Source organism: Tamandua tetradactyla, chromosome 24, assembly GCF_023851605.1.
Source record: "Tamandua tetradactyla isolate mTamTet1 chromosome 24, mTamTet1.pri, whole genome shotgun sequence".
Classification (NCBI taxonomy): Eukaryota; Metazoa; Chordata; class Mammalia; order Pilosa; family Myrmecophagidae; genus Tamandua; species Tamandua tetradactyla.
The window spans coordinates 39,713,064-39,857,242 of record NC_135350.1 but is presented as its reverse complement, the minus strand read 5'-3'; the positions used below and the strand labels follow the sequence as shown (position 1 = coordinate 39,857,242).

At 36.2% G+C, this 144,179-nt stretch overlaps 1 protein-coding gene, 1 long non-coding RNA gene, 1 other non-coding gene and 1 pseudogene across 9 annotated transcripts; 1 reads left to right on the top strand and 3 right to left on the bottom strand.

Moving 5' to 3' along the window:
- Nucleotides 1-26,310: 26,310 nt before the first annotated feature.
- Nucleotides 26,311-104,621, bottom strand: KLHL8 (kelch like family member 8). Of its 6 annotated transcripts, none has more exons than XM_077142902.1 (12): nucleotides 104,386-104,621; nucleotides 104,018-104,277; nucleotides 83,777-84,133; nucleotides 74,929-75,477; nucleotides 72,741-72,927; nucleotides 66,399-66,542; nucleotides 65,100-65,211; nucleotides 38,278-38,446; nucleotides 37,894-38,053; nucleotides 31,934-32,135; nucleotides 31,606-31,690; nucleotides 26,314-31,057 (listed from the first exon to the last, which is right to left on the bottom strand). In XM_077142902.1, the coding sequence occupies exons 3-12, from the start codon at nucleotides 83,987-83,989 to the stop codon at nucleotides 30,989-30,991; spliced, it is 1,890 nt and encodes a 629-aa protein (XP_076999017.1). In that variant the 5' UTR covers nucleotides 83,990-84,133; nucleotides 104,018-104,277; nucleotides 104,386-104,621; the 3' UTR covers nucleotides 26,314-30,988. The 6 variants fall into 6 exon arrangements, with proteins under 6 accessions (XP_076999022.1, XP_076999017.1, XP_076999018.1 ...); XM_077142903.1 differs by lacking the exon at nucleotides 104,018-104,277 and adding an exon at nucleotides 86,347-86,386; XM_077142901.1 differs by lacking the exon at nucleotides 104,018-104,277.
- LOC143668276 (uncharacterized) lies at nucleotides 103,553-110,567 on the top strand. Of its 2 annotated transcripts, none has more exons than XR_013168369.1 (3): nucleotides 103,553-104,527; nucleotides 108,591-108,718; nucleotides 109,672-110,567. It is a non-coding gene; the product is annotated as an uncharacterized LOC143668276 (long non-coding RNA). The 2 variants fall into 2 exon arrangements; XR_013168368.1 differs by having other exon boundaries at nucleotides 103,563-104,527; nucleotides 109,693-110,567.
- On the bottom strand, nucleotides 108,231-108,556 carry LOC143668275 (transcription initiation factor IIA subunit 2 pseudogene; annotated as a pseudogene).
- A 27,802-nt stretch (nucleotides 110,568-138,369) lies between the features above and the next one.
- LOC143668670 (U6 spliceosomal RNA) lies at nucleotides 138,370-138,476 on the bottom strand. The gene has a single exon (XR_013168532.1). It is a non-coding gene; the product is annotated as a U6 spliceosomal RNA (small nuclear RNA).
- Nucleotides 138,477-144,179: the final 5,703 nt, after the last annotated feature.

Below are 144,179 nucleotides of genomic sequence, written 5' to 3'. Positions count from 1 at the left end.
GAATCATTTTAGGAAAAATTTTTTTAATCTGTTTTCAAATTGATTTACAAATAGACTAGTAAAGAGAAAAAAGTCAAACCATACAATCATATATAGAGCAGAAGTACAAGGGCAAGTCTACTTCATCCCTTCCTCCCCCAGAGTTAATAGCCATTAAGTTAGGTATATCTCCTTCCAGAACTTTTACTGTACATATTGTTTTTAAACATAAATTTGAATAAACTTTGACATGTCAGTCACATTTTTGCTACAAAATATTGTGTAATAAGTATATGTAATCACTTATTTAAACATTCCCCCATTATGGTCATGACCTTTTCTCCCCCTTCCCTAATATTTTGTTACAAACAATGCTGTACTGAAATATTCTTGGTATACATATCTTTGTGCATTCTTGCAAGTTTTTCTATAGGACAAATTCCTGAACGGGGACTGTCTAGGTCAAAAGTCAGCCAAATTTCTAATTTTGATGTTTTCAAACCACCTCTCCAAAAAAGCTCTTGCACCAATTGTGGATGAGCTTACCCTTGCCAAGTGTGGATACAGTGTGGAAAACCATCTTACACTACTTCAATGTGTATTTCTCCAATGACAACTGAAATTGACCACTTTGTCACACATCTGTGTTTCTGATTCTGTGGAATGCCTGTTCCTAGATTTAGCTCATTTTCTATAAGGTTGTCTTTTTCTCACTAATTTGTAAATTAAGACAAATTGTTGAACTGAATTGTTGATTGCCCCTAAGTCTCCGCATGACTCCTGCATTTACTCTGCTCCTCAGCACAGACACCATCTGTGAGCTGCCTACAACAGTCCTCACCTACCCCTACCTCTACCCACCCCTACTGTGACCACCAAAATCCCACAGGAGGCCGTGCTCAACCTCTAAGTGAGCGCCTCCATGCATGTTACTGACTTAGTGGGTCTTCAGCATTTGAAGTTCCATTCACCTTTAAAACTAATTGTCCAAGTAAATGACATCCATCCAAGATAAAGTAGAAACTTTAAGGCGCCATAGTTGTGAAATCCATTGGCTATATAGGATGAAATTCACCATGGTTTATCTCTATGGCCCATACAGATCACATTTAAAATTTTGTCTAAAGTCAGTTCTGAGCCTCACTGGACTATAGTCCTATTTGCCTGATATTTACTTATTTTAAATGAAGGTAAAGAGCAAGAGAAGATTCTGTCTTCTCATCCCTGTGAGAATTACTCTCATCCAAATAGTTTGTGATTCCTGTATCAAGTGACATGCTTCAGAATGTATATAGGCCCAGAGCATAGGTCAGAGTGCCCAGCTTCTGGAGTGCATGTCTCTTTTTCATCGATGGTGACCTGCAACTTCAGATTCAAGTAACCATTTGTTCCTGCCTCCAGTGAGTCTCTCTAACATATTAAGATGTCACTATTGTAAACATAAAACCGTAAGGCTACACTGCCTTGGTCTGGGTTATCTCAAGAATGATGGCCCAGCTTATCTGTTAGCCAAATAACAGCACTCCCCTTCTGTGTTTTTTAACTGAATTCCTCACAAAACATAGCCACCCAGTATTTTTTCTTTTCATTTACTACATTCATGATGGAAGTAAGAAGGTGGAAAAGAAGAAAGCAACATGTGTTAAGCCACATGTGCTATGTACTTTCCATATTTTGTATCTTTAAAACATTTCACATTACTCATTATGTAGTGCTTTACAGATGACAAGATAGAGCTATACCAAAGAAGAAATTTGTCCAGGGTCAAGTAACTAGTAAGAGGTGGAGCTCAGATTATGATACAGATCTGTCTAACTTCAAGTTAGGATGGGGGTTTTGCTTGTGAGCATGAACTGAAGGAAATGTTATGGATTTTATAAGCTGTTTTAATGTCATCATCAGCCAGTATCTTAACGTTATTGACTTCTAACTGCTTCTGGATTATATTAGAGACAATAAAGCAGAGGTTAGTAATACTGGACGGTGAATAAAAATTAGAGAGGTTTTGTGAACTGGAGCTTGAGAAGTAAGTCCTGAGAATCTGCAGTCACTAGAAACTCTTTTAATGACTAGCAGGAGGGATTTTCTTTGTCTGTTACTTTACATTTTGCCCTGTAAATTTTCTCTATTTACCAACAAAGTCCCTCTATATGTTGCCACAATTAAGTTTGTTTTTTTTATGTGTAGTGTCTTTATGAGGACTGTATTATCTAATAAAGTTTAACAAAATACAAAAGGATAATTTAATGTGATAAACCTTTAAAGAAACCAACATAAAATACATTTTTGAAAATCATGAACAATATAAAAGAACAAGCTTTAAAGGTTTAAATCCTAGCAGATAGGAAATGGTAAATGAAACAGACAACAGCATAAATTCTCCTAGGGTCTTCCAAACTAAAGAATAAAATTATAGCTCAGAAGCTAACAGCTTTGAAAGCTGAATGATGGCCTTAGCTGAATACTTATTACCCTCACAGTGTCCAGGCAAAACATAAGGCAATAATAGTTATCCTCTACCTTGTGCATATTACATGACTATCTGGTACTTGATTTTCTCATCTGTAACAACAAAAAGAATGGAATTGAAAAAATAAGATGAGATGGTCTCTCCTTTCAGCAACCGATACCTGTCTCCTAAAATTTTATAGCTTTCAACAGGCATATTTACATTTCCTAAAGTCTATGAAATAAAACTATTAGTAATTTCTATGTTAACCATGATGTCTTAAATTAAAAACAGATCTATAGACTTAATAAAAAGACCACTCTCCTTCAAAACTGTCATCTTGGGGATTTTTACACATTTGCTACTATTGTTTAAAACACTGTCTTACCATTGTCTTATAGATAGGCAAACATACATATAATGTGCTTAATTTATAGATTCTTGAATTTAAACATGTTTAAAAATTAGTTATTTAATCCTAGAATATTTCGATTCTTCCTCCCTCACATCTAATCTTATTCTGAAGTTGAGCAAATATTCCCCTATTCTAATCCTATTCTCCACTCCCTGATTGATAAAATAAGTGGAATGAACCATACTTACTATGGAGTAGAATCACTGTGTACCAAAATGCCACACACATACGGTTTGGTCTGAAGCAGTAAATCAACCATGGGGAGGCCAATTCCTCAGACTCTACTGTTATGTATTCAGGCATTTGTGTGTGTACATGATCTTTCATAAACATATCAGGGCAGTAAAATGCATTTATTAGACGAGTCAGACATCTAAGGCACAAATGTCAGGGAAATTTCATGGATGTACAGTCTTTTCCCTACTAAACAAAGTACAACATAATCTATGTGATCTCCTGTTGAATTAAGGCAAAACTCCTAGGTTCTTACTTTAAATCACTATATGGTTCTACTATCCAAATTTCCTGAAGCCACATCTTTCTTTACTTACCAAACACACATTTCTCAGGTAAGTAAGTCTCTGGTCAGTTTCTTAGCTCAATGTCTTCACTGTTTCCAGGGTCCATATTGTTTTCTCCTTTCAGCAGCTGAGACCTGTCTCCTAAAATTTTACAGCTTTCAACAGGCATATTTACAAAGTGTTACCTGAAAATACCAGGGTACCACAACATTCCATTTGTATGCAATTTATGATGAAGAATTTACATTCATTCCATTAGTAAGCTAAACCTCTGGCATACATTAGGTTGAATAGAACAAATCCATCTCTGGCCCAACTTTTTCTCCCTTTCACAGGAATTAGCCAATCCATAGGTATAAAGCCTTATAGCAAAAGAAGTCAGTATGTAAAACAAAATCTGAAGCATAAAAGCTTAGCTTTGGGTACAAGGCACCTCCTGGAATCAAGTAAAAGCCACAACCAACCCAGCCTAGCTCCTGGGGGTTATTAATAATAGTAATGAGGAAAACATTTTGAGCCTGGGCTCAAATTGCATTTAGTACAATGCAGGCAGGGTGAGCCTTCTAACGTAAATTTTAACAAGCCACATTTGAGCTTAATGCACTTTTTCCAAGTGTAATGTGTAGATTGTACCACTAGAGAGCAACCATTTCCTTCAGAAAAAAACTTCATTGAGGTCCCACCATGAGGTACTTCCAATAGAATGACTATAATTAAGGAAAAATACCAAGTGTTGGAGAGGATGTAAGGTAACTGGAACCTTCATATTTTGCTTGTGGGAATGTAGTATTGTGCAGCCACTTTAGGTAATATTTCTTAGGTTGCCAAAAAAGTTAAAAAGCAAGTTACCATACAACCCCACAATTCCACTTGTATCAACAAACCCAAGATAAATGAAAACATATGTTCATATAAAGACATGTTCATGAGCATTTATGATAGCATTATGCATAATAGCCCAAAAGTGGAAATAAGCCAAATGTCCATGGTAAATAGACAAAGTGATATCCATATAATAGAATCCCATTCAGCAATAAAAATACTACAATATGGGTGAGGTGAACCTCAAAAACATGCTAAAGAAAAGAAACCAGATGCAAAAGGCTATATGTAATGTGACTTTATTTATATGAAAGAAATATTCAGAAAGGCAAATTTATAGAGACAGCAGATCCAGTGTTTGCCTAGGGTTGGGGAGTGGGCACTTACTGCCAAAGGACAGGTGGAGAGTGATGGGAATGTTCTAAATCTGGGTTATGATGATGGTGGCACAAGTCTATACATTTACTAAATCACTGAATTGTACATTTAGAGTGGTTGAATTTCAAAGTATGTAAATTATACCTCAATAAAAGCTGACCCCAAAACACCACCACCACCTCCCCCCAAAAAGTACATTGATTCTATACTGCATTAACCTACAGGACTAAGTATTGGGAAATGAAACAAGTATAAGAAAGTAAATTAAAGAGCACTATGTGTTAGAATGTAACAAATAACTACACTGTGTTACTCAGTCTTGATTGTTTTTCCTGTTTGGAAACCAGTGCTCATTGTTTGCAAACAGATGGGGAAAATCAGGGAATTTACAGTCAGGTAAGAATTTTATTACATTGGCCAATCGCCATTATAAGAGAAACTTTTTTAAAGAAAGGCTGTAAAGTTTCAGACAGAATGTAATTATTTTCTATATTTACACCTGGACTGTATTATAGAGTCAGATTTATGAAAGGATTTATATACATCAAAGTGCTAAGGGATGGGTTTAAATACTAACTTCAGACATTCAGGGCAAAGAGAGAGAGACTTGAAGTGATAGGCATGTCTCTGCTAAATAATACATATTTTCTGAATTATCCTTTTAAAACTTCTAGTTTAAATTTATTCAAGAAACTGCCAGGTCTGATTCTAAATATATATATGACCAAAAGCTCATTCTATTAAGGTCTTCTGACTTGGGTATTCAACAGATAAATTTTAAAGAGGGGTTAATGGTACATAAGAGAATAATAAATGCATATCAGTGTAGACAAAACTACCCAGCTTTCTTTGGGCCCAGAGTAGTACTGTCAATGTTCTGCTTCCAGGGATTATGAAAGACTAGATACTTTGAAAAGTTCTTCTATACTATTGCTTCCTGGGTGAATTATAAACAAAATACTTGTAAATTCATTACTGGGCTTGCAGGAAAGAAGGGAAACCTCCATGGGTCACTATATAAGCTGGAACTTGAACAGGAGTGGTGAACAAACTGGAAAGCTAAGGTAGCCCTGAGGACAAATACCGTTATCAACTCTAGGGTTGGGAGACTTGGCCTAGGACTCACAGCAAAGGGAAAGAACTAAACCCAAGAGCTCCATTTTAGCACAGTACCTAAAAAGAGGACTAATGTGTCAGATAAGTTTTGTTTCCTGGCCTGGAGAAGTAAATACAAATGCTCTCTGAAGAGCATTCCAAATTTAGAACCTCTGGATTCCCATAGGTTCAACTAATTACGAGTTTACAAAATAAAATCACTAGATATTCAAGAAAACATGGCACCAAGTTCTCCTGAAGTTCAGTAGAAACAGTAAACAAATTTAGACCCCCAAGAACTTCAGATCCTGGAATTTCCAAATATAGGATATAAAGTTATATATAAAATGTTCAAAGAAATAAGAGAAATGATAGAAAAAGAATTAAGCAGTAAGAGTCGATCAAAAATGGCCAAGGGCATTTAAAAGAGAATAAAATAGGATTTGTAGAAATGAAAGATGTAGAAACTGAAATAATTCAATGAATAAGTTTGATTAGCAGATTACACAGAGGTGGAGTGAGAATTAGTAAACAGGAAGCTAATACAAGAGTCCCAGAAAGAAGACACCATTCAAAGATCCCATGGCTGAAATTTTCAGAAAAAGATACATTCATAAATTTAAGAAACACAATGTATACTAGGCAGGGGGAGGAAAAAAGGAAGCTGTATCTCAACACATTGTAGTGAAACTACAAATGAGAATAGATGAAAATAATTTTTTAAACAGAAGTAGAAAGGAAAAACGGATCCCATAAAAAAAAAGCCTATAAGACAGCAGCTGACTTAAAAATAAGAATAAAACTAGATGACAGTGGAATAATAACCTCAAAATATTGAGTGAAGACTGTTAACTAGAATTATGACCAGTAAAACTGTCAAGAATGACAATAAAATAAAGACATTTAAAGATGAACAAAAAACAGATCACCTTGAACTTTCCTAAAAGTAATTTCTTCCAGAAATATATCCTTGAGAGAAAAAATGCCCACAGAAGGAATGATGGACATTCACGAAAGAAAAGTGATCATAGAAAACACCTAGGTAAACCCAAGCAAACGTATGTAAGGTAAAAATAATAACGTTTAAATGTGGGTTGGAAAACACTGGCCAACAATGGTTGTGAAAAAGGTGATTAAAGGTAGTGTTCTAAAGACCCTTTAGTGTTTCAGGAAGGCATTTAGCATACTAATCAACTTTAGATTGTGAAGTTAAATAAATATGCATTCAAATTTTCCAAGTTAGCCACTAAAAAAATAGAAAGGGTCATAGAGAAAACTCAAAAACCATTAAAAGACATGGGTTTTGGGAAGAAGTGGTGCTGGTAAAATTTCTGAATCACCATAGATCACCCCAAAAGCCAGCCAGTACAAGTAAAATAAAACAAAAAACCTGATGCACAATATCTGTTTTAAACACTTATCTCCACTGCAAGCAACTACCATGCAAAGGGATGGCTTAAACAATGGGAATTTAATGGATCACAATTTTGAGGGTAAAAGAAAGTCCAACTCAAGGTGTCATCAAGATGATGCTTTCTTTCCGAAGACTGGCATTCTGGGGCTGGCTGGCAGCAACCCTTGGTCCTTGGCTCCTCTGTCACATGGCATTGCACATGGCAGCTTCTCCTTGCCTCTCCAGTCTCTTCTAGGTTCCACTGAATATCAGTTTCTCAGTGGCTTTCTCTGTGTCCGAATTTCATTCGGCTTATAAAGGACTCCAGTAATAGGTTTTAGACCCATCCTGATTGAGGTGGGCCACATCTTAACTGAAGTCACCTCATCAAAGGATTCTACTTACAATGGGTTCACAACAACAAGAATAGATTACATTTTGGGGATATATCACAATATCCTGAACAAAGTAGGTGTTAATGGTAATATCCCAGGAACCCCCAAAATTTGAGCATGAGGCAATAAACCACTGATGCATCAGCAAATGAACAGGAGAAAAGCAGCTGGGTATGTGAACGCCAAAAGAGTCAAAGGCACCCACTGGAAAGTTAGGAAGACTGGAGGGGGTTTTGTCTTCTCCAACAGGAAGTGAGAGCAAGGGGTCTGAGACAAGGTCTACAAAGGCAGAAGCATTTTGGTTCCTATGAACTCTCAAGACTAACCAAAGCTCCCTTCCAAGTTAAAGTCCCTGGGAATAGAAGCGCACATACACGCGCGTGCGCACACACCCACCCACATCTCTTTACAACATGCTACTTTAAAATGCTCAACTCTTAAATTAGCATACAACTTACTATAAAAACCTCAACACACACAGACAGAAACACACCATAAAACTAATCATAATACGGAATTTCAACACACATACATCCCCACTGATAAGCCAAAGAGTCAAAAGAAAAAATAATGGCTAACTATAGAAGACCTGAACATGATTTTGCTAGTTTGATAGAATGTACACATACAAAAATTGTGCTAAAGCATTAAAGTAAGACTTTTAAAGAACACATAAAATAATTACACAATTTAACTATTTAGGCTATAAAACAAGCCCAATGCATTTCCAAAAAGTGGAATCATATAGATCATGATCTCTGATCAATGATATTAAGAATAAAAATACATTTGGTAATTAAAAAATATACTTCAAAACTCATAGGTCAAAGAATAGCCAATAGTGAACATGTAAAAATATTTAGAAATGAACATTAATGAAAATACTACACACAAAACTTATGTGATCCAATTAAAACAAAACAAAACAAAAACTTGTGGGATCCAGCAAATGATTGTATTTCAAGAGAAAACAAAAAAAGATTGACCATGAAGAAAAAGACACAAATAATATTAAGAATGGAAAAGAGGACATGACCACAGATTCAGCAGAAAGTAAAAGATAATTGAATAGTCAGCAACTTTACACCAAAAATTTTAAACAATGACCAAGTGGATTAATTCCTTTAAAAAATAAAACTTGCCAAAATAGACTCAAAAGGAAACAGAAATCCTAACTGATTCTATAACAAAAAAGAACTTGAATTGGTAGTTAGAAGATTTTTCACAAAATAAAACTGTAAGTTCAGAAGGTTTTCCAAGTGATTTCTATCACATATTCCAGAAATAGATTGTTTCAGTGTTAAATACATCAGAATAGGAGAGAATACTATGTAACTCATTCTTTATGCCTAGTAGAACTGAAAGCAAATACACTAGATCATTACAAACCAATCTCACTCATAAACACATGTAAAAAATCCTGAGCCAAACATCAGCAAAGTTCAGGAGCGTATCAAAAATTAAAAAAAAAAACAAAAAACTACTACTTAGTGATCAAGTTAAGTTAATCCCATAAATCTTTTAAATTCAAAAGTCTATAAATGCAATTAACCACATTACTGGACTCAATTAGAAAAACCATTAGGTTGAAATGGAAAAAAAGTATTTTGAAAAATTCAACACCCCATAAAAAGCTTAGCAAGATAGAAAAATAACAGAAGGAACTTCTTTACCCTGACAAAGAGTATCAAAACCTAGGAAGATTCAATATTGCAGAGCTGTCAACACTTCTTTAAATGATCTATAGATTAAGTGTGATTCTAATTTAAAAAGATCTCCTGCAGTTGTTGTTTGGACATACTGATACTCATGTTTTTTTTTTTTTATTAATTAAAAAAAATTAACAAAACATTTAGAAATCATTCCATTCTACATGTACAATCAGTAATTCTTGATATCATCACATAGTTGCATATTCATCATTTCTTAGTACATTTGCATCGATTTAGAAAAAGAAATAAAAAGACAACAGAATAAGAAAACGATAATAGAGAGAAAAAAAAAAAACTATACCTCACATGCAGCTTCATTCAATGTTTTAACATAATTGCATTACAATTAGGTAGTATTGTGCTGTCCATTTCTGAGTTTTTATATCCAGTCCTGTTGCACAGTCTGTATCCCTTCAGCTCCAATTACCCCTTCTCTTTTTTTTTTTTTTAATTAACGGAAAAAAAGAAATTAACCCAACATTTAGAAATCATACCATTCTACATATGCAATCAGTAATTCTTAACATCATCACATAGATGCATGATCATCGTTTCTTAGTACATTTGCATCGGTTTAGAAGAACTAGCAACACAACCGAAAAAGATATAGAATGTTAATATAGAGAAAAAAATAAAAGTAATAATAGTAAAAACAAAACAAAACAAAACAAAACAAAAACCTATAGCTCAGATGCAGCTTCATTCAGTGTTTTAACATGATTACTTTACAATCAGGTATTATTGTGCTGTCCATTTTTGAGTTTTTGTATCTAGTCCTGTTGCACAGTCTGTATCCCTTCAGCTCCAATTACCCATTATCTTACCCTGTTTCTACCTCCTGCTGGACTCTGTTACCAATGACATATTCCAAATTTATTCTCGAATGTCCGTTCACATCAGTGGGACCATACAGTATTTGTCCTTTAGTTTTTGGCTAGACTCACTCAGCATAATGTTCTCTAGGTCCATCCATGTTATTACATGCATGTTTTTTAATAAAACAGCAAAAGGTCAATATACTCCATAAGAAAAATTAAGTGAGGAGGCTTGCTCTACCAGGTATCAAGACTTATAATCAAGCTATAGTAATTAAAATAATGTGCCACTTGGCCCTTGGATAGACAAATTGACTAATGGAATAGAACAGAAAGTTCCAACATAGATATTCACTTACACAGAAATTTGCCATGTAACTGAAGTCTCTGAGGAAAGGATGAAATTAGTCAATAAATTGTGCAGAGAAAATCATTTATGTAGTAAAAACATGAATTTTTTTATTAATTAAAAAAATTAACAAATAAAACATTTAGAAATAATTTCAATCTACATATATAATCAGTAATTCTTAATATCATCACATAGTTGCATATTCATCATTTCTTAGTACATTTGCATCGATTTAGAAAAAGAAATAAAAAGACAACAGAAAGAAATAAAATGATAATAGAGAAAAAAAAAAAAACTATACGTACCATACCCCTTACCCCTCGTTTTCATTTACCACTATTTCAAACTGAATTTATTTTAACATTTGTTCCGCCTATTATTTATTTTTATTCCATATGTTCTCCTCTTCTGTTGATATAAAAACATGAATTCTTTTAATGTGAGAGAGAAAAAAAATCCCAGGTGGATTAAAGACTCATATGTGAGAGAACTTTTTTTTTTTTTTTTTTACTTTTAGATGAGAATATACAGAACTATGACCTTGGAATTGGAATAGACATATTTCTTGAGACCAAAGGAACTCACATTTGAATATATTAAAATTAAGAAGTTTATGGAAAAAGTAAGAAAGTGAAAAGACAAGTCACAACTGGGAGAAGATATGTGTAACATAACAAAAAGACTAGAATCTTGAATATATAAAGAACTCCTAAGTAAAAAAGAAAAAAAAAAAGAAAACTGAACAAAAGACATTGTGATATTTCTCAGAAGAAACAATAACCAGTAAACATGAAAAATGTTCAACTCAGTCAGAAAAATGAAAATTAAAGCTAGCATAAAAATACCATCTTATATTTATGAGATTGGAAAGAGTTAAGTCTCACAAAAAAATAGCAACTCAACAAAAAAACATATAAACTGGCACAACTGTTCTGGAAAATGACTTGGCATCATCTTATAAAACTGTTATGTCTATCAGGGACACTATGCAAATCACCAACTCTGCTTCTAGATAACAAAATCTAAGGAAACTTGCACATGTGCACCAAGAAATTATGTAAGAATGTTCACTTCAGCATTTTTGTAAAAACAAAAAAAAGTAAACATACCCAACAACATAAACTGTAAAAATAAACCTGTTCAATGAAAAGATCAAATTACATAATACTACATGCATTGTAGCCATGTTGTTTTTTAATAAAGCTCATAAACAAAAGCAAAACACTGTATGGTTTAGGGATTATGTGGTAAAAACAAAAGGAAAAAAGCAAGGGAATGACAGATTAAGGGCAGTAATTTTCTGTGGAGTGAAGACTAAGGCTGGGCATTGGAAATGAGAAAGAACACAAAGGTAGGGCTAATATTACCAGCAATGTTCAAGTTCTTAATTGTGGAGTGGGTACATAGGTGTTTGTTTTATTATTACGTTTCATAACTTCCATAGTTACATAGTTTTATATATGTATTAAATGTTGCATTCAGAAATATTTTTGTACTGCTCTAAAATCACTATAAAAATCATCTTTCTAAAATTTATGTATACTACACCTTGTAAAATCAGAAGTATGGCTGGTATTAGTGAAATGGTTGAGTTTTTCATTCACAGAGAATACTGGTTAACCCTGATTAAATGGAGATCTTAGAGAAGTTACTTAACTAGTGCCTTTGAACCAATTTTTTAAACTGTAAAATGTAGAATTATTGCAAAGATTAAAAATATTATAAAGTGATCAGTACAGAATAAACATTGCAAAAAATGAATAGCTATTAATACTAAAGAGGCTATATACTTATTTTGCTGTTACCTATTGCTTAGAGTAATTTTAGAAATCTAATTTGGAACTGGTTTTGTTTATTTTTAATTGTGAAATATAACATAAATACAAAAAAAAACCCCAATAAATTTCAAAGTACATTGTAACAAGCAGTTTTAGAGCTGACTTCAAAGTTTGGTATGGGTTACAGTTCAGCAATTTCACGTTTTTCCTTCTAGCTGCTCCAAGACACTGGAGACTAAAAAGAAGTGTCAATATAATGATTTAGTAGTCATACTCATTTGTTAAATGCTAACTTTTCTGTTATAACTCCTCCTTCTCTTTTGATCCTTCTCCCACTTTTTAGTGATATTTGGATTATGCCAATATAACATTTTTCATGTTGAAAAGGGGTGTCGACAGTGTTGGGAGTGGGGGATGGAACTGGTTGATGTTCTTGGAGATACTGGCACTTCTGAGCTTTAGGACTTATCTAGCCTACCAACAATCTGCAGGATTTAGGTTTCTGAAAAGTAAACTCAGTGCATTCAACTTTTGTAGGACCTCAGAGCCCTGGGTGTTCTTTAGGATTAACAGGAATGATGTTGGCTGCAGTTTAGTAAATTGTGGCAATCAGCAATATCTAGTTGAAACTCGCATAAGAGTAGTCTCCATAATAGCCTGTCAACTCAGTTTGAACTCTCTTAGCCACTGATGCCTTATTTTGTTATATTTCTTTTCCCCCTTTTGATCAGGAAGGCATTGTCGATCCCCTAGTGCCAGGGTCAGGCTCATCCCTGGGAGTCATATCCCACGTCGCCAGGGAAACTTACACCCCTGAATGTCATATCCCACATCAAGAGAAGAATAATGATTTTTCTTGCAGAATTCCTTGAAGAGTGTCCTGAGAGAAAAAGGCCACATCTGAGCAACAAAAGAGGTACTCTGGAAGTAGCTCTTAGGCACAACTATAAAGTAGGCTTACTTTCTCCACTACAAAAATAAATTTCACAAAAGCAAGCCTCAAAATCAGGGGCTTAGCCTATTAACTTGGGAGTCCCTAGTGTTCAAGAGGGTATCAGGGGTCTCCCAGGTGGGAAAGCTTAATAGTTGCATATTTTTTCTCCCATCCCTCAAGGGACTTTGCCTATACTTTTTAATTATCTGCCCAACATACTGTGGGATATATCTGGTTATTAAGCTATACAGAATTACAAGTCCTCATTCCCAATCTGAGCTTCATATGTTTGGATTGTTTAAATGAACTATCCAAACAGGTTGAGTCAGATTGTGTGGTACAGAAAATTTAGGTTTTGGACAAATTAAAGCTCTTCCTTTGGTCTCATAAAGTAGAAGTTCTAAAATACAGAGACTGTCATTCTTTACCCTGTATTCTGATTTACCATAGTCCCAACCAGATTAGCCTTTTTCTTATTTCTAATTGAAGACTGATCTCTTTTTAGGTTTCTTTAATAGTTATGGTTTGTAGCAATGCTGACTTTGAGAGCTGCAGAACTCCAAGTCTGAATCTTAGGTATCACACAGGTACCCAAAGTTCCAGGGAAATATCAAGTTATACACATGTATCACAGCATCTCAGAATCTAGAAATAACGCTTATAAGCTCAAGAATAAATGAGACTGCTATAAGAGCTTACTATGTAGGCCCCAATTTTCTTATAAGTATTTTCTAAAAGAGTGGAACTGTTCAGTTTTTTAAAAAAGTTTTACCAGTAGAGGAAAACCTTAATTCTTTGAGGGTATATTTCACCTGTCACAAACAACTAAAAAAAAAAAAAAGTTTGAATCAAGTCAGATGAATAAACTTCATAGGTTCAAAATCAAATTGAATGTACTCCCCCAGCCCCTCCCCAAATCAACAAATGATGCTGCAATAACAGGATAGTCACACGGAAAAAGAATGAAATATGACCCTTACCATACAGCATATAAAAAAATTAAACTGAGATTCAGGTCAAATGAAGGTATGGTTATCATGGCATTAATTATTTTGGGGGACTTACAAATGGACTTTTCAAACTATTTTCAAAGACAAGTTTCAGAAAAGTTTTTAGCAATGACAATTATTTTAGTTTCATAGCAGCTAAAACAAATAACCATGCAATGGTTTGGCTTAACACGAATTTATTGGCTCACACTTACAGAGGCTACAAGTTTGCTTCCTCCTGGAGTTGGTAATTTTTGGTGGCTGGCAATTTTTAGGGTTCTTTGGCTTTTCAGTAATATGGCAATGCACATGGTGATGTCTTATCTTTTCTCCTTTAACTTCTGTTGACTTGCAGCTTCTGGCTGCTCCACATGGCTTCTTCTGCATCTGACTTTCATTCTGTTTATAAAGGCCTCCAGTAATCCGGATTAAAGCCCAAACTGATTCAGATAGGCCACACCTCAACTGAAATAACATTTTAAAAGGATCTAATTACATGATTCAATCCCCAACAATCTGCCCTCTGGACCCCAAAAAGACATGCTTTTCTCACAGACAAAATGCATTCAACATTACAACATCCTAAAAGACTGAGGTCAATTCAGTAATAATCCTAAAAGACTGAGGTCAATTCAGTAATAATGGTAAGTACAACAGAGTGCAAAGCCCACCCCCTCAAAGCACACACATAACCTGCTCTTTTAGCTTGAGAGCTTTTTGGTCCAGACCTTTGCTTCCATGATTCTGCCCCTTAAAGTCATTCTTCTCTTAATTTGTCCCTCCTCTGTTCCTTTCAGTCCAAGATGGCAGTGGTTATATATATATACAAATTTTGAAAAAATCTTATGCAAGCAGGTCCAAACCATCAGACAATAGAACCTTCCACAGAACCTTCCTGGATAACTGCATTTCCAATCTTAACATCCGCTTATTCAGCCATACTCTCTTTAGCAAAAGGTTGTTCAGTTAAATGCTTGCATGGAGCTGTTTTCTGGGGACTCACTTCCTGAAAGCTCAAGTGATAGAGCTACTTCTGGCCCTAGTCTCAGAATATGTAACCTGGATAGACAGAATTTTTAAAATCATCAGTATCCAGTTCCACCGTACTTAAGGGCTTAATTCTTAGCTTATCCCATTCTTCTTACATTTTACTATAAACAGTAAAGAGAACCTTCACTTTCCACCCTTAGCATAGAAATCTCTTCAGTTAAATATCCAAGTTCACTGCATTCAAGTTCTGCCTTCCAGCCATTAAAACACAATTTCACCAAGTTCTCTGCCACTTCCTAACAAGGCTTGCCTTGTCTCCAGTTTCCAATGATACATTCATTATTTACTTCTAAGGTCTCATAGAAGTATTTTTAATGTCCATATTAAAGAAAAGATTAAATGTCCATATTAAAAAAAGATTAATGTCCATATTAAAAAAAGAGAGACTGTAGAATCTCTTTGGAGAAATCTAGGCCTTTTCTATCAAACACCTCAATTCTTCTAGCCTCTTCCACATTTTTAGCTATTTATCATAGCAGCAGCCCACTCTAGGTACCAAAATTTGTATTAGTCAGGGCTCTCCAAAGAAATAGAATTGACATCACATACACACACACATACACGTATGTAAATATAATGAAATTTATTATACGAATTGGCTCACATGACTGTGGAAGGGGCGGGCAAATTCAAATCCTATAAGGCAGGATGCACGTTGGGAACTCTGATAAAGGTTTTGATGAATTCCCCAGGAGAAGCTTGCTGGTTGAAGTAACAATAGAAATTCTTCTGACTGCTAAAATTATCAGTTCTCCCTTTAAGACCTTAAACTGATTGGATAAGACTTCTCTCATTACTGAAGGCAATCTCATTTGTTGATTGCAGACGTAATCAGCAACAGAGGCAATCAACTGACCAATTACTTAAATCCACGAAATATCCTCACAATAACAATCAGAAATAAAAATATAATTGCCTTATGCCTCCAACCTGTATGTACATAACAAAGTCAGAGTTAAATTAAAGAAAAAAAACATGTTAAATGATCTTAGGGAACAATAAGATTGGCTTGCTAGATCAAATAACTGGACAGTATAACCCAGCCAAAGTTGACACATGAACTCAACCATCACAGCAACATTGCTTAAAAAAAAATCAGTTTCACAAGATTACTACTTGGAAGAACAACATTCGTCTACTGCGTAAAGAACCTCATTTCTATAAGTATAAATGTGCAGTTACATAACACACAGTCATTAAGATTAGTGAAATTATATTACATGTATCTCTTGCCTTTAACATATTTTTTATAAAGGTAACAAAAAGTTTCTTTTTCAGCTAAAAATAAAGGTCCTTTATATGAGGAAAAAATTATTCATTAGGATTAGTGAAACCACTTCCATCTCTCGTTTTTGATTTATATATATATATATTTAATTTATTTATTAAATAAAAAAAAGAAACAAAATAAAACAACATACATAACCAGTAATTCACAATATCATCACCTACTTGCATATTCATCATTTCTTAGAACATTTGCATTAATTGAGAAAAAGAAACAAAAAGACAATAGAGAAGAAATAAAACGAACACAGGAAAGAAAAAAAAAGATTATACCTATCATACCCCTTACCCCTTGCCTTCATTGATCACTAGCATTTCAAACTAAATTTATTTTAACATTTATTCCCCCTATTATTTATTTTTATTCCACGTGTTCTACTCGTCTGTTGACAAGGTAGATAAAAGGAGCATCAGACACAAGGTTCTCACAATCAAACAGTCACATTGTTATAGCTGTATCATTATTCAATCATCCTCAAGAAACATGGCTACTGGAACACAGCTCTACATTTTCAGGCAGTTCCCTCCAGCCTCTCCATTACATCTTGAAGAACAAGATGATATCTACTTGATGCATAAGAATAACCTCCAGGATAACCTTTCAACTCTGTTTGGAATCTCTCAGCCATTGACACTTTGTCTCATTTCCCTCTTCCCCCTTTTGGTCGAGAAGGTTTTCTCAATCCCTTGATGCTAAGTCTCAGCTAATTCTAGGGTTTTTCTCAATCCTTTGATGCTGAGTCTCTGCTCATTCCAAGATCTCTGTCCCAGGTTGCCAGGAAGGTCCACACCCCTGGGAGTCATGTCCCACGTAGAGAGGGGTAGGGTGGTGAGACTGCTCGTTGTGTTGGCTGGAGAGAGGGGCCACATCTGAGCAACAAAAGAGCCTCTCTTGGGGGTGACTCTTAGGCCTAAATTTTAAGTAGACTTGACCTAGCCTTTGTGGGTTTAAGTTTCATGTGAACAAACCCCAAGACTGGGGGCTCTGCCTATAGCTTTGGTTGTCCACACTGTTTGTGAGAATATCAAGAATTCAACTTGGGGAAGTTGAATTTCTCCCCATTCTCACCACTCCCCGAGGGGGGCTTTGCACATACTTTTTCACTCACTGGGATTCATCGGGGCATCACTCTGGACAAACCAACAAAATCTCATGTCCTACCTGAGATTTCAAGTACTTATGGCGTTCAATCAAACTATCTACATAAGTTATATTAAGAAATGTACTAGTCGAAGTATAAATTTTGTAACAAATAAACATTTTTTGCTTTAGTCTCACACAGAAGGTGACATTTTAAAATATTAATTACCATCTATTTTCAGTACCCCGCAATAATGACATTCTTTGTTCTTCCTCATGCAAAAACATTTTTAAAATTGTACCTTGTACATTTCACTATTATTATACACTGTAGGCATTCCTAGATTATACCATCTCAATCTTTAACATCTATCTTTCTTTCTGATTTCAGTATGTCCCCAGCCCTCCTCCCTCTATCATTCTCACATGCAGCTTCATTCAGTCTTTTAACATAATTATATCACAGTTAGGTAGTATTGTGCTGTCCATTTCTGAGTTTTTGTATCCAGTCCTGTTGCACAGTCTGTATCCCTTCAGCTCCAATTACCCAATATCTTACCCTATTTCTATCTTCTGATGGTCTCTGTTACAAACAAAATATTCCAAGTTTATTCACTAATGTCAGTTCATATCAGAGAGAACATACAGTATTTGTCCTTTAGTTTTTGGCTAGTCTCACTCAGCATAATGTTCTCAAGGCCCATCCATGTTGTTACACACTTCATAAGTTTATTCTGTCTTAAAGCTGCATAATATTCCATCGTATGTATATACCACAGTTTGTTTAGCCACTCGTCTGTTGATGGACATTTTGGCTGTTTCCATCTCCTTGCAATTGTAAATAATGCTGCTATAAACATTGGTGTGCAAATGTCTGTTTGTGTCTTTACCCTTATGTCCTCTGAGTAGATACCTAGCAATGGTACTGCTGGGTCATACGGCAATTCTATATTCAGCTTTTTTGAGGAACCGCCAAACTGCCTTCCACAGTGGTTGCACCATTTGACATTCCCACCAACAGTGGATAGGTGTGCCTCTTTCTCCGCATCCTCTCCAGCACTTGTCATTTTCTGTTTTGTTGATAATGGCCACTCTGGTGGGTGTGAGATGATATCTCATTGTGGTTTTGATTTGCATTTCTCTAATGGCCAGGGACGTTGAGCATCTCTTCATGTGCCTTTTGGCCATTTGTATTTCCTCTTTTGAGAAGTGTCTGTTAAGTCTTTTTCCAATTTGTAATTGGGTTGGCTGTCTTTTTGTTGTTGAGTTGAACAATCTCTTTATAAATTCTGGATACTAGACCTTTATCTGATATGTCATTTCCAAATATTGTCTCCCATTCTGTAGGCTATCTTTTTACTTTCTTGATGAAGTCCTTTGATGCACAAAAGTGTTTAATTTTGAGGAGCTCCCATTTATTTCTCAGTGCTCTTGCTTTAGGTGTAAGGTCTATAAAACTGCCTCCAATTATAAGATTTATAAGATATTTCCCTACATTTTCCTCTAACTGTTTTGTGGCCTTAGACCTAATGTTTAGATCTTTGATCCATTCTGAGTTAACTTTTGTATAGGGTGTGAGATACGGGTCTTCTTTCATTCTTTTGCATATGGATATCCAGTTCTCTAGGCACCATTTATTGAAGAGACTGTTCTGTCCCAGGTGAGTTGGCTTGACTGCCTTATCAAAGATCAAATGTCCATAGATGAGAGGGTCTATAGCTGAACACTCTATTCGATTCCATTGGTCAATATATCTATCTTTATGCCAGTACCATGCTGTTTTGACCACTGTGGCTTCATAATATGCCTTAAAGTCAGGCAGCGTGAGACCTCCAGCTTCGTTTTTTTTTCCTCAAGATACTTTTAGCAATTGGGGCACCCTACCCTTCCAGTTAAATTTGCTTATTGGTTTTTCTATTCCTGAAAAATAAGTTGTTGGGATTTTGATTGGTATTGCATTGAATCTGTAAATCAATTTAGGTATAATTGCTATCTTAACTATATTTAGTCTTCCAATCCATGAACACGGTATGCCCTTCCATCTATTTAGGTCTTCTGTGATTTCTTTTAACAGTTTCTTGTAGTTTTCTTTATATAGGTTTTTTGTCTCTTTAGTTAAATTTATTCCTAAGCATTTTAATCTTTTAGGTGCAATTGCAAATGGAATTTGTTTCTTGATTTTCCCCTCAGATTGTTCATTATTAGTGTATAGAAACACTACTAATTTTTGAATGTTGATCTTGTAACCTGCTACTTTGCTGTACTCATTTATTAGCTCTAGTAGTTTTGCTGTGGATTTTTCAAGGTTTTCAATGTATAGTATCATATCATCTGCAAACAGTGATAGTTTTACTTCTACCTTTACAATTTTGATGGCTTGTATTTCTTTTTCTTGTCTAATTGCTCTGGCTAGAACTTCCAACACAAAGTTGAATAACAGTGGTGATAGTGGACATCCTTGTCTTGTGTCTGATCTTAGGGGGAAAGTTTTCAGTTTTTCCCCATTAAGGACACTATTAGCTGTGGGTTTTTCATGTATTCCCTTTATCATTTTAAGGATGTTTCCTTGTATTCCTATCCTTTGAAGTGTTTTCAACAGGAAAGGATGTTGAATCTTGTCAAATGCCTTCTCTGCATCAATTGAGATGATCATGTGATTTTTCTGCTTTGATTTGTTGATATGGTGTATTACATTAATTGATTTTCTTATGTTGAACCATCCTTGCATACCTGGGATGAATCCTACTTGGTCATGATGTATAATTCTTTTAATGTGTTGCTGGATTCGATTTGCTAGAATTTTGTTGAGGACTTTTGCATCTATATTCATTAGAGAGATTGGTCCGTAGTTTTCTTTTTTTTGTAATATCTTTGCCTGGTTTTGGTATGAGGGTGATGATGGCTTCATAGAATGAATTAGGTAGCTTTCCCTCCACTTCAAATTTTTTGAAGAGTTTGAGCACGCTTGGTACTAATTCTTTCAGGAATGTTTGGTAGAATTCACATGTGAAGCCGTCTGGTCCTGGACATTTCTTTTTGGGAAGCTTTTTAATGAGTGATTCAATTTCTTTACTTGTGATTGGTTTGTTGAGGTGAGGTCATCTATTTCTTCTTGAGTCAAAGTTGGTTGCTCACGCCTTTCTAGGAAGTTGTCCATTTCAACTACATTGTTGTATTTATTAGCATAAAGTTGTTCATAGTATCCTGTTATTACCTCCTTTATTTCTGTAGGGTCAGTGGTTATGTCTCCTCTTCCACTTCTGATCTTATTTGTATCTTCTCTCTTCTTCTTTTTGTCAATCTTGCTAAGGGCCCATCAATCTTATTGATTTTCTCATAGAACCAACTTCTGGTTTTATTGATTTCTTCAATTGTTTTCATGTTCTCAATTTCATTTATTTCTGCTCTAATCTTTGTTATTTCTTTCCTTTTTCTTGCTTTGGGGTTAGTTTGCTGTTCTTTCTCCAGTTCTTCTAAGTGGACAGTTAATTCCCGAATTTTTGCCCTTTTTCTTTTTTGATATAGGCATTTAAGGGCAATAAATTTCCCTTAGCACTGCTTTTGCTGCATCCTATAAGTTTTAATATGTTGTGTTTTCATTTTCATTTGCCTCGAGATATTTACTGATTTCTCTTGTAATTTCTTCCTTGACCCACTCGTTGTTTAAGAGTGTGTTTTTGAGCCTCCACATATTTGTGAATTTTCTGGCACTTTGCCTATTATTGATTTCCAACTTCATTCCCTTATGATCTGAGAAAGTGTTTTGAATGATTTCAATCTTTTTAAATTTGTTGAGACTTGCTTTGTGACCCAGCATATGGCCTATCTTTGAGAATGATCCATGAGCACTTGAAAAAAAGGTGTATCCTGCTGTTTGGGGTGTAATGTCCTATAAATGTCTGTTTAGTCTAGCTCATTTATTGTAATATTCAAATTCTCTGTTTCTTTATGATCCTGTGTCTAGGTGTTCTGTCCATGATAAGAGTGGGGAATTGAAGTCTCCAACTATTATGGTAGATGTGTCTATTTCCCTTTTCAGTGTTTGCCTCATGTATTTTGGGGCATTCTGGTTCAGTGCATAAATATTTATGATTGTTATGTCTTCATGTTGAATTGTTCCTTTTATTAGTACATAGTATCCTTGTCTCTTTTAACTGTTTTACATTTGAAGTCTAATTTGTGGGATATTAGTATAGCTACTCCTGCTCTTTTCTGGTTGTTATTTGCATGAAATATCTTTTCCCAACCTGTCACTTTCAACCTATGTTTATCTTTGGGTCTAAGATGTGTTTCCTATAGACAGCATACAGATGGGTCCTGTTTTTTAACCCATTCTGCCAGTCTGTGTCTTTTGATTGGGGAGTTCAATCCAATAACATTTAGTGTTATTACTGTTTGGGTAGTACTTTCCTCTACCATTTTGCCTTTTGTATTTTGTATGTCATATCTAATTTTCCTTCTTTCTACACTCTTCTCCACACCTCTATCTTCTGTCTTTTCGTATCTGTCTCTAGTGCTCCTTTCAGTATTTCTTGTAGAGCTGGTCTCTTGGTCACAAATTCTCTCAGTGATTTTTTGTCTGAAAACATTTGAATTTCTCCCTCATTTTTTTTTATAGCTCAGATGCAGCTTCATTCATTGTTTTAACATAATTACATTACAATTAGGTATTATTGTGTTGTCCATTTTTGAGTTTTTGTATCTAGTCCTGTTGCAGTCTGTATCCCTTCAGCTCCAATTACCCATTATCTTACCCTGTTTCTAACTCCTGCTGGTCTCTGTTACCAATGACATATTCCAAGTTTATTCTCGAATGTCGGTTCACATCAGTGGGACCATACAGTATTTGTCCTTTAGTTTTTGGCTAGACTCACTCAGCATAATGTTCTCTAGGTCCATCCATGTTATTACATGCTTCATAAGTTTATTCTGTCTTAAAGCTGCATAATATTCCATCGTATGTATATACGACAGTTTGTTTAGCCTCTCATCTGTTGATGGACATTTTGGCTGTTTCCATCTCTTTGCAATTGTAAATAACGCTGCTATAAACATTGGTGTGCAAATGTCCGTTTGTGTCTTTGCCCTTAAGTCCTTTGAGTAGATACCTAGCAATGGTATTGCTGGGTCGTATGGCAATTCTATATTCAGTTTTTTGAGGAACCGCCAAACTGCCTTCCACAGTGGTTGCACCATTTGACATTTCCACCAACTGTGGATAAGTGTGCCTCTTTCTCCGCATCCTCTCCAGCGCTTGTCATTTTCTGTTTGGTTGATAATGGCCATTCTGGTGGGTGTGAGATGATATCTCATTGTGGTTTTGATTTACATTTCTCTAATGGCCAGTGACATTGAGCATCTCTTCATGTGTCTTTTGGCCATTTGTATTTCCTCTTCTGAGAGGTGTCTGTACAAGTCTTTTTCCCATTTTGTAATTGGGTTGGCTGTCTTTTTGTTGTTGAGTTGAACACTCTTTATAAATTCTGGATACTAGGCCTTTATCTGATATGTCATTTCCAAATATTGTCTCCCATTGTGTAGGCTGTCTTTCTACTTTCTTGATGGAGTTCTTTCATGCAGAAAAGTGTTTAATTTTGAGGAGTTCCCATTTATTTATTTCTTTCTTCAGTGCTCTTGCTTTAGGTTTAAGGTCCATAAAACCGCCTCCAATTGTGAGTTTCCTAAGATATCTCCCTACATTTTCCTCTGTTTTATGGTCTTAGACCTAATGTTTAGATCTTTGATCCATTTTGAGTTAACTTTTGTATAGGGTGTGAGATACGGGTCCTCTTTCATTCTTTTGCATATGGATATCCAGTTCTCTAGGCACCATTTTCTAAAGAGACTGTTCTGTCCCAGGTGAGTTGGCTTGACTGCCTTATCAAAGATCAAATGTCCATAGATGAGAGGGTCTATATCTGAACACTCTATTCGATTCCATTGGTCCATATATCTATCTTTATGCCAATACCATGCTGTTTTGACCACTGTGGCTTCATAATATGCCTTAAAGTCCGGCAGCGTGAGACCTCCAGCTTCGTTTTTTTTCCTCAAGATACTTTTAGCAATTCGGGGTACCCTGCCCTTCCAGATAAATTTGCTTATTGGTTTTTCTATTTCCAAAAAATAAGTTGTTGGGATTTTGATTGGTATTGCATTGAATCTGTAAATCAATTTAGGTAGGATTGACATCTTAACTATATTTAGTCTTCCAATCCATGAACACCGTATGCCCTTCCATCTATTTAGGTCTTCTGTGATTTCTTTTAACAGTTTCTTGTAGTTTTCTTTGTATAGGTTTTTGTCTCTTTAGTTAAATTTATTCCTAGGTATTTTATTCTTTAAGTTGCAATTGTAAATGGAATTCGTTTCTTGATTTCCCCCTCAGCTTGTTCTTTGCTCGTGTATAGAAATGCCACAGATTTTTGAATGTTGATCTTGTAACCTGCTACTTTGCTGTACTCATTTATTAGCTCTAGTAGTTTTTTTGTGAATTTTTCCGGGTTTTCGACGTAGTTTCATATCGTCTGCAAACAGTGATAGTTTTACTTCTTCCTTTCCAATTTTGATGCCTTGTATTTCTTTTTCTTGTCTAATTGCTCTGGCTAGAACTTCCAACACGATGTTGAATAATAGTGGTGATAATGGACATCCTTGTCTTCTTCCTGATCTTAGGGGGAAAGTTTTCAATTTTTCCCCACTGAGCATGATATTAGCTGTGGGTTTTTCATATATTCCCTCTATCATTTTCAGGAAGTTCCCTTGTATTCCTATGTTTTGAAGTGTTTTCAACAGGAAAGGATGTTGAATCTTGTCAAATGCCTTCTCTGCATCACTTGAGATGATCATGTGATTTTTCTGCTTTGATTTGTTGATATGGTGTATTACATTAATTGACTTTCTTATGTTGAACCATCCTTGCATACCTGGGATGAATCCTACTTGGTCATGATGTATAATTCTTTTAATGTGTTGTTGGATTCGATTTGCTAGAATTTTGTTGAGGATTTTTGCATCTGTATTCATTAGAGGGATTGGTCTGTAGTAGTCTTTTTTAATAATATCTTTGCCTGGTTTTGGTATGAGGGTGATGTTGGCTTCATAGAATGAATTAGGTAGCTTTCTCTCCACTTCAATTTTTTTGATGAGTTTGAGCAGAGTTGGTACTAATTCTTTCAGGAATGTTTGGTAGAATTCACATGTGAAGCCGTCTGGTCCTGGACTTTTCTTTTTAGGAAGCTTTTGAATGACTAATTCGATTTCTTTACTTGTGATTTGTTTGTTGAGGTCATCTATTTCTTCTTGAGTCAAATTTGGTTGTTCATGCCTTTCCAGGAACCCATCCATTTCATCTAAATTGTTGTATTTATTAGCGTAAAGTTGTTCATAGTATCCTGTTATTACCTCCTTTATTTCTGTGAGGTCAGTGGTTATGTCTCCTCTTCCATTTCTGATCTTATTTATTTGCATCCTCTCTCTTCTTCTTTTTGTCAATCTTGATAAGGGCCCATCAATCTTATTGATTTTCTCATAGAACCAACTTCTGGTCTTATTGATTTTCTCTATTGTTTTCGTGTTTTCAATTTCATTTATTTCTGCTCTAATCTTTGTTATTTCTTTCCTTTTGCTTGCTTTGGGATTAGTTTGCTGTTCTTTCTCCAGTTCTTCCAAGTGGACAGTTAATTTCTGCATTTTTGCCCTTTCTTCTTTTCTGATCTAGGCATTTAGGGCAATAAATTTTCCTCTTAGCACTGCCTTTGCTGCGTCCCATAGGTTTTGATATGTTGTGTTTTCGTTTTCATTCGCCTCGAGATATTTACTGATTTCTCTAGTAATTTCTTCCTTGACCCACTCGTTGTTTAAGAGTGTGTTGTTGAGCCTCCATGTATTTTTGAATTTTCTGGCACTCCGCCTATTATTGATTTCCAACTTCATTCCTTTATGATCCGAGAAAGTGTTGTGTATGATTTCAATCTTTTTAAATTTGTTAAGACTTGCTTTGTGACCCAGCATATGGTCTATCTTTGAGAATGATTCATGAACACTTGAGAAAAAGGTGTATCCTGCTGTTGTGGGATGTAATGTCCTATAAATGTCTTAACTCTAGCTCATTTATTGTAATATTCAAATTCTGTTTCTTTATTGATCCTCTGTCTAGATGTTCTGTCCATTGATGAGAGTGGGGAATTGAAGTCTCCAACTATTATGGTAGATGTGTCTATTTCCCTTTTCAGTGATTGCAGTGTATTCCTCATGTATTTTGGGGCATTCTGGTTCGGTGCATAAATATTTATGATTGTTATGTCTTCTTGTTTAATTGTTCCTTTTATTAGCATATAGTGTCCTTCTTTGTCTCTTTTAACTGTTTTACATTTGAAGTCTAATTTGTTGGATATTAGTATAGCTACTCCTGCTCTTTTCTGGTTGTTATTTGCATGAAATATCTTTTCCCAACCTTTCACTTTCAACCTATGTTTATCTTTGGATCTAAGATGTGTTTCCTGTAGATAGCATATAGAAGGATCCTGCTTTTTAATCCATTCTGCCAGTCTATGACTTCTGATTGGGGAATTCAGTCCATTAACATTTAGTGTTATTACTGTTTGGGTAATATTTTCCTCTAACATTTTGCCTTTTGTATTATATATATCATATCTAATTTTCCTTCTTTCTACACTCTTCTCCATACCTCTCTCTTCTGTCTTTTCGTATCTGACTCTAGTGCTCCCTTTAGTATTTCTTGCAGAGCTGGCCTCTTGGTCACAAATTCTCTCAGTGAATTTTTGTCTGAAAATGTTTTAATTTCTCCCTCATTTTTGAAGGACAATTTTGCTGGATATAGGAGTCTTGGTTGGCAGTTTTTCTCTTTTAGTAATTTAAATATATCATCCCACTGTCTTCTCGCCTCCATGGTTTCTGCTGAGAAATCTACACATAGTTTTATTGGGTTTCCCTTGTATGTGATGGATTGCTTTTCTCTTGCTGCTTTCTGGATCCTCTGTTTCTCTTTGAACTCTGATATTCTGACTAGTAAGTGTCTTGGAGAACGTCTATTTGGATTTATTCTCTTTGGGGTACGCTGCACTTCTTGGATCTGTAATTTTAGATCTTTCATAAGAATTGGGCAATTTTCAGTGATAATTTCTTCCATTAGTTTTTCTCCTCCTTTTCCCTTCTCTTCTCCTTCCAGGACCCCCACAACACGTATATTTGTGCGCTTCATATTATCATTCAGTTCCCTGAGTCCCTGCTCATATTTTTCCATTTTTTTCCCTATAGTTTCTGTATCTTGGCGGATTTCAGATGTTCCGTCCTCCAGTTCACTAATCCTAACCTCTGTCTGTTGAAACCTATCATTGTAGGTTTCCATTGTTTTCTTTATCTCTTCTGTATCTTTTATCCCCATGAGTTCCGTGATTTGTTTTTTCAGATTCCCCATTTCTTCTTTTTTGTTCATTCCTTGCCTTCTTCATATCCTCCCTCAATTCATTGAATTGGTTTTTGATGAGGTTTTCCATGTCTGTTCATATATTCTGAATTAGTTACTTCAGCTCTTCTATCTCATTTGAACTATTGGTTTGTTCCTATGACTGGGCCGTATCTTCAATTTTCCTGGTGTGATTTGCTATTTTTTGCTGGAGTTTAGACATTTAATTACCCTAATTAGTTTATTCTGGTGATTGCTTTCACTTCTCTTACCTAGGATTTTCTTGCTAGATGAATTTGTTGTCTATCTGTTCTTTCACCTTCAGTTCAGCTTTTTCTGGACCTCTACCTTAGGTTTTGTTTAACAGAGGAAAATTTTTCAGTTCTTGTTTTCTTGTTTGTTGCCCTGCTTGCATGGTGCCTTTTTCCTCCCCACCCTTAGGAGGGTCTACATAGGTATTACAGACTCCAGCCAGGTTTTCCTGGACTAAACTGGCCTCCTATCAGGGGCAAGGAGTCACCTGCGTCAGTTTTCCCTGAGGGTGAGACACAGCAGGTTAAAAGACTTTCCTGAAGTCTCTGGGCTCTGTTTTTCCTATCCTGCCCAGTATGTGGCGTGTCTGACTTTGGGTTGCACCAGCAAAAGATGTTGCGGCACTTTTAACTTTGGAAGACTCTTCCTGCTGCGGGCGTGGTGGAAACAGAGGAGAGGTTGTAGGTTGGTTTTAATGGCTTCAAATTGCCACGCCCTGGGGTCTGAATTCCTTGAGGGAGGGATTCCACCTGAGTTGCGCTTCACCCCTCTCCTGGGGAAGGCACAGGTGGGAGACAGCCCTGAAAGCAGCCCATTTCTGCCTATGCCTGGGGCAGCTGCAGCCTGAGAAGTCCCACCACTGAATCCAGAGGCTGCCAAGTGTCTGTAGAGACACAGCCACTAAAGCCTCCGTTTCCTCCCCTTTCCTCTTTTTCCATGAGCCGAGTGAGCGACCTCTGCCTTGACCAGGTTTAGAGTCTCTTTCCTTTCCCTCTGGGAAACCGCCTGTGGGGGAGGGGCGCTGGGCACCAGCTGCTGCAGCTTGGGGAACTCACGGTTTTGGGGAGGCTTGCTGCCGGTCCAGCTGGTCCAGACTGGGGTACGCTGTTGTGTCTGTTCACTGACGTGGCCCAGGAGCTGTTCTGTCCTGTTCCTGGTTATTCAGTAGTTGTTCTGGAGGATGAACTAAAATGCGCACATTGCTAAGTCGCCATCTTGGCTCCTCCCATCCTGACATATTTTTTGTAAGGATAAAATTGTTTTTTTCAGTTAAAAATAAGGATCCTTTATATGAGAAAAAAGAAAGTCAGATAAAAATCTACTAAATCAATTTTCTATTTGCGGAAGGGAGAATAAACAGAAAAGACAAACACATAGATTTGATTGGATTCTATAATAGCAAATTATGGGAGGCTAAGTTAGACAACTTTTGAAAGAAGTTCCTTTTCATAACAGATGGAGCCAAAATACTTTGAATGAATAAGTAGCACTGATATGAACCCAACTCTTTGATCTCATTACTTATAGTATGTATTATAATCTATTGTTTTGATTTGATACAGTATTATGAAAATTTATAAATGGTTTAAGAAAATACTATAAATTTATTTCCACTTGTAACAAAACAATAGTCAATGACATTCCAATAATAATTTCTTTAAAGGCCAGTATGAAAAATCACAAAAAACATTCTTAACTAATAAACCATTAATTACATTCTGAGTGCATTCTTCCCTTATCATACAAGGGATGGGGACAAAGGATCAAAGAAAATTCTCAAGTTTATGCGGTTTCTGCTAACACTTATCTAGACATTTAATAGCATTATAAGTTCAGAATTCATTTGGGAATTAAGAGAATGAATAATTCTCCTTAGAGGGAGTACAATGTTTATTCAAACATTTCAAAAATAATCAACTAGTTACATAATATAGTGAAATTAGACAGTATCAAGCAATTTGTTTTTAAAGTGGCAGTACAGTAATAAAACAGTGGCTTTAATGACTATATGAGAGAATCACACAAAAGCACCTAGAAATATTTCTTGAAGAAATAATATACATATTTTCACCCCTTTTTTCCATTTACAATTCTAATGTTTTAGCTCTATTTTATCACTTTTTGGTAAGTGCTGTTAACATCTGAGATTAAAGTGACAGGCCTCAAAATGAAGTAGCCATCTTCTTTGAATACTCCATCTTTTCATTCTTTTTTTTGGGGGGGGGGAGGGTTGGAAGGAGGGAAGGTAAATGGTCTAGGAATCGAACATGGGTCTCCACATGGCAGGTGAGAATTCTACCACTGAAGTCATCTTTTCATTCTTATGCATATAATCATCCTTGAATTGCATGATTTCTTCAGCTTGAATCTCATTTCATATCTCAAACAATGTGTTTTTGTCCAACAGAGAGACTATGAATATTGATACTGGTATTTAGCTTTTAATATTATTGTCAGGTCTATGAAGGTTATCCTCCCTACTGTCCATACATAATATAGCAGACAACCATACATTCCCTTTACTTCAGACCTTATGAGTCTTTCATATTTTATGGGTGACCAGGATATCAACTTAATGTTATATGACCACTGTATTGTAAAACCAAAACAAAGAAAATGAAAATCTTTATGCTCCCAACCTGTATGTATATAACAAAAGCAGAAATACACTAAAAAAAAAAAAAACATTTAAATAATCTTAGGAAACAATGAGATCGAGATTCCCCTTCACGAAAATAAATATAATAAACACACCATACTGTTAACAATAGCTAGACATCAATAGTACAATAACACCATGAGACATGAAAAATAATTGAAACCAAGAATTAAGAATAAGTCTTAATTCTCAATATTAAGCCAGTTGTGGCCAGTCCAGTAAGTTCTATAGAATTAAATGGCTTTGAGATTGACTGAAATATGGTTAATAGTTATAACAGAGAAATAGTGGTTCAGATCAGCAATGACTTATGAACTTGTTCTTAGGCTGATAGCAAAAAAAAAAAAAAAAAAATAGCATATTTTGGGAACTTTATCTGCTAGGCTGGGCTTTCTTACAATTTTGTGTGTGTGTGTGTGAGTTGGTGGATGGGTGTGTGTGTGTTTGTAGCTTCATATACCCAACAGGCACTAGCTTTTATAATGTGGCTTTTTCCTGCTGTACAGACAAGCCAAGGCTTCCACTGAATAAAGATTGTAAGAGCTAATAATCAATGTATGTCAGGGCTGGCGGGTTGGAGGAAGGGTTCTTTACTCCCCCAGGTTCCTTATGAATCATTATGACTGACTAACAATAAATTACACTAAATTCTAAGGCATGACTAAAGGAAAATTTAGGAAGGCCTGGAATAGAGGTGCCAAACTGCACTGCAAATAGAAAATAGAATATTTTAATATTCTTAATAAATATTCATAAAAATACATGCATGTAATAGCCCATTTTATAATGCTGGTTAAAACCATGGAGAACTGTTAAGTCAGTAGGTATGTTAATATCCTCGCTTCAAATTAATATGTAGGATTAGTTTTAATTAAAGCTCAATAAGTACACTCAGGAGATCAAATATAACTAGAAAAATAGTTTCAGTCTTTCTCTATTTTTATCAACAATATTTTTTATTGGTTAACAGTGGACTTGAACTAATAGGGTTTTCATAAAAATGCAATCATTTTCTGATAATAAATAAATTCAGATCTTATACAGTTGGTAAAACCAGATGGTGGCAAAAAAAAATAGAAAAATAATAAATTCCAGGTTTAAAATCAAATGATTAAATCAAAGAGAAGAGAGCTAAAGACATTTACAGATTCCCTTCTTTAGGCTGTCATGCCATCCACACCCTTGCTTTTCAAGGTATCTCAATTAGACACTAGAATATCATCAAATCAAAAGCCTTCTCTAATGCTTCCTCTGGTTCAATTTTTGCTTAAGGTGAAACAAATCCTTTCATATGAGATGAAGAAAAAATAAAGTTGTAGACTTGTTTAGATGGAATTAGTTCAACATCTTTTGGTGTCCTATCGATTCAAACGTAAATTAAAGGCTTCATATTAATATGCTCTCATAAGCTTCCAAAAATGCAGTCAGGGGGTACTCAGGAAGCAGATTGTTTCTACTTCTGTAAATGTGTAAGAAATTGAAGAACCAACAACCTAGAAGAAAGCAAGGAATATATTCATCAGCACCAAGTAGTGTAGAAATGTTTTTTAGAAGGAACAAGTCTCCTTGTATCTGGATATCTGTGTGTTGATAAGTTCTAATCTCCACTCTAGGAAAAGTCCACTGCCTAGGATTAATGCCTTTATATCCCAAAAAATAAAACGGACAAATGACTCAGTTTTACATTTGATTCATCCAAATTAAAAAAAGAATTTCAAGGTTTTGGCACTATTTTAAATATTGTTCAGAGGAGGTATGGTTTCAAATTAAACAGTCTTCCTTCCCTATTCTATTATTTACGAAAGCAGGAATTATCAAATTTAATTTTATTACTAATAAGTCTTCAGCTACCATTCCAAACATTGTATTTAGTCATAATATATCAGCCAACTTTTGAATAGGACTCTAGTTGTATTCAAAATTGTTCAAAGATGGTTATATTCTAATCCTGGTTGTCTTTCTTGCTTCACATTGACTAAATTGCTGGTGGCTGGAATTCAAATCACATACAGTCAACTACATTACTGGATCCATGACCTACATCTCGAATCTGGCTAGTCAAACAGGCACACACAGCTACACCTGCTCCAGCTCTACAGTGAGATACAGATCCAACAAGCTCCCACCTGCAAAGAGAGAGAAGAAAAAAACCGTTATCTTAAAAGGAAAGCATGATTTAGTCTATTCAAAATACAACAGACAAAAATATTCCTATTGCGGCACTGGTTTTGAAAGACAGTGAGCTTCCTGAGGTAGATATGGTATTCCAAGTTTTTATATTAACAAAATACACAGAGCAACATTTTAGCACCCTGAGTAACCTGTTACTGGAAGACCCCATTATAGCATAGAGAAAACATATAAATTACCTATTCAGTACTGGATCAAATGCTTCCACTGTATTTAGGTATGCATTGCCGTTATGACCACCAACTGCAAAGATTTTGCCCATCACTGTTGCAATCCCCACTCCGCCTCTGGGAGTGGTAAGTGTTGCTACATAGTCCCACTTGTTGCTTCGAGGGTCATACCGTTCAACTGAACTCAAAGGAGAATTGTCATCAAAACCACCTATATAAATAAATATTTTTAAAGTAGCATTACAATTCATAGACATTAACTACTAAAACTCAATTAACAACCCAATCTTTAAAAAATTTTAGAAATAGAGAAAGTTAGAAAAGAAATATTCACCCCAATACCTATCTACTGCCACCACCAACAACTATTAGACATTTTCTACAATTCAACTGAAGATAATTTAAGTGATGTTTCATTTGAATACTAGAATTAAAAATCTTAAAGTGGGAGATATGAGTCCCTGTATCTAAGAAGATAGACTTAGGAAAAAAGAATGAAACTATAACGATTCCTATAATTTGCTTTCTAGGGACAAGCAAGACCTGTACATAAATATATTTTTTTCAAATGATAAGAGGACTTGAGAAAAGAATAAAATTACACCAAATTATATGACACATCTAGGATATAAGTTAAAGTTTCCATTTTCCCTTGATATTATAATTACTACATAACTATAGAGATGGTACCCTGTTACTAAAGCCTCACAAATTTTTGCTAAAATTATTTTTTGTGCTACATATTCTGGATGATGACAGTTCTTTCTAGTGATAATTCTAATAATGTATTTACTAGGCATTACACCAAAATTAAATGTCAGTAGGTGGAGGGCATGGGGGAGAGGTATGGATTCCTTGTGGAAGAGAAGGCATGTGTATATACTTAGGTTGAAATGTATGATGTGTGAATAAAACTGTTTAAAAATGAACAGAATCAAGTGTTAGAAAAAATGCAGAGAAAGAGATGTACCTATTCACTGTCAGTAGGGCAACTTGAAAGGTTCAGCCCCTTGGAGGGCAGTGTGGTGGTTCCATAGGAGGCGAGGGTTGGGTTTGCCAAATGATTCTACAGCCCCTTCAGTATATACCCAGAGGAAATGAGTGTGGGGACATGAATGGACATTCGCATATTAGTGTTTATGGCGGCAGTGTTAGAGATTCCCAACGGAGGGAGGTAGCCTAAGGGTACAACAACTGAGGAATGGAAAGGGGAACTATAGTGTATACATACAATGGTTACTGAGTGGCATCAAGAAGGAATAAAGTTGTGAGGTATAAAACTAGGTATATGAACTTTAAGGACTATGTTGAATGAAATGTCAGGAACAAAAAGATGAACATTATCATGTCTCAATCATCTGGTCTAACTATAATATAAAAATTCAGTGACATGAAGTTGAGAGATGGGTTATCAAGTTAGGGCCTACTGAAAAGGTGTTTCTGGATTCCACCATCTTGTCTTTTTTATTTTATTTGTCAGATCTATACATTCTTTTCCCTCTTTCTCTTTGTATTATTTAGATTACCCTTAGTGTACTCTTCAATTCTGTGCCCTCCTCCAGACTTCCCTCTCCTGTCTTTTTTTTTCAGCCGGCAGAACACCTTTTAGTATTTCTTGTAGGGCCAGTCTCTTGTTGACAAATTCTTTCAGGACTTCTTTGTCTATGAAAACTTTAATCTCTCCCTTAATTTTGAAGTACAATTTGGCTGGGTATAGAATTTTTGGCTGGAAGTCTTCTCTTTCAGGCTCTTGAATATATCATACCACTGCCTTCTTGCCTCCAGGGTGCTACTTGGGTAGTCTGAACTCAGTCTTCTTTGGTTTCCCTTGTATGTAGTAGATTGTTTTTCTCTTGCCACTTTCAGGATTTTCTGCTCCACTTCAGAATTTGACAGACTGATTAGTATGTGCCTTGGGGAAGGCCTATTTGGATTAATTCTGTTTGGAGTTCTTTGGGCTTCTTTGGCTTGTATATTTATGTCCTTTATGAAGGTTGGGACGTTCCCCCATTATATCCTCAACTACTCTTCCTAGCCCTTTACTCCTCTCTTCTTCTTCTGGGACACCAGTGATTCTACTTGTGCACTTTGTTTTGTATATCATTTCCCTGAGTTCCCATTTAATTTTTTCCATCTTTTTTGCCATTTGCTGTTTTGAGTCTTCAAAGTCAATTATCCTGTCCTCTATATCACTTATTCTTTCTTCTGTCTCTTCACATCTGGTGTTGTGTGCCTCTAGTATGTTTTTTATTTGGTCAACAGAGTCTTTAATCTCTGTGATATCTGCTATTTTTCTATTTATTCTTTCAAATTCCACTTTATGCTCTTCTACTATCTTCTCAATCTCCTTTATGTCATTTGGTATCCTATTTATTTTATTAAGCAGAGTTGTATGAACATCTTTGATTAGTTGTTCCAATGTCTGTGTCTCCTTCTGGTGTTTTAATTTGGTCATTAGGCAGGGTTATATCTGTCTTCATTGTGATATGCTTAGTGATCTTCTGCTGTCTTCGTCTCATGCAAATTTATTGATTGTTTTACTCTGGGAATTGATTTATTTCAGTAGTCTAAGGCCTTGTATTTGCAGGATGGTTGTACAACAGGGAGCAGGGTGCGAGGTGGACATTCAGTGTGATAATTTGTTTCGGGGTGGGTATAGGCGCAGGTTGGGGATGTTATGCTGATGCTTGTGAACGTGAGTGCCCAGCAGCCAGGGAAGATATAGCTGTGCAGATGCACCAGTCTGGCAGTCATAACCCTGGTGTGCACTGGTCTAAGGCACAGGATCCTTTGTGTGCATGTATAGAGCTGTGGCAGCAGGTTGGTGTTATGCCTTCATGGATTGGGGGTAGATATGACCCAGTTGTGCAGGTTAGCACTTTCTTAGAGCTGGGAAATGTGGCTGAGAGCTGTGCATATGCATGGTTCTAAGACTGCTGTAAAGTGTGGTTCCCAGAGCTGAATGACGTGATTGGGGGCCTGTGTGCATGCGTGGGTCTGGGAGTGCCATAAATGGATGCACAGAGCTCAGGTGGAGCAGAGTGAGGCTATGAGACACTACAGGTGGGTGGGGGGACAGGGGTAGCCTACGTATGGAGGTTTGTGCCCGCAGCCTTTATGTACTGGCAACAACCTGCAGGGAACACGGAGTGGGAGGCAGTGCTTGGGAGAGGTGCAGAAGAGGTGGTTGGGCTGCACTTGGGGTGGGGGCATGGGGCAGGTATGTGCACTGGGGGCTGGAAGGGTGGGGGCGCCTGGAGAGCAGGGAATGGGAGTGGATGACAGGGTTCAGGTGCATAAGGTGTGGGGTGACTCTCAGTCACTGGGCTGCACTGGTGAGGGTACTGTGCCCAAGGAATGTGGCCTGGCTTACTTCCTAATCCTGGGCTCCCGTCTGTGCACTCCCACGGGTTCCATGGCTCCACACCTCCATGCCAGGCTCCAGCTTTGACTCTCAGTTCCTTGGCCTCTGCAACCAGAGCTGCCACATTTGGACATTTGGTGCAGAAGGCTCTCCCAGGTCAGCCACATTCCCGAATTGCCACTTTAGTCACCCTCCTGTCCCTTCTTTAACTTTTCTATGGAGCAGGGCTAAGCTCTAGCTAGTCTATTCGGCCATTTTCTCAGAGATCTCAGAGATTTGCTTTTGTGAAGCTTATTTCTGTAGCAGAGAACCTAAGCTTACCTATAGTAATGGCTAGGAGTTAGTTCCAGGAAAACTCTTTTGTTGCTCAGATGTGGCCTTTCCCTCTATGCCTAACTCTGCAAGGAAAATCATTACCTTCCCCCTACATAGGATATGTTCAGGGGTAAAAGTCTCCCTGGCAACATGGGATATGACTCCCAGGAATAAGCCTGGCCCTGGCACTGCGGGATCAAGAATACCTTCCTGACCAAAATGGGAAAAAGAAATGTAACAAAGTAAGGTATCAGTAGCTAAGAGAACTCAAATTGTGTGGAAAGGCTATTCTGGAGGCTTCAGCTAGTTATTGCTAATTGCCATGGTTCACCAAACCCCAACCAAAACCATTCCTGCCTATGCTAAAGAACACCTAGAACTCAATCTGAGATTCTACAAAAGTTTTATTTACTATGATTACTTTCCAGAAACCTACAACCTCCATATAGGTTCCTAGGCCAGCTAAATTCTGAGACCCAGAGGGGCAAGCCTCTCCAGAACATCAACTAGTTCTATTCCACAATCCCATACTATCGATACTCCTTTCCAATATGAAAAAGTTAGAAAGGGAATAGCCTAAATACCCCTAAAGATTAAGAGAAGGATAAAAGAAGAAGGAGGAGTTATAACAGAGAAGACAGGATTTAACGAATGAGTATGACTGCGGAATCATTATTTTGATATTTCTTTTAGTTTTGTACTGTGAAACAGTACCAAAAAATCCATACCAAACTCTAAAATCTGTTCTATAACTACTTGTTACAATGTACTTTGAAATTTATTGCTTTTTTGTACATATGTTATGTTTCATAATAAAAACTGTTAAAAAAAAAGAACTATGACTTCATGTAGAACTGAATTCAAGTTCCAGCTCTGTCACTTGTTTAGGCATATGACTATAAGTAAATTATTCAGCCTCTCTGAGTCTCTGACCACCTCATAGAGCTGCTATAAGGACTAAGTGAGATGAGATGTAAAACTATGTTATTTCCTTTCACTTTTTTTTTTTTTTGTCATGGGCAGGCACCAGGAATCAAACCCATGTCTCCAGTCTGGGAGGTGAGAATTCTGCCACTGAACCACTGTTTCTTTCTTCTTTAATATACATGAGCACTGGGAGGTTTCTTCTACATTATTCCAATGACATGCAGATAATTAAAAGCTAACATAATTCCACTCTTTTATCAAGAACTGTAAGTTATGTAACACTAAATAACATTCATAAACATACATAAGTAGATGTGACATATACCAGTGACAACCATATGAACTTAATTCCTGGAAAGGAAAGGATTACTAACCCAATACAATTACCCTTTTACTGGGTTACTACAATGTGCCAGATGCTGTGTGAGATGCTAAATGTGTATTATCTTTAATCCTTATAACAATTCTGAAAGAGAGGCATTACTATTTCCATTTCATGTCCTTTAGGCCTTCTTACTGGAAGTGTGTTGAGTGGACCGGAAGCAGAATGGCTATAACATGGGAGCTTTTAGAAATGAAAAATCCTGGGCCCCCTCTTTCAGTTGAATAAGATCCTCAGGTTATTCATATGTATATTATAGTTTGAGAAAACAGTGCTCTAAGTTTCCTTCCAACAGCAATTCAGTGAATCAAAAAGCAATCCAGACCCCCCCCCACCCCCACCCCCAAAAAAGCAATCCAGGGCGGGCAATAGTGGCTCAGTGGCAGAATTCTCGCCTGCCATGCCGGAGACACGGCTTCAATCGTTGGAGCCTGCCCATGTTTTAAAAAAAGCAATCCAAAGAAGCCAAAGAATCTAAGAAGCCTTTATGTTTGTGAAATTCCTATCAACTCACTTAAGGCATTCAACATAATTTTCCTTGAAATGAAGATAAGAAAAGCAAGACTTTTGAGATTTATTCTACCAAAGCATATTAAATTTGTGTCTTTACATTAAAAAAATTCTTATTCACATGTAATCTCCTACTTTAAACATATTTGCTATTCCTATCATGGAGATAGAAGGTTTAAACAAGAAAGATGAAGATTAAAAAAAAACAAGGCATGAATGTGAACCCTAAGACTTTCATTTTTTTTAGCATGGGCAGGCAACAGGAATCAAAACCTAGGTCTCTGGCATGGCAGGCAAGAACTCTGCCACTAAGCAACCGTTGCCCGTGCTTTAGACTTTTAAAGACAAATACCAGGAATTATTCCATTTAAGCCTAAATGCAGCACAATTTTTGTTATTGTGTTGTTTTTTGACATTGTCACTGTATAGCCTATAATAAACTAGAAATTTTAAGAAAAACCATCCACTCACCAACAACGTATAAGCAACCGTGGAGCTCACTAACCCCATTGCCTGCTCTTCGTTGACCCATTTCTTTTACTTCTATCCACTTATCCAGATGTGGATCATACCTTTCCACAGTAGATAAAGAAGCCACTCCATCATTGCCACCTACTGCATAAACATGGTTCTAAATGAAGAACAAATAAAACACATGACATTAGAGTCTGAACTGATTTACAGGTTGTCCTATCAGTACAACAGAACATACAAGAAAGCAGTATTTCATGAAATAATATGGTAACTAATTAACATCTTCATATTGGTGATATGAACATATATAAATATCTGACTTTTGTTTGGTTATGGATGTGATGCAGTACACTACAATGGGCATGGTCCCATATAACTTACTATTAGAGCCACAGAGCCAACTCCTCCACGGGGAGTATTCATTGGTGCCACTGTACTCCACTGATCAGATTCTATGTCATATCTTTCCACATCACTGAAGCAAGTGTTGTCATCTAACCCTCCAATTGCATAAATTGGGCCTCCTAGAGAGGCTAAGGCAATTCCCCGCCTATAAAGACAATAAACATGCTTAAGCATCTGGGTATGTTCCCAGTAACAAAAAGGAGCAAAACATAATTTGTGCTAACGCAGTCATTTATCATATTAACCTTTAAATAGTCAGTGTGGTCTGTTTCCATAATTTTTAGATTTATCAAGGCTGAATAAATGGTTATAGGGTTGCCCGGTGTTCTATACAACCCTGGAATTATATATCATTATCTGCATGGCTGCTGGAAGGTTACTTTAAACTCAGATGAAATAATAAAGTAAAGCACAACTAAACACTATAAATAGGGTTAAAACATTTAATTGGTAAAACACACAGTTGCATAACTGAGAAGTTAATGAATTAATGGCAATGGGTTTGCTGTGAAGGCAAGATACAGGTCTCATTTCTGAATTCACATAATGTAGAACATATTTTGTTGCAGGGTTTCATTGTACCACATGAAAGAACATTAATTTTTCTATACATGCTTTATATGACATTGGCGTACTTTTTCAGGAAGACACTTAACTCATTAAGAATTCATTGTAATGAAAAAAATCTGTTTCTTCAAAAACACATTGCAGCAATAAAAATTTGAACTATTCTAAAACTATTTTCTGTCCCTGACTTGGTATCTACTTAGGATAAATAGTACACTTTATAAATCTCATATCAGCCTTCTGCTTCATCTGTAACCCACCTGAAAAAGGAGTAAGGAGACACAGCTGATACTAATGAATTCATATACATAAAGCACTTAGAACAGTGTGTGGGCCATATTTAGTGTTATATAATTATTGGCTATTATTATTATTATTAGAGAGAACAGCTGCTTCATTAAGACTCTGTGAGTTTACCATAGAATATCCTAAGAAAGAATTCTTAAGGATAATGTTATCATTTGTTTTCAATCTTCTTAACCTTTTTCTCTTAGGTATAAAGCAATGAATTACAAAATACTGCGGTTATACAAATTTTCAAGTGTGTGTGTATGTGTGTGAACACACGTCTGCACTCTAGAACATAAGTGTATTAGGTGAGGACAGAAGCAAATTAATTAATTCCCTACTGATTCACCCACCCAACCACAGGAGCATATAACTTTATTGGCTACTTGCCACTCCTCAAAACTCTCCTCTTGATTTTTACAGCATCACATGATTGGGTTCCCTCCTATATCCGTGGCTGATGTTTTGCAGCTTGACTTATCAGTGTCTTCTCCACCACTCTTATTAAATTAGGAGGTTCCCTAGGATTCTACCCTAAAGCCTTTTATTGTTCTATATTCTCTCTTCCTAGGTAATGTCTGTTTCTTCCAAAGATTTACAATAACTAAATATATATATCCTGGCATACACAATATCCAACCTTCTACCTCAAACATGTCTCACTAGCTCTTCAACCTTAACTTTCAATTGAAATGAAACTCATTACACACCTCCCTGTAGAAGGCAGAACCTTAAGATGGCCTCCATGATCTTCACCCATGGAGTTATTTCCATGATTAAGCTATATTATATGGCAAAAGGGAGATTATCTGGGTGGGCCCAATCTAATCACATGAGCCCTTTCAGAGCAGAGAAGTTTCTCAAGCTGGTGGCAGAAGAGGATGGCAGATATTCAAGGCCTGAGGGGATTTCACGAGCATTCAGTAGACCATCTATGAAGAAGATGGAGAGCATGTGGATAGGAGTGGCTGCTAGGAGCTGAGAAAAAAAAACCCAGCCCACAACCAATAAAACAGGAAACTCAGTCTTACAACTGCAAGGACTGAATTCTGTCAATAACCTGAATGAACTTTGAAGTAGCTTTCCCCAGAGTCATCAGTTAAGAGTGCAAGACAACCATCACCTTGGCTTCAGCCTTGTGGGACCCTAAATAGAAAGCCCAATTCTGCTCACACTTCTGACTTTCAGAACTGCAAGATTATAAATGAGTGTTGTTTTAAGCTGCTAAACTGGTGATAATTTGTTATATAGGAATAGAAAACTAATAACTATCACATGACAAGCAAAATTTTTATACTGTTCACTATACAGTTTTGCCAGATTCAAGAACAGCACCACTATCCATCCATCCAGATACTGAAGAATCATCTTTCCATCTACTCTATTGTCCTTTCCACCCCCACATCTAATTTTCATAAATTCTTGATGACTGCATGATTTTTAACTCTCTCTGAAATATCCCAATTTCATTTTCTATCCTAGTTTCTACTACTTAAGTCCTAGCCCTCATTATTTTGACTGAAAAATTGTAGCTATACTTTTTGGTCTCTCAGGCTGTTTTCACTCTGGTCCTCCTCAACCCCCTTCTCCATTTTATATACAGAAGATCTCTGAGAAGAGAAATCTGATCCTATCATTACTCTGCTATTAAAAGCTATCCATCCAAATTCCATCAGATAAAACAGAAAATCTTTGGTAAAAAGGGCCATTCTGTCTATTGTTTCAGCCACATTTCTTGAAACACTTCCTCTTGATCTCTCTGTCTTCTTTCATGCTTTCTGATCTCAAGGTTTTTTTTTTTTTCTTTAATTTTTTTTAAAATCAGTTTTGGATTTTGTGCAAATTGCTTATTTATTTTTTTGGTATGCTGTATGGTGGGGGTCACACTTCATTCTTTTTCCATGTGAGTATTCTGTTATTGAAGCATCACTTGTTGAATTTTTGTTGTTTTTTTCCTCTGTTTTTGGGAAATGCATGGGCCAGGAATTGAACCCAGGTCTCCCAAATGGCAGGCGAGAATTCTACCACTGACCTACCCTTGTACCCCTTTCCTTAAGGTTTTTGGGAGCACTGCATCCACCATCCTTTGGACACCCACTGTCACTTAGTCTAAATTCTATACCTTCAGATGTTAATTATATAGGACTTAAGTAAGATTTTGACCCTCTAATAATGTTTTCTTACTTTTTTCCTCAAATACCCATTAGTTTTTCTGTGGTGACACTATTGCCCTTGTAACTATGCCTTTGTTTGTATAATCTCTAGAATGTAAACTCTATGGAAACTGGGTTTGGCTGTCTTGTTCATTGCTGTATCTTCAGCATTTAATTTGTCTTGCAGTGCGCACATAACTAGTATTTGTAGAATACATAAATCAACCCCGTAGAGATACTCTGCTGGGATGAAGTATTTCAAAAACATATAGCTTTTTTGAAAGTGTCTGATTTAGTTGAAAGATGAAAAAGAAAGGAGAAACTTCCAGGGAAGATGGCAGAATAGTGAACACTAGGACTCTGTTGTTCCACCAAAACAACTATCAAAGAGGTAGAAACTGTCTAAAACAAAACAACTCTTTTGAAACTCTAGAGGCCAGAAGAAAGCTGTACAGCATTCAGGCAAAAGCAGGACGAAGAGGCTGATAAACTAAGATAAAGTTTAGTAACTTGCTGTGTGGCAGCTGCCAGTACCCATCCCACACTCTCACAACAGGTAGCCTTGGGATCCACTCCTTGGCTAGCCCACTGGTGACAGCAAGGGACATAAAAACCCTCTTCCAAGAATAGGAGTTAATACAAGTGGTCACTGATCATGGCTTTTTATTAACGAATATGCATCTCTGGGTGCTGAGCTCAGAGGGCAACTACTGTTTCAATCCACTCCAGACAAAGGCAGTGGCAGCCATTGTTTCAAGCTGCCTGGAAAGGGCAATGGAGATTTAAAGATAGGGAGGTGGGGTGCAGTTAGGTGAGGAGCTGCATTTTCTGGGCAGGCCAGGAAAGCTCAGCTTTCAGAGAAGATTTTAGTGCCTTTTCTGATCCCATCCCAGGGCACTTTGGAGCCTGGCTGTGCCAACTTCATGGGTCCTTGGCTCTGTTTTCAAAAGACTGTCATGGCTGTCTGCAGAATGACACACCTCCCAGAATTTTCCCTCAGGCCAAAACAGCTTGAGACAATGAAAGGAGAGTAAAATCTTCAGAGGTGGACAGTCTGGGACAAAGGCATACTGGTTTCAAACACCCTGGAGAGGGACATATGTCTCCTATGAAACAGAGGAAAAAACCAAACTCCTATAACAGTAGAACTCCAAAACAATTAACAAGCAAAAGCCCAGGAAAAGACAGGCCCAGAAACACAGGTAAAACCCTACACACTGCATTTGTCTTGAGGACACCTACTGATAGGAGGGCTGAAGCTCAAGAAAATCTCTGTCTTATCAGCAGCTGGTTACAAAACTAAGAGACAGACATTTAGGGACCAAATCCTACAGTTAACATTTTTAAATATTAAATTCATAGTGTGCAGCAAAAGAGTACAATACAAGGCAAAGAAACAGAAAATGATGACAAAAGAAGAAGATAAAAATGCAGAAAACACCAATGAAGAAGAGGAGAATGTGGATATAAAAAAGGCCTTTAAAAAATGATTTTAAAAATGCTCAAGGAGATGAAGGAAAGTAAAGAGAAAGAACTGAAGGATATCAGGAAAACAATGAATGAACAAAATGAGAGTCGAAGTGAAGAGACAGAGACTTTAAAAAGGAAATAAAAGAACTACTAGAGTTGAAAACCACAATAACTGAAATAAAAAATGCCCAGAAAGATTTCAAGAGCAGATCAGAGCTGGCAGAAGAAAGAAATCAGTGAACTTAAAGACAAGACACTTGAAATAAGTCAGGCTGAAAGCAGAAAGAAAAAAAATATTAAAAGCAAAAATAGTCTAAGACAGCTATGGGACACCATCAAGCACACCAATTGACACAGATTATGAGAGTCCCAAAAGGAGAAGAGAAAAAGGTACAAAAGGAATAGACAAAGAAAGAATGACAGAAAACTTCCTCAACAATGTGACCAGGCCCATCCAAGAAGTTCAGAGAACAAAGGATAAACATGAACAAAAATCAATGTCATAAATTGATTATACTATCAAATGCAAAGAACCAGAAGAGATTTCTGAAAGCTGTAAGAGAAAAGCAAGGTTTTATGTACAGGAGAGTCCCAATGAGATTGAGTCCCATTTCTCCTCAGAAAACATGGAGGCAAGAAGGCAGTCAGCTGAGATATTTAAAGTGCTGAAGGAAAATAACTGACAGCTAAGAATTTTATATCTAGTGAGACTAGATATAAAATTCTTAGTGAGACTCTCTTTCAAAAATGAGTGAGCCATTAAGATATTCGCAGATAAACAAAATCTGAGGTAATCCATCACCATTAGATCGGTCCTACAAACAATGCTAAAGGGAGTTCTTCAGACTGAAAGGAAAGGACACTAGATAGTGGTTCAAAGCAGCATAAAGAAAAAAAGACCTGTGGTAAATGTAACAATTTGGTAATTATAAATGTCATTGTTATTGTTTTATATTATTTGGTATGTGATTCATCTTTTTACTTCTTATAGGTGCTAAAATGCAAATGCATCAAAAATAATGATAAATCTATTTTTGGACATACAATAAACAACGATATAAGTGGTAACAAGTACAAAAAATTGTGGAGCGACAAAGAGTAGAGGAAAAGTATATGTGCATGCTACTGATGTTAAGTTGGTATCAATCTAAATATGATTTGGATATTAAATTTTAACTCCATGGAACCATAAGGAAAACAGATGAAAAATATATCCAGACAGAAGTGAGAAGACATTCAATATGGTACAACACAAAAAAGCAAATAAATATAAAAGTAAGCATTAACAGAAGTGAGGGATAAAAAAAGGAGTAAGATTTACAAAAGCTAAACAGAAAGTCCTGTATTATCAGTAGCAACTTTAAATGTAAATGGATTAAACTCTCCACTCAAAAGGCAAAGATTGGTAGAATGGATAAAAAAGCATGACCTTACTTATGCTGACTGCAAGAGACTCAACCTTTAAATGAAAGATACAAGAAGGTTGTGGGTGAAAGGATGTGAAAAAATACACCAGGCAAGTAGTACACAAAAGAGAGCTAGGTTGGCTATATTAATATCAGATAAAATAGACTTTAAGTAAAAAACAGTTACAAGAGACAAAGAGAATCATTATATACCAATAAAGGGGGCATTTCAAAAGTAAGATATAACAATTATAAAGATATATGCACCAAACAGCAGAGTCCTAAAATAAATGAAGCAAACACTGACAGATTTGAAGGGAAAAATTAACAGTTCTACCTTAAGAGTAGGAGACTTTAACACACCACACTCAATAATGGACAGAACATCCAGCCAAAAGATCAATAAGTAAGTACAAGAGTTGAATGATACACTAAACCTACTAGACCTAGGAGACATATATTGAACACTACACCCATCAAAAACAATATACATATTCTTCTTGAGCACATAAAAGTCATTCTCTAGGACAGTCCACATGGTAAGTCACAAAACAAGTATCAATAAATTGAAAAATACTGAAATTATACAATATATATTCTCTAACCACAATGGAATGAAGCTAGAAATCAGTAATGAGGAGAAATGGAAAATTCACAAATATGTGGAGCATACTCTTAATCAACTAATAGGTCAAAGTGGAAATGAGTAGCAAATTTAGGAAGTATCTTGAGGAAATGAAAACAAAAATATAGTATACCAAAACTTATGGGATGCAGTGAAGTCAGGGCTGAGAGGGAAATTTATAGTTATGAATGCTTACATTAAAAAACAAGAAAGACTTCAAATCAGAGATCTACTTTTAAAAGTGGGAGAACTAGATAAAGAAAAGCAAACTAAACCCAAAGCAAATAGAGGGAAGGAAATAACAAGGATTACAGCAGAGATAAATGAAATAGAAAATAAAAAATAGAATCAACGAAACCAGAAGTGTGTTCTTTGAAAAGATCAATAAAATTGACAAACCTTTAGCCAAACTGACAAAGAAAATAAAGAGAAACATACCAAGAACAAAATTAGAAATGAAAAGGAGGAAGTTACTACCAATCCCGTTGAAATAAATACTATAAGAGCATACTATGAACAACTATATACCAATATAACCTAGACAAAATGGACAATTCTTAGAAACCCACAAATGCCTACAGTGACTTAAGAAGAAACAGAAGATCTCAATAAACCAATTCCAGTAAAGATATTAAACCAGTAATCAAAAACCACCCACCAAAGAAAAGCCCAGAGCCAAATGGATTCACAGGTGAATTCTACCAAACATTGCAAGAAGACTTAACTTCAATTCTGTTCAAACTCATCGAAACAATTAGAGAGGGGAGAACACCCCCTAACTCATTCTATACGGCTACCATCACTCTCATACCAAAGCCAAATAAGATACCACAAGGAAACTATAGACCAGTATCTCTTATGAATATATACACAAAAATCCTCAACAAAACTTTAGCAAACCAAATCCATCAGCATATTAAAAGAATTATACACCCTGATGAGGTGGGAATTATCCCTGGAATACAAGGTTGGTGCAACACAAGAAAATCAATTAATGTAATAGACCACATTAATAGTATGAAGAGGAAAAAACTGTGATCATCTCAATCAACACAGAAAAAGCATTTGACAAAATATAATATCCTTTCCTGATAAACACTAAGAGCAGATGAAAATTACCTTAACATGATAAAGGGCACATAGGAAAAGTCCAAAACCAACATCCTACTTAATGGTAAAAGATGGAAAGCTTTCTCTGTAAGATAAGGTAAAAGACAAAGATGTCCTCCATCACCACTGCATTCAACATTGTACTGGAAGTTCTTGCCAGAGAAATTAGGCAAGAAAAAGAAATAAAAGCTATCCAACTGGAAAAGAAGAAGTAAAACTTTCCCTATTTGTACTTGGTATAATCCAACATATAGAAAATCTTGAAGAACACACAAAAAAGCTATTAGGACTAATAAAAGAATTCATCAAAGTGGCAGTGTATAAGTTCAAGACACTCCAAATCAGTAGTATTTCTATACACAAGCAATGAACAATTGGAACAAGATATCAAGAAAAAAATTCTATTCACAATAGCAGCTAAAAGAATCAAACATCTAGGATTAAATCTAACCAAGGTTATATAAAGGACTTGTACACAAAAAACTAAAAAACATTTCTAAAAGTAATTAAAGAAGACTTAAATGAAAGGACAGTCCATGTTCATCAACTAAAAGACTAAGTATCATTAAGATCTCAATGCCACCCACAGCAATTTATACATCCAATGCAGTCTGAATCAAAATTCCAACAACCTACCTTGTGGAATGGAAAAGCTAATCATTACATTTATATGGAAGGGTAAAGGGCCTGGAATAGCTAAAACCAATTTGAAAAAGAAGAATGAAGTTGTAGGACTCACATTTCCTGATCTTGAAACTTATTACAAAGACAAAGTAAATAAAACAGTATGGTACTTGCACAAAGACAGACTGATCGTTGGAACTGAGTTGAGACCTCAGAAATAAACCCTCACATTTATGGCCTACTGATTTTTGAGAAGTTGGAAAAGATAACTCAATTGGAAAAGAATGGTCTCTTCAACAAATGGTTCTGCGAGAACTGGACCTCCATTTGCAGAAAAAGAAGGAGGCCCCCTACCTCACACTATATACAAAACTCAACAAAAATATTCCTAGAAGAAAACACAGAGAAGCATCTTCAGGGCCTTGTGTTAGGCAATGGTTTCTTAGGCTTTACACTCAAAGTACAAACAACAAAAGAAAATATAGGTAAGTGGACCTCACCAAAATTAAAAACTTTTGCTTCTCAAAGGACTTTATCATGAAAGTAAAGTCACAACCTAAACGATGAGAGAAATATGTGGAAACCACAAATCTGATGAAGGATTAATATCCAGAATATAAGAACAATCTTTCAATTTAACAACAAAAAGACAAACAACCCAATTTAAATGGGGGAAAAAGACCTGAATAGACATCTCTCCAAAGAAGATAAACAAATGGCCAGAAAGTATATGAAAAGATGCTCATCATAATTAGCCATCAAGGAAACTGCAAATCAAAACCATGACATACCATTTCACACCAATGAAAATAGCTGCTATTTTCAAAAAAAAAAAAAAAAAACCCAGAAAATAAGTGTTACAGAGGATGCAGAGAAAGAGGAACACTCATCCATTGCTGGTGGTGATGTAAAATGGTGCAGCCACTGTGGAGGACAATTTGGCAGTTCCTCAGAAAGCTGAATATAGAACTACCATATGACCTGACAGTACACTGTAGTTATATACTCAGAAGAACTGAAAGCATGGACTCAAACAGGTATTAGCACATCAATGTTCATAGCAGCATTATTAAGAATTGACAAAAAGATAGAAACAACCTAAGTTGAATGATTAATAAATAAATAAAATGTTTAGTATATACATGCAAAGGAATATTATTCAGCCACAAAAAGAAATGAAGTCCTGACACGTATGACAACATGGTTGAAGCTGGAGGCATTATGTGGAGTGAAATAAACCAGACACAAAAGGACAAATATTGCATGATCTCACTAATTTGAAACAATCAGGATAAGCAAATTCATTCAAGTTAAGATACAGAATATAGGTTACCAGGGGATGAGGTGGGGATAGGAAATGAGAAGCCTTAAAATGTACATGGTTCCTATTTGGAATGACAGGAATGTTTGGATAATCAATGGTAGTGATAGTAGCACTATATTGCGAACGCAATTAACAGCACTGAAAATATATCTGAATATGACTAAAACGGGGAAATGTTAGATTATATACATAACAGAAAAAAAATTTTTTTAATTAATTAACAGAAAAAAAGAAATTAACCCAACATTTAGAAATCATACCATCCTACATATGCAATCAGTAATTCTTAACATCATCACATAGATGCATGATCATCGTTTCTTAGTACATTTGCATCGGTTTAGAAGAACTAGCAACACAACATAAAAAGATATAGAATGTTAATACAGAGAAAAAAATTAAAGTAATAATAATAGTAAAAAAAAAAAAAAAACCTATAGCTCAGATGCAGCTTCATTCAGTGTTTTAACATGATTACTTTACAATTAGGTATTATTGTGCTGTCCATTTTTGAGTTTTTGTATCTAGTCCTGTTGCACAGTCTGTATCCCTTCAGCTCCAATTACACATTAGCTTACCCTGTTTCTAACTCCTGCTGGACTCTGTTACCAATGACATATTCCAAGTTTATTCTTGAATGTCGGTTCACATCAGCGGGACCATACAGTATTTGTCCTTTAGTTTTTGGCTGGACTCACTCAGCATAATGTTCTCAAGGCCCATCCATGTTGTTACACACTTCATAAGTTTATCCTGTCTTAAAGCTGCATAATATTCCATCGTATGTATATACCACAGTTTGTTTAGCCACTCGTCTGTTGATGGACATTTTGGCTGTTTCCATCTCTTTGCAATAGTAAATAACGCTGCTATAAACATTGGTGTGCAAATGTCCGTTTGTGTCTTTGCCCTTAAGTCCTTTGCATAGATACCCAGCAATGGTATTGCTGGGTCGTATGGCAATTCTATATTCAGCTTTTTGAGGAACCGCCAAACTGCCTTCCACAGTGGTTGCACCATTTGACATTCCCACCAACAGTGGATAAGTGTGCCTCTTTCTCCGCATCCTCACCAGCACTTGTCATTTTCTGTTTTGTTGATAATGGCCATTCTGGTGGGTGTGAGATGATATCTCATTGTGATTTTGATTTGCATTTCTTTAATGGCCAGGGACGTTGAGCATCTCTTCATGTGCCTTTTGGCCATTTGTATTTCCTCTTCTGATAGGTGTCTGTTCAAGTCTTTTTCCCATTTTGTAATTGGGTTGGCTGTCTTTTTGTTGTTGTTGAGTTGAACAATCTCTTTATAAATTCTGGATACTAGACCTTTATCTGATATGTCATTTCCAAATATTGTCTCCCATTGTGTAGGCTGTCTTTCTACTTTCTTGATGAAGTTCTTTGATGCACAAAAGTGTTTAATTTTGAAGAGTTCCCATTTATTTATTTCCTTCTTCAGTGCTCTTGCTTTAGGTTTAAGGTCCATAAAACTGCCTCCAATTGTAAGTTTCATAAGATATCTCCCAACATTTTCCTCTAACTGTTTTATGGTCTTAGACCTAATGTTTAGATCTTTGATCCATTTTGAGTTAACTTTTGTATAGGGTGTGAGACATGGGTCTTCTTTCATTCTTTTGCATATGGATATCCAGTTCTCTAGGCACCATTTATTGAAGAGACTGTTCTGTCCCAGGTGAGTTGGCTTGACTGCCTTATCAAAGATCAAATGTCCGTAGATGAGAGGGTCTATATCTGAGCACTCTATTCGATTCCATTGGTCGATATACCTATCTTTATGCCAATACCATGCTGTTTTGACCACTGTGGCTTCATAATATGCCTTAAAGTCCGGCAGCGTGAGACCTCCAGCTTCGTTTTTTTTCCTCAAGATGTTTTTAGCAATTCGGAGCACCTTGCCCTTCCAGATAAATTTGCTTATTGGTTTTTCTATTTCTGAAAAATAAGTTGTTGGGATTTTGACTGGTATTGCATTGAATCTGTAAATCAATTTAGGTAGGATTGACATCTTAACTATATTTAGTCTTCCAATCCATGAACACGGTATGCCCTTCCATCTATTTAGATCTTCTGTGATTTCTTTTAACAGTTTTTCGTAGTTTTCTTTATATAAGTTTTTTGTCTCTTTAGTTAAATTTATTCCTAGGTATTTTATTCTTTTAGTTGCAGTTTTAAATGGAATTCGTTTCTTGATTTCCCCCTCAGCTTGTTCATTACTAGTGTATAGAAATGCTACAGATTTTTGAATGTTGATCTTGTAACCTGCTACTTTGCTGTACTCATTTATTAGCTCTAGTAGTTTTGTTGTGGATTTTTCTGGGTTTTTGACGTATAGTATCATATTGTCTGCAAACAGTGATAGTTTTACTTCTTCCTTTCCAATTTTAATGCCTTGTATTTCTTTTTCTTGTCTAATTGCTCTGGCTAGAACCTCCAACACAAAGTTGAATAATAGTGGTGATAATGGACATCCTTGTCTTCTTCCTGATCTTAGGGGGAAAGTTTTCAATTTCTCCCCACTGAGGATGATATTAGCTGTGGGTTTTTCATATATTCCCTCTTTCATTTTAAGGAAGTTCCCTTGTATTCCTATCTTTTGAAGTCTTTTCAACAGGAAAGATGTTGAATCTTGTCAAATGCTTTCTCTGCATCACTTGAGATGATCATGTGATTTTTTTGCTTTGATTTGTTGATATGGTGTATTACATTAATTGATTTTCTTATGTTGAACCATCCTTGCACACCTGGGATGAATCCTACTTAGTCATGATATATAATTCTTTAAATGTGTTGTTGGATACAATTTGCTAGAATTTTATTGAGGATTTTTGCATCTATATTCATTAGAGAGATTGGTCTGTAGTTTTCTTTTTTGTAATATCTTTGCCTGGTTTTGGTATGAGGGTGATGTTGGCTTCTTAGAATGAATTAGGTAGTTTTCCCTCCACTTCGATTTTTTTGAAGAGTTTGAGGAGAGTTGGAACTAATTCTTTCTGGAATGTTTGATAGAATTCACATGTGAAGCCATCTGGTCCTGGACTTTTCTTTTTAGGAAGCTTCTGAATGACTAATTCGATTTCTTTACTTGTGATTGGTTTGTTGAGGTCATTTATTTCTTCTTGAGTCAAAGTTGGTTGTTCATGTCTTTCCAGGACCCGTCCATTTCATCTAAATTGTTGTATTTATTAGCGTAAAGTTGTTCATAGTATCCTGTTATTACCTCCTTTATTTCTGTGAGGTCAGTAGTTATATCTCCTCTTCCATTTCTGATCTTATTTATTTGCATCCTCTCCCTTCTTCTTTTTGTCAATCTTGCTAAGGGCCCATCAATCTTATTGATTTTCTCATAGAACCAACTTCTGGTCTTACTGATTTTCTCTATTGTTTTCATGTTTTCAATTTCATTTATTTCTGCTCTAATCTTTGTTATTTCTTTCCTTTTGCTTGCTTTGGGATTAGTTTGCTGTTCTTTCTCCAGTTCTTCCAAGTGGACAGTTAATTCCTGCATTTTTGCCTTTTTTTCTTTTCTGATATAGGCATTTAGGGCAATAAATTTCCCTCTTAGCACTGCCTTTGCTGCGTCCCATAAGTTTTGATATGTTGTGTTTTCATTTTCATTCGCCTCGAGGTATTTACTAATTTCTCTTGCAATTTCTTCTTTGACCCACTCGTTGTTTAAGAGTGTGTTGTTGAGCCTCCATGTATTTTTGAATTTTCTGGCACTCCGCCTATTATTGATTTCCAACTTCACTCCTTTATGATCTGAGAAAGTGTTGTGTATGATTTCAATCTTTTCAAATTTGTTAAGACTTGCTTTGTGACCCAGCATATGGTCTATCTTTGAGAATGATCCATGAGCACTTGAGAAAAAGGTGTATCCTGCTGCTGTGGGATGTAATGTCCTATAAATGTCTGTTAAGTATAGGTCATTTATAGTAATATTCAGATTCTCTATTTCTTTATTGATCCTCTGTCTAGATGTTCTGTCCATTGATGAGAGTGGGGAATTGAAGTCTCCAACTATTATGGTATATGTGTCTATTTCCCTTTTCAGTGTTTGCAGTGTATTCCTCACATATTTTGGGACATTCTGATTCAGGGCGTAAATATTTATGATTGTTATGTCTTCTTGTTTAATTGTTCCTTTTATTAGCATATAGTGTCCTTCTTTGTCTCTTTTAACTGTTTTACATTTGAAGTCTAATTTGTTGGATATTAGTATAGCTACTCCTGCTCTTTTCTGGTTGTTATTTGCATGAAATATCTTTTCCCAACCTTTCACTTTCAACCTATGTTTATCTTTGGGTCTAAGATGTGTTTCCTGTAGACAGCATATGGAAGGATCCTGTTTTTTAATCCATTCTGCCAGTCTACGTCTTTTGATTGGGGAATTCAGTCCATTAACATTTAGTGTTATTACTGTTTGGATAATATTTTCCTCTAACATTTTGCCTTTTGTATTATATATATCATATCTGATTTTCCTTCTTTCTACACTCTTCTCCATACCTCTCTCTTCTGTCTTTTCGTATCTGACTCTAGTGCTCCCTTTAGTATTTCTTGCAGAGCTGGTCTCTTGGTCACAAATTCTCTCAGTGACTTTTTGTCTGAAAATGTTTTAATTTCTCCCTAATTTTTGAAGGACAATTTTGCTGGATATAGGAGTCTTGGTTGGCAGTTTTTCTCTTTTAGTAATTTAAATATATCATCCCACTGTCTTCTAGCTTCCATGGTTTCTGCTGAGAAATCTACACATAGTCTTATTGGGTTTCCCTTGTATGTGATGGATTATTTTTCTCTTGCTGCTTTCAAGATCCTCTCTTTCTCTTTGACCTCTGACATTCTAACTAGTAAGTGTCTTGGAGAACGCCTATTTGGGTCTAATCTCTTTGGGGTGCATTGCACTTCTTGGATCTGTAATTTTAGGTCTTTCATAAGAGTGTGGAAATTTTCAGTGATAATTTCTTCCATTAGTTTTTCTCCTCCTTTTCCCTTCTCTTCTCCTTCTGGGACACCCACAACACATATATTTGTGCGCTTCATATTGTCCTTGAGTTCCCTGATACCCTGTTCAAATTTTTCCATTCTTTTCCCGATAGTTTCTGTTTCTTTTTGGAATTCAGACGTTCCATCCTCCAAATCACTAATTCTATCTTCTGTCTCTTTAAATCTATCATTGTAGGTATCCACTGTTTTTTCCATCTTTTCTACTTTGTCCTTCACTTGCATAAGTTCTGTGATTTGTTTTTTCAGTTTTTCTATTTCTTCTTTTTGTTCAGCCCATGTTTTCTTCATGTCCTCCCTCAATTTATCGATTTCGTTTTTGAAGAGGTTTTCCATTTCTGTTCGTATATTCAGCATTAGTTGTCTCAGCTCCTGTATCTCATTTGAACTATTGGCTTGTTCCTTTGACTGTGCCATATTTTCAATTTTCTGAGCGTGATCCGTTATCTTCTGCTGGTGTGTGGGAATTTAGTCAGATTTCCCTGGGTGTTGGACCCAACAGGTTGAAAGATTTTTCTGTGAAATCTCTGGGTTCTGTTTTTCTTATCCTGCCCAGTAGGTGGCGCTCGTGGCACACGTTTGTCTGCGGGCCCCACCAGTAAAAGGTGCTGTGGGTCCTTTAACTTTGGAAAACTCTCGCTGTGTGGGAGGTTCGCCAGCCAAAGCGGCTTGGAAGAGCGCCAGCCGGCCTGGGGGTCCGAACGTGGGGAGAGTCGCCAGCCGCCGCAGCCCGTGAGAGCGCCCGTCCGAATTTCCTAGTCGGCCCGGGGCGCCAAGTGTGGCGGGAGGGCGCCAGCTGCCGCGGCCCGGCAGAGTGCACCATTTCCAGCCGGACCGGGGAGTCACGTGTTTGGAAGGGACCCCCCCGGTCACCGTTCTCTGCGGCCTGGGGATTTCCGATCCAATTCTCTCAGTTGGTCCGGGGGGCCGCGCGTGGTAGGGGCACCAGCCACCGCAGCTTGAGGGGACCTCCTGCCCAATTCTGCCAGCTGGCCCGGGGAGGAAGGGAGGGACTCCGGCCGCTTGCCACCCCGCCCGGGGAAGCCCGCGCCCCTCGGCGATCTCACCGGAGCGGGTTCTCTCAGCCAGTCAGCTGTTCCAGGATGGGGTACGCTGTCTTTTTGATCTCTGTCGTGGCTTTGGGAGCTGTTCTGTATTGTTTCTACTCCCCTAGTAGCTGTTCTGGAGGAGGAATTAAGATCCGCGCGTCTTACTAAGCCGCCTTCTTCTCCGGAAGTCACAGAAAAAAATTTTTTAATCCATGGGAATAAACTACACAGTGAGCCCTAAGTTAAACTATGGATTTTAATCAATAGTATAATTACACGAATATGCTATCATCAATTCTAACAAATGTTCCATACCGTGACATGGTACTGGTGGTGAGGTGGTTTATGAGAATCTTATATTTTAAGCATGATTTTACTTAAATCCACAACTTCTCTAATAAGGAAAAAAATGAAACAGTAAAAATAAAGAAAATTGGACATTTACATGTGAAAATTGTCTAGGCATGTATATTGAAATGATTATACAGGGTGATACAAATTGCAAGCAAAATGACTGCTGAGGTATTATTTTTTTATACAGTTGGATAACTATTGTAAATTTTGAGACCATCTTTTAAAAATGTAAAGCATTTCAACAGCAATTACCTTGCTAGAGAATACTTACTCTCCTTAGCTAAAAAGCAGTTTAACAGTATGATAAGGTGGCAAGTGGTGACCAAGACAGTGGCATAAGACATTGCAAGGTGCCAATCCTCTACCGAATCTTTGAACAACTTAAGAACTGGCAAAGCCATCTTTCTCTAAACTCTGTAAAACAGTTAAGGGCTGCAGTACCTGAACAAGTGCCAAATAATGAAAATGTACATTCAAAGCAATAGGAAAATCTTGCAGAACCCTTGCTCCCCACCCCTACCAGTACTAGGGTGGATCCAGCCTGCCTTTCCATTGTGGGTCCTGATCCTGTTCCAGGGGGGGCAGAGTAACCTTCATATGCATACTGGAATGCTAGTATATCTGCATCAATCTATCAGGTGGCAGCTGAAGGACTGAACTAGGAAAGGCATCTCTGGCTTGTCCTACCAGAACTTGCCCTGCAGGCAGAAGAAATATAGGACAGTTAAGCAGCATAAGAAAGAATTAAGCAACCAAGATGGGGAGAAAGTCTATTTCATAGGGAGTAGAGGAGGCATTCCAATTCATGTAAATGCGAGCATTCCTAAGGCCATCAGCTAGCAGAAGCCCAGGACAACAGGATCAGAGAGAATCCTGCATTTCACTTTTGGCTCAGGTTGATCTTCATAGGAGGGCTAAAGTCTGAATGAGAGCACCAGCCAATATGAAAAGACTGTAAAAGGTGTTTTCTTTGTGTTTATTTGTTTCTTTTTGTTAGCTTCTGACACTCAAGGAGTCATACCTTTAACTGCATATACTTAAAGAACAGATAGGTCAGAGACTATGATGGTTTGGAACTATATGTACCCTGGAAAAACATGTTCTTAAAGCTAATCTATTCTGTGGGCATGAACTCATTTTAAGTAAAATTTTCTGATGAAGTTTCTTCACTTATAGTATGGCTCAATTCAATAAGGATGGATCTTAATCCTATTACTTGGAGTGCTTTATAAGCAGAATGAAATTTAGACAGAGAAAGAAAGCTATGGGAAGCAAGAAGTTGAAGGTCAATGGAAACTGGAAGATAATGGAAAGGTCAGGAGAGGCCACAATGTGCACTACCATGTGACACAAGATCCCAGGATCAGGGATCTTCAGCAGCAAAAGAATACCATAGACTTCAGGGAGAAAGCATCACCTTGATGATGTTTTGATTTGGATTTTCCTAGCCTCAAAACTATGGGCCATTAATTTCCCAAAGTTTAAGTAATCACTTTGCATGGTATGAACTTGAGTAGCTGAGGAAATTAAAACAGGAACTAAGTCCCTGAATTAACACTTTAAAATGTTAAATGTGCAAAAAGGATTACAAGACAAAAAAAAAAAGGGGGGGGGTGATGGTGTAGTTAAAGGAACAGGATGAGAATCCAGAAAGCATCAGTGTAGAAAACCAGACTTTAGACTACCGGATAGAGAGTTAAAGAAACTGATCCTTGATAAAGGGAAACAGAGAAAGAACTAAAGATATCATGAAAACAATAAATGAACAATAAGAGAATCTCAATAAAGAGACAGAATTTTTAAAAAGTAACTAAACAGAAATACTAGAGTTGATAGCTACAATAAACAGTATGAAAAATTTCCTAGAGGGTTTTATCAGCATATAGGAGCTTGAAGAAGAGAGAATCAATGAACTTGAAGACAACTGAAATAATTAAGGCTGAGGAGCAGAAACAAAAAGAATTTTAGAAAAGTGAAGAAGCCTAAGAAACGATTGTGACACCTTCAAGCATATACACATGTATTATAGATATATGTATTATATCTATATATAATGTATTATAGATATATACATTATGGGAGACCCAAAAAATAGAAGAGAGAAAGGCAAAGAAGGAAAATTCAAAGAACGGATGGAAGAAAACTACCAAAATTTAATGAAAAACATGAATAATCACATTCGAGAAGCCCAACAAGCCCCAATCAGGATAAACTTAAAAAGAAACACACCAGATACATAGTAGACAAACTGTCTAATACAAGGACAAGGAGAAAGTTCTGAAAGCTGCAAAAGAATAGCAACATGCCATGTAAAAGGGAGTCCCCAAAACATTAAATGCCAATTTCTCATTAGAAACTATGGAGGCAAGTAAGCAGTGGGATTAAATATTTAAAATGCTGGAAGAAAACAAGCGCCAACTAAGAATTTTATATCAGGTAAGACGTTCTTAAGATTAAGACATCCCGAATAAACAAAAATGGAGGGAGTTCATTACTTCTAGAACTGCCTTACAAACAATGATAAAGCATTCTTGAGACTGAAAGGAAAGGACACTGGACAGTGGATTGAAGTGGCATAAATAAAAACATCTGATAAAAGTAACCATATGTCTAATTATAAATGCCAGTATGACTGAATTATATCTTGTGGTACAGAACTCCACATCTTACTTCCTACAGGTGCTAACATTAAAATGCATTAGAAGTAATGATAGGGTTCTGGACATACAATGCACAAAGACAATTTGTAACGGGGGTACAAAAAAAAGGTGGGTGATGGAGGCCACTGAAGTTAAATTGGTAAAATATCTAACGTGATTATTATAGATTTAGGATGTTAAATTTTAGCCTCACGGTAAGCATAAAGAAACATATATAACATACATACATACATGTTTATATATATATAAACAAACATGCATATATGTTTATATATATATATTAACATATATAACATACATCCAGAAAGAAATGAGAAGGGACTCAAAATGGTACAATGCAAAAAATTCAAAAATATGAAAGTAGGCATTAATGGATGAACTGAAGGTCAAAAAAAGGTATGAGACATACAATAACCAAAATCTCAGAAGAAAGTCTTGAATTATCAGTATTTACTTTAACTGTAAATGGAATAACTCTCTCCAGTCAAAAGGCAGAGATTGGCAGGATGGATAAAAAAGCATGACTTAACCATATGCTGTTTACAAAAGACTTGGCTTCAATTCTAGATACAAGTAGTCTAAAAGTGAAAGAACATAATACAACAGACCATGCAAATGGTAAACAAATGACAGCTAGGGTACCTATATTAATATAAGGTAAAATAGACTTTCAGTCAAAACTATTGCAAGGGACACAGAAGCTCATGATATACTAATAAAAGGGTCAAATCAGCAAGATGACAATTATAAATATGTACGTACCTAATGGCAGAGCCCCAAAATACATGAAGGAAAAATTGACAGATTTGATGAGAGAAACAGATGGCACTCCATCAATAGCAGGAGATTTCAATATGCCACTTTCAGTAATAGATAGAACATCAAGACAAAAGATCAAGGAAATAGTATCACTCAAGGAAACAGACTTGAATGATACTATAAACCAACTAGCCTTAACAGATATATAACACTTCACCCAAAAACAGAATACACATTCTCCTCCAGTGAATATGGATCATTCCCAGGACAGAACACATATTAGGTCCCAAAAGTCTCAATAAATCAAAATTATTGTTGTACAAAGTATTTTCTCTGACCACAATGGAAAAAAGCTAGAAATCAGTGACAGAGAAAGTATGAGAAAATTTTAAAAATGTGAAAATTAAACAACTAACTCAAACAGCCAATGAATCAAATATAAAACCACAGGAAAAATTGGGAAATATCTTGAAGCAAATGAAAATGAAAAAAAACATATCAAAAATTATGGGATGTAGCAGAGACTGCTAAGTGGGAAATTCATAGCTCTAAATGCTTACAGTAAAAAAGGAGACCTCTTTCCTGGTGCCTGCCCATGTTAAAAAAAAAAAAAGAAGAGATCTCAAATCAGAGATCTCACCTGGAGGATCTAGAAAACAAAAATAGCAAACTAAACCCACAGTAGGTAGCAGGAAAGAAATAAGAAAAATTAAAGTAGAGACAGTAAAATAGAGAATAAAACAAAAATACAGAGAATCAACCAAAAGTTGGTCCTTTGAAAACATAAATAAAATACACTTTTATCTAAACTGGCAATGGAAAAAAGAGAGGACACAAATCAGGAATGAAAGGGGTGGGGGAGGACATTAGTACCAACCCCATATATATAAAAAGGATTGTAAGAGGATACTGTAAATCACTGTAAACCAAAATTAGATAACCTGGATGAAATGGGCAAATTCCTTAAAATACGCTTATAACAGTGCTAGTTTGAAGCTGTTATGTATCCCAGAGGAGGCCATGTTCTTTTAATTCATTCGTGTAATTCAGACCTATTGTGGCTGGGACCTTTTGGTCAGGTTGGTGTAATTGAGATGCGACCCACCCAATTCAAGGTGGGTCTTGATCCTTTTACTGGAGTCCTTTATGAGAGGATAAAAGAAAAAGAGAGAGAGCTTAGAGAGAAAAAAGCCTTAGAGATGCTAAGAGATGAATGACAGAAGCCCAGAGAGGAGGCCACTGGAACTAGGAGCTGAAAGCAATGAATCCCAAGAATAAAGAACCAGCAGATGCCAGCCATATGCCTTGCAATATGACAAAGGAACCCCCAATGTCAGCGGCCTTCCTTCAGAGAAGGTATCATCCTGTTGTAGCCTTAACTGGGACATTTTCATGACCTTAGAACTGTTGTAAAGTAATAAATCCCCATTGTAAAAGCCAATCCATTCTGATATATTGTGTTCCAGCAGCTTTAGCAAACCGAAACATACACCATGGTCAACTGGGATTTATCCCAATTATGCAAAAGCAGTTCAACACGAGAAAATCAATTGATGTAACAGAGCACATTAAGAGAATGAAGGGGGGGAAACCCAAATGATCATCTCAATTGATGCAGAAAAAGTATTTGACAAAATCCAGCAGCCATCTTGATAAAAATACTTAATAAACTAGGAATTTCTTCAGTTATGATAAAAAGCATAAAAGCTTCTTCAGCATGCTCAAAAGCATATAATAAAAACCACAGCTAACATCAAACTCAATGGTGAAAGACTGGAAGCTTTCCCTCTAAGATCAGGATTAAAACATGGATGCCCACCGTTGTCACTAGTTATTCAACTTACTTATTCAACTTATTCACTTACTTATTCAACTTCCACTGTACTGGAAGTTCTAGTAAGACCAGTTAGGCAAGAAAAGAGAAAAAAGGCATCTATTGTAAAGTAAGAAATCAATTTCCTATTTGCACATGACATGATTCTATATATAGCAAATCCTGAAAAATCTACTGCAAAGCTACTAGAGCTAATTAACAAATTCAGCAAAGTGGCAGAGTAAAAGATTAAAATGCACAAATCAGTAATGTCTCTATACACTAGTAATGAATGATCTGAAGAGGAAATTGAGAAAAAATGCCACTAACAATAGCAACTAAAATTAAAGATCTAGAATAAATTAACCAAGGATGTAAGGGATTGTACACACACAAAATAACTACAAAACATTGCTAAAAGAAATCAAAGAAGACCTAATTATATAAAAGGACACTCCATGTTCATGGATTAGAAGAGAAACAATGTGAAGATGTGAATTCTACCCAAAGCAATTTACCAACTCAACACAATCCTAATCAAAATCCCAACAGCCTTCACTGCAAAAATGGAAAAGCCACTCACCAAATTTATATGGAAGGACAAAGGACCCTGAATAGCCAAACCATCCTGAAAAAAAATGAACATAGTTGGAGGTCTCACACTTCCTGACTTTAAAATTTATAACAAAGCTACAGTAATCAAAATGACATGGTACTAGCAAAAGGACTGACATAGAGCACCAGAAGCAAACTGAGAGTTTGCAATTAGATCACATCTATGGCCAACTAAGGTGCCAAGTCCACTCAAGTGGGAAAGAAGTCTCTTCAACAACTGGTGCTGTGTGAACTGGATGTCCATACGCAAAAGAAGGAAGGTGGACCCCTGCCTCACACCGTATTCAAAAATAAGCTTAAAATGGATCAAAGAGCAATATATGAAAAAGAGGAATACAATCCCTTAGGAGAAAATGTAGGGGAGCATCTTCAGGACCTTGGGTTAGGCAATGGTTTTGTAGACTTTATACCTAAAGTACAACCAACAAAAGAAAAAATCAAAATGAAAAATTGTGCATCAAAGGACTTCATCATGAAAGTAAATAAGCAACATGCGGAAAGGAGGAAAGTATTTGGAAACCACATTTCCAGTAAGAGTTTAATATCCTGAATATATAAAGAACTCCTACAACAACAAAAAGCAGCAAAAGACAAACAATTTAAAAATGGGAAAAGATTTGAATAGACATTTCTCCAAAGCTAATATATAAATGGCCAAAAGCACATTAAAAGGTGCTCAATATTATTAGCCATTAGCAAAATGCAAATGAAAACAAGATAGCATTTCACATCCTCTAGAATAGGTACTATTTTAAAAAATGAAAAAGAACAAGTTTTGGAGAGGATATGGAGAAAAAGGAACCCATGTTTATTGTTTGCGGGAATGTAAAATGGTGTTCTATTGTAAAACAGGCAGTTCTTCAGAAATTTACATATAGAATCACCACATGACCTAGCAATTCCACTTCTAGGTATATCTCTCAAAAGTTAAAAGCAGGGGCGGGCCGCGGTGGCTCAGCGGGCAAGAGTGCTTGCCTGCCGTGCCGGAGGACCCCGGTTCGATTCCCGGTCCCAGCCCATGTAAAAAACAAACAAACAAACAAAATATAATAAAACAAGAAAATGTTTAAAAATGTTTCCCTTCCTTCCTTCCATCCTTCCTTCTTTCTCTGTCTTTCCTTCCCTTCCTCCCTCTCTCTTTAAAAAAAAAAAAAAAAAAAAAAAGTTAAAAGCAGGTACTTAACAGATATTTGCATAGTGATGTGAAATGGTGTAGCCATTGTGAAAGACAGTTTGGCAGTTCCTCAAAAAGCTAAATACAGAACTACCATGTGACCTGGCAGTCTCACTCTAGGTATATACTCAAAAGAATTGAAAGCAGGGACTTGAACAGATATTTGCACATCAATGTTCACAGTAGCATTATTAACAATTGCCAAAACATGAAAGCAATCCAAGTGTCCTTCAACTAATGAATGGATAAACAAAATGTGGTATGTACATACAAATGGAATATTATTCAGCCCTGAAAAGGAATGAAGTTCTGATACATGTGACAACATGGATAAGCTTTGAAGACATTATGTTGAGTGAAATAAGTCAGAAACAATAGAACATATGATCTCACTGACAGGAAATAATTAGAAGAAACAAATTCACAGAGTCAGAACCAAGAATACAAGTCACGAGGGCACAGGGTGGAGAGAGAAAATGGGGAGTTAAAACTTAACTGGTATAGAATTTCTGTTTAGGGTAATGGAAAAAGATTTTGGTAATAGCTGGTGGTGATGGTGGCACAACATTGTGAATGTAATTAACAGCACTGAATTACATATTTGATCATGGTTAAAAGGGGGAAATTTAAGCTTGTATATATGTTACTAAAGTTTTTTAAAAATGATAGGACTATACAAAACAAACAGTGAACACTAATGTAAACTATGGACTACAGCTAAGGGTATACTTACAGTAATATTCTTTCATCAATTATAACAAAGGTACCACACTAATGCGAAGTGTCGATAATGGGGTGGGGGGCTAGTATATGGGGACTCTGTATTTTCTGTATGATATTTTCTGTAAACTAAAACTTCTCCCATGAAAAGTTATACCAGGGATACAGGCATAGTTCAGTGGTAAAATAAAGTTCTGATACATGTCATAATCTGTGCACTCCAAAACAAAAAAAATCAACAAATTGCTCTGTGAGAACGGGATATTTACATGGAAAAGAGTGAAGTGTGCCCCCCACTGCACTGCACAGTATAAAAAACAATTATAAAAGAGGTAATGGTGTAAAGTTTAAAAACGCACTTTGGGATTTCTCCCCCTTTTAATCCACGTGTTAGAATGTAAACTATTTATTTGTAGTTACCATGTAGCATAAATCAACCCTATTAAAGTATGAAAATGTCATTTGTAACTAAATTGGAGTTAATAGCATATTTTAAGACTGAGTTGTTTCATTTTCCTAGGATTCTTTCTCCTCATGAGGGGGATAAAAAGGCAAAAATCTCTTCTCAGCAGAATTCTCTTCACATTTCCATCTAATCTTTTATACTTAAAAACTGAAAGAAATTCATTTAGAAACACTTCATGTTAAATTAGCCAAGAATCGAAAATTATATGGCAACATATCCCTATATACAGTTCAGTTTAAAATTGCTAATTTGGTAACAAGACTTTCCTAAAAATTCTCATAAAATAGTGTTTCTTATAGCTTGCAAAACATACAAGCCACAATGTCTAAGATGGGGGGGTTGTTGCTTTTGGTGAGTTTTATATTTTTAATAAAACTGAAGTTGAGATATTATGATTTTTGTTCTCTATGCAAAGCTACTCTTACGTAGTATTTTCAATATTTACTTGGATACTTCTTTTTCTTTCTTTCCTCCATTAAATTCTCACTCTGCAACACAGAAGTAGAACTATTCTAATATCTAGGTTTAGGTAAATTAAAAAACTCAGTCTTGAGATCCTCACCCCATTTGCTGAATTTTAAATTTGAAAAAGAATAGGTAATCTTCTTTAATCCTCCATTAAGGTGCAAAATATATGATCTTTCTGATTATATTTATTATATGTATGTATGTACAATAAATATTCCAGTCATTGGGAGAATTTACAGTATGCCTCATACCATTATACTGAATTATAAATAAATAAAGTATGTATATATGTATATAATCAACCTTATTCCTAAAGCAACAAATATCTCCTAAAATAGCTAGACATTACCTTTAAGTCCTCTCTTCTCCAAACTAAAACCTTCTACTGTTTTTATGACATGTTTTGTAAGAGCGCTTACTAACCTGCTAGTCCTTCTTTAGATGCATCCCAGGGTTTTCACGTCACATTCATAACCACCAATTTTTGTGCACCCAAATACAGCATAATTTTTTTAAAGTTATATACATATATTACTGTGCTAACAAATCATATTATTAAATGTTCATCCCAAATAAACTTAGGAAATATAAAATGTAAAAAAAGAGTCTAATATTTCATTCTTACACCCCAACCATGTTGCAAATTCCACTTCGAGACCATAGCTGCAACTATGGAAGGATCAGCACAGAGAACAGCACAACTATAATCTCCTTTATCTAAAGCTTTGCTTCTTTTAATGCAAACAATATATAACTTCTTTCTTTTGCTCTCTCTTTCTCCCTCCCGTCTTCCCTCCCATCCTTCCTTCTCTCTCTTTCTTTTAAGAGCTATGTTTCATATTGGTTCAGGTACTTTTTGCATATAAAACATAAAAATCAAGCCTGATTTTCCACCATGTTGTACTGGTGTAATTGATTTTTTAAATACCTAAAACAAGTTTTAACATGTAATTCTTCTAATTTTAATATTTTTAGGTTTTATCTATAGATCTAGCATGTTTGGTCTACTGTTTAGTCTTTTGAATACTGATTTAGACATGATATTTGCTATCCTTTCCACATTGAGATATCAGAATATTTGATATCCAAGTCGTTTTAATAAGAATCTTGAACAAGCTTGAGTACAAGTCACGCTACTATTTCTCCCCCTTTAGACCAATCCATTAATCAACATATATTTCAATTTACTGTAGATGAAAATGTGAAATATTAATGCTCAATCATGATAAAAACACTGAAGGAAACAGAAATTGAGGGATATTTTCTTAGCATGACAAAATAGACTGCATATACCTTAGTTATAAAGCCAGTATCTTATTTAGTAGGGTAACACTGAAGACATTTCAAGACATTTCTACTAAGTTCAGAAACAGGGCAAGAATGTCTATATCTCTGCTGTTATTCAATCCATTATTAGATTATTAGCCAATAGTATTAGACCAAAAACAATCAATTAGAAGCATAAGAATATGTGGGAAAACTGGCAAAAGTTTAAAAGTTTATAAGATCTATAAATTAATTAATAGTATTATATCAATATTAAGTTCCTGGTTTTAATGACTGTGATATGGTTATGTAAAACATCAACATTATGGGAAGCTAGGTGAAGGGTATAGTAGAGTTTCTCTACCTTGGTACTACTGAGATTTTGGACCAGCAAATTCTTTGCTCTAAAAGGGCTGTCCTGGGCACTGTAGGATCTTTAGCAGTATCCCTGGGCTCTCATCACTAGATACCAGTAGGGCTCCTGGCCAGGTGTGACAACCAAAACATATTTTCAGACATTGCCAAATGTCCCACAAAGGGGGAAAAATCTTTTTTTCTTTTTTGAGAACCTCTGGCACCCAGAAACTTTCCTATTTTTGTAACTATTCTAAAACTCTAAACACTTATTTCAAAATAAAAAATGTAAATGCAAACTATAACTACCATTATGATATGCTAAAACATAATTCCCCCTCTCTATATTTAAGAAAATATAAAAAGTTCTAAGAAAGTCTTCACCTTGGATGCTTTAACAAAATGTGTTAAAGTTTCTAAAAATGTAAAAAGTAAAAAAAGAAGGTCTTTCAATTTTAAGCTTTATTTTCCACCATCAAATAAAATAAAAAAAAATTTCCATGCTGATTTACCTCTTTGTATTCATTGATGCCTTCATCATCCACTTATTAGTTAGAGGATCAAACATCTCCATGCTACCTAAATGTTCATTTCCATCATGTCCACCCACTGCATACACTTTACCTGTTCAAACAGAGATGTAGTACCATTTGATTCCACAGAAATATATTTGTAATATTATTATTAATATCATTATATATAAATAATATTTAAAGTGGTACTATAATAAATTAGTTTTTAATAACTCCTGTTTTGTTCACCATTATGATAATAGTATTTCAGCAAATAAAAATAAATGTAGGCATCCACTTAATAAAATGTCTGGAACATGGAACATGCTGTTCTACTTAACTTATTTAAATGCTCAACATTATTCCCTAAGTCTCCCAACTTTTTATTACTTTTATAAATGAAGCAACCAATCATATTTTTGGAGTATGTTTAATAAAACTGAAAAACTCTCTAATCTGCTACAGAAAGAAAACATAAAATAATATAGTTTCAAATATTTTCAAAATAAAACAAATGATAATACATAATACAAGCAGAAAGAATGGAAAGATTATATACCAAAATATTAACTGTAGAACTTTCTGGGTGTTTGGGTTGCAGACTATTTTTATTTTTTTATTAAAATAATTTTCTAAAATAAGCACTTATACTTTTTTTTTTTTTTTTTGCAGAGGCAGGCAGCAGAAATTGAACCCAGGTCTCCAGCACGGCAGGTGAGAAATCTGCCTCTGAGCCACCATCCCACCGCCCCACCTATACTTTTATAAATGGGAAAAAATAATTTTCTCAAAGTCTTTTAAAAATTTATCTATGGTTCTGCAAGTAATTATTTTCAATAACCAGGAAAAAAATCTAATTTCCGTACAAATAGAAACAGAAAAAAAGCTTATACATTTATTATTTGCATTCAATGAACAGTTTCTTTCAGTATGATTTTCTTTATAAACAGAACTCAGAGAAGTTTATTTTAACTCTTTACTTCCCTTTTCCCTTATGCTCATCTCCATTATGCAACTATAAGGAACAGATTATGCACTGAACATTTGTGGGTACAAGGCAGAACAAATTTTCATACAAGGAAATAATCACTATTCAAATATTTTACTGATATAGTGAAAAATATTTTACATAATTTATCAACTTTCTTGTATAAAGAAATTCTCAACTTTCAACATTAAAAAGAGAGTGTAATTACATGTACGATTTGTTTTTGCTACAAATGTATTTTTTTCCCAAACAGTTTTATTCACACACCATACAATCCTACATAGCATGATTTAAGACAATAGTGTACCTACCTTCCACAGAGATTACACCCACATGTCGCCGTCGGCTATTCATTTCTGGTCCAAAAAACCAACTATTTTTGTTGATAGAATAGCACTCAATACTGCGAAAGGGGTCACCAGATCCACCTCGACCACCTACACAAAATAACACACCTAAAAGGCAAAGTCACAAAACAGAGATCAAAATAATAGCTGGCAATTTTTTTTTAAACTGACAGGGATAAATATTTAGGAAGTCAAAATTTTGATTAACAAGAAAGAAAAAAGATAAATTACTTGGATAGCATTCAAGGTGGTTATGTTCACAGTCTTCAATTTTCTACCCCCCCCATTTTGAACTTAATAGCATATCTCCGCTTGCTAACATCCCATTACAATATGATTTATGCCCTCACACACTCTGTAAAATTGTTATTGCTAAGGTCATAAAATCCAATGAACAGGGCGGGCCACGGTGGCTCAGCAGGCAAGAATGCTTCCCTGCCATGCCCGAGGACCCGGGTTCGATTTCCAATGCCTGCCCATGTAAAAAAAAAAAAAAAAAAAAAAAATCCAATGAACACTTAATCTCTTATTGAACACCACTGTTAAGATTTAATAGGCAGCTCATCCTGATTCTTTTGGGAAACTCTTTATTCTCTTGATTTCCTTAATACTGAAGTCTCCAATTGTCTCTAATCATTTCCCTTCTTCCTGTTTTCTAAGTTCCATCCACAGCCCACTTTTCACATACTTCATGCTCATAAAGGAAATGTTCACCTCTTTGTTTTAAATTCCATCTGTATCATGATGCCTTCCAATCTATACTTCCAAGCCATGTTTTCATTTGATGTCCTCCAGACACTTCAAACCCAACACACTCAAAACTAAATTCACCTCCCTTCCTCACCTACCTAAACAACCTCTTCCTTCTCTCAGGTGTCCTATCTCTTCTCTTTTCCCACTATTCCTGTTATTTCAGGCCCTCATCAGCTATTACCCAACTATTGCAACATGCTGTCCTCTCTTATTAGCCTATACATTTAAAATTCATCTTTCATAGTGTCAATTGGGTAATCTAAGTAAAAGGCCCTTTCAACACCTTTCCACTACCTACACATCAGCACATCTCAAAAATTTTAGCATAAAAGAATCATCTGGAGGACTTAAAATGCAGATTGATAGGCCACACCTCCAGAGTCTCTGATTCAGTAGGTTTGGAATAGGGTCTGAGAATTTGAATTTTTAACAAATTCCTCAGTGAATGCTGATGCAGCCCAGGCACCATAGTTTGAGAACCACTGCCCTACCAAATAAAGCCTCAGCACTTAAAAAGATCTAACCACATCTTGTCTTTCTCTGCCTTTAACTTTATGCTTCTGCAACAGGCATATAGTGCTCATCCTTGGTATTTCAGCAGTACCTTTCTGTAACTATTATTCACTTAATACAGTATTGAAATGATACATTAAGCTGACCTATCTCACCAAAATCTAAGCTAGGCTAAGACTGTGTTAAGCATCTACGCACTACCAAGGATGAGCATAGTGCTTGGTATGTACTGGCATTCAATAAAAGTAAAATAAACTGAACACCTCTTTTCCTAACCCAGAATAACACCTATTCTTTGTTCAAATTGTTCTCTTTCTTTATAAAACCTTTTTTGACACTTACAAGGTAAAAATAGACACTCTTTTCTTTGTGCCTCCCACTATATCTTGTGATTATATCATATCAAAGCACCTGTAATAATTTATTTATTTACATGTACTGTACACCATCATTTTACTTAACTGAGGCTTAAAGCAAAGCTGCTGCTGCTGCCACGATACAGCCTCAATAACCTTGACTACGTGGAGAACTTCTGGGAAAGACGGCAATGTAGGGAGCCACACGTTTTGCTTCTCTAAAAACAGCTATTAAACAGGCAGAAACTATCTGAAACAACAGATCTGAGACTCCAGAGACCAGGAGAACACTGTACAGCATACAAGAGAGAGTGAGACTGGGAGACTGAGAAGCTGCAGCAAATAAACTGAGTGAATTGCTCTGCAGCAGCGGCCATTGCCCATTCCCCACCGTTGAGGAAAGCAGCTTCAGTATGGTTTATGGCTCGCTGCTGCAGACAGAGAGGGCCTTGGAGGTCTTCCTTCCTGGGAAAAGGGGGGCATAGTTGAGAGCTTAGCATGGCTTCTGATAAGTGAGTTTGGAACATGAGTCCCAGCTCTTTGAATCACGTTCTAGCCTCCCCCAGATATGGTTCTCCATGGACATTGTTTCAACCTTGCTGCCACCAAGGCTGGAGACTCTGGAGGTTAAAGAAACAAACTCCCTTTAGGGCTGTGAGGAATAGCCTGCCATCTGCTGGGGAGGCCAGAAAAGTGCAGCTTTGGGGAATCAATTAAAAAGGCTTTTTTGTGTCATTCCTGACCTTCTCCTCAAGACCCTTTGGAACTGGTCTGCGTCCCTTTCAGGGGTCCCTAAGCCTGTCTTGATCAGTTAAACATGGACAACTCTAAAGATTTAAAATAAGTTGAACCAAGTGTCAAAGAAGAGACTTAACGCAAAGGCAATCAAGAATAAAACCTTAGGAAAGAGAGAGAAACTGACCATTAGAATAAACTCATCAAGAAAATCAGATACCTAGATATCAACAAAAAACTAAAAACCATACTAAAAAACAGGAGGATATAGTCCAGTCAAAGAAAAAAAATTAAAAAGTTGGAGGAGATACAGAATTTGTAACAACAAATCAAAGATGTTCAAATACATCTAAATCAATTCAAAGAGATGAAGGAAAATATGAGACAAAGGATATTTAGAAGACATTGGGTAAACAGTAAAAAAAAATTGAAAACATGAAAAGAAAAATAACAGAACTTATGGGAATGAAAGGCACAACAGAATAAATTTAAAACACATTAGAGGCATACAACAGAAGCTTTTTTTTTGTTTTTGCACGGGCAGGCACTGGGAATTAAACCCAGATCTCCAGCAACAACAGAAAATTTTAACTGGCAGAAGACAGGATTGGTGAACTAAAAAACAAGATATTAGACAGAAGAACAGATAGAAAAGAATGGAAAAAACTGAACAGGGTATCAGGGAATTGATGACTGCAGGAAATGTACAAACATAGGTATGATGGGTGTTCCATGAGTAGAAGAGGAGGGAAAAAGGGCAGAAAGAATACTTGAGGACATGAAGATCTAACACTTCCCAAATCTTATGAAAGACTTACACATACATGTCCAAGAAGCATAACATATTCAAACAGAATAAATCTTCATAGACCTATTCCAAGACAAATGTCAAATGCCAATGATAAAGAGAAAATTCTGAAAGCAGCAAAAGAAAAGCAATTTTTCACATACAAAGGATGATCAATAAGATTAAATATTGATTTCTCACCACAAACCATGGAGGCAAGAAGTATAGGTACTATATATCAAGGTATTGAGACAGAAAAACTGCCAGCCAAGAATTCTTTATCTGACAAGAATTTCCTTCAAAAATGAGGGAGAGTTTAAAATGGTCAGAGAAAAACAGAAACAGAGAATCTGCCAGCAAGAGCCCTCTTCTACAGGAAATATTAAAGGTAGTTTTGCAGGCCAAAAGGAAAAGACAGGAGAAAGTGGCTTGGAGAATGCAGAAATAAAACTATCAGTAAGGGTAACTGCAAGAATAAAGAATATGATACAACATATAAAAGTCAAAGGATAAAATGACTGAAGTACTGGCCTTGCAGTAATAATACTGAGTATTAATGGATTAAACTCCCCAACTAAAAGATTGACAGAATGGATAAAAATATATGATCCATCTATATGCTAGCTACAAAAGACCTACCTTAGCCTCAAAGAACATATGTAGGTTGAAACAAAAAGGTTGGAAAAAGATATTTCACACAAACAGTAACCAAAAAAGGGCTGCAATAAAGTCCCCTTCGGGGAATGGTGAGAAAGGGGAAAATTCAACTTCCCCAAGTTGAATTCTTGATATTCTCACATGCAGCACAGACAACCAAAGCTATAGGCTGAGCCCCCAGTCTTGGTGTTTGTTCATCTGAAACTTAACCCCATAAAAGATAGGTCAAGCCTACTTAAAATTAGGCATAAGAGTCACCCCCAAGAGAACCTCTTTTGTTGCTCAGATGTGGCCTCTCTCTCCAGCCAACACAATAAGCAAACTCACCACCTTCCCCCTCACTACATGGGACATGACTCCTAGGGGTATGGCCCCTCCTGGCAACATGGGAAAGAAATTCTAGAATGAGCTGAGACTCAGCATCAAGGGATTGAGAAAACCCCTAGAATGAGTTGAGACTCAGCATCAAGGGATTGAGAAAATCTTCTCAACCAAAAGGGGGAAGAGTGAAATGAGGCAAAATAAAGTGTCATGGCTGAGAGATTCCAAACAAAGTTGAGCTGTTATCCTGGAGGTTATTCTTACACATTAAATAGATATCACCTTGTTAGTCAAGATGTAATGGAGAGGCTGCCTGAAAATGTAGAGCTGTGTTCCTGTAGCCATGTTCTTGAAGATGATTGTATAATGATATAGCTGTCACAATGTGACTGTGTGATTGTGAAAACTTTGTGTCTGATGCTCCTTTTATCTACCTTATCAACAGATGAGTAAAACATATGGAATAAAAATAAATAATAGGGGGAACAAATGTTAAAATAAATTTAGATTGAAATGTTAGTGATCAATGAAAGAGAGGGGCAAGGGGTATGGTATTTATGAATTTTTTTTCTGTTTTCATTTTATTTCTTTTTCTGAATAGATGCAAATGTTCCAAGAAATGATCATGATGATGAATATGCAACTATGTGATGATATTGTGAATTACTGATTATATACGTAGAACGGAATGATTAAAAAAAAGGGCTGCAATAGATATACCAATGTTGGACAAAATAAACCTTAAAAGCAAAACTGTCACAAGACAAAGGACACTATATATTAATAAAAGGGGCAATTCACCAAGAAGAAATAACAACTATAAATAATTGTACATCTAACCACAGTACCCAAAATACATGAGGCAAATATGGGCAAAACTGAACAGAGAAGCAGACACATCTACAATAATAGTTGGAGACTATGGACCACAGTTAACAGTAATATTATAATATTCTCTAAATATAAATAAATCTATAGAGACAGAATTAGATCAGAGGTTATATAGGGCTGCGGAAGTATAAAGGGATTGAGAGGTGACAGTTATAGGGTATGGGGTTTTTCTTTTGGAGTAATGAAATTTTCTAAAATTGATTGTGGTGAGGAATGCACAACTCTGTGATTATACTAAAAGTCACTGATGTACACCTTGGATGAATTATATAATACGTGAATATATCTCAATGAAACAGCTTAAATTAAAAAAAAAACTCATTCTAATCATAAGTATTGCCTTTTCTTGTTTTCGTTTTTAAGGTATTCCATAGATCTTTTTATTTGATAACTCTATATAAGACAGAAGCAAATGTAAAGGAGTGTTTATTTAGAACACCTCTTCCATTTTTCCTTTCATCCATAAAGTATTTCTCTGGTTATCTTCACTTCCTTCTGATTCCTGGATATACTGTAAATTTTTCTTCTAGCTTTAGGTCAAATAAATAAACAAGAAGGATTTATAGAAGATGGCTTTCTATTTTCTATCAAATTGCTCATCCTAAAACAGGGCAACATGGCATTGTATTTTAGAATCTGTCTGATTTGCTTTTTATAACTATAAAGAATGTAAGTGAAAATGAACTATTTTCTTGGGAAAATATAATATAAAATCTGTATTACCTTTATATGAAGGTAAAACTATATGCCTCCTGAAATATAGGAGCTTTAGATGTTAAGAGTCTAATGCACTCTGCTATACAAAAGTTGGATGTATTTTGTGCCTTTCTTTTGGTTTGGTACATGGCAAAAACAAATTTAAGCAAGTAGTATGTGGCACTAGGGATACAAACCTAAATAAACTACTTATCTGGTTTTGAAGAGCTCGGAAGAGGTAAAATAAATAAATTATACTATAATACAGTGTTCAACAGGGTAAAGAAGTACAACATGCTCTAAGAGCACAAATAACAGAGGAGCTAGTTCTGTCCAGAGGAATCAGGGAAGACTTCAAAGGAAGAAATATTTCAGTAGGCTCTTCAGAGTGTATGGGACTTGTTATGGCTTTTAAAAAATTGGTTTATTGGTAAAACTAAATCACGTGCATTAAGAAGTAATTATGAGTATTTATGACCTTACTTGCAGGCAATCAGATACCAATTACATTACAATTAAATTTGGGTATATGCAACCAAGACGCAAATACAAAAATGATCCTTCCAGCACAGTTAATAAAATGTGTAATTTAATTACCAGCAGTATGCTTCCTTGGAGTAGTCCGAATGGAGTATTCAAAATCAGGTACTGCTCTGCTACTCAAATGAAGGTGGTAATTTCTTGCTTCATCCAGTAAATCTCTACACTTTAGATTTTGCTTGACAATCTGTTCTTTTGCCACAACACCCATAAGAAAATCAACTGGCAACAATGGCAGACGAACCTAAGATCATAAATAGCAGTGAATATGAAATTTAAGTTGTAACTGGATGGCTCATTCTCCATTGTCACTGCAGTTATGCTTTTTTTTAGAATTCACTTACTTCATAAAGCATTCCTAGCATATAAATGAAATTCAATATACCTAGTTCTGAAGCAATTTCCAGTTGCGTTCTGCACTAATGAAATCAAACTATATGTTAAATGTATTCTCTCCTGTTAAATCCAGAATTAAATGGTTTGACTAGATAAAATAATTCATATTTTCAATCACATTATATACTCTATTTAAAAAATGGGACTGGCATAATCGCAAGGCAATTTTACTGCTAAAGGCACAATTAAAATGAAATTGCTGTGCTTTCTTCTTTTTCCTTTTAAGGCTAAGATTGAATACTTCTTACTTAGACAAATAAATATTTCTATATGAAACAAATTAAGTGTGGTTTTCTTCAAATCAAGTATCTTGGAAGGTTATATACTAACTCAATGATGCATATCCCCTCTTTTCAGTAGAGATACTCACCATTCTTCTCTTAAAGAAACATTGCTTATCTAGATTAGAGCAATGATCAAATCAGGCAATACCCTTGAGTTAAGACTACAAACATACACACAAATAAGACAGAGCTGAAAGTTAATTGTTTTTATTTTTAGCTGACAAACTATTTTCAAAGAAATTCTGAGAAAAGGTCTAAAAGTGTTCTGAAGTTCAATACTCATTGGAATGCATAAATATTGCTAGATGGACTTGTATAAAATATCACTCTCATTATAATCACACTTTGAATAGATTTATTTCATCTGCCTAGGAATATCTAAAACAGAAATATTGGTAATTATAAACATTTTCATTATAATTTTGGTTATAATTAATATTTAATTAATATTTGTTAAAAATGTTCATGTTACTGAGAAATTTTATATTCTAAAATAATTTATATAATTACTAACACCAAGTGCTTCTATTATGTAAAGCACTATGTAAAATGCATAAATAGAAGCATTTTACACTGAAAAAAAAACAAATTAGACCAATCCTCTGTAAGTAGCACTGTTTTACTTCTCAGGAATAAACAAATAGAGAAAGGAGGGAATGAAGGAGGAAAGGAGGAGGGAAGAGACAATGGGAGGGTAAGGGGATAGGAGAGGGATGGAAGAGGAAGTGTGGGAGTTGAGAGAAGGAGAGGAAGAGAAAAGACAAGACAAGACACAAGAACCAAAGGGCCTATTTATTATCTCCCTATCCAAGTAACCCCTGCTGACAGTAAAAAATAATAATGATAATAATAATAAAGAAACACATTATTGAGGGTAAAAAAGTCAAATTGTGAAAAAGGGAAGAAAATGGAAAGTGAAAGCCTCATTTCCCCTTTTTTGTCCTTCTCCCCAGAAGTAACTACTTCTATGACGTGATTATTCCAGAAGAAATTTATATTCATTAGGAATAAATACACTTTGATTAAAAAAATAATTCAGTAAAATTTAGAAAACTCACTATAAAATACTGATTAAAAATTTATATTAATTGGGCAGGCCATGGTGGCTCAGCAGGCAGAGTTCTCGCCTGCCATGCTGGTGACCTGGGTTCAATTCCTGGTACCTCCCCATGCAAAAAAAAAAAAAAAGATTATATTAATTTAGAGCTGTTTCCTCAGAACCTTTCTATTAGCATAAATAAAATACACATTATAAAGTTTCATTTTTCTATGAGATGGAAAAAATCAAAACGGTAACAGCTACCTGAAAGTATCTTGAATTATCTCAAAAGGATATTTTAAATATTCAGATTAGAAAGCAAAAGCTATTTTTATTCAAATGTGACAAATTCAGACTTATTTTAGTGAATGAACAGCAAAGTAAGAGTCAAAGCCGTTTGCATCACTGAATTACATCAATGGTTTCTATATTCCTTCTGATAATCTACATTTTTCTAATAAATGAAACTTGGTGATCTGCTTCCACATCATTTCAATTATATATACAATCTTTTTTCAACCCCTACCTGTGCAAGCGTTTCATCCAACCATTTGGAATGATGCTGAGGATTTGCAAGAAGCCACTTGATGGCAGCACTATACACCTGCTTTTCATTCTCAATATTTAAATCACTGGAGGACAAAAGCTTATGGAGATGCTGGGGTGATAGACTTACAAAGTCTTCACATTCCACAACTTCAGTAAAATGTTCACAGGCATACTGATCCGCCATGTCCATTAAGTCTATTCGATTGTGACTTTCTGCAAAAGCTCTTACTGCCAGGCAATTGGAGGGATGAAAATGTAATTTCATGTATTCACAACAAGCTCTAGCTACCAGTTCAACCTGCAGAATACAGGCGGCATACAAGAGAGGCTGAACATTGTCAACAGTCAAAGTGAGCCGAGAAGAATAGACAAACTTTACCAGGTCTTCTATTGCATCACCATCAAAATCTCTGATCTCAATAAGTGTTTGCTTGGCTTCAGCCATTTCAGAGAGAAACATGGCTCTGAAGTATGGAATAACACAAGCCAATACCAGTTTGTGACAAGAAATTAGCTTTGAGCCAACCTGTTTAAGAAAATAGAATTAGACTTAGCTTAAATTCAAAATTAGCTTCAGTTCAGCATTGAACATATGCTACAGCAAGGAAAGAAACCAAAACTATTATAAAAATTAAGTGTATCTGTTTTAACAATGCAATCCTTTGGTCCATTACTTTCAACGTATGCTAGTTTCTTAGGCAATTTTCTTCTTCCAAATTAGCCACTTATCTGTGATACATGTATCTATAATGTAGATTTCTTTATGATTGATCTCATATTTCAGAAGCATTTTGTGTATTAGGAAGATCAGTAGCAAACATCATGTAACACTTACTATATGCCACACAGTGTGCTTCATATATCACGTAGTACTTACTTTATGCCATGCAGTAAATGTGTTTCATATATTAAATTCAATTGTCCAACACACTTATGAGTGATTACTATATTATGGATATAGATGGGAAAATCTATAGATGGGAAAACTAAATAAATAAATCAATGTTTTAGTATTTACTACGAGCCCAACTGAAGTTTTTTCCATATTCTATTTAAATTATTTTGATACGCTTTATATAAAAGTAATAAAACACTAAAATTTCACCACCTCAATTTTTGAAAGATTAGACTGCTTCCAATAGTGTGCTATTAAAATGACAGAGCAGTGAACTTCTTTATAAGCTTTTTCTTACATTCTCCTTTATTTTCTAGGGATAAATTCCTATAAATAGAAATGCTGATTCAAAGGAGAGGTACAATTTGGATATATACTGCCAATTTGATCATTTCTAATCCAACTGCAATATTTATGTCACATTCTAGATGTTAACTTGAAGAAATATTTTACCATTCAGCTTGATGAGTGAAAATATTCATTGTTTCAGCTTATCTTTTACTAATAAGAATGAATTATTTCATAAATTTGGGGCTATTTGTGTTTCTCCATGTACCATGGATTTTTTTTCTTATATTTATTCATTTAGAGAATTAGGCATTTGTCATATATTTCAAACTTCTCTTTAAAAGTTTGCTTCTAAATTTTATTCTCCCATAGGTTTTTAAATTTTATTTTGTTATTTTTCACATGGGCAGGCACCAGGAACCGAACCCAGGTCTCCAGCATGGCAGGCAAGAATTCTGCTGCCCTCCCCCACGGATTTTTTATTAATATTCTTTATTATAACTTTATTAATTCAGACATGACCCAGTTTATAAAAACCTAAGCTGACCCAAACTATTCACCAGAGTCACTTAATTCATTCACTTTAAAATACTTATTTATATACATACAGATATATATCCTTTGCTGAAAACTTGAAAAACACAAATAGTTAAAAAGCGCCAGAAAACTCACACCTTATACGTGCCACCATAAACCTTTCTTTGAGAATTTTCTTCAGGCATATGTATTCATTCAGCAAAGATTTCCTAAGCACCTCCTTTGTGCTGGGCCCATGCTGGTGGTCCTTGGGCCACTATGATGTGGCTACCAGAATGAAGGGGAGGGGGACCCAGGTTCATAAACTTCCGTCAGATCTACTCAACTGAAACCAGGTCTGGGCAGCATAGGGTACACTGCTCAGAGGGGCCCAGCATGTAGGAGGTTCCCTGAGCTGGCACTCCGGAGCAGGGCCTTGAAGACACCTATAGTACTTTAACAGTTTTATGTTGTATACTTAACTATTTCCATTTGGATTTCTTTTTTTTGATTCTGAGCAAGACAAATATTTAATTTTATTCCTTTCAATATAGTAGCTATCCAGTTTTCCCAACACTCTCTGTTGACTAATCATTGAGTACAAGAATATCTATAGTAGTGTTTTAACAATTTTCATGTTTTCATATACAGTTTTTTATTTGAGATACTGCAGGTTTACAGAATATTCATTAGACTACTTAAAACAGACTACATATGTTAAATATAAGATAATTTCCTCCTTTATAATTTCTCTTTCAGAGATTATGTCTGCTTTCAAAAATCAGGCATTAAGTATTACATTTATAAGGGTTATAATGTTATCATTTTTATATCATGGAAATATATACTATTATAACATAATCCAAATATTTTGTTTCCCTGTAATCTTTCAGAGTACTTACCTGGTCAGGGAAGTTTTGACAGCAAATAATTATACCGCTGAGAATCGTGGAAATGTTTGTTAGAATCCTGTAAATATTTGTTTAAAAAAATCACATAGACATGTACTTTCAAAACAGAGAAGCTAGATAATATAAATGAGATTTATTCAGTGGTGACATCAAAAGATAATATAGGGGGCTACCCCCTTCTAGTAACCTCTACCAACCTCTTCGAGTAAAATTAATGATTATGAATTTAATAAGGACAATAACATTTTCTAAAACTACCTAGAGCATGAATAAAAGCATCTTCATAAATGTTATAATTGATCTATGACATACATCTAAACAATATGAGCACTAGGCAGCATTCCTTCAACACAATTTTTCCTCCCCCAAACTGCTGCCCTTAAGAAGCTTTGCTTGTATCTAAGTTTGGAGCTGCCAATGGGTATCTGTTTTAAAAATATATTTTTACTAACAAACATAACAATATATAGGTATACTTCAGAGATATTGCAGGTTCAGTTCCTGACCACTGTAATGACATGAATATCAAAATAAAGCAAGTCATACAAATTTTTTGCATATAAAAGTTGTGTTTACACTGTATTGCAGTCTAGTTTGCAACAGCATTACGTCTAAAAAACTGTACATACCTTAATTAAAAAATACTTTATTACTAAAAAATGCTAACCATAATCTAAGCCTTCAGAGAGTCATAATCATTTTGCTGGTGGAAGGTCTTGCCTCAAGGTTGATGGATGCTGACTAATCAGGGTAGTGGTCCCTGAAGGTTGGGGTGGCTGTGGCAATTTCTTAAAATAAGACAACAGTGAAATCTGCAGCATCAATAGACTCTTTCTTTTACAAAAGATTTCTCTGTAGCATGTGACGCTGTTCTATAGCATTTTCCCACAGAACTTCTTTTCAAATTGGAGTCAATCCTCTGAAGCCCTGCCACTGCTTTATCAACTAATTGATGTAATATTCCAAATCCTTTGTTGTCATTTCAACAATGTTCACAGCATCTTCACCAGGAATAGATTCCATCTCAAGAAAACACTTTCTTTGCTCATCCATAAGAATCAACTCCTCATCCATTACAGTTTTATCATAAGATTGCAGTAAATCATTCACAACTTCAGGGTCCACCTCTAATTTTAGTTCTCTTGCTATTTCCACTTTATCTGCAGTTACTTCCTCCATTGAAGTCTTGAACTCCTCAAAGTCATCCATGAGGGTTGGGATCAACTTCTTCCAAACTCCTGTTAATATTTATATTTTGACCTTGTACTATGAATCACAAATGTTCTTAATAGCCTCTAGAATGGGAAATAATTTCCAGAAAATTTCCAATTTACTTTGCCTAGACCCATCAGAGGAATCAATATCCATGGCTGCTATAGCCTTATGAAATGTATTTGTTAAATAATAAGACTTGAAGGCTGAAATTATTCTTAGATCAATGGACTCCAGAATGGATGTTTTGTTGGCAGGCACAAAAACGTTAATCTTGTTCTACATTTTTGTCAGAGATCTTGGATGACCAGGGGCATTGTCAATGAGCTGTAATATCTTGAACAGAATCTTTTCTCTAAGCAGTAGGTCTCAACAGCAAGCTTAAAATATTCAGTAAACCATGGTGTAAACAGATGTGCTATCATGCAGGCTTTGATGTTCCATTTATAGAGAGAGACCAAGCAGAGTAGAATTAGCATCATTCTTAAGTGCCCTAGGATTTTCAGAATAGTAAAGGAGCATTGGCTTCAACTTAGTCAGCATACCCTTGTCCTCTGAAGCTTGGAAGACAGGCACTGACTGCTTTCTAGCTATGAAAGTCCTAGATGGCATCTTCTTCCAAAACTGTATTAAGCCGTTTCATCTACATTGAAAATCTGTTGTTTAGTATAGCTACCTTCATCAATGATCCTAGCTAAATCTTCTGGATAACTTGCTACAGTTTCTACATCAGCATTGGTGGCTTCACTGTGCACTTTTATGTTATGGAAATGGCTTCTTTCCTTAAACCTCCCAGCCTTCACAGAACTGAAGAGAATTATGGCCCTGATCTGGATCAGGCTTTGGCTTTAAGTGAAGACTGTGGCTGTTGTGACCTATCCAGACCACTAAAACTTCCTCAATATCACAATAAGGCTGTCTTGCTTTCTTATCAATTGTGTGTTCACTGGAGCAGTGCTGCTAATTTCCTTCGAGACTTTTTCTTTGCATTCACAACCAGGATAACTGTTTGGTACAAGAGGCCTAGCTTTTGGTCTGTCTCAGCTTTTGACATATCTTCCTCACTAAGCTTAATTTAAATCTAATTTTAAATCTATTTAATCTAATTTAATCTAGCTTTTGATTTAAAGTGAGGAACTTAACTTCCTTTCACTTGAAAACTTAGATGTCACTGTAGGGTTATTAATTGGCCTAATTTCAATACTACTATGTTTCAGCGAGTAGGGGGGCCTGAGAACAGAGAGGGGGAATGGCAGGTTGGTCAAGCGATCAGAACACATACATTTATCTTTTAAGTTTTCTGTCTTACATAAGCATGGTTCATGATGCCCCAAAACAATTACAATAGTAACCTCGAAGATCACTGGCCACAGATAACCATCACAGATATAATTATACTGAAAAAGTATGAAATATTGAGATAATTACCAAAATATGACATAAAGTGAGCACATGCTATTGGAAAAACAGTACCAAGGGACTTGCAGATGTTGCCACACACCTTCAAGTTGTCAAAAACACAGTATCTGCAAAGCACAAAAAAGCAAAGCCCAGGTATGCCTGTATAAACATATCTTACTTCTGCCTGAAATAACCCCCAAATAATATATAATTTCTTATGTGAAGCATTTTATTACCTCTCAGACATAATTATACATTCTCTCCTGTGCTTTCTTAGAAATACCACAAAATTGGCAACCACAAAATACCACAAAATTGGCAATCACTAAACTGAATTATTGTTAGATGTACATTTACCTATTTTGGACTATACTTCAAATTTCCTCAAGGCACGTGCAGTATATTATTCCAAGGTATTTGTACTCTTCACGTACCTTAGAAAAATATCTGATAAGTGAAGTATTTGCTATTTTTAAAATAGGTGCTCACTGCGGAATTTAGAAATTTTATTGTTAAATCAGCAAAAACAGTTTTTGTGATAACTTTCTGAAATATTTGTATAAAAGCTCTAGTGAGGTGTTTCTCACTTATAAATTATTTCTCTTACTGCGTCAACTATATTTTAGTCTGCCACCACATATACTTCTGAAGTTTTCGTCAACCTACTGATTAAGTTACCCAACCAAAAAAAGTTGTATAAGAGTCTGGCTATTACTTTCCCTAAAATGGCTGGATCCTTATTTTTCACCCAAGAAAATTTATGTGCAATAACTTGTAAAAATTATTTTAAAACCCAATCATAAATTTTAAAGAAACTATAGTACTCAATTTAACTATTTTCCATGTATACATTGATATGCTGATCTGCTAACTTACTAAATTAAAATAAAACCTATTTTACATTTCTTTTATTATTTTTGCCAAAGCCAATGCAGGTCACTGAACTTCATACTAGGATTGAAAATCATAACAAAGACATGGGATTAAACATACACCATACAGATAAAAGAGCTTAAGTGTTTGCTCCCTCATCAAAATATATATATATATATGGCTAAATTTCATATGGAGCTAGTAAAACTATATATTGATCTTCTTCCCAATATTTTAGTACCTAGAAATACTTACAGACACTAAGAGCTTAAAGAAAGAAAACACGGGTCAGTTATGCACAGTGCAACACTACACTCCCGGACATTCTGGACCTGATATTCGAAACTTGTGCATTCATTTATGGACTTCAGCTGAGTGTGCCCAATCTGATTCTCTAAGTATGCCCTTGATCCGCACAACACGGTGAGTTCTAACAACCTGTTTTATCATAAGCAATATGCAAAATCTAAGATATCCCAAAGTAGCAAATCTCACATGGAAAATGCTCCAGGGAATGCCAATGAATTACCAAAAAAAGAATTAACATTACACTGAGATAAGAGTCATAAGAAAGCACTTTAAATATGTGATGGGAAAAATTTTGAACAGTCTCCTCCACATTGTTTTCTAATTTTCCCAATTTTATTAAAACTTTCATTTTAAGCAATACAATACTTATTATAAGACCATAGATGTAAAGTTGACTAAACCCTTTTTTATCCACATCTAAATAAACCCTACTCCACTATCAGGCACAGATAAACAATCTCATTTAACAGATAACAGAAATGAAGTAGAAGTTAAATTATCAGAAGAGGAACATACAATAAAACATTAGTTCAGGAATTATGGGAAGATGGTGGAATATGAAGCTTCAGGAATCAGTCCCTTAACCAGACAACTATTAAACAGGCAGTAACTGTCTGAATCAACTATTTCAAAACTCTAGAATAAAAATTTTTTAAAAAACCCGTTGAACTTCTAGAAACCTACAACCTCCAGATGGATCCCCAGACCAGAACTTAGAGGGGCCAGCCTCTCCAAAACATCACCTAGTTCCATCCCCCTATTCCATATTATCAATAGACCCTTCCAACCTGGAAAAGTTAAAATGGGCATAGTCCAAATACCCCTAAAGAGTAGGAGAAATATCAAAGGTGATGGTGGAGTTATACAGAAAAGCTAAGGTTTAACAAATGAGTATGATTGCTGAGTCATTATATTGATAGTCTCCAGTATCTTAGAATAGCTAGAAGTAAAAACCTAAAATTGTGTAATTGCAACCCATACCCAACTCTGAAATCTGTTCTACAACTAAACTGTTACGGTTTGCTTTGAAATTTATTGTTTTGTATATCCGTTATTTTTCACAAAAAAGAAAGTCAATTGTGATGAGTATTCTTATTTCTTTGCATCCTTTCCACCACTTATTTTCTGTTTAATAGCAGCCATTTTCATAGGTGTGAAATGATCTCACTATGGTTTTAATTTGCATTTCCCTGAGGGTTAATGATGTTGAGCATCTTTTCATGTACTTTCTGGCCATTTATGGATCTTCTTTGGAGAGATGTCTATTCAAGTCTTTTTAAATTGGGCTGTTTGTATTTTTGTTTAGTTGAACGGTTCCCTTATCTATTCTGAATAGTAAACCTTAATCAGACATGTAGTTTCCAAAAATGTTCCCCATTGCCTAGGTTGTCATTTTACTTTCATGATAAAGTACTTTGAGATCCAAAAGTTTAATTTTGACAATGTCCCATTTATCTATTTTTTATTTTGTTGCTTGTGCTTTGGGTGTAAAGTCTAAGAAACCACTCTCCAACACAGATCTCCTGAAGATGCCTCCCTATGTTTTTTTCTAGGAGTTTGATGGTTCTGTTCTTATATTTAGGTCTTTGACCCATTTTAAGTTGATTTTTGTATAAGGTGCAAGGTAGGGTTCCTTCTCTTTTTTTTGCAAATAGAGAGTTTTCCCAGCACCATTTGTTGAATAGAGCATTCTTTCTCAATTGAGTGGTCTTTGCTACCTTATCAAAAATAAGTTGGCCATAAATGTGAAGACTGATATCTGAGCTCTCAATTTTATTCCACTGATCTGTCTATCCTTGTGCCAGTACCATGCTGTTTTGATTACTGTGGCTCTGTAATAAATTTGAAGATTGAGAAGTGTGAGTCCTCCAACTTCATTCTTCTTTTTCAAAACGATTTTAGCTATTCTAGGCCCCTTACTCTTCCACATAAATTTGATGTTTGGCTTTCCATTTCTGCAAAGAAGGCTGTTGGACTTTTGACTGGGAGTGCATTGAGTGGATAAATTGCTTTCAGTAGGACAGACATTTTAATGATATTTAATCTTTCAATCCATGAACACGGAATGATCTTCCATTTAGTTAGGTCTTTGATTTCTTTAGCAGTTGGTCAACAACAATTTATTAATTTCACTAATAAGGACTATTTGTTGTTCTAGGATTCTAGAAGTTAAATAAACTGAGAAATAATGACCTTCAACATCTAATTAGTACAATTTTCTCTTATACTAACCTCTTCACTTACTCTCCCTCTATGTGCCTTTCTTTTCAGTAAAAAGAAAAAAAAAGTTGCGACTGAAATAATTTTGACTATAACAAATAAGTATAGCACCAAAAAATTCCCTACTGTGGTTTTAGAAACCCTCATTTTTGCACAATACAATGATGAGTTTGATAAAGTAAAAAAAAAAGCAGTCTCACCTTTAGTGTGACATCACAAAGTTCTCTGTTTTCATAAAATCGAAGGAGAGAACCATGAAAATCTTTCCAAGCTTCATTTGCCTCAAAGATAAAGAAATCTTCTCCATCACCATCACTAATTGAAGATCTAGTCTTTATTTGGTGGTGATGTTGCCTTTTACCCTTTGTCAAGTGATTCCTAGCTTGTTTTGCACTCACAGATTCTGAAGCCATTTGCAATATTCTTCTGTTAATAAAGCTCTCTTCACAAGCATCTCAATTGTTCTTTTTTTAAAGGGTGGGGTGAAGGCAGAAGATAGATGCAGCCCAAACTTCAGACAGCCTTCAAAACCCATTCAATTGCCATTGTCCAATTCACTGAGATAAAAAACAAACAACAAAACACACATAAAAACAAACCAAAAGAAAAAAGTAAATAAATTTACTAGTACCATATATATAAAAACAACCATTATCAATCATTACTGAAATCAAAAGGGGAAAAAAGGGAAGTAATTCTGTATTATGCTAAATATCATAAATTCACCTTAGCTAATTATTCTATATTAGTGAAGGAACTTCTTTAATCTAAATTGACAAGTCAACAGCACATGACTTTCAGAGGTGACATGTAGCATCTCAAGAGAGGCTATGAACTCAAAATTTAAAGTTTAGAGACTTTCTTCAGGGATGCATGAAATGGAAGGAAAATGGAAGGTTATTTTGATTAGATTGTTTATTGTGGATTCTTAAATTAAATCACAGTTTTAGCACTTACCAACTGTATGACCTTGGGCAAAGGATAATCTGCTTTAACTTCAGTAAATCCAAGTATTCTATAAAATGGAGTACCACTTATCTTACAGGAATATTTTGAGGAGTAGTAATAATGTATTGCCAGATACAGGCACTGCTACGTTGTTATAAAAGATCTCATTTTATTTTCACATAGCATTTATTAGCATTCAAGTATAAAATAAAACTTACCTCTATGAAAATATATGTGGTGGCTATCCACACCACGAAGAGTTCTATGCTATAATTCTGCTTTGATGTCAGAAACAAAGGATTTTAAATTAAAATGCCTGACTCCATCATTTACTGGCCATGTAATTTTTTTTTAGGTCCAGGAAAGTGTAATTTTTTGAAGGTTTTGCTAAACCTCAGTTTCTTCATCTATTAACAGGGATATCTAGCTATCTGAATGGACTGTCCTGAGAATTACTCAAATGCAATAATGGGTTTAGACATGCTTATAGAAATATAAAACATGCTGTGAATTATTAGCGTGGAAAGGTTTGCTTATTGTACAGTTTCAGAAAATGATAAATACCTTAATAAGAACATTATTTGCATTAAAATATTGAGCTATTTCTTTTTAATCTTATCAACTGTTCCCAGCTTTTGATAGGAACAAAAACAATGACTGTACAATTATAGATTATACTTATTAATGTCTTTTTAAAGATACTGTGGGGGACACATACAAAAGTGACTCCCACAATGAGTCATAACTTCATAATCTCTTCTGCTTGAGTGCAACTAGAACCTGTGACTTGCTTCTACCCAAAAAGAATATTACAAAGGTGATGAGATGTCAATCTCTCAATTATGAAATATTACATAAGATTCTGTGTAAGCAGACTGGAGTAAGAGGCTCAATTGGGGGCTTTAAATAAGAAAACTGCCATAGAGAGGACCATATGGCAGAGAACTGTGGCTAATTCCTAAGATCTGAGGGTGGCTTCTACCTGACAGCCAATAAGAAGCTAGGGCCTTCAGTCATAACTGCAAGTAAATGAATTCTGCCACACTCTGAATGAGCTTGGAAGCAAATTCTTCCTTAGTTGAGCCTCCATATATGCTCTCCATATGAAATCAGCCTGGTCATAGATTGTGAGACCTTGAGCAGAGGATCTAACTAAGCTGTGCCCAGATCCTTACCCCCAGAAACTGAGATAATACGTGTGTGTTGTTTTAAAATGCTAAAGTTGTGGAAATTTATTACACAGTGATACAAAACTACTACAGACACCTTCTTCCAGTTTCCAAATTTTATCTGAGCAAAGCATTTACAGATGTTTAGGGACTAATTACTCTAACATCTCTTTTAAGCTCACATTCCTGCTGCAAAAGCAACAGTGAACAGATAGGACAAATAGAAAATATGAGGGGTCAAAAGGCTTTTTCAGTAAAGGGCCAGATAATAAATACTTAAGGTTTTCTAGGCCATACAGTCTTGACATATATATTCAACTCTGTCATTGTAGCACAAAAGGACAATAGCCATGAGCACAGCTGTGTTCCAATAAACCTTTATTTACAATAAGAGATGAGTGAGATTTAACCCATCTAAGCAAGATGGCAGATTTCAATCCAACTATGCCAATAACCATGTTATAAATAAATGGTCTGAACACCCCAATTAAAAGGAGAAAATTGTGGAATACTACTTAGAAATAAAAAGGAATGGGTTATTGAAACATGCAACACCCTGAATCCATCTCAAGAAATCACACTGAATGAAAAAAAGTATTCTCAAAAGGTTATATATGGGCAGTGCAATGGTGGCTGAGTGGCAGAGTTCTCACCTGCCATTCCAGGGACCTGGGTTCGTTTCCTGGTGCCTGCCTATGTAAAAAAAAAAAAGTTATATACTGTATGATTAGTGGTTGCCAAAGGTTAGGGAAGGATAAGGGGAGTGGATGTGGCTATAGAAGGGTAGGTGCAGATATTCTTGTGATGGGACTTGGCAGTGGTGGTGGCTACATGAATCTAATAAAATTAGATTAAAAATTAGGTGTAATAAAATTACCAAGAATTAAATACATGCGTGCATACCCACACACAAATAAGTGCATGTAAAACATGTGAAACCTGATGAAGTCAATGAGTTGTATAATATCAATTTCCTGATTGTGTATTATCCTATATATCTATGCAAGATGTTACCATCAGGGGAAAATGGCTGAAGGATACACAAGAACTGTCTATTACTTCTTTTAACTGCAAATGGATTTACAATTACCTCAAATAAAGATTTTAGAAAAGAGGCAGAGACTGTTGGATTGGATTTAAAAAAAAAAAAAGCAAGACACAACTATGAGTTGCCTACAAGGAAAAACCCACTTAAAATATAATGACACAAATAGGTTAAAAGTAAAAAGAGGAAAAAAGATATACCACGCTAACAGTATTCAATAGAGAACTGAAGTGGCTAGACAGCACAGACTTCATAACAAAGAAAATTATCAATGATAAAAAGACATTACATATAATAAAAGGATCAATTCAACAAGAAGATAATCCTATATGTCTCTGCAACTAACAAAAGTGCTTCAAACCACAGGACGCAAAAACTGACAGACTAGAAAGAAGAAAAAGACAAATCCATAATTACAATTAAGAGATTTCAACTTTCCATTCTCTGTAATAGACAGAACTAGAGAATCATCGGTGTTATAAAAGAACAGATGATTATCTACCAACTGGATGTAACTGATATTTACAGAACACTCTCTCCCAACAACAGAAGACACATTTTTTTCAAGCGCACATGGAACTTTAACCAAGAGAGACCATATATGGGCCGATAAAAAACACTTAACAGATTTAAAAGAAATTACTCTGTACAAAGTATGCCTTCTGATCATTACGTAACTAAACTAGAAATAAGTAACAAAGAGGAAAATCTCAAAACATTCAGAAACTAAACAATGAATTTTAAAATAATCTATGGAGCAAACCAGAAGTATCAAGAATAATGAGAAAACATTTTGAACTGAACAAAAATGACAATGCAACATCAAAATGCATAGGATACACCAGAATATGTAAAAAATTCCTACAACTTAACAATAAAAAGACAAACAATTTAGGACAGTATGATGGTAGCCCAGTGGCAGAATTCTCACCTGCCATGCCAGAGGGGTTCAATTCCCAGTTACTGCCCATGCAAAAAAAGTTTAAAAAAAAAAAAAAGACAATTTAAAAAATAGGCAAAGGATTTCTCCAAAAACAACAGACGAATGGTCAATAAGAAAATGAAAAGAGGCTCAACATCACTGGCCATTAGAGAAATGGAAATCAAACTCACCATGAGTTCACACTTCACACAACTGGATGGTTTTTATTTTTTTTTAAATGTAACAAGTGTTGGCAAGGCTGCAGAGACACTGGGCCTTGTACACTGCTGGTGGGAATGTGCAGTCACTGTGAAAAAGTTTGGTGACTTCTCAAAAAGTTCAACATAGAATTACCACATAACCCAGAAATCCCACAGTTAGATATTTTCCCAAAAGAACTGAAATCAGGTACTCAAACGGATACTTAAACACCAACATTCACTGCAATATTATTCTCAATCGCCAAAAGGTGGAAACAACGCAAGAATCAACAGATGAAAAGGATAAACAAAATGTGGTATATCCATACAATAGAATATTATTCAGCCATAAAAAGGAATGAAGCTCTTAAACATGCTCTAACGTGGGTTAGCCTTCACAACATTATGCCAAGTGAAATAAGCCAGACACAAGAGGACAAATATTGTAGGATTCCACTTATATGAAACACTTAGAATGAGCAAATTCAGAAAGAGAAAGTAGATTCAAGCTTCCAGGGGCAGCAGAGAAGAGGGGGATGGAGGATAGAAGAGGGGATATGAGGAGTTACTACATAATGAATAGAGTTCCTATTTGGTATGATGAAAAAGTTTTGGTGGGGATGGTAGCACAGCATTGAGTATAATCATACCAGTGAATTGTATGCTCAAAATGGTTAAAATGGGTAACTCTGTGCTATATAAATGTTACCACAATGAAAATTTAAAAGCACATGTGGGAGACTTCCGGGAAGATGGCAGAGCAGAATGGAGTGAATTCTCTCCTGTTCAGTGGAACAAGATAGTGGACAGGGAGAAAATGACTGGGACTACAGTCATGGGATATGAGTAAACAGAGGGTCTTCTCTAGGGTGTTTTGGGGAGGAAAGCAGTGGTGGGGGATCTGGCCAGGGAAAGAGGGGTCGATTGACCATAATATCCACCAGGGGCAGGGTGTGGCCTGATGGGAGGTATGGATTGGAAAGGAATGACTATGTCTCTGCTCTCAACTGCCCCAGCTGCTGGTTGAGGAAAACTCCACAGCAGCTCTGTAGTCAACAGCTCCCATTGGGACCCTGTAGGTAGATCACAATCATCTACCACAGGGTCTTCAGGAGCCAGAAGCAATGAACAGGCCGGGTGCCAGGAATAGCTAGCCTTGCAGGCACAGTCTCTGAGGAAAATGCCAGACACCAGGCACTGGTCAGTTCCCCAGTCCCATGGGCTAGGACCAGCTGTTAGGCCACTGTGGGCCAGGAGCAGACCCTGCCTTGCATATCCATCTTTCAGCAGCACTGCAGTCCACAAGGGGCAGACCTGAGGGAGGAGGTGCCTTTGGATCACCACCTGCTGGTGAGAAGCAGTAAGTGCAGGCCAGCCGCTGCAATCAGGGAGTAGGGAGTCTGAGGGGAAGAAGCGACTCAGGATAGCAACCTAATGGGGAGAAGAGGTAAGTGCAGGCAGGCTAACTCCCTATCTGTCTGGGTTTTTATTTTTTTCCTAATATTTTCTTTTTCCCATTTAAAAAAAATATATATTTTTATTAATATTGTTTTTAAATTTTTCTTTCCTATTTTATATACATTTTTTATTACTCTATTTTATTCCATTCCTTTATTTTTCTCAAATTTTCTCTCCCTTTGGTGGGCACCTGACTGAATTCATTTCCAATATATCTTGGGGTGTTTCCTTCTGACTTTAGGGTCCATGACTGTTGAGGTGTGTTTCGTTGCTCTTGTTTCATATTTTTATTATATTCTTATATTCTTATTCTTATTATTTTCTCTTTTCTGGCAGAGCATAGGCCAGAAATCAAGCCTGGGGCTCCCAGGTGATGGGCAGCCATTCTACCACTGAAGTACCCATGAAGCGCCCCAGCCCAGCTTTTAATAGACACTCAAGTTGAACTGTATTCCCTACATGAGATCCTGGTGTTGGTTTGGCAGGGAATAACTGACAAACCAAGAGCAAAAGGAAACCTTTAATGCAAAACCAAGTAAATAAAAAACTTTAAACAAGTGAAGGAAACCAACTTGGAAAATAACCTTGTTAAGATAATCAAATGCCCCAAACACAACAGAAAATGACAAAGCACATGAAGATCCAAGCAGAAATGGCCCAGCCAAATGACCAAATCAAAACTCCAGAGGTGATACAGAACATGGAACAACTACTCAAGGATATTTATAAAGAAATAAAGGATAGGGGTCGCTGGTAGTTCAGTGGTTAGAATGTCCACCTTCCGTGAGGGAGACACAGATTCGATTCCCGACCATGCACCCAAAAAATAAATAAAAAAATAAAAATTAAAAGATAAAGGATAGTAGTAAGACATTAGAAAAGCATAAAGAAGAATGTGAGAGATTAAATAGAAAAATGGCAGATCACACAGAAATGAAAGATACAGTTGACCAAATGAGAAATATACTAGGGACACACAACAACAGATTCAAAGAAGTAGAAGGAAGAACAAGTGAGCTAGAAGACAGAAAAATTGAACTAGAATGCACAAAAGAACAAATGGCAAGAAAGATGGAAAAAATAGAACTGGATCTTAGGGAAATGATAGACAACAGGAGGTGCACAAATACAAAAATCACTGGAGAAGAGAAAAGGACTGGGAAAATTAGTTGAAGATATAACTGGAGAAATCTTCCCAACCCTTATAAAAGACATAAAGACACAAATCAAAGAGGCCCAACAAACTTCAAATAGAATAAATGTGACTAGGCCTACTCTATGACAGATACAAATCAAACTGTCAAATGTTGAAAAGAAACAGAAAGTCCTGAAACAGCACAAGAAAAGCGATCTACTAAATGCAAGGGAAAACCCATAAGACTGACTTTGGACGACTCAACAGGCACCATGGAAGCAAGAAAGCAGTGGTATGATATATTTAAGATACTGAATGAGAAAAGCTTTCAGCCAAGAATTCTTTATCCAACCAAATTATCCTTCAAAATAGAGGGAGAGAGTAAAATCTTCAAAGGCAAAGACTGAGAGAACTAGTCAACAAGAGATCTACCCTACAAAAAATATTAAAGGCAGTCTTGTCAGCTGAAAAAATAAAGACAGGAGAGGGAAGTCTAGAGGAGGACACAGAATTGAATACCAGCAATGGTAATTTAAAGGAAAAAAAAGAGAGAGAAGGAAAAGAAGATAAAGATCCGACAAATTAAAAACTAAAGGATAAGACGGTAGATTCAAGAACTGCTTTCACAGTAATTACTTTGAACGTTAAAAATGGACTAAACTCACCAATTAAAAGATATAGACTGGCTGAATAGATTAAAAAATATAATCTATCTATATGCTGTTTACAAGAGACATTTTAGACCCAAGGACAGAATTAGATCAGAAGTGACAGAATGGAAAAAGATCTTTTATGCAAGTTGCAACCAAAAGAAAGTAGGAGTAGCTATATTAACATTAGAAAAAATAGACTTTAAATGCAAAGACATTACAAGAGACAAAGAAGAACACTAAACAGTAACACAAAGAATAATTCACAAAGAAGAATAAACTATCATAAATGTTACACTCCCAATCAAGGAGCTCCAAAGTACATGAGGCAAACATTGGCAAAATTGAAGGGAGCTACAGACGTTTCAACAGTAATTGTGGGAGACTCCAATACATCACTCTCTACTATACATAGAACAATCACATAGAGGAATAACAAGGAATTGTTTAGAGAACCTAAACAATGTTTAGAGAATTGTTAGAGAACCTAAACAATGGGATAAATGTATTAGATCTAATAGACATATATAGATCATGACACCCCAAAACACTAGAAATACATGCTTCTCTAGCACACATGGAACATTCCCCAGAACAGATCATATACTGAGACATAAACTGAGTTTTTACAAATTTAATAAGATTAAAATTATGCAAAGCACTTTCTCTGACAACAGAATAAAGCTGGAAATTAATAATCAACAAAGAACCAGAGCTTTCCCAAATACATGGAGACTAAACAACACACTCTTAAATGATCAGTGGGTCAAGGAAGAAATTTCTAGAGAAAGTGGTAAACATCTGGAGATGAATGTGAATACCACATACCAAAACTTACAGCATGAGGCAAAGAGAGTGCTGAGAGGGAAATTTATTGCCCTAAATGTCTATATTAAAAAAAGAAGAAAGAGCAAAAATCAAGGACTTAATTGGTCACCTGGAGAAACTAGAGTAACAACAACAAACTAACCCCCAAAGTAAACAGAAGAAGAGAAATAAAGATTAAAGCAGAATTAAATGAATTGGAGAACAAAAGAATAGAAAGAATCAATAAAACCAAAAGTTGGTTCTTTGAGAAAAATCAATAAAATTGATGGATCCCTAGGTAGGTGACAAAGATAAAAAGAGAGAAGATGCAATTTAAAAAAAAAAAACTGAAATGAGAGGGGGGATTGTTACCATGGATACTGAAGAAATAAAAACAATTGAAAAGGATACCATGAACAAGTATACACCAACAAACTAGACAACTTAGAGGAAATGGACAAATTCCTAGAAACACACGAACAAGTTACACTGATTTGAGAAGAAACAGAAGATCTCAACAAACCAGTCACAAGTAAAGAGATTCAATCAGTCCTCAAAAATCTTCCTACAAAGAAAAGCCCAGGGCCAGATGACTTCACAGGGGAATTTTTTTTTTTTTTTTTGCATGGGAGGCACGGGGAAACGAACCCGGGTCTCCAGCATGGCAGACCAGAACTCCACCTGCTGAGCCACCGTGGCCCGCCCTTCACAGGGGAATTTTATCAAACATTTCAAAAAGAACACCAATCCTGCACAAACTCTTCCAGAAAACTGAGGAAAGAGAAACACTACCCGTGCTGGTTTGAAAGTATTATGTACCCCAGAAAAGCCATGTTTTAATCTTTATTCAATCTTGTAGAAGGCAGCTGTTCTTTTAATCCTAATTCAATATTGTGGGACAGACAATTATGATTAGATTATCCCATGGAGCTGTGGCTGCGCCAATTTCAGGTGGGTCTTGATTAGTTTACTGGAATCCTTTAAAAGAGAAGACATTTTGGAGAGTGTCAGAAAGGACAGAGCTGACAGAGAGAGAGCTGACAAGAACTTCAAAGCAGAGTTGACAAAAGATGCCAAACTTGGAAAACAGAGACACTGATGTTTGGAGCCCAGCAGATGTTGCTATGAAATGTTAAGCAAGCCAAAACCTGGAGAAAACAAGGGAAGCCAAGAGATGAAGGCCAGTCCCAGAGAAGCAAAGTAAGGAAACCCCACCAAGAACAGAGACTGGAAGCAACAGAGCCCAGGAGCAAGGGAGCAGCAGATGCCAGCCAACTGACTACCCGGCTGACAGAGGTGTTTCTGACCCCCTTTGTCTACCTTGAATTAAGGTATCTTTCCCTGGATGCCTTAGTTTGGACCTTTTTATAGGCTTATACTGTAAACTTGTAACTTATTAAATTCCCTTTTTTTAAAAGCCATTCCATGTCTGGTATATCATATTCTGGCAGCTTGCAAACTAACACACTACCTAACTCATTTTATGAAGCTAACATCACTCTAATACCAAAACCGGGTAAAGTACTACAAGAAAGGGAAAGTACACGCCAATCTCCCTAATAAAGACAGATGCAAAAATTCTCAACAAAATACTAGCAAATTGAATCCAAAGACACATTAAAAGAATTATATGCCATGACCAAGTTGGGTTTATATCAGGAATGCAAGGGTGATTCAACACAAGAAAATCAATCTAACAAAGCACATTAACAAATCAAAGGGAAAAATCACATAATCATCTCGATCGATGCTGAAAAAGCATTCAACAAAATTCAGCACCCTTTTTGATAAAAACGCTTCAAAAGGTAGGAATGAAAGGTAACTTCCTCAATATGATAAAGGGCATGTATGAAAAACCCATGGTCAGCATCACACTCAATGGTGAGAGACTGAAAGCCTTTCCCCTAAGATTGGGAATGAACCAAGGATACCCTCTGTCACCACTATTGTTCAACACTGTATTGTAAGTTCTAGCTAGAGCAATCTGGCAGGGAAGCAAAGGCACCCAAATCAGAAAGGAAGAAGTAAAACTTTCTTTATTTGCAGATGACATGATACTATACTTGGAAAATCCTGACAGATCTATGAGAAAGCTTCTTGAGCTAATAAATTCAGCAAAGTGGCGGGATATAAGATTAATGTGCAAATATCAGTAATGTTTCTATATACAAGCAATGACCTGAGGAGACAAGAAAAAGGTCCATTCAAAATAGCAACTAAAAGAATCAAGCATCAGCTCAAAAACTTTCTATAGCAAAATCTCTTGAAATAGTGTGTTCAAAGAATACAATCTCCCCCAAATTAAAAATTCTTACTGATTACATATGTAGATTGATATGATCATAAGAGTGTTTGCATTTGGTGTTTTTTGGTATTTTTTAAAAAAAATTTTAAATGAATAAAAAATAAAAAATTCTATTATATATAGTAGAATAGGAAAACAAGAGTGGGTAAGGAATATCTACCCTCAAATAGTCCACTCTGCTTAAGGAGCTTATCAAATCTTGGATTTTATAAAGACTGTATATTAGTATCAATTAAAAGTATATTAAAAATATATAATTAAGATTCTGTATCTTAAAGAAAAAATATTGTTCTCTCCCTTGTCCAAATATATTAAGAGATTTTAAAATATCAGAAAAAGAGAGATGGGTCACAGAAGTTTGTTTCTATCACACCCTGGAATGTCATGACACTGAAGCAGAGTCAGGAAGGTGAGGCAATTTTTCAGCACCCCTAAGTACCAGTGAGGTCATATCAACAAAATAGGAAGTTCTAAATAAAAAGCACTTCAAAGGAAACCAGATAGGTTTTATTGCTTCAATGTAGCAAATATGTAACAAAACTGATGTTTTTATAAGAAAACACAACTTACAGTGAATTACAGAAAGCAGGATAGCAAAAGCATAAAGCTATCACTATGCTAAGCCAGTCTACTTTAAAGTCTCTTTTTCTGTAACTTCTTTGCATTTGTTGACTCTATCACATTTTAGGGTATGATATTAATATTACGACACCACATTATTCTGTATTATCCTCATAACTAAGCTCTTCTGCAGGTAAACAATAACTCTTTTGTACTACACATTAATCTGAAGAGTACGAAGAAGAAAAACTCCCAATGGCACTTTGAAAGATCCTCCTAAAAAACTCAATACTATAATATAGTTTGTTGCTGCAGTACCTACTGGAGGCAGCAAGTGTTACTATAAGCATTATTGGAAATAACTTTAGTTAGATGAAGAGTTCAGATAATACAAAATATTACATTTGATGGCAATATCTGTTTAAGTTTAAAGCTATATCTGAAAGCTGATTATCATTTGTACATATTTATGAAAATTAACTCAAATACATTTTTAGAAATAACAATATGATAAATTCTACCTCATGCTCAAACAGAGCAAAACCTGACTGCTTGTAATTCTGCCATTTCACACTTCTCTGCCTCTACTTAGGATAGCCTATCTTTTTAAAATGCACTTCACCACTACCTATCTTATCAGCTGTTGCTGATCTTTTAAGATTCAGCTACTCAAGGCCATTCCTGAAAATCTTTATATATCACTGGACATTGATATACTTCCTCTGTTCTCCCATGATAATGTGAGCATATATTTTTCATTGCATTTATCATCAAGTAGAGTACCCCATACTCAACTTTTGGTCAAATTCATAATACTTGTAATAATTGCCTTTTCACTATTGGTCTTCAATGTAACTCTATATAAGCCCCTTATATAAAGATCGAATGTTGAACACAATACATATCGCACTGAGTTACTTAAAAATATTTTTTGAATGATTGTACATATTAATAATGTACACTAGAAGTTATTTTTGTACTATCCAAATCAATGTAACTAAAATAACATTGCATTCTGGATATAGTATTTCAGTCACAATCAGATGTATACATTCTAACACACATTTAAATTTTTGTATCATTTTATTTTAAATGTGAAATAATTTCTTAAAAAAAATTTAAGAAATAATTTTTCTTAAAATTTCTTACCTTTAAGTAAGAAAAAAAGTAGCTTATACTGATTATTTCCTTCTATTTACAAAGCAAAAAGTAAGTGTTTTGGTTTGCTAAAGCTGCTGGAATGCAATATACCAGAAGTGGAATCACTTTAAAAAACAGAATTTATTAAGTTGCAAGTTTAAAATTCTAAGGCTATAAAAGTGTTCAAACTAAGGCATCCAGAGAAAGATATCTTAACTCCAAAGAAAGGGCCAGTGATGTTCAGGGTTTCTCCCTCAGCTGGGAAGGCACATGGGATATCCGCTAGCTTTCTCTACCAGCTTCTTCAAATGGATTTCCTGGGGGCATTTTTTTCCCTGCCTTTTCATAGATCTCTGGCTTTGTCTGCTCTTTCCAAAATGATTCCTACTTAAAAGATTTCACTAAGCAACCCCACCTCGAATGCATGGAGACACATCTCCATGGAAACAACTGAATCAAAAAGATTCCACCCAGAAATATTGAATGAGGATGAAAGAACACTGCTATTTTGGGGTACACAACAGTTCCAAAGCAGCACATTAACAGATATTAAATATTGATTCAAAAAGTCCAAGAGAAAATATATTATGCAGATAATTAAAGGAGAATCAGCTGCTTTAACAAACTGATTAATAGAGTCAATAGTTCCTACTCAGTTAAGATACACCATGGTTTCCAAAAATTTATTACTGTGACTTAACCCAAGTTTTTCTTAGCATTATCATGTATGTATTAGACACTACTGTTACCAAAGTCTGCTTATTAAAAGCTAGTATCATTTCCAGGGTCTATAAACATTTTCACTGCACTGAATACTATGTAAGGCGAATCTATTTGGGAGTCTGTTTTATTAAAAAGGCATTCCTTTGACATTTCACAGTAATTATTTCCTCGTTCAAACTAGTTTATTATAGTCATAATGGTCTGAAAATCTTGTATAAAGTAGTAAAACTCTTGAATTTTATCTACATGTATGAACTACATGTGTGAACTCTCTTATAGAAGGGGATCTATATTACTCAAAATTTTCACCTGAGAATATGAAGGCAAGAGTTACACTTAAGACAACAAATGGTAATTCTCTGAATAAAAAATAATAAGGCATACCAATTAATAATTTGATAATGTTTCCAAGTTCCAAAGGATGAGATATTTCCCACTCAATATATAAAACAAAACAAAAAACACAAAGCTGATTTTATTACTTACTTAAAGGAGAGCTGTACTGGTTAAGCACTAAGAGTTTGAGGAGAAGTGTGGAGTTCAGGGACTGATGGGCTTTCAGAGGCTTAGACGCATGGTTACTTGAAGGGCTGTTACTGAATGAATGGCTTTCAAATTCATGTTCACTGAGGCAAGTTGTCATTGATTGATTAAACCGGTTTAAACTGATTTCAAGGGACTGTCATTTACTGATTAATCAGCGTAAAACAAGTTAGGCTGACTAGTTGTTACCATGGCTATACAAGAATTAGTTTTTTCCTAGGGGTTTGGGAACTTCTTTTCATTTTCACAAGGTAAGCAAAGTAAAATGTAAATGAAGTATTTAGAAACGTTTATAGTAAGGCTATATTAGACAGCAATTTTATATATAGAATTTAACAACAAAAATTGAAGTTTGTATTTTGTAAGTCCCTTTTTTCATTTCATATTTCTAGTAATTCATTTTTCTTGCCTTTTACAAAAGTATTGGTCCATAAACCGAGCTTCAGAAGCACAACACTGGGGGAGCATGGATAGTTCAGTGGTAGAATATGCACCTTGTGTGCAGGAGACCTGGGTTCATTTCCCAGAACATGCACCCCGCCCCCTAGACCCCCCCCTCAAAAAGCAAGAAGCACAACATTATAGGACTCAAGAAAGGCAAATATCCACAAAAGACAGTGTGCTATATATGTGTTTCACTACATGCAAGGAATGCACATCACACACCAAGCAAGTGAGCATCTGCATCAATACTTGAAGAATGTTGGTGTGAGTAGCTTACATGAAACGCCCTTCAGAAGATGACAGGGTGTCTTAAGAAAGGCTGTATTATCAATGCTCTTGATGGACTAGGAAATTATATTGTATGGAAAACAACAACATGAATGACACAGGTAAAAACTGCTTCAAGCAGTCAGGCCTTTTAAGTGAATAAATTTTATGAATACCTTAACTGATTACTTGTATTTTTCTTTTTTGATGTATGCACAAGCGAAATCGTATTAAAAAAAATTTAGAGCTAAAACAAGTCCCCAAAATAATAAAAATGAGTAAGACATAACATAATATTCTCTACCATCAAGGAAAATGAATCACCTAATGGGAAACAGAAACAGCTACTATTAATGTGGTTTAGGCAATTATACACACACACACACACACACACACACGGTATTATGGGAAAATCTAAACTACTCTGGTGGTTGAGAAGATTCCCCATTGAATGTGGCATCTAAGCTGAAAGACACTCAGAGTTCCCAACTTGGCTCTATCCTATAATATCCAAGTCTCATACATTCTACTTTCTAAATTTTTCTCATATAGTCTGGCCTTACCTCTCCAGTCACACCACTTAAGTCATAGCCCTCATCATTTCACAGCTATTATTACACTTCCTAACAGACTCATCTCTCACCAAAATCTTCTTACTGCTGTCCGTTATCCTCCCCAAACTCGAATCTGATCACATCACTCCACTGCTTAAAAAATCTCCATTGATAATGTAATGGGAAACAGAAAAATACTGAACACAAACTGTCTGATCTCTATTTTGTAAATATGTGTATGTCACAGGTTTCTAACTGCAAGATGGTAAAATTGCTCTTTCGCAATCAATTAATGGAATAATTACAAAAGCTTCTATTTATTATGGGGAAATTCGTGGAAAAAAATAAGAAAATGTATAGAACCCTAAGGTATGGGTCATACAAATTTTTTCTGAAAGCTCTTCAAATTGTAAGAAGGAAAGAGAAATGGGTAAATATTTACTGTAATTATAACTAACATGCCTATTTAGCTAGGTTAAATATTCTTACATATTTTAGACGTTCTTAGTATTTTGAAGTCCCTTATATCATAATTATATAGTATACTGGTTCATTTTATTTGACTTTAATAAAAAAGAAGTAGCACGGTATTACAGTTACGACACTATAGCACAAATGACTGAAAATCTAGGAAAACTGGATTTTAACTAGGTGTATTACTGGGAAGTTGCCTAATCTCTTTGGTTCTCAGTTTCTTCATTTATAAAAGAACAGGTCTGGTCTAGATCAAGGGTCAGCAAAGTTTTTCTGTAAACGGCCAGATATTTAAAAATTTGTGGGCATACCTAATACAAGGCACTTCAATTAGTGGTTAATAGCAGAGATTTCAGAGCAAAACAGTTTTGAGATTCCCTATTATAAGTTGTGTAGCCTTGACTTGGTCATTTAAATCACTCTGAACCTCAGCTTTCTTGTAAGGTTGTTGTGAAGATAAAATGAAGTAACATATGTACTAAGTCCTATTACTGGTACACAGCAAGCGTTCAATAAATGGACATCATTACCTTTATAAATGCTGTGATTCTGAGTCTTTGGTCAGGAACACAATCCCCTAATCAACGATTTTTCAAGCAAAGAAATAAAATATGGATTATAGTGATCGGTATAAGGATGCATCTTTTGCGAACACACCATAGCAAAAGGTGAGGACTGACTATTTACCTATCTTCCTATTGTTTTGTTTTTTCCAAATGACAATAGTCAACATTAATTGGGTGCTTACTATCTACTTACTAGCTATATGACCTTGGTTAAGTTAATCTGTCTTGTGCCTCAGTTTCTTCACATATAAAAATCAAGAAAATAATAGTAGCAACTTCATAAGATTATTATAAGGATTAAATAAGCTAGTAAATTGTCTGTCACACAGTGAATGCTATATAAGTAATTGCTATTTTACTTTACTTCACATTTTACTTACACGTCACATTTATTAATTTCAACCCTCAAGACAACACAAAGAGACATTTTCCTGTTTTTTACAGATATGGACAATGAGGTTTAGAAAAGTTAAGAACCCCACCCAATGTCACACAGCTATTAAGTGGAAATGCCCACAGGATTCAGGATTCAAACATGGGCTTGCCTGACTACAAAGCCCAAGCTCTTTCTACCAGCCAGAGATGGCATTAACTAACTCTGAATGGGAGTGACTATGTTTAAGTGCCTTAATAAGAGCTTATTAATTATTAATAAGAATAATATCCTCCCCATATAGGAAATGTTTTTAAACCTTGTAAAGTTCATGAGCAAGAGATTATACATAAAATCAATGACCTTTTAAAAATAATAGAATTCCTGTAGGTAAACTTTTTGCTGAAATGACTACCCATTATGTTTTCTACATACCCATTAATTTAACTTAAATTTTCATTATTAAAGTTATTTAAGAAACCCTCTGCATTAAAATAACTAAAGATGCAGCACAATGACTTATCTTTTATACACAAAGTACTAAGCAAATTGCTGGCGTTCATCTCTACTTGATCTTTGAGATCTATACAGACCTCTTAGAGTAATTTTACAAAAAGCAAGTCTAAAGAGACAAATAGTTCTGTTATTTTATTGTATAAATCCTCAAGTATTGATTTAGAATCTTATACTTTGAAAAGCATTCAGATTTCAAATGAAAATACTGATCACAGTCAAAGAGTTAAAAAAGAAAAAAAAAGATCTCAAAGAGAAAAACAACTTTGTGCTTCTGGTCAGATTCATTCATAAGTCTGTATGGCCTAACTTAATTCATCTCAGGCCTCATGAATGCTATTGGTAATTGCTCTAGAAAAAGAAGGTGGCTTCATACCTTAAGCTCAGCCACTTACCACCACACAAGGAAAATAGGGCAATCTGATATCTAAATTTTATTTCAAGAATGAACACAAACTCAGAATTCTAACGTACCACTGAAATGCTCAAAATGCAAGTAAGATTAATTTTAAATGTTATAAATTAAAATCATAAACTCTAATCTAATCTATATATGCAAACTGTAAATTTCTTGGAAACTTACAATCCATATTCTTTCCAAATCAGCTATACTGAAAGTCAAAATGATCATCAATTAATATTTAGTTTACACAAGCAGAAATATTATGCAATAACAGATTTACTATGTAAACATGGACATCTAGTTTAGAATATAAAACATTTTCTTTAACATTTGGAGTTTTGCTGAGGGAAAAAAAGAATGCCTAATTTTAATAACAAATCAAATTACCTTTTAGCGTTTCAAAATAATATTTGTTAACTAAATAATGGGGGCACAAGGTAAAATAAATTGGGTAGATGGGAATACTAGTGTCAATGAGAGGGAGGGGCAAGGTATATGATGTGTATGAGTTTTTTCTTTTCTTTTTATTTCTTTTTCTGGAGTGACGTAAATGTTCTAAAAAATGATCATGGCAATGAATATACAACTATGTGATGATACTGTGAGCCACTGAGTGTACACCATGTATGGAATGTATGTGTGTGAAGATTTATTTATAAAAGTATTTAAAATAATAATAATATTCAAATATGCCGGATTGTATTAGGGTGCATTCTTATTATGTACTCTCTTGGCCATAAATGGTGGTAGTGGAGAAAAGGAGTGGACAGTATCTGCCTAATGATAATGGATCAATCAGGAGTGTCAACTCCAGGTAGAAGTAGCAGAAAGTATGTGGGTCCTATATCCTAAAAACCAACTTCTAGTACTGAAAGAAATCTAGATACTTTGTTTCAAAATTATCTGTTTTCTGTTTCCTTTTCCCAAAAACTAATTTTAAAAATAATTCGCAGAATTTCTACTAAAGCAACCTGCTGAGCTAATGGAAGGTAGGGGTTCTTAGAACCTTTGGTGGTACAGAGGAGAAGAGTCGTAAATTCCTTTTGAACATGTGTTTCTCCTCATAAAAATACAGATATACGGAGTTCAAAGGCCTTTTGAAGATCATATTACAGGCACTCCCATAGATCCAATTTAAGAATCAGAAAAAAACAAATAAACCATTCTTAACCAGACAATGTACTCTCCAGCACAGCCAATCCATAAAAAAAAAAAAGGATGGTATTTACACCAGCAGTATTCACCAGAGAATAAACTGAACTGGCCGCATTTTAAAACCAACATGTTACTAGTGATATTATTAATATTATACCACATTACAGTTTATGTTTTCACATATAATAAACTTCACAGCAATGCTTGGAGGTTAGAAGCACATACTTTAACTTCTCTTTTATGGCTAAAGAAACAGATCCAGAAAATAACTCGCCTATAGTCAGACAGCTAATGAGTGGAAAGCTAGTATTCTAATCCTGGACTGTTTAATTCCAGAACTGAACCCAGTATATTATTACGCCCTAGAATCCACAGAAGTCCCTCAAAACAAACAAAAAACAAACCAGGTTTTTAAAAAGCTTGATGGGTCACAATTTATTGTAGATATAGCTTGATATCAGTAAGCAAAGCCAGTGTATTTCACATGTTCCATTTCTTCTTTCTTCATTGGTTAACATAACATCCCTTTTTCCTTCCAAAAAAGAGAATACATGGCCAAGCTAATGAGTTTTAGGGTTAAAAAATGTGACATTGTGCTATTCTCTAAAACACTCCTCCTCCTCATCTCCTGAGTTCTTAATACAGCAAAAATAAATGACGCTACTGTAAATATAAGCAACCAAAATTTTGAATGTCCAATTTTTTAAACATAAAAGCTATTTGAAATTTACTAAGATATTCAAAATATTTCCTTTAATCTTTTTAAAAGACAAATTCCATTTCAGTTCTACACAACTCTCAAAAGTTCTTGATAAAACAAAAGGGTCAAAATGTATCTACTCTCTTCTTAATAAATGAAGATTTAAAAAAAAAATCACATTCACTGACCATGAATTAAGTTTACTGTAAGGACACAATATATTAGCTTAAAAAACAGCAGTAACCTTAACAAATGTTAAAAGAATTAAGTTTTATATATTTTATGATCATGAAGCTAAGTGCATATTGTTGAGTACAGTATCCTGAGACATTTCTTTTTATATTTATGGTTCAAACTATTTGGAATCTTAAAGACAATATATAAAGTGACTAAAGGTCTGAAGTGGATCATGGATTGACTGACAAACTAAAGGGGGATGTGAGTAGGGAATAAGAGGAATAGGGAAAAAGCTGCCAGTGCCAAAGCCGCTGCCAAGCAGCTTTCCAGGCGCCAGCAGTACTAGCAGATGTCCCCTGCTTACCCAAGTCTAGCCTCTCACAGGGCCAAGCACTCGAGGAGATGGAGACAGAGAATTTCCACGGAGAGAAAGAATAAAGAACATCAAGAGTGGAAGAATCATCAACTTGTATTGGAGAAGAAAAATAGTGGAAAAAAAAAATCAACAGAAAGACTTGCATTAACTTGTATCAACCTAGGTTCTTTCTATGAACATTTGCCAAAGTATCTTCCCAAACTGGTCACACTACTATAGGGAAAGTGGTCAAAAATAAAGTCATGCAATTAAACAGATTAGCAGGAACACTGAGAAAAGTTAAATTTCCTATGAAGATTTAGCTGATTAAACTGCCGAGAGAGGAAAAAAAATTAAAAGTTTTTCAAACCCGAGGGCCCGAACACTGTGACCGAGCACTGTGACCGAGTACAGGACGAGCCCAGGGTTAGAAAATTCAAACTGCGTAGACAAATCGTCCTCCTCAGAAGAGACCAGCCACCTGGGCATGTCCCGAATCTAAGGATAAGAGCTGTCATCCGTGGCAGTAAAATAACTCCACGGAGCAGCTGCGTTTTCAGAGAAGCTATAGTTACTGGAGTCACGCAAGGAGGCACTCCGATACAGCAGTCACCGCCGCACGGAACAAGGTACCCCGGGCGCGGGCAGCGAGATTCCCAGGTGGGCAAGTCCGGGACGACAGGAGGGCAACAAGTCCCCCGCCCCTGGCGCAGACGGTGAGCCCCTGCCGGGAGCGACGCGGAGACCGCCCACGAGTCCCACCCCCGCAGGCCGCGGATTTTGGCGGCCTCCGGCTGTCTTCCCGGGCGCCCCTTCCCCGATCTCCCCCTGCACCTCACGAAGCACCTGCCTACCTGTCTCTTCTCTGAAAAACAAAGAGGAGTGAGCTAAGAGGGCTGCGGCGAAGCTGACAGAGTTGGAGGCTGGGGTTTCCTCGGGGAATGTGACCCCGTTCCCACCGCCAACGGCGGCGACAGAGACCCGACAGAGGTGTCCTGGGCGCGGGGTCTCTCGCTGTCCGGACCCCAAACCCTCTCAGCTGTGGCGTTTGGGTTGCTGCCCCGATGGCTCGAGTTTCCTCGCGCCGGACGGCGAACCCGAGCGGCGTTAGAATCTGCGGTTGGAGAAGAGGGAGGGCTCGGTGGAGCGAGTGTGGGGCTCAAAGAGCAGGCAGCGCACAAAGAGAAGAGGGGCTGTGAGGGGGGAACGAGCGTCCGGTTACCTCGATCCTCAGCTCGTCCCTCCGCTTGGTTCCTCCCGGCCTTGCAAAGGCTGCAGCCGCGCTCCCCCGCTTCCGGGGCGACAGGGCCTCCCGCCACCCGGAGCGACACCACACCAGTCCCTCGGAAGCCCCAGACGGACGCGTAAGCCCCTACACCAACCCCGCAAGCCCAGACAGGCGTTTGGCGTCCTCCCGCCTCAGCGGAGAGCGGCGGTCTCCGGGGGCGGGGCGAGGAGAACGTGCCCAGACCCGCGCACAGCACTCTGGGAAATGTGGTTTTTGGTGCCTTCCTCCAGGTGTCCACCCTTCCAGGTCCTCCCCTCCGCAGCTCACCCACAGGCGGCGGATCCTTCAGGGTCCAGGTGGTGCTGCCCGGTGATCGCAGACCAGGGCCTAATGAGCGTTCTCCAAAAGACAATTATATAGGACATGAATACCTGTGAAGTTATCCGTTACTTCACTCCTGTGGCAGTACAAAATTTAGTTTCCTTATGTATATATATCCACCATGTCCTCTCCTGCTCGTTTTAAGTATTATGAGAATTTATATCTTTAAGAAAAGGTGGGCCGGGGTGGGGGGTAGTCTTGATGCTTTTATTCGTATATTACTTTCACCCATGTTATACTAAGGATATACAAAACGGCCTGTGTTTATAAATACATGCCCACAGTTCATAAGCCTAAGAAAGCACTTGATTGACCTAAGCACTCACAGCTAAAAACCATTGCAAGTAAAAACGATGTTGAACGAAACCTATTATTCAATAAAGTCAATGGAATGTGGGTGGGAGTAGGTCAAGAGAAAGCAAAGAAACATGTTTTTAAAGAAGGATATTTCCTTGTGTCATTTGCAAGGCCAACTTTACGCTTTCATAATCGGGAGAATCTATTTCAAAATAAATTTAACTCTATGACATTTATGAGTACTAGCGCATAGGCTTGTAATGATTTTGCTAAAGACAAACCCTTTTTTAAAAATTAGTATCATATAAAAACACTTATATATAAACAAGTGTTTATATATAAACTTATATATAAAGTATCTTATATATAAACAAATAATTCTTAATATTTCAAAATATTCCTCTTCAGAGTATTAGTAATTAGTAATTCAAATGCCCTTAGATGAATAAAGGAAGATCAGTTTTGCAGAAGTGTGCACTAAAGAAAAGTCATTGTAAAATTTGCCTTAAGTATGATTTAATATGATATATATTTAATAAGACCATGTTCTAATAGAAATTGGATTTTTGAACAGTCTACAACCTCAAAGAGCATACATAAATTATCTTCTTAGTGTGTATTCATTCTTTTATGGACACATTTGAGAGTAAACAGATTGGTCTTTCATATAGTAAGGCTCTTTCACTAGAGACTCCTTCCCTTCCCCAAAGTCCCAGATATTAAAATAGGAAAGGATCTGATGATATCCGTTGACTCGTTGTCTGATTGTACTTTGGGCAGAATAAATTGCAATGCTTTAACCTCAATCAACATTTGCATTTTAAATCTTTGGCTATAATCCTGGAATAGAAGACTTTGTTACCTCCTGTATTAGCTAGGGTTCTCTAGAGAAACAGAATCAGCAGGAGATATGTGTAAATATAAAAGTTATAAAGGTGTCTCATGTAACTGTGGGGATATAGAGTCCAAGGTCTGTAGGACAGGCCACAAGCTGGCAGCTCCAATGAAGGTACTCAAAGAACTCCCAGGAGAGGCTGGCTTGCTTGCTGAAGGAGGAAGAGTGATTGTCTCTTCTGAGTCCTCCTTAAAAGCTGTCCCTGCCCGCCCCCCCAAAAAAAGCCTTCCTGTAATTAGATTAAGCATCACTCATTGCAAAAGACACTCTCCTTAGCTGATTGCAAATGCCATCAGCTGTGGATGCTGCCAACATGGTCATGATTTAAGTCCAAGATTTAAGTCCATGAAATGTTCTCATAGCTACAGACGGGCCAGTGCTTACCCGACCAGGCAACCAGGCACCACCACCTGATCAAGTTGACACATGAACCTGACCAATGCACCTCCAAAAGAATTTTAGATGTAGCTTGCAAAGAGATTTCAAAAGATTAGTGAAGAGGGCAATTTTATCTGCATTTGTGGTGGAGGCAAAGTTCTCAGCCATAAGAGCTTCCCCAGGAGTGCTGCTGAGAGTCTTTGTCTATGAAAACTTCCTTAAAAAGCTTGAACACCCTCCACCAAGAGAACTCCCTCCCTGTTCAGTCATGTTCACTGTTTTCAGTTTTCATCCTACTCCCTTTAACACCTATCTTTTTACCCACCACCATATATATCTTTCTACTTTCCTTAAAAGCACTCACTTCCCACCTTCTGCCCCCAAGATACACTACATGGCTTGATTTTCTGGCTTTGGACCTGTGGCCTGTGTTGAGTGATTTTAGTTAGTCAATATTCTTCCATCCCACCCACTAAATAAAATCCACATAGGCATTTCTAAACCTGTGCTGACCTTTTTTTTTTTCACTCTCATCTCTGAAATATTTTCAGTTCCTTAATTTTAATCCGGGCTTTTGTAATTGCTATACCTTCTCCCTCTTTGCCTGGCTGGCTCCTACCCACCATCAAATGTCAACTTAGACACCATTTTTATGAGGAAACCGCCTACCTAATTCTGGGTTAGTGCTTAATATATGCTCACATTGCAACTTATTTTTGCCCTTAAGGTAGCCCTTATTAGTGTGCATTTATTTAATTGTCTGTCTCTCTCATTTATCTGAAAGCTTCTTAATTAATAAGATCATGTCTTATTGGAGCTTGGCTCTCCATATAGTAGGTGCCTAGTAAATATGTGGGAAATAAATGAATACATATCTATGTTGTGCAATAAAGTTGTACCAAATAGCGTTATTTCTAGGTTTGTGGATCTTAAGGTCTCTGCTGCAACTACTCAACTCTCCTATCTCAAGGACAATGACAAGTTCTCACTAGTGGCTCCAGAGCATCTATATAAGACAGAATTTGAATTAAAGACTTGAATGAAAGGGTTGGGTTGTAATTCTGGCCTAGGGGACATTACTTGAAGCTACATTTCCATAGCAGGCACCGTGTTCTTATTTAGACTGAATAATTATTTTTGGGGTAGATCTATGTATGGAAGCATCCTCAAATGGCCACTGTTAGTGCACATTAGTGCACAGTGTGCACTAATTATTTCTTTTGAAAATTACTTGTGTTGGTGAGTTTTTAAAACATGCAATTAATCCTTTTTTTTTTTCAGCATTTCAGTTTTACTACTCTACCCTGTCCAAATCAAATCAAATCAGCTTCCATTTCCCCTGAACCTGCCTGGACATGGTTGAGTTCTCAGGCTGTATATTTGGAGAACATGTAGTTCTCTCTGGAGCAATATGTGAAATGATAAGAACAATTTGCCTCCTCTCACCACACTCCAGAATTATTGTGTCCAGAAAAATGCATTCAGGGAAACTATGTTTACTAAGGCTATGTTTGAAATATGTACAAAATACTTCTGGGCAAAATTGTAGCCATATGTATGGTAGGAATTTGTGAAACAAATATAATTGTGTTTCAACTCCAATACTTTTTTTTTTAAGTCTTAAAATGAGTTTATTAAAGAATGTTCTTTGGGAGGCAATAACTCTTGATTTGTCATTTAAAAAGTTATGTTTCTTCATGCAGTGTAATACAGGTAGGTAAGAGGCTACAGAGTTACAAGCATCTTCCTAATGGAATTCTCTGATAGTAGAGCACAGTGTAGTCATTTCTACATTGTTAGAATAAATTTAAAAAGGTTTTTTTGTGCTTCTCTTCAAAAAAGCAATGAATAATAATAGAAGATGGCATTAAAAAACCATTTATTCTATTCAGTCTGCAGTATTGGAGCCAGTATTTTTACCATCACAGGCTAGTTTTTACTTTATCCACTTTAATAAGCTCTGTTACCTCTCTGAATTCAACATCATTTAATACAAAATTCCATACATTATCACAGAATCTGTATGTATTTAGAGAGTCCCTGAAATTAACTGTTTCTGACCCTTTGAGCCAATGCTGAATTTATAGCCTCTCAAACTGAAGTAGAACAATGAAAGGCAAGTTGAGGGATGATCTGTTGAGGCTGTACTAGCCCCTCTAGTCTCTCCTGAAGACTGTTTCCCAAAGCAATATTTCTGTATAACTGATATGCCATGACTTCGGAGGAAGAAATTGTTTTCTTTATTCAGGTTTGCATTGATGTCCTATAGAGAAGGCACTTCCTGCCGTGGTGTGGACTGAAGCAGGGCCGAAGGTGCCTACTTTGCTGACCACCTCTTCAACAGCCACAGAAACCACCTCCAATATGCATTTAAATGTAATATCTTTATGAAAAGTACTTCAGATATTCTTTCATTGTAACTGAAAAATTAACAGATATCATGATGCTGAATCATCTACATGCCTTTTTCTTACTTTCTGGTATGTAGTAGAATAACCAAAAGAAAATACCTGAAATTACTGAAACTCACTGAACTATAACCCAGATGCCTTGATCTTTGATAATGATTGTATAATTATATTGCCTTTATCTTGTGATTGTAAAAACCTCATGACTGGCCCCGCTTGTAATCCTTTATCCTGTTTTACAACTTCAGAATCTTATGATCACAAAGACAACACCTTAATATTAATTAATGAAGGAACTTGATTCAACTCAGAACTAACTCACCCCACTTTCTAAACTATCTTACTAACCAAAGGTAGATCTAACCAAAATTGGCCCGCCTGACATGTTATATCCATTATCCTAAAACCTGCCCATCTCTTAATATTATAAAACTTTCAGAGTTACTGCAGTTCAGGGAGACAGATTCCAGCCCAATAGGCCATCTATTCTCCTTGTTTCAGGAGGCAATAAACTCTTTCTCCCTTTGAAACCCCAGTGTTTTGACTGGCTGCTATTTGCAGAGAATCCCACATTTGATTGGTAACATCATTAAGATATTATTCTCAGCTAAAACCATCTATATTGCATTAGCCTTCTGGTAACATCTTTGCATTCTCATAATCTATCTCTGTGAAGTTTATTTTTTGTATTGTAATTTAAAAAAATAAAATGCACCATAGGAAAGACTGTTCACTGCTTAAATAGTATCTTCATGCCTTCTTTAATAAGAGAACTCCCTTTTTTTCTTATTTGAAGAATGACTGTGTGCCTAAATAAAAGATTAATTTTCAATCTCCCTTACAGTCAGACTAAGTTCTAGCCATGAGATAAAAATGCAAGTGTTACATGCCTCTTATCCTTTTCATTTTTCTTCCTGTAAGTGATGGCTTGAATTTTCACAGCTGTCTCGAACTACGAGGTTATTTGAAGGTGACAGTCGTGTAATAGGATGTGCAAGAAAGATAGAAGCCCAAGTCTCTGATGACCAATGAACAATCATTTTATCGCTGGATTGCCTAACTTTGTATGATGAAAATAAACTTTTATCTTATTTAAGTCACTGTGCTTAGGGCATTTTGTTCTATGTAGTCAAACCTAACCCTGATTTAAGAGCATATGGAGATATGTGTGTAATAACATATTAAATGAAGCATCTTTTGACTATTAAGTTATGTTAGATTGAACAATCCCTTATATTATCTGCCCCTTTTAATGTTCATATTTGTAAAAAAAAAACTGCACTAGACAATGTTAAATAGGCAAGGATGACTCTATCTAGGAGCTCCTATAGCAGGGGAGAGAGAGTAGAGCTTAACTGCTTCGAAGCAAGCGACAGGTTTTTTAAGTGGGTTGAAAGAAAAGCACTGGGAGATAGTAAAAGGAGTTAATCACTAGGATGGGTGAGGGATTTACTGAGGTTGCAATTAGGATCACTTGGTTGGCAATGTTTTCTTTGGTGCAATTAAGCCATCTGGAATCCGCAAGGGCTGGGAGAAAGGAGGAGGGAGATGAGGAATTGCCTAGTTAGAAATCTCTCAGCTACTTGGGTATCCTAAGGGTAAGAGGCAATAGGAAGAAGGGAGGGGAGATCAGAGGTGGGACTGATGTTTAGAACTGTTAGGGTCTGGAGTTATCTTTTTTCCTTTTTCTCCTCTGCAGTTTGAGTTGTTTTTCTCTGGAGTCCCAGAGCTGCAAGATTACTTTCAAGGTCATCAGAGCGAGGGAGGATGTGGGTAGAGGCGCACCAGGAATAAGGCTGACAGCTTGGTCAAGAGAAAGAAAAACAGTCTTTTTCATATTGATATGTACAATATCAGAAGGAGTCTGTAAGATGTATCATTCTGGCTAACCATATGAAAAAGAAAGCTGTTGCTAAATAGCAATTGTGGAGAAGATTGGCATGTATGAAATAAGTGGCTCCAAGTTGAATATTTGGTGCAGATGTTCCCAGTATTTCAGTGTTTCTCTCTTGGTTCTTTGCTTATCATAATTTTTTGTTGTTTGTTTTGCATGGGCAGGCACCGGGATTCGAACCCAGGTCTCCAGCATAGCAAGCAAGAATTCTGCCACTGAGCCACCATCACACCATACTATCATAGTGTTTTTAATACCGAGTCAAAACTTCAACAATGTCAAGGAAAAAGGGACGTAAAGTGAACAATTCATATTCCCAGCTCCCAATAGAATTGCTTCTTCTCTGAAGTCTATAAAGATGCAGATTCTAACCTTCTCCTGCTCTTCAGGATTTAAATTTCCATGATCACTCAGTCTCCAGCTGGCTTCCCTTAAGTGAATAAACTGAGTAGCAGCTTCAACCACTTCAACAGTCTCACTAAAGTTCTCCAAGGGCTGGGAGTTCCTGCTGCAAAGAGGATCCTATTTCATCTGATATGTAACATGTGGGCTGCTTCCAGATTGCCAACGGACCTGCCCAGGCTTGCAGTCTTTCTTTCCTTTTTGTTTTTTTATTATGGTAAAAATAAATATTATGTGTAATTTACCATTTTAACTATCTTTAAGTGTACAATTCAGTGACATTAACTTCATTGGCAATGTTGTTCAACCATCACCACTATCTATATCCAAAATTTTTGCATCCCTCCGATCAGAAATTCCATATCCATTAAGTAATAATTCTCCATTCCTTTTTCTCCCCAACCCCCTGATAATTTCTACTACTTTCTACCTCTAAAAATTTTCATGTTCTAGATATTACATATAAGTGGAATTATGCAATATTTGCCATCTTGAGTCTGGCTTATTTCACTTAACATAATGTTTTCAAGGTTAATCCATGTTATAGCATGTATTTGAACTTCATTCCTTTTTATAGCTGAATAATATTTTATTGTACATATAGGCCACATGCTACCGATGGGCAATTGGCTTGTTTCTACCTTTTGGCCATTGTGAATAATGCTGCTATTCACATTTGCATACAAATATCTGTTAGAGTCCCTGCTTTTGATTCTTTTGGATCTTTCTTAATTAATTAGTAATCTATGACTGCTCTTTCAAGAATTTGTTCAGTTGAGAGAGAAGGTACAAAGATCAGGATCACTAAAGAGAACAGATGAAAACCAGTTATTGAAAGAGATAAACTGGGGTTGAATAATCAGACAGGATATGTGAATTTACTTCAGTAGGCCTTGACCAATTTGCAAAGAAACTTCTGGACAATGTTTTGCAACCTTCTTTAAATGATGCAATTGTTTTCTCCTCAATTGTTGCTAGCTGTCACATAACAACAATCTAGAACTCATGCACCCATAATTTGCGCACAGACAGGACAGAAAGAAGCTCAAATTATTAGTTCCTCTAAGTGATTATTTAGTGAATTTATATGTCAAATGGAAATCATGTTTCTTTTTCAAAAAAAAAGAACCAGAAGAAAGTCTCTCAGCCTATTTCCTCAGAAGCAAAACTGGGTTATTAGAACAGAATAGCCCATTGTTCAGCCTATTCTGGAGGTTTGGGTTGCTACTTTTATCATCAGCTGACACTGGAATCATAAAAGCCCAGAGGGTAGTTGGATATGTGCCTACCTTGTAGAAGTACTACGGGTCACTCTTCCTTTATGCTCAGGCTAAAGAGTGCTCAGGAGAGAAGATATATGATCGCCTTTGCGACACATTCATTGGCAAGCAGCCATATACATGTATGTTACTCAGGAATTTTAAAACTTCACTCAGAATATTGCTCTTGAATCTGGAATACCATTTTTTCTTTAGAAAAAAATAAATAGAAATTTCCATTTTTATTTCTTCCTACTTCCCGACCCTATCCTTCAGCTCTGCTAAACTTTTCACACTTCTCTCCTCTCACCCAGCCCATTCTCACTCTTTCAGTCAGGTTACTGGCAAAAAACTTATGGAGCATTCAGTTAGGCAATCTGAGGAGAGATCAATAAAGGTGTGTGCAGGTTTTAGGAAATGTTATAAATATGGTGCAGTAGTCCTGCGCTATGAAGAGAGCAGTTACTGGAACATGGAGAGAAGAGAAATCTATGTGTTCAGGGGTTCCTGACTACAGCTATGGTCTTGACAAAGGAAAGCAGCCAACCTGAGTTGACATCGCAAGAAAGAAGCTCGAATAAAAATACCCCACTCTGCTCTCTTCTTCCCTTTTATCTCCCTATTGTGACCTTCACTGGTCAAACTCAGATGGAAGCCAGAAGAGAAGGAAGCCTGTTGATTTTGTCCTTATGGATCAGATGTTCTGGTGCTGAACAGAATTAAGAAGCATGAAGAGTGGATCTAGAGAGACGAACAGAAGATATTCAGAATACCTATTATTATATTTTTGCCCGTGGGGGTTTATCATGTAGCATACCCTCATTTCCAGCTATCATGTAATGGTTTACTCTGGTCTAGAATTCAGCTTATGACTTACTTTTTTTTTTAATTGAGGTTCCCTTGTTCGTGGCAAATTGCTTCTCTCTTGTGTCTTTCAAAATTCACTCTTCATCTTTAGTATTCAGTAGTCTGATTATAATACACCACAATGTCAATCTGTTTTGGTTTATCCTGTTTGGAATCTGTTGAGCATCTTAGATGTGTATATCCATGTCTTTTGTTAAACTTTCGAAGTTTTAAACCTTTATTTCTTTGAAATGAATAAGTTTTAAACCCCCAAACACCTCTTTCCTCTGTATCTCTATATATCCATTACTGCTATTTGTTTTATGTATATATGAGTATTCTAGTCTACCGTAAGCTCTGGGACCCCAAATTATGAATTACACTTCTTTCCTATTTCCACAGCACCTAAGCAGTGTTAAGTACAGACTAGTTGAACTGAATTGTAATCTTAATTCCCTCCCTCTTTTTATCCCCAACTCCCATCTATACCAAGGAAGGCTTATACCTTCATATTATTATATAGGCACTCAAGAGGAGAAAATAACTTAAAATCATTATTAGAAAGAGCAAGAAGCCTAGATGTTAGGATTGTTACACAGTTGTGTCAACAGGGGTGTTGCTGGGACAGCAGAGCTTGAATGTAGTCCCCAGGGTTCCATCTGCAGGAACCTACAACCCTTTACCTGAGGTTTTCTCTACCTAAAGTGCAAAAGTACTAAGCCAGAGGAAGTTCAGCTGCCGGGCCCTATCCCCCAACCTCTCAACCAACAACTGAAGGAAGATGGTGAATAACCACCACTGTTTCCTCACCCACCTGGCGGGGGTAAGAGAGAAGTCTCTCAGGTGCATTCTACACTTTTTCCCAGAGTTCCCCCAGGGGTTTTAGCCTGGTGCCCACTGGGGTAATTTGCATGATTATATACCCTTTGTTGGCTTCCTTTCCTTTCTTACTCACCCCCCCATCCCCAATCAGTGCTTCTGGGCATCACTTCCTAAATGAAATTCTCTGACTTAAATCCTCATCTTTGGGTTGTGTCTGGGGGGAACCCAATCTAAAGACAGCTGCTGCCAGAATGCAACATACCAGAAACAGAATGGCTTTTAAAAAGGGGAATTTAGTAAGTTGCAAGTTACAGTTTTTAGATTATGGAAATGACCCAATTAAAGCAAGTCTTTAGAAGTGTCCAATCTAAGTCATTCAGGGAAAGATACCTCGGTTCAAGAAGGCCGATGGTTCGGGGTTTCTCTCTCAAGTGGAAAGGCACATGGCGAACACAGTCAGGGTTTTTCTCTTGGCCGGAAGGGCACAAGGCAAACATGACATCATCTGCTAGCTTCCTCTCCAGCTCCCCGGGAGGCGTTTTCCTTCTTCATCTTCAAAAGTCGCTGGCTGGTGGACTCTCTGCTTTGTGGTGCTGAGGCATTCTCTGTTCTCACTGAATCTCTCACTTTCTCCAAAATGTTTCCTCTTTTATAGGATTCCTGTAAAGTAATCAAGACCCACTTAGAGACACATCTCCACCTAATCCAGTTTAACAACTGCTCTTGATTGAGTCACATCTCCAGGGAGATGATCTAATTACAGTTACCAACATACAGTACTGAATAGGGATCAAAAGAAACAGCTGCCTTTATAAAATGGGATTAGGATTAAAACATGGTTTTTCTAGGGTATGTACATCCTTTCAAACCGGCACACTATGAACCAGGATTCCATCCCAAAGTGACACCAACAGAAGAGTGGCAGTGTGAAAGAATAACATAACACCAGTAATATTTCATCTTGCTTGTGGAAGGAATGTAAGGACATGCTTTGTTTAATCTAACTACTCTGTTAGAATATATTCCTCTCTCTTTGCTTGCATGATATACAAATATATTTTTGATCCACCTGAAGAAAGGTAAAAAATCATTTTAAAAACTGAAAATAAGAAACAAACAAAAACACAAAAAAAATTAGTGTTGTTCTATCTTATTATACATAGGTTTATTATTGAAAAATTAGAAAAAACTTAAGAACAAAGGCGAAAATAAAAATTTTAGAATGCCACTACTCTAAAATAGTAACTGTTAATATTTTGGTGTGTAACCTTCTAGATCATTTTCTTTACATTTATATTAATGTTTCTTAAAAAACTAAAATTGCTTTTTTTCATCCTATTTGGCATACTATATGCTGAATACATTGCCAAAACAAAAAAATATATTTTGCATCTTTTAAAGACAATTAAAGAATATTTTCCTGTATTTCACGACTATTTCTTTAATCAAGTTTCCACTTTTAGAATGTTGTGCTCCTACCAGACATGTATGAGATTGATAAGAGCCCTACAATCTTATCAACTTTGTTCTCATGTTTCCATCTTTGCCAGTATTTAATTTTATTAAATATTTAAAATATTCCCACTGATCATTTGTTTTTCTCCTTTCATGAACTGTTTTTGTCCATTGCACAGGGATAAAGATTATGTTGTTGTACTACTAGTGAGGGTCACTTCATTATCGCCTTGTTACTCAGCTGGTTCTCTTCCTTCAAGAATAGACTTGTCTAAGTTATCTAATTCATGCTTGAGTTAACCTTCACCTCTATACCAACAACATCTCACTTCAGTTTTCTAGTAACCTACTGGACCTCTCCATTGACTCTCCTAGCAATATGGAAATTTAGAATGTTGATAACTGGACTTAATCCTGACTTCCAACATGCTGCGCTTCTAAACTTCCTCAGTGCTACCAGCATTCTTTTGGTTACTAAAATTTGAAATAGTGGAACATAATTTCAACCATTTTTCTTCTTTTTCCCCAAATCTGGTAAAAAATTGTGCAGTGTCTTTGTCCACATTATTTTGTATATTTTCTCTTAATACTTTATTTCTCAACCATGTCTATACTCAATCTATTTTCTTTTTCGATTTTACTTTAAGCCTAATTTTCCATCAAGATGACTTCTCCCTACATAAAGCTACTAGAGCTTTAAACATACAATATTTAATATTTTAAAATAGTTAAAATTATCCTTCATTCAATGGCCTCTATTATGTATTAATAAGATATAAATAATAATAAGATAAAAATTGTGTACTTGCTTCTGTGGGCCTCTCTCCAAAAACGTCCCTCTCCCTCCCTCACAGAGCAGTATATAGGTATCTGAATATAATGATTATCATTGCCATATATTTCTTCATGCTTTTACCCATTTGTATTTAGTTCACATTTGTTTGAACTATAAGGTATCATATTATATGTATTTTTCTGCAACTTGTTTTTTCTTTTTTTTCTCTGAATTATATATGTGAGATTTGGCCTGTTTGAGCATGTGGCTGAGGTTTATTCTTTTTCTTTCCTGCTGTATAGTATAGCATTGGATGAGTGTACCATAATTTATTCATCCTTCCTATTGATGTTTTTTTGGGTTGTTTCTGGTTTTTACTATTACAGATAATGCTGCTATGAACATTTGTGTAAATGGTGCAACTGCAAGAGTTTTTCTTAGAAGTCGAAATGCTGATTTCACAGTACGTATGTCATCAATGTCATTACATAATGCCGAATGACAAATTGCCTTTGTAGATAGTTATATTAATTTTCTAAGAAAAGTGTCTGAGGATTTCAGTTGTCCCATATTCTGGCCAACACTTGGTTTTGCAAGACTTCATAAATTTGTCAGTCTGGTACATGTAAAATTTTATTTTGTTGTGGTTCTAATTTGCATTTATTTAGTTATGAATTATGTTTTAATATGTTTAATATGTTTATTACTACTCAGATTTCCTTTTTGCAAAATCCCCATTAAATTTTTTAGACCATTTTAAAATTGGATTTCTGTTCTTTTTTTTAATTAGTTTTTTAGGAGTTATTTTTTATATTCTGGATAGTAATCCTCTGCAGATTAGGTGAACAGTAAATATCTTCCTCCAGTTTGTAGCTTGTCTTGTTTAAGAAACACTATTCTATCCTTGGAACATAAAGAAACGCTCTTCTAAAACTTTTGAGTTCTACATTTTATATTTATATTTATGAATGAAATTTTTATCATATTGACATTAATGCCTGTAGGATGTCTAGTCATAGAGGATACTCAATACATATTCTTTTTGTCTCCTTTTCTCACTCCTTGATTTATTGTTTTAAGTAAATATTTTTAAAAATATTTATTTCAAGCTAACTAATTAAAAAAAATTTTTTTTTAAAAATGATGAGAAAGAAACGCAAACATTCTTAACATATGATCTTTCCGTTTTACATATATAATCAGTAATTCACAATATCATCACATAGTTGCATATTCATCATCATGATAGTCTCTTAGAACATTTGCATCAATTCAGAAAAAGAAATAAAAAGAAAACAGAAAAAAATTCATACATACCATACCCCTTACCCCTCCCTTTCATTGATCACTAGCATTTCAATCTAAGTTTATTTTAACATTTGTTCCCCCTATTATTTATTTTTATTCCGTATGTTTAACTCATCTGTTGATAAGGGAGATAAAAGGAGCATCAGACACAAGGTTTTCACAATCGCACAGTCACATTGTGAAAGCTATATCATTATACAATTATCTTCAAGAAACATGGCTACTGGAACACAGCTCTACATTTTCAGGCAGTTCCCTCCAGCCTCTCCATTACATCTTGACTAAAGGTGATATCTATTTAATGTGTAAGAATAACCTCCAGGATAACTCAACTGTGTTTGGAATCTCTCAGACATTGACACTTTATTTTGTCTCATTTCACTCTTCCCCTTTTTGATTGAGAAGGTTTTTTCAATCCCTTGATGCTGAGTCTCATTTCATTCCAGGATTTCTGTCCCATGTTGCCAGGAAGGTCCACACCCCTGGGAGTCATGTCCCACGTAGACAGGGGGAGGGCAATGAGTTTGTAAAGCTGACTAAATCTTTTAGAAGCACTCCACAATGAATCCTTTGTCATTATTTAGACCTTGAGTAAACTACCAACAACACAGACAAGCCAACAATCTGCCACAGTCAGCATTTAATCTTGGGTGGATCACTAGATTTACAGTGGAATGAGTTCCAGATCTATACTGTAGATGTAGATATATTTTTTAAATAGCTTGAGCACAAAATGAAAAAAAGTATTAAAATATCCCTTTGTCATTACTCGAGATGAAATGAATAAACTACAAGCATGGTTGTTATCATTTAATCATAACCTATCAAGGTCTCTTACAACAGCAAATCAAGCATTGAAAATTTTGCTCTAACATTTCATATTGTATAATTAATACCTACGTAATTGAATTTGGAGATGTGTGATACAATGCACAGTCTTTCTCTTCAGGTTAGTCAAACCCTTTCATCTCCTAATGTGCACCAGAAGAAACCTGGGCCCTTTTTTTTTTACATGGGCAGGCACCGGGAAACGAAAACCTGGGCCCTTTTGTGGCACCAGAAGAATTAGGCTAAAACATGTCTTTGGGATAGGCCAGGCTGGAAAGAGGGGTGGTGCCATAGCAATAGGTGAAAAACATTTGGAGTGCCCTCTGCTGGCACATATTATTAAAGGAGCAGTAATTAAGAAAACTTGCCTGCTGTAACTCCAAATTGAAAGCAGCAGAAAACAAAAGGCTCTCTCTAAAAATTAGCTTTGATACTAGGCTAATGGGAAAATTTAAGAAACATTTGTCTTTCTTTTAGGATTTTTGTGTAAATTTTGTCATTTGTCTTCTGCTTTAAGAATATTTGCCTTATATAAGGAAAAAGCATGAATTTGATGGCCTAACAGGCCTTTTAAGGCAGCCTCAGGTAAGGTTAAAAACTTAAGGACACTGATGACTGAAAATTTATTTATAGCTTAGACTTTCATTCATTGTGTAACTTTTCGAAAATCATTTAACTTCTCCATACCTTGTTTCTCTAACTTTAAAGTGAGAATGATGGTAACAACCCCCAATTCGTTGATACTGAGAAAGTTGATGAGAAGACAACAGATGTGAAACAAACTTCCAAAGCAGCATTTCCTTCTCACGGCGATAGTCCCAGGACTGGCCTTTAGTCGTGACTGTGCTCCTACGTGAATATAGTGTTGAGTCCCAGACACCGTGAAGGCCTGGTGACCCCAGAATGAACAATGCATGCCCCTCCCAGAATGTGCAGGCTCACAACCAACAAGAGAACACACAGGAACGTGATTAATAACAATAGAACATGACAAGTCCTATAAAAGAAGAATTATTGGAAAGACATAGGAACATATCATTTTCCAGATGGTCAGGAAACGTTTCAAAGATAACTTGCATTTGGACTGGATCTTGAAGGATGAGCCACTTGCCAGAATATACTGCTTTTTAAAAATTGCTTGTAGAGTTGTCCTCAGTAGGAACTCTTTTCCCAAAAATGTTTTTTTTTTAATATAGTACTTAGGAAAACAGAAAGCTAGTCTAGTTCTAGCTTATTTTATTGGACCTTTTCACAAACAGCATGCCGATGCAGCCATTGATTAAATAAACTAATCATTAAACTGAAATAGAAATATCAGTATGGGCATAAGGAATAAATTGGCTGATCTTCAGGAGTGACAGGTTATAAATGATATATTTATGTTAATATCCTACTTCTGAAAATGCTAGGGGGCTTGATAGCTTTTAATTGGCATGTTGAAGATAATAATACAAATCTAACAAGGATAATGATAGGTGTTTCTTTTTTTGATCTCCTTGAAAAACATAGGCTAAAATTACCTATATGGCTTCTGCCATCTTGACAAGATTTATTCAAGAACACTATTCATAAAATCTCCTTGCAAGATTTGTTTCATCATTATTCTCAGTAATCAAAAAAAGAAAAGAAAATCCCACCAGATTCAGTGCTAGGTCTCAGCATCAGGCACCATATTCTTCCCTCTCCTTTATATTTGCATTTTCATAGGTATTTTGTACTAGGGCAAATCTTGGAGTTTGTGTGACTCCTTGGAGTTTGTGATCCTCTCATCTCAGGGGCATTCAGATGGAATTTTTAATGTTTTGCTAAAGTCCTAATAATTTACTATCATATGTTTCATCTAACTGAATCACAATTATTTGTTTTCACCAACAACACTTTGAGAAAACCTTCTCCAAACAGCTTAGAGAGGAAAAAAGATGCAGTTTTCCTCTAAATGGAGCAGAGTATTCAGGAACTCTGTTCTGTCTTCTAATTCTATAAACAAATAAACAAACAAAGATTCTACCTTCTACTTTAGAGATAGTTTTATTTCAGTGCAGATTAAGGGATTATTAGATAATCAAATCAGGGCAATATGGCTGCTATGAATTTTAGGTTACAGACTCATGAATTTAGCTTCCCATCAAAGTGACAGCAGCTACAGAGGAATCACCAGAAAAACAATGATAGCACTGTCTTCCAAACACCACTTTTGTTTTTATAATGTACACTTTCCAACTGTCTTTTTAAGTTCTTACATTTTTAATTTAATTGTCTAATTGTTAAGCTCTTTAATAGTCTTGGTTGTTCCAGTCCACAAGGCCCTGATTTCAGGATGCAATCTTTCTGTTTACTTTGTCTGGCATCCTGATTTCAGGATGCATTCTTTTTCTGTTTACTTTGTCTTGTGGGAAATGAGCTGAAACCAAATCACCAGGAAATACGTACCCTGAATTATGAGTTCCTGACAACAAAATCCTCTGCTTCTTAAGGTTGCTCTGAAGCTATATTGCTTAAAGATTGATAAAGCTCTCCGTGAAATCAAATAAAAAGTGATTTAATGGTAAAAATTTATACCAAGTATTTTTCATATTATTCCCTTTCATATTCTGAATTCAGGTCATTACTTGAAGTAGCCCATAGCAGGAAGTCTTATTTAAGATGTTAGGATAGGAATTTTCACTGTCCAGAAGACAAAGCTCATTCTTGATTTAGTCACTATTTTAAAAAGTGCTTTCCAGAAATGTGTTTGGAACTCCTCAAAGCTCCATTCCCAGAGAATTGTCATTATTTGACCTGACAGTTCCCTGGAAATTCTACTTGCAAGGCTTGTCTTTATTTGACCTGTCTCAGAGCTCACTCACTCTGAGTTCACACAAAGGCTTGTGGGAACAGCCTTTTCCCTGGGACAATGATTTAAAACAATCAGCAGCAATTGTTTAATATTGTCGCTGCCTAGGGCAATGATAAAACTTGGGAGAAACAAGAAGCTGACCAAAAATTCAAAAGGAAAATATGGGGAATGAGATATCCACAGGAGAACTTTTAAAAGCTCTGATAAATTCCCAGGAATCTAAAAGGCCATGCACACATGCTGTGAAATGTGTATGCCCAGGAAAACTCTGAGTAGGCCCTTATCGCTTACCTTTGGTTTACCTGGACTCTCTTTACAAGTAGAAAATGAAGACTTAAGGCAGAATTATAAGTGCTTTGCTGTCTGTGAAAGCATTGAAAACATGACCCAATATGCTCACAGAGCTCTTTACAAAGGCTGAGAGACTTATTCTAACAAAGCATTTAAGAAATCTCTTTCCAGTAATTAATTATTTGCTAAACTGTTTGAGCATAGACCTCAGTGGCCCACATGGCAAACAAGACAAACATAAAGAATTAGTATGAGAAAGTCACTAAACAGTAACAGCAGCAAAAACAAAATTGGAGGGGAGGTTCTGATTTCCAGAGTTACATTATATTATTTGAAACTTCCAGTTTTCAAAATAAGATTACGCGATATGCAAAAAACAAACAAACAAACAACCGGAAAGTATGGCTCATACACAGGAATCATGCAAAAAAATAGAAACTTTTCATGAAGAAGCCAAAATATTGGGCAGTGGGATGACACATTCAAAGTACTAAAAGAAAAAGACTGTCAACCAAGTATTCTGTATCCAGCAAAACCTTCAAAACAAAGGAGAATATGGCTTTTACAATGTGAACATGTGATTGTGAAATCCTTGTGTCTGATGCTCCTTTTATCCAGGGTATGACAGATGAGTAAAAAAATAAGGATAAAATTGAATAAATAATGGGGGGCAATAAAGAATTAGGTTGATTGAAATATTAGTGGTCAATGGGAGGGAAGGAACAGGGGGAGGGGACATATGAGTTTTTCTTTTTTCTTTTTATTTCTTTTTCTGGGGTGAATGTTCTAAAAATGATCATGGTGATGAACATACAACTAAGTGATGATATTGTCTAGCCATTGATTGTATACTATGTATGGACTCTGTGTGAAGATTGCTCAGTAAAAATATTTTTTTTAAAAAAAGGAGAAATGAAGATATTCTCAGATAAATGAAAACTCAGAGAATTCATTGCTATTAGAAATGACATGTAAGTAATGCTAACGGGAGTTCTTCAAGCTAAAAGAAAATGAAACGAGACAGTAATTTGAATCCATATGAAGAAACAAAGCACTTGAAACAAAGTAATTGCATAGATAAAGGTAAAAGACAATATAAATGTATTTTTTATTTGTAGTTCTTTTTTTTCTCCCATCCGATTTTAAGGACGATTATAAGGCAATAATTACAAAACTGTCCTGTAGATTTATAATGTACAAAGATGTAATTAATAATATAAGCAATAGCACAAAGGAGGGGGATAAAATAAAACTATACAGGAGCAATGTTTTGTATATTACTGAAATTGAGTTTTTATTAGTCTTGACTAGGTTTTATGAATTAATATGCCAATTTTTATATTCAGGGTTACCATGAAGAAAATAACAAAAATGTCACTAAAGAAACAACAATGGAATTAAAATGGTGCACTAGAAAATATCTTTTTAACACAGAAGAAGGTATTAATGGCAAACTAGTGGAACAAAAAAAGATATTAGACAGAGGAAACAAATAGCAAAATGGCAGACATAAATTCTACCTTATCAATAATTACACTAAATGTAAATGGATTAAATACTGCAATCAAGAAGCACAGATTGGGTGAATGAATACAAAACATGATTAATTACATGCTGTATACAAGAGACACACTTTAGATTCAAAGACAGGAATAGTTTGAAAGTAAAAGAATGGAAAAGGTATACCATGTTTTTTAATCTGCCAAAGCTTCCAGAATGAAACACAGCAAAGATAGATTGGCTTTTAATAAAAGGGGATTTTATTTAGTTAAAAATTTGTAGTTCTCCAGAGGAAAGGCAGCTAACTTTCATATGAGGTTCTCTCTTACACAGGAAGACAAAGGGCGATGACTGCTGGCACTTCTCTGGTGGCTTCTGGGTTCCAGCAGATTTCCCTGGGATGATTCCTTTCTGCATCTCCAAACACTGGGGCTGAGCTGTAAGTGCTGAGATAAGGTATGCTGAGCTGCTTGGGCTGTGCTGCACTGAGCTCTCTCTTTTAAGCCTCCAACAAATTAAACATCACTCATTGCAGAAGGTACTCCTCTTAGCTGACTGCACATGTACTTCACCATAGATGAGTTTCACATGCTAATGATTCATGGCCAAAGCAACAGAACTAGGCAGCATCACCTGGCCAAGTTTATACTTGAACTTAAGTACTACATCATGCAAACAGTAACCAGAAAAGAGCTGGAGTGGCTGTAATAATATTAGACAAGCTAGAATTTAAGATAAAAAATGTTACTAGAGATAAAGAAGTACCTTTTGTAATGATTAAAGGAGCAATCCATCAAGAAGACACAACAATTGTAAGCATATATAAACCAAATAACAGAGCACCAAAATACATGAAGCAAAAGCTGACAGATGTGAAGGATAGAATAGACAATTCAACAATAATAGTGGGAGATATCAGTAATCCACTTTCAGTAATGGACAGAATAATTAGACAGAAGATCAACAAGGAACGAGAAGATCTGAGCTACACTATATATACCAACTCGATCTGACAGACATCTACAGAATGCTCTACCCAACATCAGATACACATTCTTCTCAGGACAGACCATAGGTTAGGCCATAAACTAAGTCTCAATAAATTTAAAAAGCTCAAAATCATATGATCTTTCTATTTTTTTGTTGTTCTCCCAACTACAAAAGGCTAGAATGAAATTTGAAATAGATAACAGAAGGAAATTTACAAATATGTGGAACCATATTTACTCTTCTAAGTAACCAATGTGGAAAATAAAAAAATCACAAGGAAAATTAGAAATTATTTTGAGACACAAGATACTGAAATTATGGGATGCAGCTAAAGCAATGGTTAGACAATGGTTTATAGCTTTAAATAGACTATATTTTAAAAAGGAATAACATCTCAAGTCAGTAACTAACTGTCCACCTTAAGAAGCTTTAAAAAGAATAACAAAATAAACCCAAAGCAAGCAAAAGAAGGAAATAATAAATGAACTGAAATAAATGAAGACATTACTACTGACCTTACAGAAATAAAAAGAATTTTAAAGGAATACTGTGATCAACTGCATGCTTACAAATTAGATAACATGGATGAAATGGACAGATTCCTAGAAAGGAAGAAATAGAAAATTTGTATAGACCTATAACAAGTAAAGATTATCATTAATAATTATAAAAATCTCCACAAAGAAAAGTTCAGGACCAGATGGATTCATTGGTAAATTCTATCAACTGTTCCCAAAAAATAGAGGGGAAGTGAACACTTCCAACTCATTCAATGAGGTCAGTGTTATTCTGAGACCAGATAAAGACATTATGTGAAAAGAAAAGAAAGCCTCAGACCAATATCCCTTATGATTATAGATGCAAAATATCTTCAATGAAATACTAGTAAATTGAATCCAGGAACATATATAAAGGGTTATACACCATGGCCATGATCACTGTTAAAAGAAATTAAAGAATAACTAAAAAATAGAAAGAGAACCTATGTTCATGGATCAGAAGACCTAATATTGTTAAGATGTCAGTACTATCCAAAGCAATCTACAGATTTAATGCAATCCACAATCAAAATTCCAACAGCTTTCTTTGCAGAATGGAGAAGTTAACCATCAGATTCATAGGAAGGTCAAAGGGTCCTGAATAGCCAAAATCATTTTTTAATTAATAGTTGCACATTCATAATTTCTTAGAACATTTGCACTGATTCAGAAAAAGAAATAAAAAGACAACAGAAAAAGAAATAAAATGAAAACAGAAAAAAAAGATTATACATACCATACCCCTTACACTCGCCCTCATTGATCACTAGCATTTCAAACTAAATTTATTTCAACATTTGTTCCCCCTATTATTTATTTTTATTCCATATGTTCTACTCGTCTGTTGACAAGTAGATAAAAGGAGCATCAGATACAAAGTTTTCACAATCATTATAGCTATATCATTATTCAATCATCATCACATTGTGAAAGCTATATCATTATTCAATCATCATCAAGAAACATGGCTACTGGAACACAGGTCTACATTTTAAGGCAGTTCCCTCCAGCCTCTCCACTACATCTTGAATAACAAGGTAATATCTACTTAATGCATAAGAATAACCTCCAGGATAACCTCTCGACTCTGGAATCTCTCAGCCATTGACACTTCAAAATCATTTTTAAATAGAACAAAGTTAGAGGACTCATATTTGCTGATTTACAACTTTGTAAGTAATGGAAAGAGTGTGGTACTGGCACAGGGAAAGAAATAGAGAGTAATGCAATAGAATTGAGAGTTCAGAGATGAACCTTCACATCTATGACCAACTGATTTTTGACAAGGGTACCAAGAACACCCAGTGGGGAGAGAATAGTCTCTTTAACAAACAGTGCTGTGAAAACTGGATATCCACTTGCAAAAGAGTGAAGTTGGACCTCTGCCTTGCACCATGCACAAAAATTAACTCAGAATATAAAAGCTAAAACTATAAAACTCCTAGAAGAAAATTTAAGCATAAATCTTTAGGACTCTGGATTAGGCAACAATTTCTTAGATATGACACCAAAAGCATAAATAAATAAATAGGTTTTCCTCAAAACTTTGGTACTTCAATGGACATATCAAGAAAGGGAAAAGACAACACACAGAATGGGAGAAAATATTTACAAATCATATCCAATGAGGGAATTATATTAAAAATATATTAAAACACACCTCCACATTAAAAAGATAAATAACCCAGCTAAAGAATGGGCACTGTTGGCAGCAATGTAAAATGGTACAGCTGCTGTGAAAACAGTTTGGAGCTTCCTAGAAAGTTAAGCATAGAATTAGCATATGTCCAGGTAATCCCACCTCTAGATATATACTCAAAAGAACTGAAAGCAGGAACTCAGACTAATACTGTACACTGATGTTCATAGCAGCATTTTTCACAACTGCCAAAAGGTGGAAGCAGCCCAAGTGTCCATCAACAGATGAATGACTAAGCAAAATGTGGTATATGATGGAATATTCCTGCCATGAAATGGAAGGAAGTTCTGATATATGTAACAACATGGATGGACCTTGAAGACATCATGTTCTGTGAAATATATCAGACACAAAAGGACAAATATTGTATGATTTAACTAATATGAAATAATCAGAACAAAAAAATTCATAGAATCAGATACTAGAATACAGGTTACCAGGGGCTGGGGCTAGGCAGGTGATGAGGAATTAAAGCTTAATTGGGTATTAAGATAAAAGATTAAAGATTAAGATTGGGTGTTAATCAGAATTTCTATTGGGTAATGGTGATGATGGCACACACTGTGAATGTAATCAACACCAATGAATTACATATTTGAGTATGCTTAAGGGGGGGATTTTAGATTGTATATATATTACTAAAATTTTTTTTATTTTTAAAATATTGTGTTCTAGTTTGCAAGCTTCCAGAATGTGATATACCTGAAATTGAACAGCTTTTAAAAAGGGGGGATTTATTAAGTTACAACTTTACAGTTCTAAGGCTGTGAAAATGTCCAAATTAAGGCATCCAAGGAATGATACCTTGGATCAAGAAGGCCAATGATGTTCAGGGTTTCTCTTTCAGCTGGGAAGGCACATGATTATGTCTGCTATCTTTCTCTCCAGGAATCTTCAACGACTTTGCTGGAGCGCTGTCTGTTCTGTTGGCTCCGTCAGTTCTGATGGCTCTAAAGCTTTTTCCAAAATGGTTCCCCCTTAAAGGGCTCCAGATAGCAACCCCACCTTGAATAGGTGGAGACACATCTCCATGGAAACCATCTAATCAAGTTACCGCCACAATTAGGTGGGTTATATCTCCATGGAAACAATAAAAAAATTCCCACCCAGCAGTATTGAAGGAGGATTAAAGAACTTGGCTTTTCTAGGTAGCACGACAGATTCAAACTGGCACATATTGCAAGTAAAAAAAATGGGCCAAGACTTTGCATAGACATTTCCTCAAAGAAGATATTCACATAATCATAAGCACATGAAAAGATGCTCCATATTATTAGCCATTAAGAAAATATCAATCGAGACTTCCGGAGAAGATGGCGGCTTAGTAAGACACGCGGATCTTAGTTTCTCCTCCAGAACAGCTACTAGGGGAGTAGAAATGATACAGAACAGCTCCCAAAGCCACGACAGAGATAAAAAAGACAGCGTACCCCATCCTGGAACGGCGGGCTGGCTGAGAGAACCCGCTTCACCGGGCGGGGCGGCAAGCGGCCGGAGTCACTCCCTTCACCCTTCCCGGGCCGGCTGGGAGAATTGGACAGGCGGTCCCTTCAAACCGCGGCGACTGACGCCCACACCACGCGCGGTCCCCAGACCAACAGAGAGAATTGGATCGGAAATCCCCAGGCCACGGAGAATGGTGACGGGGGGTGCCCCTTCCAAACCCATGACTCCCCGGGAATGGTGCACACTCCCGGGCGGGCCGCTACAGCTGGCGCCCTCCTGCCACGCTTGGCGCCCTGGGCCGACTAGGAAATTTGGATGGGCGCTTTCCTGGGCTGCGGCGGCTAGCGACCCTCCCCGTGTTCGGACCCCGGGCCGGCTGGCACTCTTCCAAGCCGCTTTGGCTAGCGAACCTCCCGGACGGCGAGAGTTTTCCAAAGTTAAAGGACCCAAAGCACCTTTTACTGGTGGGACTCGCAGACAAATGTGTGCCATGAGCGCCACCTACTGGGCAGGATAAGAAAAACAGAACCCAGAGATTTCACAGAAAAATCTTCCAAACTTTTGGATCCAACACCCAGGGAAATCTATCTAAACGCGCAGACGCCAGCAGAAGATAACGGATCATGCTCAAAATATTGAAAATATGGCACAGTCAAAGGAACAAACCAATAGTTCAAATGAGATACAGGAGCTGAGACAACTAATTCTGAATATACGAAAAGAAATGGAAAACCTCTTCAAAAACGAAATCGATAAATTGAGGGAGGACATGAAGAAGACATGGGCTGAACAAAAAGAAGAAATAGAAAAACTGAAAAAAACAAATCACAGAACTTATGGAAGTGAAGGACAAAGTAGAAAAGATGGAAAAAACAATGGATACCTACAATGATAGATTCAAAGAGACAGAAGATAGAATTAGTGATTTGGAGGATGGAACATCTGAATTCCAAAAACAAAGAGAAACTATCGGGAAAAGAATGGAAAAATTTGAACAGGGTATCAGGGAACTCAAGGACAATATGAACCGCACAAATATACGTGTTGTGGGTGTCCCAGAAGGAGAAGAGAAGGGAAAAGGAGGAGAAAAACTAATGGAAGAAATTATCACTGAAAATTTCCCAACTCTTATGAAAGACCTAAAATTACAGATCCAAGAAGTGCAGCGCACCCCAAAGAGATTAGACCCAAATAGGCGTTCTCCAAGACACTTACTAGTTAGAATGTCAGAGGTCAAAGAGAAAGAGAAGATCTTGAAAGCAGCAAGAGAAAAACAATCCATTACATACAAGGGAAACCCAATAAGACTTTGTGTAGATTTCTCAGCAGAAACCATGGAAGCTAGAAGACAGTGGGATGATATATTTAAAATACTAAAAGAGAAAAACTGCCAACCAAGACTCCTATATCCAGCAAAATTATCCTTCAAAAATGAGGGAGAAATTAAAACATTCTCAGACAAAAAGTCACTGAAAGAATTTGTGACCAAGAGACCAGCTCTGCAAGAAATACTAAAGGGAGCACTAGAGTCAGATACAAAAAGACAGAAGAGAGAGATATGGAAAAGAGTGTAGAAAGAAGGAAAATCAGATATGATATATATAATACAAAAGGCAAAATGTTAGAGGAAAATATTATCCAAACAGTAATAACACTAAATGTCAATGGACTGAATTCCCCAATCAAAAGACATAGATTGGCAGAATGGATTAAAAAACAGGATCCTTCGATATGCTGTCTACAGGAAACACATCTTAGACCCAAAGATAAACATAGGTTGAAAGTGAAAGGTTGGGAAAAGATATTTCATGCAAATAACAACCAGAAAAGAGCAGGAGTGGCCATACTAATATCCAACAAATTAGACTTCAAATGTAAAACAGGTAAAAGAGACAAAGAAGGACACTATATACTAATAAAAGGAACAATTAAACAAGAAGACATAACAATCATAAATATTTACGCACCGAATCAGAATGCCCCAAAATACGTGAGGAATATACTGCAAACACTGAAAAGGGAAATAGACTCATATACCATAATAGTTGGAGACTTCAACTCACCACTCTCATCAAGGGACAGAACATCTAGACAGAGGATCAACAAAGAAATAGAGAATCTGAATATTACTATAAATGAACTAGACTTAATAGACATTTATAGGACATTACATCCCACAACAGCAGGATACACCTTTTTCTCAAGTGCTCATGGATCATTCTCAAAGATAGACCATATGCTGGGTCACAAAGCAAGACTTAACAAATTTAAAAAGATTGAAATCATACACAACACTTTCTTGGATCATAAAGGAATGAAGTTGGAAATCAATAATAGGCGGAGTGCCAGAAATTTCACAAATACGTGGAGGCTCAACAACACACTCTTAAACAATGAGTGGGTCAAAGAAGAAATTGCAAGAGAAATTAGTAAATACCTCGAGGCGAATGAAAATGAAAACACAATATATCAAAACTTATGGAATGCAGCAAAGGCAGTGCTAAGAGGGAAATTTATTGCCCTAAATGCCTATATCAGAAAAGAAGAAAAGGCAAAAATGCAGGAATTAACTGTCCACTTGGAAGAACTGGAGAAAGAACAGCAAACTAATCCCAAAGCAAGCAAAAGGAAAGAAATAATAAAGATCAGAGCAGAAATAAATGAAATTGAAAACAATAGAGAAAATCAATAAGACCAGAAGTTGGTTCTATGAGAAAATCAATAAGATTGATGGGCCCTTAGCAAGATTGACAAAAAGAAGAAGAGAGAGGATGCAAATAAATAAGGTCAGAAATGGAAGAGGAGACATAACCACTGACCTCACAGAAATAAAGGAGGTAATGACAGGATACTATGAACAACTTTACGCTAATAAATACAACAATTTAGATGAAATGGACGGGTTCCTGGAAAGACATGAACAACCAACTTTGACTCAAGAAGAAATAGATGACCTCAACAAACCAATCACAAGTAAAGAAATTGAATTAGTCATTCAAAAGCTTCCTAAAAAGAAAAGTCCAGGACCAGATGGCTTCACATGTAAATTCCACCAAACATTCCAGAAAGAATTAGTACCAACTCTCCTCAAACTCTTCAAAAAAATCAAAGTGGAGGGAAAACTACCTAATTCATTCTATGAAGCCAACATCACCCTCATACCAAAACCAGGCAAAGATATTACAAAAAAAGAAAACTACAGACCAATCTCTCTAATGAATACAGATGCAAAAATCCTCAATAAAATTCTAGGAAATCGTATCCAACAACACATTAAAAGAATTATACATCATGACCAAGTAGGATTCATCCTAGGTATGCAAGGATGGTTCAACATAAGAAAATCAATTAATGTAATACACCATATCAACAAATCAAAGCAGAAAAATCACATGATCATCTCAATTGATGCAGAGAACGCATTTGACAAGATTCAACATCCTTTCCTGTTGAAAACACTTCAAAAGATAGGAATACAAGGGAACTTCCTTAAAATGATAGAGGGAATATATGAAAAACCCACAGCTAATATCATCCTCAATGGGGAAAAATTGAAAACTTTCCCCCTAAGATCAGGAACAAGACAAGGATGTCCACTATCACCACTATTATTCAACTTTGTGTTGGAGGTTCTAGCCAGAGCAATTAGACAAGAAAAAGAAATACAAGGCATCAAAATTGGAAAGGAAGAAGTAAAACTATCACTGTTTGCAGACGATATGATACTATACGTTGAAAACCCGGAAAAATCCACAACAAAACTACTAGAGCTAATAAATGAGTACAGCAAAGTAGCAGGTTACAAGATCAACATTCAAAAATCTGTAGCATTTCTATGCACTAGTAATGAACAAGCTGAGGGGGATATCAAGAAACGAATCCCATTTACAATTGCAACTAAAAGAATAAAATATCTAGGAATAAATTTAACCAAAGAGACAAAAAACCTATACAAAGAAAACTACAAAAAACTGTTAAAAGAAATCACAGAAGACCAAAATAGATGGAAGGGCATACCGTGTTCATGGATTGGAAGACTAAATATAGTTAAGATGTCAATCCTACCTAAATTGATTTACAGATTCAATGCAGTACCAATCAAAATCCCAACAACTTATTTTTCAGAAATAGAAAAACCAATAAGCAAATTTATCTGGAAGGGCAGGGTGCCCCGAATTGCTAAAAACATCTTGAGGAAAAAAAACGAAGCTGGAGGTCTCACGCTGCCGGACTTTAAGGCATATTATGAAGCCACAGTGGTCAAAACAGCATGGTATTGGCATAAAGATAGATATATCGACCAATGGAATCGAATAGAGTGCTCAGATATAGACCCTCTCATCTATGGACAATTTGGTCTTTGATAAGGCAGTCAAGCCAACTCACCTGGGACAGAACAGTCTCTTCAATAAATGGTGCCTAGAGAACTGGATATCCATATGCAAAAGAATGAAAGAAGACCCATGTCTCACACCCTATACAAAAGTTAACTCAAAATGGATCAAAAGATCTAAACATTAGGTCTAAGACCATAAAACAGTTAGAGGAAAATGTTGGGAGATATCTTATGAATCTTACAACTGGAGGCGGTTTTATGGACCTTAAACCTACAGCAAGAACACTGAAGAAGGAAATAAATAAATGGGAGCTCCTCAAAATTAAACACTTTTGTGCATCAAAGAACTTCATCAAGAAAGTAGAAAGACAACCTACACAATGGGAGACAATATTTGGAAATGACATATCAGATAAAGGTCTAGTATCCAGAATTTATAAAGAGATTGTTCAACTCAACAACAAAAAGACAGCCAATCCAATTACAAAATGGGAAAAAGACTTAACAGACACTTCTCAGAAGAGGAAATACAAATGGCCAAAAGGCACATGAAGAGATGCTCAATGTCCCTGGCCATTAGAGAAATGCAAATCAAAACCACAATGAGATATCATCTCACACCCACCAGAATGGCCATTATCAACAAAACAGAAAATGACAAGTGCTGGAGAGGATGCGGAGAAAGAGGCACACTTATCCACTGTTGGTGGGAATGTCAAACGGTGCAACCACTGTGGAAGGCAGTTTGGCGGTTCCTCAAAAAGCTGAATATAGAATTGCCGTATGACCCAGCAATACCATTGCTGGGTATCTACTCAGAGGACATAAGGGCAAAGACACAAACGGACATTTGCACACCAATGTTTATAGCAGTGTTATTTACAATTGCAAAGAGATGGAAACAGCCAAAATCTCCATCAACAGAAGAGTGGTTAAACAAACTGTGGTATATACATATGATGGAATATTATGCAACTTTAAGACAGGATAAACTTATGAAGCATGTAATAACATGGATGGACCTAGAGAACATTATGCTGAGTGAGTCTAGCCAAAAACTAAAGGACAAATACTGTATGGTCCCACTGATGTGAACCGACATTCAAGAATAAACTTGGAATATGTCATTGGTAACAGAGTCCAGCAGGAGTTAAAAACAGGGTAAGATAACGGGTAATTGGAGCTGAAGGGATACAGACTGTGCAACAGGACTGGATATAAAAACTCAGAAATGGACAGCACAATACTACCTAATTGTAATGCAATTATGTTAAAACATTGAATGAAGCTGCATGTGAGGTATAGGTTTTTTTTTTCTCTCTATTATCGTTTTAATTCTTATTCTGTTGTCTTTTTATTTCTTTTTCTAAATCGATGCAAATGTACCAAGAAATGATGAATATGCAACTATATGATGATATTAAGAATTACTGATTGTACATGTAGAATGGAATGATTTCTAAATGTTTTGTTAATTTTTTTTAATTAATAAAAAAAAAGAAAATATCAATCAAAACCACAATAAGATACTACTTGACACCAATTAGGATGGCTAGAATACAAAGAATAAATATGTTTTGGTGAGAATGTGGTGAATCCTTATACATTGCTACAGGAAATGTAAAATGGTGCAGCTACTTTGAAAAACAGTTTAGCAGTTCCTTAGAAAGTTAAAAATAGAGTTACCATATGGCCCGACAATTCCACTTCAAGGTATTTACCAAAGAGAATTGAAAACATATGTCCATACAAAGACTTGTACATGAAACTAGGCATTGTTCATAATAGCTCCAAAATAGGAGCAACTTAAATGTCCATCAATTGATGAATGGATAGTCAAAGTTATGCATGTCTATACAATAGTTGATTATTTGACCATAAAAATGAATGAAATACTTTCATGCACTAGGGTAACTTTCCAGAAACCTACAATCTCCACATAAGTCCCTGGACCAGATAAGTCCTAAAACCTACAGAGCATGGTCTCTCCAGAATATCAGCTAGTTCCATCTCCCTACCCCATATTATTGGCAGCACTTTCCAACATGAAATATTAGAATGGTCATAGTCCAGATACCCCTAAAGAGTGTTATAGAAAGATCAAAGGTGATGGTGGAGTTATACAGAGAAGGTATAGGGTTTAACAAATGAATGTGATTGCTGAATCATTGAATTGATATTTCTTTTAGTCTCCAGTATCTTAGAGCAGCTAGAAGTAAAAACCTGAGATTGTGGAATTGTAACCCCTACCAAACTCTAAAATCTGTTCTGCAACTAATTGCTGTGCTGTGCTTTGAAATGTATTGCTTTTTTGTACATATGTTATTTTTCACAAAAAAAGAAGAAAAAGTGGATTGTGATGATAAAAAAAAATTTATTTCTTCTAGCCTCCTATATTCTGGAGCAACTAGAAGGAAAAATCTGACAGGATCGTATGGTAGCCCATGAGAATCTCTGGGATCTGTCCTGTAACTACTTGCTGAATAATGCTTTAAAAACTATTGCTTTTTACTTTCTTTGCTTTGTATATATGTTATATTATGCATTAAAAAAGTTAAAAAAATGAATATTTATACATAATATAAATACATAATAAAATGGAAAAGCCTTGAAAACATTGAGCCAAGTGAAAGAAACTGGGCAGAAAAGGCCACATACTGTATAATTGCATTTATGTGAAAAGTTCAGAATAGGCAAATCCATAGAGACAGAATGTAGATTAGTGGTTGCCAGAGACTGAAAGTATGGGGGAGTAGGGAATGATTGCTAATGGGTGTGGGATTTCTTTATGCAGTGATGAAAATGTTCTGGATAGTGGTGATGTTTGCATAACTTTGTAAATATATTTAAAACCTCTGACTTGTACACTTAAAATGATAGTAACCTAAAAAACAATCATAGCCTCATCAACAAATGTATAATTCTGCATGCAGTTAATAACAGTACCTAACACTTTATAGATCCTGCTATATGCCAGGCAGTGTTCAAAATCCATAAATTCATTTAGTCTTCATAACGAGCATATAACATACTCTATTATTTTTTTCTGCTTTTTAGAAGAGAAAACCTGAGCTGAGAGAGAGTGACTTGCCTACGGTTACACCATTAAGAAAAGGACAGAGTTGGGATTCAAACTCAAGCAGTCTGCCACTACAGTCCATTCCCACCAGTCTATTATTTGGCTTGTCCTTTTGACTGCAAGAAAGGCTTAGGAAATGGTAAACAGGAAATGATTTGTATTAATAATTGATGGTGGCAAAAATTATTGTGCCTTCCAGAGGATATTGGAAAATCTGGCCTTTTAAAACAGGAATCTAAAACAATTCATTATTATTAATTTTCCTGGAATTAAGAATGACAGTTTCCTGGCATTAACAGTCAGATATTATTGGTGGCATGCAAACCTAAAAGTTTTCACATGAATTCTCTTTGAAAGGTATGTTTTATTAAATCTGTGGGTTGTATTTGCAGCCCTCAACAGAATTAAATATATTCACTTTATTTTGAAGTTAAAGCTGGAGAAAACAGGATAGGACACATGGATCTGATAATTAACAAGGACTGAGTTTCTTTTAAGGCTGCCAACTCAAGCAGACTCAGTGAGGCATGTGCTGCAAGCTGCTGCTAACAGTGGGACTCAATTCACACTGGCGAGCCCGGCCAAGGTCCACTTTGTCTCTGCACAGAGGGGGGCACTTCAGAGGAATTGAGGGCTTATTCTCTGCCATTCCAGGACTAATCATCTGTATGTTCACTCAGTTCATTATCAAGATCCCAAATGAAAAAAAAAAAAAAAAAAAGCTCATCTCTTGTCCCAAAGAGAGCTGCTTAGTAGAGAATGTCTAGTTCCAATATAGTTCTTGATTATCTTGAGACCAGGAAAATCACCCTGTGAAGCCAGAATTGAGGGGCTACAAGATGAAGGAAGAGTTTAAGTACTGGAAGCAGTAACAGCTTTGCCTGTTTTCACTTTTTCCCAGCTATAATCCATTGTCCCCACAGTAGCCGGAGTGAGGCTAGGAAACAATGAGAGCATAATATTTTGATTTCCTAATGGCTTTTCATTGCACTTAAAACCTAAAGTCCAGTGACCTGTAAAGCCCTGCAGGATCTGACTCCTGGTGTGCATCTCATCTCCTCTCCTACTTCTGGTTCCTACAACAACAAATTGTAAGGAAGGCAAAAGTTGGAGGGAGAACTATAGGTATAAGGAAACTCAAAGACTTATAAACCATAGTTTTTAGAAAAAAAAATTGTGATAGTGTGGAATTGTTTATTGGCAATTATTGTTAATCTATATTAACAATATAAAGTTAAATTAAAAAAATCAAATTCTAAAATAGTACATATAGTATGATCCCATTTTAATAAAAAACACGGCTATGTATACCGATACATGGATCAACATGTTAATAGTGTTGAGATTATAGATGAAATTTTATTTTCTTTATAACTCTCTATATTATCTGATTTTTAAAAATAAATCAGCATTTATTTGATTTATTTTTTTTCTGTTTTACAGTTATTTCCATTTTGAAATAAATCGAGTACACATTAAAACTATCTTTTTTCTTCTTCAAAAACCTCACTTGAACAACTAAATCTGGCATACAATATTCAACTGGACAAGTATTAGAAAGAACCTGGATTTCTAAATGCAAATCAAAGTGTATAATCATTTTGATTCTGTTTCTGATTTAAGTGAGCCTCCAATAAAGGGATCATTTTGATACCTTCATTTTTGTATCACATTTATTCTTTTATTTTTCTGCCCATAAATACCCATGAAACTCTTCTTCCTGCTCTTACTCGTTTTCTTACTCAGGATATAGAGGATGGAATAGACCTCAATTTCTTACTCATCCTGTTTATTAGCTGAAAGCTAAGAACTTTAAAAGGCAGTGGACTTCTGGATGTAAGAAAATGTCAGAGGCTGCTATATTGAATGCTTTCTTACATAAAGCAAATTTGCAAACGAAGTTTTTTCCCCCAAAAGCACCAAAATATCACTAAGATTCTGAAAGTTTAACCTTTTTAAACAAATATCTTTAATGGTCTTTTATAAAACTATAATGGGGCAATTTTTAAGATAACCTTTCACTTTTTCCCATGAAAAGATGTTAATTTGCAAAAATAAGACGTTCACAGATGGTAATCTCTACAGAACAAGAATGTACTCCTGGATATCTTAAAAGTATAATTGTACATATTTTATGCAACAATTTGCATTATTGTGGGGAAACAGAAAATATTTTTGTATATAAATTTTTTTTCTCAACTAAGAGTAGTTAAAAGAAAAGTTTCATTAAGAGTCAGCTAAAAAAAAAAAAAAACAACCAGAGCAAATTCCTGTCTTTTTGTAACATTGACTTTGTTGTTCTTACCAGTTTCAATTCACTGACTCAGCCCTCAGCACCATATTAAAAAGTTGCACTATGACCTATAAAATGTAACAGAAATTAATTACATCATTACTCATTTTCAGGAAAAAGTCTAACAGAATAGTGATGACTTAATGAGGCAACACAGATCATTCATAATATGAGTTTTAATTGAAGAACGTGGGCTGGCACAGATAGGCCTTGTGTATTCCTTGGAAGCCCCAAATGGTCCAGGATGTCTTATCAATCTTCATTTCAGATGTAGTAGCATAAAAGCTAGGTTTTCTCAGTAGAAGTCCCATAAATTAGAGAAGTGTGACATTGTAGCACCATTAAGAATTCTGCGATCAGCTGACCAGCAAAAATATGGACTGCTGAAAGGGAAAACTAAATTTGTAGCGTCTGTTCTGCTCAACCGATGCAGCCATTATGTGACCTTGGTAATAAATTAATGTAGAGTTTGTTATGCTTAACTGAGGTGGCCATTATGTGACCTTGGTAATAAATGGTTGAAATGTGCACTCGAGCTGGGAGGACTGGGTATCCTCCCAGATAGGGATGTATTTTGATAAAAAGAGTTATCTACGTCCCAGGAAACTCCTCTTGGTCCCTGGCCAGTTCCCAGAGGCCCACTTGGGCCTGGTCACGTAAGCTAATTGGAATCCAGCCACTGTTATGTAAAGATACCACATAAAGCGCATGCAAGCAGTTAGACTAGAGAATTGTCAAAGAGACAGAGAGATTGAGAGAGAGAGAGAGAGAGAGAGAGAGAGAGAGAGAGAGAACGCTCTGCTGTGGGTTTTTGCCAGTCAGACCCTGAATGCTATCTCCAAGATTCCCCAGCACTTCTCTCCAGGTGTTGGTGCAGTCCCATCTGGTGATGTCACTATGTCTCATTTCTAATAATCTTTTAATTACTTTCCTAATAAATTCTGTTTTATATCACTGAAGTTTGTGTTGTCCTTGAGTCCAAGCCTGTAAATTAAGTGGCCACAAATATCACTGTTGCCTTTCATTCAACAAATGCTTCACGAATTTGTGTGCCATCCTTGCATAGGGGCCATGTTAATCTTCTCTTTATCTTTCCAATTTTAGTATATGTGCCACCCAAGTGAGCACCTGATTGGATTCTGAATTGAACAAAACAACTTTAAAAAATTATGAGGCAATTAGAATAACTTGAATGTGGATTAGATATTTGTGTTAGGAATGATTGTTAACTTTTTTTAAACTGAGGTCCATATTTTATTCAGATATCCTTTGTTGGTTAATACCCCCTTTCTGTTCCAGAATTTTATTATCCATTAACTTCCCCCCACCACAACCTTTTTTTTTTTTTTAAGGCTTACCCATACAAGGCACTAGTAATGTATTTGCTGAGTAAATAAGAGTTTTGGGTACCTAGAGGAGGAATCCATGACTGCCTGGAGAGCTGAAGAAAGGCTCCCAGGTGGAGGTGACATTTGGGCTGCCTTGAAGGGTGATTAGGCATTTCCTATTTAGAAGTATCATTTTAATAAAACCAACAGGTACTATCTTTGTGTTTTGCTCCTACTTTGTGCCAAATACAATGTCAGTCACTTAACATAAATATAATTTTATTCAACTTTCATCACAGCTTGGCTGGGTAGGAATTATATCCCTATTTTTAAAAAATATTTTTACTGAAAAATCTTCACGAACATACAGTCCGTACATGGTTTACAATCATTTTTAGAACATTTGCATCACTCCAGAAAAAGAAATAAAAAGATAAAATAAAAATTCTTACATCCCAAATCCCTTACCTCTCCCTTTCATTGACCACTAGTTTTTATTTATTTGTCTATTTTGCATGAGCAGGCACCGGGAATGGAACCTGGGTCTCCGGCATGGCAGGCGAGAATTCTGTCTGCTGAGCCACTGTCACAATACCCACCACTAGTATTTTAATCTACCCAATTTATTTTATCCCTTAGCCCCCCCTATTATTTATTTGCTTTTTACTCATCTGTCAGTACCCTGGATAAAAGGAGCATCAGTCACAAGGTTTTCACAATCATACAATCACATTGTAAAAACTATATCATTACACAATCATCTTCAAGAATCAGGCTCAACAGTTTCAGATACTTCCCTCTAGCCACTTCAATACATGAAAAACTAAAAAAAGGATATCTATATAATGCATGAGAATTATCTCCAGGATAACCTCTTGGCTTTGTTTGAAATCTCTCAGCCACTGAAACTTTTATTTTGTGTCATTCCTCTCTTACCCTTTTTGGTCAAGAAGACTTTCTCAATCCCATGATATGGGATATCAGCAATGAAAGATGTTCTCTGGGTGACTCCAATTATAAGTAGGCTTTGCTTATCCTTTACAGGAATAAGCTTCATAGGGGCCAACCACAAGATCAAGGGCTCATCCTATTGATTTGATTGTCCCCACTGCTGGTGAGAATATCAGAAATTATCCAATTGGGGAAGTTGAATATTTCCTCCTTTTTCCCCAGTCCCCCAAAAGGACTTTGCAAGTACTTCTTTATTCACTGCCCAAATTACTCTGAGATATATTGGGGCATCATACTAACCTGTACAAACCAACAAGATCTCACACCCCATTCAAGATTCCCTGTAGTTATGGTGTTCAACTTGTAAGAAACAAGCCGAGTTTAGCTTCCTTACAAGGTGACACAGGCAGGAAGTGGGGTAAGCCAAGAATTGTTGACAAATCCTTAATGGCCAGGGTCATTAAAATATAAAGCACATTTAAAAGGGGGAATCTTCAGTTGGAAGTTTGAATTAGTTAAACTATCTGGATAGACTGTAACTTCTGGAGTATTCAATCAGCAGGAAAACAGGGGAGGGGTCTGTGGACTAAGCATGGGTATAATATATGTGGCACTCGATTATTTGGTGCTCCAGCCAACATCTGTGTTTGGCTTGGTGCCCGCTTTTGAAAGACTGTGAATAAATTCTTTTCTTCTTCATAATCGAATGAGCATTAGTCCAGTCACATGCCCACACTCAGTTTCTCCAGGTATATACTGAGCAATGGGGTTTCACGATCATATGGTAACCCCACCCTTAGCCTCCTGTGGAACCATCACACTGCCCTCCAAGGGGCTGCGCCTCTCATTTCCCTACCAACAGTGAATAGGTATATCTCTAATGTGGTATAGCCACATTTACTTTAGCACTTGTTTCACTCTGTTCATTTTTATTTTTAGTTTTGGCTTTAGTTTCTCTTTTTAGTTTTGGCATAATGCCTTTGTTATATTCAGTGGAAACATATTGCAGTGTTACTATTGACTATAGACACTAGCTTGCGTTGATTGTATTTTCTGCTGTATACCATCCATTTTTCAGCACCTTGCAATGTTGACATTCATTTGCTCTCCTTCATGCAAAAACTGTCAGGTCTCAGAAAAAGAACTTTAAATTTAAAAGGGACTTTTTGACTCAGGGGCCCCTCAGCTTCTCTTGCAGAACCAGATGTGGTGCAAGATCCCCAGATATGCTGGTGCCGCACCCACCTGAAGGCACTGCAGTCACCTGAAGGTGCCACACCCATCAGAGGGCATTGCACCCATCAGAAGAAACAGACATGCAGTCAAGGATTGTTCCTGCCCAATAACCTTCAACCCCCAGTGCATTTTTCCTTAAAACCACAGCTCTCAGAAAGAAAGCTAGAGTCACTTTCATTCCTTTTGCTGGTGGCTCCCACCTACTTTTTCCCCTCAATAAATCTGTTAAGTTTTGACTTATTGTCCTGCATGGATTCCTTAGTAACTCAGACCTAACATCTGGTGCCAAAACCTAGGAATGAAGGTCAGACTGAGGCTTAGTTCTCCTGCCCCTTGGGGTGATGGGACTGCCTTCCAGTTGACCCCGTTTGGAGATTAGACTGAGGTTTGAGTTTCAGGCCCCTCCTGGCTATGGGAACAGCCTTCCAGTCAACTCAGTTCCCCAAACTGCACAGGCATTCAGGTTTCCATGTGATTGATAGCTTGAGTCTGTTGGCTCAGACCATCTTGACATGACTCTTGCTCACCTCCATGACATTCAAACGTTTACAACTAATTCGGCCCTAGGTAAGTGATGCCTTCTGCCAGATCCTCCCCTTGAGAGTTTTGTTTGGTGTCCCAGGGACACCCCGGCCCACCCCAGTGTGTCTGCTAGGCCCACTGTAATGTGGTATCCCAGCCTCTATTGGCCTAAAAAAACTGAGTACTGCAGTCAAAACTTTCCAATGCTCTGGGTGCATTTTTTCCCCCATGCAGTAGGCAAAGGGGATGCCTTGAACAGAAGATCACACACACTTTCCTGGTCCCTGATGATAAACGAGGAATGCCTGCTTTGTTGTCACAATGGATCATGGATCTGGGTTGTTAGTTTCACTCAAACCACATAGGACCTAAGTCTTGGGTGGTCCTGTAAGCTTAATTTGTCTGGCGTCCTGGGGACACCCGGGTTTGCTTTAATGTGGCGCCTATCTTAGCCCACCCCAACATGCACCCAGCCCACTTTAATGTGGCGCCTACCCCAGCAATCATGGGAAACACCCAATCACTTCACAATAACTCAAAAACTATTCTTCCCCCTAAATCTACCCCTCTTGGATGCTTGCTCCATAATCTCAAGAAACTCTAATTGGAGGGAGAAATAAAACCAAAGAAACTTATTTCCTTCTGCAATACAATTTGGCCACAATACCCCTTAGAACAACAAAAAAATTGGTCAGAAAATGGCACTTTCAATTGGTAAATTTTCACTGAATTTGATAATTGTATTCAGCACAAGAGCAAATGGTCTGAAGCTCCCTATGCTCAAGCTTTCTTTGTGCCACTCGGACACTTTGCACCAAATCCTCCTCCTTCATGACAAACCTTCTAAGCCTTCCTCTAGCTCTCCCTCTATGGAGGCTGATGATGAAGAATCCTCCAATCATGTCTCTTACTTCGACTCCACTGACCATCCCCTTCCTGACTATACTCCCCCTCTGCCATCCCTCCCAACCCCCTCTGCCCCCTTCCCTCCTCCTCAACCCCTTCCCATTCCACACCTTCTCTTATCCCCAATAAGCCCTCTCCCACTTTAGCACCCGTCTTTTATCCTCCTTTCCCTGATTTTACACAACCTTTCTCACCTCCTTTCACTTAAGCTCATGGTCTGGTACTGGTAGTGAAACCCCAATCAAAGGGCATGTTTCCCTTCTGAGAAGTATCAGGATGGGAAGACATAATAAAAGTTCATGTCCCTTTTTCTCTTTCAGACCTAAGCCAAATTGAAAACCAGCTTGGGGGAACCATTTTTTCTTGCTCCCCCAGCGGAAGCTGTTTTCAGGCTCCCACATGCTTTCTCTCTTTCGCTCTCCTACCTACCTTTTCCCTATTCCTTCATTCCAATAATCCTGTTAAGCTTTGAAAAAAAAAAGGCTCAGGTCCTTCTCAGCAGATCCAACTAAATTTACAAAAGAGTTTAAATATTTAACCCAATCTTATGATTTAACTTATCAGGATGTTTATGTTATTATAACTTCCACTACAATCCCAGAAGTAAAAGATTGCATTTGGGCTGTGGCTACAGCCCATGCCAACAAACTTTTTGCAGATAACTCCATTGCTTCCCATGGCATGCAAGAAACAAATGCAGTCCCCAGAGCAGACCCAAATTGGGACTATCAGGACCAATCCCCAGATACAAGGAGAATGGATCATTTTCTTACTTGTATTATTGAAGGAATGAGGAATGCAGGTTTCAAAGCTGTTAATTATGATAAAATTTTAGAAATCACTCAGGGGAAAGAAGAAAACCCAGCCTCCTTCCTAAATTGTTTGACCGAGGATATTTTAAAATGTACAAATATTGACCCTTCCTCTAAAGAAGGAGAGCTTTTTCTTCATACCAATTTTATCACCCAATCAGCCCCAGATATTGAAAAGAAACTTCAAAAAATAGAACAGGATCTTCAGGCACCCCAGCAAGAACTTATGAAAGCAGCTTTAAAGTGTTTAACAATAGACAGGAAGAAATACAACAGGCAGAAAAACAAAAAGAACAGGAAAATGAGGCAAAAGAAAAACAAAAAGAAAAAGAAAGGGAAGAAAAGGAAGCAGCCCAAGAAAGGATCAGACAGCGGTGAGATAATGCCCATTATTTGCTCCTTGCCAATACTTTGAGACAGCCCAGGGTAATCCATGGTAATAGAAACCAAAACTTTGGGGGCAAGAAATTACTGTCCTGCCCGTGCTTTTATTGTGGTAGAATGGGCCACTGGGCCAAGCACTACACATGGGGCCCACTGCTGGGTCTTTGTCCATGGTACCGCCAAACTGGGGGGCCAACTCTTCTACAGCCTCTAACCACAGGTTCAAATGGCCTTCCCCTCCTAAAACAGGTGTAACTAGCCCCAGAACTGGGCAACTTCCTTGGACTAGCTGCAAACACCAGTGAGGCCTGGGCTCCAGCACAGCCCTGACCATGACCACCGCCACCACGGAATCCAGGGTAACCTTAAAAGTGGCAGGTAAACCCATTGCTTTCATTTTAGGCATGAGTGCCAAATACTGCATCCTGCTTCAGCATTTGGGGCAGCTCATTCTCTCCTCAATTTCAGTCATAGGTATTATAGATCAATGCTCAGTTTCCCTTAAAAAATTGCCTCTAGCTTGCAGCATAGAAAATTATAACTTTTCTCATAGTTTTTTAATAATTCCTAGCTGTCCTACCCCTTTATTAGGGTGAGATAGTTCAGCAAAACTTAAAGCAATCCTTCAATGAACAGAAATGAAATATGCTAATAAACTGCTGCACACCATCCTGCTCCTGTCCATGGGGAAA

Excerpts from the sequence above, each read along its gene's own strand:
- KLHL8 (XM_077142902.1), bottom strand. The coding sequence starts at position 83,989 with ATGGCTTCAGAATCTGTGAGTGCAAAACAAGCTAGGAATCACTTGACA. Across the intron at positions 65,212-66,398 it reads GGGTGTAATCTCTGTGGAAG|GTAAAGTGTATGCAGTGGGT; the intron begins GTAGGTACACTA and ends CTGTTTGAACAG. Across the intron at positions 38,447-65,099 it reads GCATCAATGAATACAAAGAG|GCGGGGAATTGCCTTAGCCT; the intron begins GTAAATCAGCAT and ends TTGTCTTTATAG.